Source organism: Oncorhynchus masou, chromosome 6 (genome assembly GCF_036934945.1).
Source record: "Oncorhynchus masou masou isolate Uvic2021 chromosome 6, UVic_Omas_1.1, whole genome shotgun sequence".
Taxonomy (NCBI): domain Eukaryota; kingdom Metazoa; phylum Chordata; class Actinopteri; order Salmoniformes; family Salmonidae; genus Oncorhynchus; species Oncorhynchus masou.
The window spans coordinates 30,424,815-30,526,734 of NC_088217.1; the positions used below are offsets into that span (position 1 = coordinate 30,424,815).

Here is a 101,920-nt window from a genome sequence, read left to right on the forward strand (position 1 = left end):
CAATCACCCACAAGAGTCCTAAAGAATATGGCTGCCTAAATATGGTTCCCAATCAGAGACAACAATAAACACCTGCCTCTGATTGAGAACCACTCTAGGCAACCATAGACTTACCTAGAGTACTACTCTAACCACAATCCCATAACTACAAACAACCCCAGACCAAACAAACCACATAAATCCCCATGTCACACCCTGGCCTAACCAAAATACTAACGAAAACACAGAATACTAAGGCCAGGGCGTGACAGCTTGTTTTGCCCTGTTTTTAAATGTTTTATTTTGTTCACGCTTGTAAACTTTATTTTTGGTCCAGTGGATGATCGGTCTGAGGCCATGACTGTCTGTGAGTGGTTGCATTTTTCCACCCCTATCCCTTGTCTGTTTACAGGAACAATAATGAGGTGTCTGCTCTGTCCCTGTACTACAGATTGCCCTTTAACCTTGGTAGCCTTCTGCCCGGTGTGTTTAACTTGTCCAAAGTATGATATCTTTAAAGCTATTATTTTTTTATTTGTATTTTTTCTTGTTGAGTATATTATTTATATTGTTCACCGGCAGGGTAACATCTGAAAAATAGCGTACTTGGTAGTGTGTACCAGTGCTCGACCAGTCGGCGAAAGCCAATATCACCCACAACAGAGAACGATTGATCGACAAGGGCAATGAATACCATTTTCTTGGTGTTAATGGATTTCGCCTTTGAGTTTCTCACTGAATGTTCTTTCAAATGACTGCTCGACTTGTTGACTGCTCGACCCACACAGCAGACATTGTGGGCTAGGTTAGGAATGCTGTGCTGCATGTGTAGCGCTAAATTTTGTACATAGGTCTGGAGAAAATGTAAGTTTATTTTCCAATCTCAAAGGCTACCAATTCACATTCATCTAATTACAATATCAATTTGCCTTTCTTGGTAGGCTAACGAAATTATAGGACTAAAGCACAATAGGAGGAGGGATCGGCAAACAGGTAGGGTTTTACCAGCAACATTTAAAATATAAACAATATGAATCTAAAGAGATTTCACTGATACACAAATCCAAAACATGTGCATTATAATTGCCCACCTCAGATTGGGTAAAAATATTACATTTAAAGTGTGGACTTATTTCTGGTCATGCCCCAGAGATCGATGCCCCTAATGATGAGGATAGCCAAATGCAGTTCCTTTGAAATCATTGTGAAAATAAACTTATAAAAAATTGAACAAATTGATGGGCACGACACATTTTTTACCTCTATACCCCCTGGAACACATACACACACGCACTCTGTCAACCCACCCTGTTTTCATGATCCTAAACCTTTGAATCACTAAAGGTAATATCTTTGGTAACAAAATGCATTGTTAGTTGATAGGGGGTGTACTTGCTCTTTATCTATTGGGTTACTATTGATTTGGTTGACCAGCATTTTGTCCATCTGACCTGTTGCGCTATTTCTCTATGAATGTCACTATGTTGTTTTTTTCCTATCAAATCCCGATTGAGGGGAAATATAATTAAATTAGCTTTAATTGGTTATGTCCGTATAATTGGTTCATTCAGTCTAAATGATTCAGATCCTTTGGGGCTTTTCCATATTAGTTTTCTGCATTCCAAATAGTTCAATATTTTGTCAAGGTCTCTATGTGTTGTGGTGTGACGTGCATGTTGTTGGTAATATTGAATTATTTAAACCCTTAGATTTCCATAAAGGATACAAAGTTGCATATAATTTTCTTTCAGATAAATCAATTTGTCTGGTGAGCAATTTAGGCCTCTTCAAGCCAAGGCAGTATAGGCTACCATGAAAGAAGCTTGTTTAATAGACAGCTGTCAGAGTAATTGACAGCAGTCACAGGAGTGTGGAGCAGGCGGGTACACATTAGGTATAAAAAGTAGCCGTGTGGTGGATGTGCCCTCAGCGCACAGCGGGGCCCCGAGAGGCCATCAGCAGATCGACGTGATAACCAGTGTGGCGCGCGGCAACAAAGCAGCATGCCTTCAGACACATTGCCACACACTGCCAGTCCACCGTGCACGTGGAATAGCAGATGGTTCCGATAGCATGAAATAACATTGCTTGGCCCTTCACACTTGTTGAAGCGAAAGCAATTAGTCTGGTTGTCTCTATAAGCAAAAAGATCTCTTAGAAAAATAAATGCCTCTTGTAGGTGCAATTTATTCAACAGGATCCTAAAAAGTGTTCAAACAAATATCAGAAGAACCATGTCAATTATTGCACACTTGAAGAAATATTTATAATTTTCAAAAAATATGTGACTATTACATACAATTCTAATGTGAATTGTAGGCTTCTGAATATGGATTCATTCCAAGTTAATCATTAAGGGCTTGCATACATTTCCATCATTTTACATTGTGGCATTAGGCTATGTGTATTTTTACACACATCCTCTTAAAATTGTAGGGCCTATCTTGCGTCTTCATTTCCTTTGACATGTAATGCAATGCATTCTGCAATATCACATTTTATTTGTCACATACTTCGTACTCACATCAGCTACGGAGAGCAAGATCACACAGTCGTTCGAAAGAGTTGGTACTCTCATGCATCTTTAAAGCTATTATTTTTTTATTTGTATTTTTTCTTGTTGAGTATATTATTTATATTGTTCACCGGCAGGGTAACATCTGAAAAATAGCGTACTTGGTAGTGTGTACCAGTGCTTGCCTCAAAGCAAGCATAGAAAGAATTTAGCTCATCTAGTAGGCTCGCATCACTGGGAAACTCGCATCCTCCAAACATAACGATGTTCATTATGGCCAAACAGTTCTATTTTTGTTTCATCAGACGAGAGAACATTTCTCTAAAAAGTACGATCTTTGTCCCCATGTGCAGTTGCAAACCACAGTCTGGCTTATTTATGGCGGTTTTGGAGCGGTGGCTTCTTACTTGCTGAGTGGCCTTTCAGGTTATGTCGATATAGGACTTGTTTTACTGTGGATTTAGATACTTTTGTACCTGTTTCCTCCAGCATCTTCACAAGGTCCTTTGCTGTTGGTCTGGGATTGATTTGCACTTTTCACACCAAAATACTTTAATCTCTAGGAGACAGAACGCGTCTCCTTCCTGAGCGGTACGACGGCTGCGTGGTCCCATGGTGTTTATACTTGCAAACTATTTTTTGTACAAATTAACATGGTACCTTCAGGCGTTTGGAAATTGCTCCCAAGGATGAACGAGACTTGTGGAGGTCTCCAATTTTTTTCCTGATGTCTTAGCTGATTTCTTTTGATTTTCCCATGATGTCAAGCAGAGGCACTGAGTTTGAAGGTAGGCCTTGAAATACATCCACAGGTACACCTCCAATTGACTCAGGCTAATTTACATAATTTATCAGAAGCTTCTAAAGTCATGACATGACACATTTTCTGGAATTTTCCAAGCTGTTTAAAGACAGTCAACTTAGTGTATGTAAACTTCTGACCCACTGGAATTGTGATACAGTGAATTATAAGTGAAATAATCTGTCTGTAAACAATTGTTGGAAAAATTACTTGTCATGCACAAAGTAGATGTCCTAAACGACTTGACAAAACTATAGTTTGTTAACAAGAAATTTGAAAAACAAGTTTTAATGACTCCAACCTAAGTGTATGTAAACTTCCATCTTCAACTGTATTTGCTGATTTCTAAAGTAACTCTAATTAACTTATCCTATGCAGCAGAGGTAGCTCTGGGTCTTCCATTCCTGTGGTGGTCATCATGAGAGCCAGTTTCATCATAGTGTTTGATGGTTTTTGCGACTGCACTTGAAGACACTTTCCACGTTCTTGAAATTTTCCGAATTGACTGACCTTCATGTCTTAATGTAATGATGGACTGTCGTTTCTCTTTGCTTATTTGAGCTGGTCTTGCCATAATATGGACTTGGTCTTTCACCAAATAGGGCTCTGTTCTTTATACCACCCCTACCTTCTCACAACAATAGGACAACGACCCAAAGCACACAGCCAAGACAATGCAGGTGTGGCTTTGGGACAAGTCTCTGAATGTCCTTGAGTGGCGCAGCCAGAGCCCGGACTTGAACCTGATTGAACATCTCTGGAGAGACCTGAAAATAGCTGTACAGCGACGCTCCTCATACAACCTGACAGAGCTTGAGAGGATCTGCAGAAAAGAATGGGAGAAACTCCCCAAATACAGGTGTGCCAAGCTTGTAGCCTCATACCCAAGACGACTCATGGCTGAAATTGCTGCCAAAGGTGCTTCAAAAAAGTAGTGTGTAAAGGGTCTGAATACTTATTTAAGTGTGAAATTTCACTTGTATGTTTTATTTTTTTGCAAACATTTCTAAAAACGTGTTTTGCTTTGTCATTGTGGGGTATTGTTTGTAGATTAACAAGAGAAAAAACTATTTCATCAATTTTAGAATAAGGCTGTAACGTAACAAAATGCAGAATAAGTGAAAGGGTCTGAATACTTTCCGAATGCTCTGTAAACCTTTTGTCTTGCCCATTCACCCTCTGAATGGCACACATACACAATCCATGTCTCAAGGCTTCAAAATCCTTCTTCAACCTGTCTCGTCTCTTTCATCTACACTAATATGTGATCATAGACATCAATACCGGGATCATAACTTTCACCTGGATTCACCTGGTCAGTCTATGTCATGGAAAGAGCCACTACTTCCGAGAAACATAGGATATTACAGTTCTTTGGATCCTGTTGATAGGATAGTGTTGAACGGAGCTCGTCTAGTTTGTTCTCTAGTGATTGTATGTTTGCCAATAGAACTGAGGGTTGAGTTATGGGAGCAAAGTTGAAGTCAGAAATCCCGCTCATTGCTTATGGAGTTATCCTGTGCTCTATGTCATTTCCAACCGCTCCGCTAAAAACTGCACCAAGCACCCAGGAAAAACTGCCACTTCAAATTCGCTCCATTCATTAAAATCACAATTTAACCAACACCAATCTATTTTTGTTTGGGAAGATAAGTATTTTAATAAACATGAAAAGCTGAATGCTATTTGGTATTTATTAGGATCCCCGTAAGCCGCTGCAAAAGCATCTGCTACCCTTCCTGAGGTCCACATGAAACATGACATCATACATAGTACAGAACATTATTAGTCAAGGACTGAAATACATTTAAAACATCACACACAGCCTACATACAGTGGGGCAAAAAAGTATTTAGTCAGCCACCAATTGTGCAAGTTCTCCCACTTAAAAAGACTAGAGAGGCCTGTAATTTTTATCATAGGTACACTTCAACTATGACAGACAAAATTAGGGAAAAAAATCCAGAAAATCACATTGTAGGATTTTTGATGAATTTGCAAATTATGGTGGACAATAAGTATTTGGTCACCTACAAACAAGCAAGATTTCTGGCTCTCACAGACCTGTAACTTCTTCTTTAAGAGGCTCATCTGTCCTCCACTCGATACCTGTATTAATGGCACCTGTTTGAACTTGTTATCAGAATAAAAGACACCTGTCCACAACCTCAAACAGTCACACTCCAAACTCCACTATGGCTGACTAAATACTTTTTTGCCCCACAGTATTAGTACATACACACAATATCTAGGTCGAATACATAGTACAGAACATTATTAGTCAAGGACTGAAATACATACATTTAAAACATCACACATAGCCTACATATCAGCACATACACACAATATCTAGGTCTAATACATAGTACAGTGCAAATTACAATAACATACACTGCTCAAAAAAATAAAGGGAACACCAAAATAACACATCCTAGATCTGAATGAATGAAATATTTTTATTAAATACTTTTTTCTTTACCTAGTTGAAGGTGCTGACAACAAAATCACACAAACATTATCAATGGAAATCAAATTTATCAACCCATGGAGGTCTGGATTTGGAGTCACACTCAAAATTACAGTGGAAAACCACACTACAGGCTGATCCAACTTTGATGTAATGTCCTTAAAACAAGTCAAAAATTAGGCTCAGTAGTGTGTGTGGCCTCCACGTGCCTGTATGACCTCCCTACAATGCCTGGGCATGCTCCTGATTAGGTGGCGGATGGTCTCCTGAGGGATCTCTTGTGTGGGTTGTAGTCTCCGTCTCATGCTACCACTAGAGTGAAAGCACCGCCAGCATTCAAAAGTGACCAAACATCAGCCAGGAAGCATAGGAACTGAGAAGTGGTCTGTGGTCACCACCTGCAGAACCACTCCTTTATTGGGGGTGTCTTGCTAATTGCCTATAATTTCCACCTGTTGTCTATTCCATTTGCACAACAGAAATTTATTGTCAATCAGTGTTGCTTCCTAAGTGGACAGTTTGATTTCACAGTCGTGTGATTGACTTGGAGTTACATTGTGTTGTTTAAGTGTTCCCTTTATTTATTTTTTGAGCAGTGTATATAAAATGGCGGTGTCTCTTCACAGTCCCCTTTGTGCAGTAAGGTGTTCTTTAATCTGGTTTTATTGAAAGCTTGAGTTACCTGTAGCCAAGGCTCTATTTAAGATTGTGCTTTCCCTGCCTCTGTTCTGGACCTGTTTGCATGTCTTGTGTTGTATAAAGCGCTCACCACTTCAAATAGGCAGCAGTACATGTCATATTAAACAGCACAACACGCTAAGTAGGTCAGGAGCCAGACAGGGAGCCTAAGAAGGAACACAAAATATTTTGGGGGGGGTAAATTATTTCATTTTTTTTTAAGGCTATAGAGTACAAGAAATACATTGTGAAGTATTTGCGAGTGCTACACACTAGGCTGGTAGGGAGTCAGGGACATTAAGCGCTCAGCATTTAAACACGTTTTGTTGTATTAAATAATTTTAGTCTAAAAATTGCACATATACACTGTGAGCTACTAGAATTAAATAAAACATTCAAAATGCCTTATTAGGCTTAGTCTGCATGCCTTTGAATTCATTTTAAGAAACGCAGACCAGTAGCGGAGAATATCCTCTCCAAGCTTGCAGAGCCACTGGGGAGTTTTTTTTTTCTATAGGTAGGCCTAAAGGTTTTTCGGCAAAATAACCCAATCAAAATTGAAAGCTCCTTGAAAGTTGGAATATGCCAGACATATTAGGCCAAAATCAATTATGGCTTATTGTATAGATAATACCACCAAAATTAAGGACACTTTAAAGAGATCTGTTTTTAGTTTTAAATACTTTGCTACAATGACACACTTAATTAGCTACCCACCTCATTCCTTTATTTTAGCATGTGCACATGGTACGTCATCATGCTTTTTGGATGTGTCTTTTCAGATTCCACAATGTTTCTTTAGTTGTGGACATTACATCACCGCACTTCAATTCAATTCAAGGGCTTTATTGGCATGGGAAACGTGTTAACATTGCCAAAGCAAGTAAGGTAGATAATATATAAAGTGAAATAAACAAAAATTAACTTTCACTTTCTCTCTTGCTCTTGGTCCTCATATTTGTAAATCACCTTGATTTTGCACCTGTAGATTTGATCAGTTTCTTTATGAAAATATTTAGGGAACTCCGTGAGAGTAGCTAAGGCAAGGGGCTATAGCAGCGCACAAGTAGACTACAAATGCATGCTGGGCTCGGCATGCCCGGAGCTTTTGATGTGAACGCTACTTGGAGCGGGCGAAAAGGCCGACAAGTCAGCCTTTGGGAATCTCGCTCCAGTCAAATTGGACACGCTCTGCTCGAGCTCTGCTCAGATCACTAGCCGCGGGCAGCATTTGGTAAGATAACACACCCACACTCATCTCCCCTTCCCTGCTCTGTTTTTAGCTACCTTAACAATGTGGGTTGACACACACGTTTATTTAGCGATCTCAGTTCATACATTACACACATTCTTACCTCCCTTCAGTAACAGTTTGGTATGTTATAAGAACTACGCAGACAAGCTTCCATGTTTAATTTGTGACGTTTATTGTACTTATCAATGTTTTGGATGAGCGCTCTGTTTGTTTGTTTCTGTTCCTCTCTCTGTAGCTTCCGGGTATTCTGGAATAAGGACACGATATGGCAATCGGTCTGGTTTTGTAGTGACTGTGCAATTGAAGACAGCATGTCAGGAGTGATGGGATTATTATGTAACCGATTGCTAAGGTTCAATGAAGATAATTCATGATATGTTTAGCTTAGTGGAAAATGTAGGCTTTGATGTTGGTAAGGGGGGCGGGTGGCGTTTTGATTGAGTTGTTGATGGGGCAGCACTGTTTTAGCTGGCCCATAATGTATACTTTTGGTGGCAGTACTGTTTTTCTTCCAGACTCACTATGTAAATAAACACCCTTGCACAGAAGTACTTTTACGGCCATCGTTTTATTTGACATATGTTAGGTTTTTCAGTTTAGCCTTCTGGCCTACTCTACGCTACATATGGTGGCAGCAGTGGGATGGCGCACCGCAAATCAGTGAATTCCAAAAAGAGATATAAAGGAACGCGTACTGAGTTGTGTTCGCAGCATCAACTGTCAGAAAAGGTACCTAAAATTGAAACGGGGTGGAATACGATGGAATCATCCGGCGAAGAAGAGGTCAATTATGAGAAACTAGGAGCCTGGCCAAGGGGCCAAACACAACCAGAATCGCTTGAGTTGCAGATTGAATCACCCGATACAGACATAAAAGATCAGCCAACTGAAGGAGCAGTTGGAGGACCCGAACCACAACCAGCCATAGTAGCCCTTTTCCAGCAACTTTTCACCTACCTTGAGATGAGGGATGAAGACTTCGAGCAGGAGTTCCGGGGCCTACGACAATCTGTCCTCACAGCCCCTGTCTTCACATTGTTCTGTGTAATTGCCGGGTAATCTTTGGGTGCTAAAATCTGTCGTTTCTGATTAAAAAAAAATACGTTTTTTGTGTGAAGTTGGAGTTCCAGTCAGCCCACACTAGTCGTTGCTCAAATCCATCCTAAATCGTGTTGAGTTTAGTCAGCATCCACCAGGCAGGCCTACATGTCAATACCCCTATTATAAAGCCCTACAACATAGGGCTATTATCTTATCATAGTGGTTAAAGTTAAATAATATTGTATTTACAAATTACATGATTTTGCTTATTGGCATAGGCCTACACTTACGATTAAATTATGTTGTGTATGAGGCAAAAGGTGAATGAGTCCCATGAACAATATAAGGATTGGGATAAGATATCACATTTAACTCCCTATTCTATCAATTCATCGATATATTTGCAAAATTATCCCCATATCAATATTATTGATGTCTTGTTAGTGGTGGATCCTGCGGAGCAGTTTTGGTGAGAAGTGTAGCTCTGTGTTATAAACTGTAACCTGTCTATATGCTCCTTAGCGGTGGCGCGTATAGTGGTTACCATACAGTTGAGCATGGTGGTACACGAGACCCGGGACTCAGTCCTCTGGTGTGACGTGGAACCGACGTCGCCCCCAGATCCTCCTTATCAGTAGAAAATGGGCAGTCCCTCCACCGCGGAGACAGCGGCGTCCAAAACGTGACTCATGTGACAGAGGTAGGTCACTCTGCGAGCGAGAGTCAGAGGGGTTTATTTAACACGTAGCTCTAGTGTCCTCCCCCACTTTCCCAACGCGCAACCAAGATTAGTGCATCTTCAGGGCTACCCTTGACTGACTTCGTGGATATCTCCGGGACAATTTACTCCCATTCGGCGACAAATGTAATAGTAACAACAATTGAAATATAAAGGAAAATACATTTTCTCTACATATTGTTAATCTCGAGTTAGTAGGAATACTGGACGATTTACTTTTATTAAATTTCATATGCATCCTTGAGTGAATACATTGGGAAACAACCTTGCCCTTTCGTGATTAGTTTGGAGTAGGCCTAAAGATAATGGAAATGGAAAGGATTCAAAGGGCGCAACCCCCTCCCAAGTACCAGCAGGCTGAGCTGTCTGACATGCAAGGGTAAGTTGCTGAGAAAGATACTTGTGCAATGGCCATGCTTGTCCTGTGCCTCTACACAGTGTCACACATTTGTCTCTCTTGACATTGAGTGCGCAACTTCACAAAACTCACATCTCATTGACTGTCTTCTGCCTTTCTTTAGGATGGATTTCCCTATATATGTATACAAATCCCGTCGGGGAATGAAACGAGCAGAGGAATGCAAGGTTGGTAGAAATATTTGTGTTTATTCACTATTTTCATGTGAAATAATACTTTTGAATGTAATTTTATTACAATAAGAATATTGTGATTTATACAATATTTAAACTAAACATTGTTTTAAGTCATTCAGTCGGCCTGATCATTCAGATCACGCGGTGACCCGTTTTCCCGTCTGATGTGAGGCTTGAAGTCCGAGGCTTGAAGTCCATGTTAGTGTTGACAGGGCTTCTTGTCAAATTGCTGAAGGTGTTCGGTAACCTCAATATGACTCCACCTAACCTACTTTCACACTCCTGCCTTTAGGAAAACTACAAACTACCTCATCGACTTATTGAGAAGAAAAGGCGAGACAGGATAAACGAGTGCATCGCTCAGTTGAAAGATTTATTGCCTGAGCACCTGAAACTTACAGTAAGTTCCTATTTATCTGGAAGTAGCTCAGTAATAACTGGTTCACTGTTCACTGCTTGTAGATGTTAGCTAAGGCGCCGTGAAGTGGTTGCTTTGTGGTACTTCAGGTTTTGGTATCGACGTGACTAACAGTTGAGATTTATAAAATCATTTAAATCAATGAAATTAAGTACTTAATTTAAACTAATTCTGAAATGGTGCAAATTTCCTTAGATCAGTATTTTTTTATGATTCAGGTAGTGATATCTGATATATTATCAAATGTTGAAGATTGAATTTTAATTTGAGTATAACTAGTTATTGTTTTGCCTCCAAGTTTGTGTGTGTGCTGCTGAGTGCAGGGAGCCCCTGCTGACAGTAGTGTGTGTTATTCTCGTAGACTCTTGGCCATCTGGAGAAGGCTGTGGTTTTGGAACTCACGCTCAAGCATGTGAAAGCCCTCACCACTCTACTGGAAAACCAGCAGCAGAAAATCCTCGCTCTGCAGAATGGCATGCAAATCGGTGAGAAGAAGCATACACACACACCCACAATAAGATGATTCTGCAGGAGGGCATGCAAATCAGTGAATTTAAATATAGCTTGTCGTCTCTTGCCTTGACTAGTTTCCATTTGGATGCAGACAACATCCTCACTAATTCTCAAATGCAGCACAGTACATTTCTCATCTATTGCATTATTATAACATGTTACCGGAATAAGAAACTGAGACAGAATAACTCAGTTTTAGAATGGATGTGGTTGAATATAAGGGGAAATTTTACCCATAATAAGATCTATTACTTATGAGAATTTCCCCAAATGTGATGAGAGTAGTTTGGTAGTTTCCAAAATAATGCATTGTGGTAGTTCTGTATTTGATGATGTTGTTCCTTCCTGTCTACAGAGCAGTCCTCTCCCAGCCAGGAGAACAGCGAGGGGATGTTCCGCTCAGGCTTCCACGTCTGTGCCCAGGAGGTTTTACAGTACCTGGCCAACCAGGAGGGTGACGGAGACCTCACACCCTCCCACATGATCAACCACCTGCACAAGGTGGCCACTGAGATCCCCCAGGGCCCTCCCCACAGCCCCTGGCCCGAAAAGACCCCAAGCTACCACCACCACCAGGCCCTGAGGGAGAAGCCTGTAGGCCAGCCCCCCAAGCCCAGCGAGGGCCACAGGAAGAACTGTGTGCCCGTCATACAGCGGGCGTATGCCCAGGTTGGCGGTGAGCAAAGTGGCAGTGATACAGACACAGACAGCGGCTACGGTGGCGAGCAGGGTGAGCATCTGGCGTTGCGTGCAGGGTACTATGGCCAAGAGAGCCAGCTGAAGAGAGCCCTGGGCGAAAAGACGACGTCATTGGGCGTCAAGCAGGAAGATGAACCTCGCCACAAACATGCCCGGGTGGAGTCATCCGATGACGAGTTTCTCTCAGGTGGAGAGTCATCCTCATCCTCTTCCTCCTCCTCCAGCAGTCACAGCAGCTACATGAGCGCCTACTCCCCCCACCAGGGCCAACCTCATCCTCTCTGCATGCCCTTCTACCTCATCCCCCCTTCTGCTGCCGCTTATCTGCCGATGCTGGAGAAGTGCTGGTACTCTGGGGCCATGCCCATGATCTACCCTGGCCTGGGGGGCTCCGCACAGGGCATGCCTAGCGACAGGCATGCCCAAACTTCCCTGATTACGATATCCCCCAGGGGGCACTCTCCCTCTCCCCCACCGTGGCCCAGAGCCCCATGGACTCACCAGCCCTCCTCCAAGCGTTAAAGCCCATTAACCTGGAAACCAAAGACTGAGAGACCACTGAAGTGTTATTGAACATAGAGACTGCTCTGCCGAGAGGGAACATGGGGGAGAACATCACCCACCATCACCCCTCTCCTCTGGTCACTCACCCCAGAGGTCAGAAGACCGAAGGGAGACAGAGAGCATGCAGCTGATCTGGTCCCGGACTGGTGATATCACCCACAGCCACACTGCTGCGAAGACAAGAAAGAGTGAAGGTGTAGAATGAAGACAGCTGAACCTGTTACCTGACCCTCAACCCTCTGAATGTTTGACTTAAAATGCATACCCCCACCAGAGCGCTGAGTGCATCATTGACCCCACTGATCTGGACCTGCCCTGAACACACACCCTTGATTGAATGTAAAAGAGACGCAATCCCGTAGATGCTGTTGTTGAGGTTTCTACATGCTGATGACACTGACAGGTCTCAGTTCTAGCTGCTGTCATAGAGACACATACACGTCCTAAATCATGTTACACCTAATGTCAACAGTCACCTTTCACCCAAAGGTTGCTGTCTATCTACCTTAGGTAACCATTACCATCGCTGACAATGCCCTTTGCCCCATTTCCTATGACAACAACAAGCTCTCTGACTATAATAATGATCCCCACAACTGTACAGCCAGGAGCAAAGGGTACGCCAATTCACACTTTATGGAGTTAGTGATGTCATCACTTGACCATGTCGAGTTGGCAATTCACTGACTGTTGAGATGGATTTTCTGTCATTATTGTGTATACTACTTGTACATCTCTATTTTTGATATGTGTCCTAATTCTCGGACGAGAGAGAGGGGTAGTAGAGTGTGGACAGTCATTTTAGTGTAAAATAAACCCTGTACATTAAACCCTGTACATACTGGAGCCCTGTGCTGGCCCTGGTCTGCGTTTTTCAGCAATCCGCTTCTCCTCAAGTCAAACCTGGTGTTTGTTCATGCTGTTGCCTTTTACTTGTGAAAAGCTGATAAAAACATCATTGGATGTTTATTAAATGTATTTGTATGAATACTGCAGTCTAAGGAGTTGGCAAGAAGTGAATGTATGTTTTAACAGAATATTCGTTTTTTATAGAAAGATGTACTTGGGACCTACCAGAAAGTTGTTGATGTACATACTTTGTCTAAATGGTGATATACATTATATAAGCGTCTTAATAAAGTATTTTTTTCCTGTGGAAAGCCTGTCTGCTTGGTTCCTCATGAGTGAGTAGAGTGCATCTTGAGGTGAAATGTAATCTCCTGGGATATATTTCTCCCACAACCACAAATCTGTCGGTGGAAACTTGTAACGATTCTCATCCTCGTCTGATGAGGAATATGAAGGATCGGACCAAAATGCAGCATGGTACGTGTCCATGTTAACTTTATTAATCTGAACACAAAATAACAAAGGTGAAAAAAACGAACCAGTCCTATCAGGTGACAACATAAAACGGGAAACAACTACCCACAAAACCCATGTGGGCAAGAGCTACCTTAGTATGGTTCTCAATCAGAGACAACAACAGACAGCTGTCCCTGATTGAGAACCATACCCAGCCAAAAACAAAGAAATACAAAAACATAGAAAAAAGGACATAGAATGCCCACCCAAGTAACACCCTGGCCTAACCAAAACAGAGAATAAAAATCCTCTCTATGGCCAGGGCGTAACAGAACTCTTATAGAATGGGGAGAGCTGCTGCAGTCTGCTTACTGGACGGGCACTGCTAGTCACAAGAAGAGAAACACCGCTATGGATGTTTTCTCTGCTTTTTACACACACAGACAGACAGACAGATACTGTGGTGTCCCTGAGCAATCAGTGCGCTCTAAAGGCCATATTTTATCTTTCATATATTTAGAACCTGAATGGACTCGACAACAACCAGACCTAGACCCAACCCATACCCCAACGGGTCTGGGTCTAAACCCGACCCGAGTGACAAACAATAATGTTAATCAGCCAAGTCTTTATCTGTTGGTTAGGTATTCTATAAGACCATGAATGCATGTTGTTAGCGTAAAATACATATGCTATTGGCTATGCAGAGCCCTTGTTGGAGCCATTCGTGTCCAGTCGGTTCTATCAGCTGTGGTTACATAGACCCGAGACCCGATGATAATCAAACAGGACCCGACATGGACCCGAGGGAAAGGTTTGAATTTTGGTTGGATTTCGGGTTCAGTAGGACCTGTGAAGACCTCTAGTTTAAAGTGGACACACAAGTTTAAGCACAATAAAGATAACTATTATTTAACATCCATTTTATATAAATAGTTACAATCAAAATGTTATCACTCCATAGTCCAGTCTACATAGTTCATGGTAAACACAGAATTGGGCCTGGGTCAAAGTTCCTGTGCAATGATAATTAATAAACTGGGATCAAGGTTTAAAGCACAGGTGTAAGTTTAAATCATAGATGTTGAGTTTAACAAAGCTCAGGCTGATCAAAAGAGACCAAATGGAGAAGATGTCAAGACTGCAAGAAGATAAAAGGGAAAGAACATGAACAGAAGAAAACACAAATGATAAGCCAGCAGGCACTTAATATTACCTTGCTCACACACACATACACACGCAGCTGTCACATGAACGGCCACATTGCTATTCCTGGGTAGCTGTGATTGGTGAGTTGATGGGAAGGGGAAGGGAGGGCTACTCGGCAGCCTGGTGTAAATGAGCATGGACACACCGACCTGCTCTTCCATATCCCTCACCATCTCTTTCCTCACCCTGCTCTAGTATGCTAACAAAGTTCTATATGTTTACAAATACAGCTCATTTAATCGACAAAAAAAAGCCTCTTAGACACTATTAAATATCTCGTATCCTACTCTTCTTTGGTGTCTTCTCCCCCTAGTGTGTAGATATGATAATACATCTGCCATTTATCATCCTGTTTTTCTGCTCCGTTATTCAGTAGAGATCCTCAGCCATGTGTGGCCCCCTGCTGGGAGAATAGAGAACCATCACCTCACTGATAGGATAGAATGACTTCAACAAAACATTACAATGGTTGAGCCAATAGTTAAGACAAATATTTATTTCAACAAAGCAATCATTTCATACTTCCTTTAAAGTTGTTGGCTTGAGTCAATACACATACTTATATCTGTCCTCACTGTCCTGCTAGTGGGGGTTTGATGGAAGGTTCTGGGTTTTTTCTGACTCCAGCCCTTTGGTTGATGTGTGGGGTTGAGCTCGGGGACCGTCATCACAGTGACTCTGCCGTTGACCACGTTCTGCCCCACGTAGCCCAGAGAAAATTATTTATTTAATCTTTCGTCGTGGTGTAGGAAACAGACAGCTGTCCAGAGTAGGGTTGAATATTTTCCAGGTATTTAACAAATGTTCCATCCCGAAAATAAATACATTTTCTCCCGGGTAGCCCGGTATTTCCCGCCAAAACAGGAAGTGTCATTCAAAAGCATTATAAAGCATATAAAGAGGCCTGTCTGGATTTGATTAGAGCTTTGATAGAAAATTCATGCCTGATGCTACTTGAGCCTGATGAGCCATACATTAAATACATTTAATGAGCTCAAGCCCAAATTATTGTGCTGTTATCCAATACATAGCCTATATCAGGGATCATCAACTAGATTCAGTCGCGGGACACATTCTTTCTTCTGGGGATGGTTTTAGATCACTCTCTTCTGATTGTGTCAGAGTGCAGAATAACTGATGCATTTACGAATGTACAAAACCAGTTGAATATGTTGAATATGACCGGTGTCAGTAAACGTTGGTAAAAATGTTTTATTCAATTGTTGCCAGCAGCAGTTACAGTCACCAACACTCTAGATAACATGAAAACAGCCTAACCAGTTTGCTAGGGCGAGTGAAATGGTTAGAGTGCGGTGTCTGGAAGTAGCTAGCAAGCTAAAAAACTTTAGTCAGTTACCTTGGGTGCTTGACTGCCTTTGTGTGGTCAAATAGCTTGGATCAAAACTACTCCTTGGCCAGAGCGTCCAGTGTGCCATCTGAACGCTCCAAGAGCAGAACATGTGAGAGGGGTTGAAAGTCCCGCTCATGGCTCATGCACTCCATTTCCTTATTAACAACTCCGATAAAAACCGCTTCATGCTCACAGGACAACAAATTACTACTCCAAATTTGCTGCATTCTCTAAAATCCCAATTTAACCAACATCTATTTGTGTGACTACCTGGACCTTCCATTTGGTTTTGAAGTACTGAAACCAAACCATATCGATTTGAATTAAAAGGATTTGAATAAATATTAAATAGAACCTTTATTTAACTAGGCAAGTCAGTTAAGAACAAATTCTTATTTACAATGACGGCCTACAAGAAGTGCATATCATTTCAAATAGGCAACATGTCATATTAAACACCATATAAACACTCTAAATAGGTCTTGAGCCAGACAGGTAGCCTAAGACGGAACAAACATGAATTATTTAGACTATATTATTTTAATTATTTCAAGGCTATAGCCTACAAAGAAATACATTGTGAAGAATTTGCCAGTGCAACACAATAGGGTGGTAGGAACATAAATCACTCAGAATTTAAACAACATTTCGATGTATTAAATCATTACAGTCTAAATTGTGCATATAAGAAGTGATGTACTTAGAATGAAATACAAATTAAACAAAAAAATGACTTATTAGTGCATCTCTCTTGTGCTCGTGGGTGCCTCAGCTGGCTCAGAACCGTGGGTGCCTCAGCTGGCTCCCATGCCTCGGCAGGCTCATCAGGCTCACATCATGCCTCAGCCAGCTCGTCAGGTTCCCACACCTCAGTGGAATCGTCAGGCTTTCACGTCTCAGCTGGCTCGTCAGGCTCCCACGCCTCAGCCGGATCTTCGGGCCCCCATTTCTCAGCCAGCTCGTCGGGCTTCTACACCTCAGCCAGCTAGTCTAGCCTTGGGCCGGCCCGTCAGGCTCGGAAGGGGCCCCTGGGGGGGTTACTTCTACACCTGCTCCCGCTTCCCGTCTGGCGCTCGAGGGCGCCAGGCTGTCCTTCATTACACACACCTGTCACCATCATTACGCGTATCTGCACTCATTGGACTCACCTGGACTCCTTCACGTTTTCATTGCCTTCCCTATATCTGTCTGTTTCCTCTATTTCATCCCCATGTCAGCATTATTGTCGTTTTGTTTTCCCCTGTCCAGACGCTGTTCGTATTCTGTTCCTGTCCGTGTTTTCATTAAATCTTCACTCCCTGGGCTTGCTTCTCGTCTCCAGCGTCTGTCCTTACAAGTTTTGCCAGTCTGTGCCTGGAGAGCAGGCCAGCAGCAGAGAATATACTCTCCTCACTTGCAGAGCAACTGGGGATGCTAAACACCCTTTTGGTCACTCTTGCCAGGCTGGGCAGTGATGCAGTTTTTTTTCTATAGGAAGGCCTAAAGGTTTTTAGGCTAAATAACCCAATCAAAATTGAAAGCTCCTTGAACATTGGAATATCAAATATAATTTTATTTGTCACATGTTGTCGGTGATTAGGCCTACCACTGTTGTGTCAGCAAACTTAATGATGGTGTTGGAGTCGTGCTTGGTCACGCAGTTGTGGGTGAACAGGGAGTACAGGAGGGGACTAAGCACGCACCCTGACGGGCCCGTGTTGAGGATCAGCATGGCAGATGTGTTGTTGCCTACCCTTACCACCTATGGGTGGCTTGTCAGTAAGTCCAGGATCCAGTTGCAGAGGGAGGTGTTTAGTCCTAGGGTCCTTAGACAGGCCTATTGGGCCAAAATCAATTATTTAGACGATAGAACAGAAATGAAGGAAATGTTTAAGAGATAAGATTTGTTTGTTTATAAATACTTAAACGGTACAATGACACATTTAGTTATCTACCCACCTCGTTCCTTTCTTTTAGCAAGTACACCACCATGTTCAGATTCCACAATGATTATTTACTTGTGAACACCACATCACCGCACTCCCCCTCTTGCTCCTCATTTTTGTAAGTCACCTTGATTCAGCACCTGTGTGTTCTATCAGCTTCTTTATGAAAATATTTAACAAACTCTATGACAGTAGCTAAAGCAAGGGGCTAGAGCAGCAAAAGTAATTTTTAGGATATCTGTACTTTACTATTTATATATTACTGGGTGGTCGCGGTGCGTGGTAGCGGTGCGTGGTAGAGGTGTGTGGTAGCAGTGCGTGGTAGAGGTGCGTGGTAGCGGTGCGTGGTAGAGGTGCGTGGTAGCGGTGCTTGGTAGTGGTGCATGGTAGCGGTGCGTGGTAGAGGTGCATGGTAGCATATGGGTAAAACCACTGTTGTGGTAATTGCGTTTTTTGCTGTATAACCTGTTCATATACCTTGCGACAGTGATATATAGACCTAAAGCCCAAGACAATAAGAAGACACAGTGGCAGAATAAAATTCAACTACGCCTTTGTTTCATCACAACCTGAGAGTTGTGATGAAAGTCCACAAAGTATATTGCATGTAACAAACAGTTACATGACCTACAGCATGGTCAAGCAAGTTAATGTTGCATATTCGGACCACTAAACAACTATTGATTTACAACCACGGAGAGGTACTGCAAGTTGCATAGAAAACAGGAGCTGCCTCCACTATTCCAGCACCATTTCAACTTCAACATCATCAACTCACCTATGCAACGTCTAATACAGTGACAACTAAAAGATACCAAAAACAATTTAGTCTAATAAGCAAAATATTTTAGTCACATAAGCAAAATATTTTGTGGCTGCCCATGGTTCGGATTTATAAAAAACATGTTGACTCACCCTACTTGTAGAGAAATGGCAAAGCAGTCCTCTCTTTCATGATGACTAAACGGTCTATCACCCTGTCATATATTACACGCTTTTTATTCTGTTGTCCTAGGCAATGTTCCCGCATTATTTTTGGCATTGAGCAAATTTCAGGTCTGATGAGCATTAACTTGAACGTTGTGAACATTCTGTGCAGCTTCCAGCGAGCGTTTACTGTGAAAGCTGAGGCTGTATCCGCTTTAAGTTAAAACTGTAACAGTGGCCAAATAGGCTACTGTGGCTATTTTATCATAATGTAGGCCTACTAGAGCGGCCTACCATCAACACAGAAGAAAATGCATCCCGTAATATTTTAACATGGAAATAGCTGTTCTATCATTCAGCCTACAGTAGCAGTCAATGTGTGGTATTCAATGTAGGCCTACATTACATGAGACTTTTGAAAAAACATCATGCAGGACTTGACATTAAACTGTTTATCCACTCGTCCTTCAGACAAAGAAGTGACTGAAAATATTGTTGTTTGATGCAAGAAACCACTTTACAAAATAAAATGCTTTATTATCTACATGTACATACTACCTCAATCAGCCTGACTAACAGGTGTGGTAATCAGACACGCTACCGCGCACAGGTATGTAGCCTTGCTACTTTTATAGCCTCACTACTCAATTTTGATCTTAAGTATGACTTATGCAGAAAACCACGTATAGATAGTTATTTATAAAACCTTACTTTGACGTTGAAATGATCTTATCTCTACACAAAGTCGAGACTAGATGTAGGTGATTTTCCTGCTGGTTATGTATGGATATGTTTTTTTTCCCTTGCAGATTAAGGTCAAAGCATTTAGTTTTCACATCAGACACAGTTCTGTCTTGCTGCCCCACCTGGTTCACTGCAGCGGCATCACACTCCTAAGCTCCCCGTTTGGCTTTGTTTGTCAACCCACTATTTAGTCTACCGAATAATACGTGTTGTCTGCCTTCAATCTCCTCTACCATCGCCGTGATCTCGTCTTACAAAAAGTTTGCATTTCTCTTTTGGTGCATGGCTATTCCTGACTAAATCAAATCAAAATCAAATCAAATTTATTTATAAAGACCTTACATCAGCTGACATCTCAAAGGACAGGGAGCATGTGCGGTGAACAGGTCAGGGTTCCATAGCCGCAGGCAGAACAGTTGAAACTGGAGCAGCAGCACGGCCAGGTGGACTGGGGACAGCAAGTAGTCATCAGGCCAGATAGTCCTGAGGCATGGTCCTAGGGCTCAGGTCCTCCGAGAGAAAGAGAGAAAGAAAGAGAGAGCATACTTAAATTCACAGAGGACACCGGATAAGACAGGAGAAATACTCCAGATATAACAGACTGGCCCTAGCCCCACGACACAATAACTACTGCAGCATAAATACTGGAGTCTGAGACAGGAGGGGTCAGGAGACACTGTGGCCTCATCCAACAATACCCCTCGACAGGGCCAAACAGGCAGGATATAACCCCACCCACTTTGCCAAAGCACAGACCCCACACCACTAGAGGGATATCTTCAACCACCAATTTACCAACCTGAGACAAGGCCGAGTATAGCCCAAAAATATCTCCGCCACGGCACAACCCAAAGGGGGATCGTGTCAATGACTCAACCCACTCAAATGATGCACCCCTCCCAGGGACGGCATAGGCGAGCACCAGTAAGCCAGCGACTCAGCCCCAGTAAAAGGGTTAGAGGCAGAGAATCCCAGTGGAGAGAGGGGAACCGGCCAGGCAGAGACAGCAAGGGCAGTTCGTTGTTCTAGTGCCTTTCCGTTCACCTTCACACTCCTGGGCCAGACTACACTCAATCATAGGACCTACTGAAGAGGTGAATCTTCAATAAAGACTTAAAGGTTGAGACTGAGTCTGCGTCTCTCACATGGGTAGGCAGACCATTCCATAAAAATGGAGCTCTAGAGGAGAAAGCCTTAGGCACAGTAAGGAGGCCTAGGGACAGTAATTCTAGGGACAGTAAGGAGGCCTGCATCTTGTGACAGTAACGTACAGTATAGGTATGTACGGCCGGACCAAATCGGAAAGATAGGTAGGAGCAAGCCCATGTAATGCTTTGTAGGTTAGCGATAAACCCTTGAAATCAACCCTTGCTTTAACAGGAAGCCAGAGGCTAGCACTGGAGTAATATGATCAAATTTTGGGGTTCTAGTCAAGATTCTAGCATCCGTGTTTCGCAAGAACTAAAGTTAATTTAGTGCTTTATCCGGGTAGCCGGAAAGTAGAGCTGTCATGCCCTGACCTTAGTTATCTTTGTTTTCTTTATTATTTTTGTCTTGTTTAGGGTTTTTGTACATCTATTGATGTTTTGGTGTGTCTAGGTAAAAGTTAGATCTATGGTGGCCTGAATTGGTTCCCAATCTGAGACAGCTGTAAATTGTTGTCTCTGATTGGGGATTCTATTTAGATTGCCATTTTCCATTTTGGTTTTGTGGGTTATTGTCTATGTGTAGTTGTATGTCAGCACTCATGTTATAGCGTCACGGTCATTTTGTTTAGTGTTCTTTGTTTAATAAAGAAGAATGTATTCATATCACGCTGGGCCTTGGTCTCATCAATACGACAAATGTGACAAGAGCATTGCAGTAGTCTGACGTTATCTGCCTGAGGGAGTTATCCAATTGGCCCCTCCGTCACGACGTTACCTGAACGCCCATCTGCGGCCCGCTAATCGTTAGCTGTCTTATCAGCTGCTATCTGAATAGGTCTATCGGACAATTTCGCTATAACTATATCTATTTTGCCAATTGGATTGATCCCCTCTACCACACGGAACCCACTAATCTACCGACAGAAACGCACGAGGTGGCTAAAAACAGACCTCCATTCTATGCTGGCTTGCTACCGATGGCCCGGCTAGCTGTCTGAATCGCCGTGACCCCAACCAACCTCACTACTCACTGGACCCTTATGATCACTCGACTAAGCATGCCTCTCCTTAATGTCAATATGCCTTGTCCATTGCTGTTCTGGTTAGTGTTTATTGGCTTATTTCACTGTAGAGCTTCTAGCTCTGCTCATTATACCTTATCCAACCTTTCAGTTCCACCACCCACACATGCGATGACATCACCTGGTTTCAATGATGTTTCTAGAGCTAATATCTCTCTCATCATCACTCAATACCTAGGTTTACCTCCACTGTATTCACATCATACCATACCTTTGTCTGTACATTATACCTTGAAGCTATTTTATCGCCCTCAGAAACTTTTACTCTCTGTTCCGGACGTTCTAGATGACCAATTCTCATAGCTTTTAGCCGTACCCTTATCCTACTTCTCCTCTGTTCCTCTGGTGATGTAGAGGTGAATCCAGGCCCTGCAGTGCCTAGCTCCACTTCTATTCCCCAGGCACTCTCTTTTGATGACTTCTGTAACCGTAATAGCCTTGGTTTCATGCATGTTAACATTAGAAGCATCCTCCCTAAGTTTGTTTTATTCACTACTTTAGCACAATCTGCCAACCCGGATGTTCTAGCTGAGTCTGAATCCTGGCATAGGAAGACCACCAAAAATTCTGAAATCTTCATCCCTAACTACAACATTTTCAGACAAGATAGAAAGGCCAAAGGGGGAGGTGTTGCAATCTACTACAAAGATAGCCTGCAGAGTTCTGTCCTACTATCCAGGTCTGTACCCAAACAATTTTAACTTCTACTTTTAAAAATCCACCTCTCTAAAAACAAGTCTCTCACTGTTGCTGCCTGCTATAGACCACCCTCTGCCCCCAGCTGTGCTCTGGACACCATTGGTGAACTGATTGCCTCCCATCTATCTTCAGAGCTCGTGCTGCTAGGTGACCTAAACTGGAGCATGCTTAACACCCCAGCTATCCTACAATCTAAGCTTGATGCCTTCAATCTCACACAAATTATCAATGACCCTACCAGGTACCACCCCAAAGCCATAAACACAGGCACCCTCAGATATCATCCTAACCAACTTGCCCTCTAAATACACCTCTTCTGTTTTCAACCAAGATCTCAGCAATCACTGACTCATTGCCTGCATCCGTAACGGGTCAGCGGTCAAACGACCCCCACTCATCACTGTCAAACACTCCCTGAAACACTTCAGGGAGCAGGCCTTTCTAATCGACCTGGCCGGGGTATCCTGGAAGGATATTGATCTCATCCCGTCAGTAGAGGATGCCTGGTTATTTAAAAACAATGCCTTCCTCACCATATTAAATAAGCATGTCCCATTCAAGAAATTTAGAATCAGGAACAGATATAGCCCTTGGTTCTCTCCAAACCTGACTGCCCTTAACACAAAAACATCCTATGGCGTTCTGCATTAACATCGAACAGCCCCCATGATATGCAACTTTTCAGGGAAGCTAGAAACCAATATACACAGGCAGTTAGAAAAGCCAAGGCGAGCTTTTTCAGGCAGAAAATTGCTTCCTGCAACACAAACTCAAAGTTCTGGGACACTGTAAAGTCCATGGAGAATAAGAACACCTCCTCCCAGCTGCCCACTGCAGTGAGGATAGGAAACACTGTCACCACCGATAAATCCACTATAATTGAGAATTTCAATAAGCATTTTTCTACGGCTGGCCATGCTTTCCACCTACCCCGTTCAACAGCACTGCACCCTCCACAGCAACTCGCCCAAGCCTTCCCCATTTCTCCTTCTCCCAAATCCAGGCAGCTGATGTTCTGAAAGAGCTGCAAAATATGTACCCCTACAAAATCTTGACCCTTTCTACTATTATCTGCCGAAATTGTTGCAACCCCTATTACTAGTCTGTTCAAACTCTTTCGTATCGTCTGAGATTCACAAAGATTGGAAAGCAGCTGCGGTCATCCCCCTCTTCAAAGGGGGGGACACTCTTGACCCAAACTGCTACAGACCTATATCTATCCTACCCTGCTTTAAGGTCTTTGAAAGCCAAGTCAACAAACAGATTACCGACCATTGCGAATCCCACCATAACTTCTCCGCTATGCAAGCTGGTCATGGGTGACCTTAGCCATGCTCAAGGTCCTAAATGATATCTTAACCGCCATCGATAAGAAACTATTTTGTGCAGCCGTATTCATTGACCTGGCCAAGGCTTTCGACTCTGTCAATAACCACATCCTCATCGGCAGACTCGATAGCATTGGTTTTTCAAATGATTGCCTCGTCTGGTTCACCAACTACTTCTCTGATAGAGTTCAGCGTGTCAAATCAGAGGGCCTGTTGTCCGGGCCTCTGGCAGTCTCTATGGGGGTGCCACAGGGCTCAATTCTTGGACCGACTCTTCTCTGTATACATCAATGATGTCGCTCTTGCTACTGGTGAGTCTCTAATCCACCTCTACGCAGACAACAACATTCTGCATACTTCTGGCCCTTCTTTGGACCAATTGCTCTTAAATACAAGTAAAACTAAATGCATGCTCATCAACCGATCGCTGCCTACACCTGCCCGCCCGTCCAACATCACTACTCTGGACAGTTCTGACTTAGAATATGTGGACAACTACAAATACCTAGGTGTCTGGTTAGACTGTAAACTCTCCTTCCAGACTCACATGGAACATCTCCAATCCTAAATTAAATCAAGAATTAGCTTCCTATTTCGCAACAAAGCATCCTTCACTCATGCTGCCAAACATACCCTTGTAAAACTGACCATCCTACTGATCCTTGACTTTGGCGATGTAATTTACAAATTAGCCTCCAATACCCTACTCAATAAATTGGATGCAGTCTATCACAGTGCCATCCGTTTTGTCACCAAAGTCCCATACACTACCCACCACTGCGACCTGTACGCTCGTGTTGGCTGGTCCTCGCTTCATACTCGTCGCCAAACCCACTGACTCCAGGTCATCTACAAGACCCTGCTAGGTAAAGTCCCCCCTTATCTCAGCTCGCTGGTCACCATAGCAGCACCCACCTGTAGCACCCGCTCCAGCAGGTATATCTCTCTGGTCACCCCCAAAACCAATTCTTCCGCCTCTACTTCCAGTTCTCTGCTGCCAATGACTGGAACGAACTATAAAATTCTCTGAAACTGGAAACACTTCTCCCTCACTAGCTTTAAGCACCAGCTGTCAGAGCAGCCCACAGATTACTGCACCTGTACAAAGCCCATCTATAATTTAGCCCAAACAACTACCTCTCCCCTTACTGTATTTATTTATTTTTTTGCACCCCATTATTTCTCTCTGCCTTGCACAGTCTTCCACTGCAAATCTACCATTCCAGTGTTTTACTTGCTATATTGTATTTACTTCACCACCATGGCCTTTTTTTGCCTTTACCTCCCTTATCTCACCTCATTTGCTCACATTGTATTGTTACAGATACAGTTATCCTGTGTGTGTGTTTCTTTTCTCTCCTTCTCCCCTCACAGGTGAAAATCATCACTCCCCAATCAGTCAACAATCAATCATCAATCAGAAGACACACCTCCTCCTATTTCCTAACCTATCACAGTTTCTTCTCCATGGTTTAAAAACCCCATCATTTGTTTGTTCTAGAGCTCAATCTCTCTGTTTATGCCATGTCTGCAGGTCTCTGTGTTTCACTCTCGCTTTGTGTCTTAACCTCTTTTGTTTAAGCACCTCATAGCACTTTATTATCACCTCTTAGTATTGTTTTTGGTTATGGTGTTTGTTTGTTGCTGGTGGGAAAAGGGGGAAACCAAGACAAGTCGCCCATGGGCATACACTACCCGTAGGTGAACTTTGTTAAATACACTAGTTAGAACTGGGCGGACCACCCACTGTATTTTTGGTTAGTTAGTTAGCTGTTGTTAAAGTAGGCTAGTCTAGCTTAGGGGTGTTTTTGAATACTTATTGTTTCTTTCCTTGGGTCCAGCTCAGCCCCTTTTCCTGCTCCCCCCATTACCGTGTGTTTATAAATAAACCTGGAGTTTGACGGTAGATTTCTGTTGTCGTGGTTATTTCGTTCACACTTTTACTTTGTCACAATAATAATTTGCATGAGTTATGTTACGGGTCTCATTACCATCACCCCTAGACTGTCGGGCCAAAAGGGATTCTTAACATGTATATATACTTACTTTTCTACTGTATTATTGACTGTATGTTTGTTTTACTCCATGTGTAACTCTGTTGTGTGTCGAACTGCTTTGCTTTATCTTGGCCAGGTCGCAATTGTAAATGAGAACTTGTTCTCAACATGCCTACCTGGTTGAATAAAGGTGAAATAAAAAGTCTAACCTAGAAGTGATAAAAGCATGGATTAATTTTTCTGCATCATTTTTGGACAAAAAGTTTGATTTTTGCAATGTTACGTAGATGGAAAAAAAGCGGTCCTTGAAACACTTGAAAGAGATCAGGGTCCAACGTGCGGCAGAGTCTCCTAGTGGTTAGAGCGTTGGACTAGTAGCCGAAAGGTTGCAAGTTCAAAACCCCGAGCTGACAATTTACAAATCTGTCGTACTGCCCTGAACAGGCAGTTAACCCACTGTTCCTAGGCAGTCATTGAAAATAAGAATTTATTCTTAACTGACTTGCTGAATGACTTAAAAATAGTAATGCCGAGGTCCTGCAGTTTTATTTGTGACAACTGTACAACCATCAAGATTAATTGTCCGATTCAACAGAAGATCTTTGTTTCTTGGGACCTAGAACAAGCATCTCTGTTATGTCCGAGTTTAAAAGTAGAACATTTTGCAGCCATCCACTTCCTTATGTCTGAAACACAGGCTTCAGCTAGGGCAATTTTGGGGCTTCACCATGTTTCATCGAAATGTACAGCTGTGTGTCATCCGCATAGCAGTGAAAGTAAATTGTTTCCAAATGTCATCATCAAGAGGTAAAATAGTGAAAACAAAAGTGGTCCTAAAACAGAACCTTGAGGAACACAAATTTACAGTTGATTTGTCAGAGGACAAAATCTCCACAGAGACAAACTGATATCTTTCCGACAGATAAGATCTAAACCAGGCCAGAACTTGTCCGTGTAGACCAATTTGGGTTTCCAATCTCCCCAAAAGAATGTGGTGATCGATGATATCAAAAGCAGCACTAAGGTCTAGGAGCACAAAGACAGATGCAGAGTCTCAGTCTGACGTCATTAAAATAATTTACCACCTTCACAAGTGCAGTCTCAGTGCTATGATGGGGTCTAAAACCACACTGAAGCATTTCTTATACATTGTTTGTTTTCAGGAAGGCAGTGAGTTGCTGCGCAACAGCTTTTTCTAACATTTGAGAGGAATGGGAGATTCGATGTAGGCCGATAGTTCTTCATATTTTCTGGGTCAAGGTTAGGCTTTTTCAAGAGAGGCTTTATTACTGCCACTTTTAGTGAGTTTGGTACACATCCGGTGGATAGAGAGCCATTTATTATGTTCAACATAGAAGAGCCAAGCACAGGAAGCAGCTCTTCAGTAGTTTAGTTTGAATAGGGTCTAGTATGCAGCTTGAAGGTTTAGAGGCCATGATTATTTTCATCATTGTGTCAAGAGATATAGTACTAAAACACTTGAGCGTCTCCCTTGATCCTAGGACCTGGCAGAGTTGTGCAGACTCAGGACAACTGAGCTTTGGAGGAATACGCAGATTTAAAGAGGAGTCCATAATTTGCTTTCTAATGATCATGATCTTTTCCTCAAAGAAGTTCATGAATGTATCACTGCTGAAGTGAACCCCATCCTCTCTTGGGGAATGCTGCTTTTTAGTTAGCTTTGCGACAGTATCAAAAATACATTTTGGATTGTTCTTATTTTCCTCAATTAAGTTGGAAAAATAGGATGATCGAGCAGCAGTGAGGGCTCTTCGATACTGCACGGTACTGTCTTTCCAAGCTAGTCAGAAGTCTTCCAGTTTGGTGTGGCGCCATTTCCGTTACAATTTTCTGGAAGCTTGCTTCAGAGCTCAGGTATTTTCTGTATACCAGTGAGCTCGTTTGTTATGACCAATGTTTTTTGTTTTTAGGGGTGCGACTGCATCTAGGGTATTGCGCAAGGTTAAATTGAGTTCCTCAGTTAGGTGGTTAACTGATTTTTGTCCTCTGATGTCCTTGGGTAGGCGGAGGGAGTCTGGAAGGGCATCTAGGAATCTTTGGGTTGTCCGAGAATTTATAGCATTTGGTTTGGGTCTGAGCAGATTATTTGTTGCGATTGCAAACGCAATAAAATGGTGGGCCAATAGTCCAGGATTATGAGGAAAAACATTAATATCCACAACATTTATTCCATTGGACAAAACTCGGTCCAGAGTATGACTGTGGCAGTGAGTAGGTCCGTAGACATGTTGGACAAAACCCACTGAGTCGATGATGGCTCCGAATGCCTTTTGGAGTGGGGTCTGTGGACTTTTCCATGTGAATATTAAAGTCATCAAAAATTAGAATATTATCTGCCATGACTACAAGGTCTGATAGAAATTCAGGGAACTCCTTGATGAACGCTGTATTTGGCCCAGGAGGCCTGTAAACAGTACCTATAAAAAGTAATTGAGTAGGTTGCATAGATTTCATGACTAGAAGCTCAAAAGACAATAATGTAATTTTTTGGGGTAAATTGAAATTTGCTATCATAAATGTTAGCAACACTTCCGCTTTTGCGGGATGCTCAGGGATATGGTCACTAGTATAAACATGAGGTGAGCCCTAAAACATGATAGTTTCGGTATGTTGGACTGAAAGTGGCTAATATTGTATTGGATTAGATCATAATTGCCACAGTAAAGGGAAACGTTGATAGTGTTAACACGGAAAATTCCAGAACAGTGGTCATCAACCTTTTCTGAGTCAAGATCACTTTCGGAGTCAAAATGCAACCAACATCTACCGTTCAATGACCTACAAAATGTAAGTCTATGCAACATTAAACAATTAAAAACAGTACTATAGCAATGAGGTTTGTGCAGTGAGCTACAGTATAGGCCCAATACATTATCACCGCATATTGGCTTTGCTTGAATTTCCCTGACAATGCATTGATGTTCGGCTATATGATCACACCGGTAATAGATCCTTTGTTGTATTACTTTTGAGGCACAGCTGAGTGAGCAATTTGACTGTGCTGATGGTGCCTGCAGCTGGTCAGTCTCAGTGGAGGGAGAGAGCAGCAGACTGAGGGTGCACCTCTCAACATCCCTCGGCTCTCCCTATCCTCCACTGACACTGACCAAAAACGGACCTCCAGCTGATGGCGAAACACGAGTCACACCTCAGTATTTCTGCCTCATGCACAAATTCATGTTGTTACTCCTATGAACAGAGGAAGTGAAATATTCCTCAATATTAAAAAAGACCCAAGTCACTAATAATAACAACAAGAAATAAAATAAGGTTGTATTTGTCACAGCAACTCAAATCGTGTAGTACATAGCAAAATAAAAAAGCATTCGTAACAATCATGTTTGTTCCCTCGATAGAACATAACACCAGCTAGTTCCATTGAGATGTCCCAGCGTTCTGAGGCCACTACCCCTGACAATTCTTACAGTGAAATGCTTACTTACAAGCCCTTAACCAGCAATGCAGTTTTATGAAAATACCTAAAAAAAAAGCAAGAGATAAGAATAACAAATAATTAAAGAGCAGCAGTAAATAAGAATAGCAGGGCTATATCCAGCGGGTACCGGTACAGAGTCAATGTGCAGGGGCACCGGTGTCGAGGTAATTGAGGCAGTATGTACATGTAGGTAAAGTTATAAAAGTGACTATACATTGACAATAACAGAGAGCAGCAGCAGTGTAGAAGAGGGGTGAGGAGGGCAATGCAAATAGTCTGGGTAGCCATCTGTTGTACAGGAGTCTTATGGCTTGGGGGTAGAAGCTGAAACCTCTTGGACCTAGACTTGGCGCTACGGTACCACTTGCCGTGCGGTAGCAAAGAGAACAGTCTATGACTAGGGTGACTGGAGTCTTTGACAATTTTTAGGGCCTTCCTCTGACACCGCCTGGTATAGAGGTCCTGGATGGCAGGAAGCTTGGCCCTGGTGATGTACTGGGCCGTACACACTACCCTCTGTAGTCGGAGGCCGAGCAGTTGCCATACCAGGCAGTGATGCAACCCGTCAGGATGCTCTCAACGATGCAGAGCAAGCCTATAGATACACTTTCCTACTCATTCATTACTGCTGCAGTGCTTGTTGTAGAACTGATTGGAAACAGGAAGAAGGCGCGTTTTATGGCTTATGAAAGTGTTGAATACAAAGTGTTGACACTTCTGAGTAAGAACTTACACATGAACTCACTCATGAAAACAGCAGCTCTTTGCTGTATTCGTTGACAGTCTCTCTCTAGTAATGGTTTTAAACGTTTTGAAATCTCACAGTATCAACTTTGCTGTAGCTTTCTTTTATGCCTGCTACATTACTGCAGACACGGTAATCCAAGTCATCCGATTGGCCAGCACTAGGCTTGTAGTGCACTTGATTTGCTCTTCGGGCCTGCCGGGAAGGCAAAGTTTTTGCACCTTCAGTTGCCTACCCGGCACGCAGGGCAGCTGAATCGGGTGCACCTACCACCTCAGAAATGATTGGCGATCGACTAAGAATGCCTTGGAGATCGACCAGTCGATCGCGACCAGTTAGTGACCACTGCTCTAGAAAGTTGAGTGAAGTTCAATCTCGTGCTTCTCTCTGTGGGCTAATATTTCCCGCATATGCGCGCATTGTTAGATTACATGTTAGATATTGCTGCACTGTCGGAACTAGAAGCACAAGCATTTTGCTACACTCACAATAACATCTGCTAACCATTGGTCTTCTACATCTAGCTACATACTGAACTTCCATCCTCTCAGGCCAGGGGCACAATGTGTCATTGGCCAGTACAGAGAATTAAGTAAAACCAGAAGTCCAAATCCCTATTTCCATCCTTGCTAATTTAGGAAAGGGACAATTTTAAGCTAGCTAGCCACCAGAGGACAACAACACAACAAGATGCAACAATTCACGTTGTTTCTGTCAATGAGGTATGCTCTCGATGCGATTTGATAGGAGTGAGGCCAAATCCAAACTGGCTTCCCTTGATGCTCACTCAGTTTAGCAAAACGCTGATTGACTATTATTTTATACTTTTTTTATCAAGAGAGGCCAAATGCTCGCTGGCTTCCATTGCATTCAATGCTACTGGTGGTAACAATGTCATACTCTTTTGGACCAGACAGTATCAGATGGATGGTCTACACATATACAGAGAGAGAGAGGCGCTGTTTCGCTCGCTTGGATGCTTTCTCCAGTGAGATACGTTCAGCCTCTTGCAAATTTAAGGAAAATGATTAAAACACAGTGACGCAAAATAAATTGTTTTTTGGGAAGTCTGGCTTCCCTTGGCATCCATGAATACACACCACTGGAGACAGGGGGAAATTGTAACAGTCTTTATCCATTATAGACATGTTTGCACAGTGCTGAACCTATTGGACCTAGGCCTACAGTGTGTGACAGGCTCAAAATGCCAGTGCATTCATGCAGGAGAGAGCATGAGTGTAGTGGAGGTATACGACTTATTAATTAAGTAGTAGAATAGAGAAATCATTAACAAAGTAGCCTACGCAATCGCAAAGCATGTGTAATATATTCACATAGCCTAAAAACATCCCAAATAAATCTTTATTGCAGAACGATATAATACTGAATTCTATCGAAAATCTGTATTTATATTTTTCCCAGACCTCAAAAATGGTCTCCTGATGTGGTTTGAGCATTGATGTGGAATTAGAACGTTATTTTATTTTAAAAAGTGTGATTTTGAGAGTGAAAATCTATAGGAAAACAGGATTTTTCACACAAGGCGCCTTTCCTTCACACAGAACCCACCTCTCCAAGCACCACCACACCTCTGCATAGAGCCGAAGGAAAGACAGCAGTCCCTTCACTCGGACATAATAAGCCAGTAGGTCCCAATCATAAGAATACAAAAACACAACCATTAGGCTAAGCATTTCCTAATCGAAATGTACAACTATTACTTCCCATTACAAAAAGCATTTCACGTTTAGCACACAAGGTAACCGGTTATCTAAAGTTTGAATGCAACAATGTTTCACGCACATAAATTATTTTCAAAGAGATGGCTAACAACAGCATGTGAGCTGCAATAAAAACACAGTTCCACTCACCAAATGATGATCATTTGAAACTTAGCTTCTTGTTGAAAGTTATTCTTGAAAATGAAGAAGCTAACAAATTAGCAACAACATCATTTTAGATGACAACTGCTGCAGCCACTGTAACCTAGCCTACAACAAAAGCTAGCTCGCTTGACCGTGGGAAACTACTGCTCGCTATTGCACAGTGACCTGCTGGCCTTTGACCTGTTGGCCATTACAAGTCAATGTAATTGGTTGATTCCACTGTCACTCCCAAATTTTGCCCTAATACAGTTGAATGTGAATACAGTTGAATGATCCTGATTGGATCTTTTTTTTCTCTTCCGTGTTAACCTTTTCCTTTCTAACAAACACTAAAGATAGAACATCATTGAAAATAATAATATTATTCAAATTATTTTACAAATCCTTAGTCTTTCTCTGAAAGCGTAGAAGGCCCTCATTGTTCCCCACTGTGTTTAGGTTTGTGGCTCTATTTGCCCTCAGCATTCACCATTCTGAACGTCTAAAGAATCCATATGTTCTTCTGAAATATGAACACAGAAATACTGGACAACTGTTATTATGATGACGATTTGACAAAATTACAGTCATGGTCTTGAATTGAACTCCCATGTTTCTGGTCTCGGTCTTGACTCAGTCTCTGACCTCTTGTCCCCCTCCCGGTCCCGGTCTTAACTCAGCCCCCCCCCCCTCCTTGGTCTTGGTCTTGAATAAGACACTCGTCATAGTACCCGCTGTAGATAGGCACCCTGTGCTTGAAGGGGTACAGGGTAGTGTAGCGGTATCTATTGTCGAACTTCTGGCAGATTTTTACAGAATTCTCGTTCACCCCCTGTGGTTCGATGTTACTTTTGAAGACTGTTGCATCCAAAGAATCTTCTTTGGACCACATCTGCCTGGGAGAGGAAGGGGGGGGGGGTTGTATGTTTGCATGGGTGAGTGGAAATCCCGACACATAGTGACCATTCCAGTGAGATGCTGCCAATGAGGTGAGATCCTGGCATGTTGTGTGCAAGTGTCAATTTGACCATTTACTGGAAAGAACAGTACCAATACAGGAAAAACCTAGTTATCAAAACCACATCCTTAGAATGTCCCCTGAACCATCACTGATAGTGATATCTACAGGCTGTCCTGTATGTGAAGGGAAGTTCTGTTAAATCTAACAAAAGGTCGCAAAGTTCAAGTGGGCCGAATACTTTCACAAGGCAAGGTAGTTTTGTGTTTTCTCCTCTTATGTTTTAGATCAGGATTTACGTCAAGAGGATTTAGGTCCTTCGCCAAGGCAGCCCCTTTTATTGGTGGCCATTGCTTGCCTGTGGAAGTGGGGGAGGAGCTGGTGTATGCGGAGGCCAGGGTGGGAGGCCAGCTTTGGGCGGGGTCCTGTCAGTGGGGTGGGGTGCAGGTTAAGGACCTCCAGGGCTGGGATTGGGCCATAGAGGGTGGGCAAGCCACGGTGTAGAGCCCTACGTTGGGGTCCCAGTGTGGACTCTGGGAGGAAGGGCCAGGCGATACGGGGTCCTGTGGCGGGATAGGATTTCGGGTGAGAGGGGTGGATGTCCCCCCTAATGTGCCACAGGAGGTGCTGATGGAGTGGGATAGAGTCCTGGGAACCAGACGGAGAGGCTCACCACTGCTCAGACTTAGCCCCAGGCAAGCATTTGCCAGGGCGAGCTCTGGTGCCATCCTTCGGGATTATCTCATAGCAGGGGAGGTGTGCTGGCTCCCCAGAGCTCCACCCTCATCTCTATTGGGGAACCCATCTCTATTGGTTATCTTTGCATGGGGATGGTCTATGAAGGAAGGGTTTGGAGGGTTTGTCCTCTGCCTCTGGGCCTGAATGGTTGGTGTGAGTGTGTGTGGTGAGAGGGGTTTCTGGGATGACAGGGATTCTGTGAGTGGGCGGTCGGAGTTGTCTTACAGGGGCTCCCTCCAACAGCAGGTTTACCCCCAAGTACTGAGGGACTTCAAATGCAGCGTGGGAGAAGAAGGAAGAGAAATGCATTCACACACTCCTGACTGGGCAATATTCTTGCTGTATAGTACCTGATAATGCATTGCATAAACTCATAATATGTGATCATCAATCCATCAATTGTGTGTCTGCATGATTGCAAAATGCACAAGGATCTGCATGTATGTTTGTCTATGCATACATACACTGAGTGTACAAACATTAAGAACACCTTTTTAATATTGAGTTGCGCACCCTCCCCAATACACATGGGAAATTGTTGAGGGTGAAAAACCCAGCAGCGTTGCAGTTATTAACACAAACCGGTGCACCTGGCACCTACTACCATACTCAGTTCAAAGGCACCTAAATATTTTGTCTTGTCCATTCACCCTCTGAATTGCACACATACACAACCCATATCTGAAGGCTTAAAAAATATTTATTTAACCTGTCTGCTCCCCTTTATCTACACTGATTGAAGTGAATTTAAATCAATAAGGGATCATAGTTTTCACTTGGATTCACCTGGTCAGTCTATGTCATGGAAAGAGCAAGTGTCCTTAATGTTTTGTACACTCAGCGTATATCCCTGTCTTTACCTGCTTGTATATGTGCTGAAAGCCCCCTGTATAGGCACCAGGTTGCACCCGTCAGTCCAGCACCACCCTGAGGTTGTCCAGCTGCACAGCAGGGCAGAGGTGGGCAGTGATGGCCAAGGAGGGAGTCATGGTGGGGCTGGCATTGATCTCCAGTAGCCAGTGACTTAGGTCCCGACCCAGCATGAAGTCTGCTCCATAGAGCTCAAAGCTGCCCCTGCGCCCCTCAACCAGGTCCTGTACCACCGCCCGCTGCGTCCCGGGCACCACCAGCACCCCCCATGCTGAACTCTGGCCCTGGGCACGCAGGAAGGCCCGGAACTGGGAGCATGACCGCATGTTGTCATCGGGCACCTCCGGGTGGCGCCATTGAGACAGCTGGAAGTGCTTCTGGATGGAGTTGTTGCACAGGTGGTCCGAACTGATGGAGGGAGGGAGGGAGGCCGAGAAAGAGAGAGAAGGACAGAATTAACTACTCATATTTTTGCACAGTTCCTCTCCAAACTGCCTGTAGATTTGCTAAGGAAGACTGATGTGGAACATGTGAATAAGCAAGTTGTCACACCCTGACCGTATATTGCTTTATATGTTTCTATTTTTAGTTTGGTCAGGGTGTGATGTGGGTGGGTATTCTATGTTTTGTTCTGTTTGTATTTCTATGTGTTTCGCCTGGTATGGTTCCCAATCAGAGGCAGCTGTCAATCGTTGTCTCTGATTGAGAACCATACTTAGACAGCCTGGTTTCGCCCTTGAGTTGTGGGTAGTTGTTTTCTGTTGTGTGTCTGCACCAGCCAGAACTGTTTCGGTAGTTCTCTTCATTCTCTTTGTTCTCTTTGTTCTTTTTGTTATTTCAGTGTTCATTTAATAAATAAGGACACATACCACGCTGCACCTTGGTCCCCTCCTTCCAACAGCTGTTACAGAACTACCCACCACAACTGGACCAAGCTGTGTGGTAACCAGGAGCAGAGGGTTCTGGACTCCTGGACATGGGAGGATATTTTGGACATTAAGGGACCCTGGGCACAGGCTGGGGAATATCGCCGCCCCAGGGAGGAGCAGGAGGCAGCTAAAGCCGAGCGGAAGTGTTATGAGGAGTTAGCACGGAAGCGCAACAGGGACGAGAGGCAGCCCAAAAAACTTGTTGGGGGGCACACAGGGAGTGTGGCTAAGTCAGGTAGGAGACCTGAGCCAACTCCCTGTGCTTACCGTGGCGAGAGGTGGACCGGGCAGGCACCTGTCCCCAGTGCGCAGGCATAGCCCGGTGCGCTACATCGCAGCTCCTCGTATCGGCAGGGCTAGAGTGGGCATTGAGCCAGGATCAATGAAGCCTGCTCAGCGCATCTGGTCTCCATTGCGTCTCCTCTGCCTGGGTTATATGGCACCAGCCCTACGCACGGTGTCCCCGGTTCACCAGCACAGCCCAGTGCGGTCTGTTCCACCCTGCCGTACTTGCCGGGCTGCGGCGAGTATCCAGCCAGGACAGGTTGTGCAGGCTCGGTGCTCAAGACCTCCAGTGCGCCTCCATGGTGCGGTCCATACGGTGCCTCCTCCATGCACCACGCCTCCTGTGGCAGCTCCACGCACCAGGCTGTCTCTCCATCTCGAGAATGGCACAATTTATTGCAGTTTATTAAGTGTTTGTGTGTTCAGTATATACCTCTGAACCTCTGATACTGTTGAATTGTGATGAATACTTTTCCACCTTTTCTTCCTCTGCTCTTCCATCTCCTCCCGCTCTTCCCTCTCCGTCACTCCTTTCCACTATGTACTGGAGCAGTCTAGTGCATGCTGTCCTCCGGAGGTCTTCTAAAAATGTGGAGTGCGAGGGAGAGAATGAATAATGCAAACTATCATCTTTCGGAATTAGACATTCCTAATGAACGTGCACTATACAGTATCGTTGACTGTGAATTGGGGGTGGAGAGGTGCTTGCAGAAGGACAAGGGTCCATAGGGAGAATTGGGTGGAAGTTCCTGCTAACCACTGGTACAGGATCAGATACACATACCTACAATGGTTAACGTTAAGGTTGGGGTTAAGATCATCTGATCATCTGATCCTAAATTTGTGGTTTAATGGAAACTATTACATTGAGCTATCACAGGTAGAAAGACACTATTTCTGTTACATGAATTTGAAATACACTACCGGTCAAAAGTTTTAGAACACCTACTCATTCAATGTTTTTTATTTATTTAAAAAAAACTATTTCCTACATTGTAGAATAATAGTGAAGACATCAGAACTATGAAATAACACATATGGACTCATGTAGTAACCAAAAAAGTGTTAAACAAAGATTCTTCAAATAGCCACCCTTTGCTTTGATGACAGCTTTGCACACTCTTGGCATTCTCTCAATCAACTTCAACTGGAATGCTTTTCCAACAGTCTTGAAGGAGTTCCCACATATCCAACTCATCCCAAATCCTCGCAGTTGGGTTGTGGTCAGGGGATTGTGGAGGCCAGGTCATCTGATGCAGCACGCTATCACGCTCCTTCTTGGTCAAATAGCCCTTACACAGCCCGGAGGTGTGTTGGGTCATTGTCATGTTGAAAAACAAATGATAGTCCCACTTAGCGCAAACCAGATGGGATGACACCTCACTGCAGAATGCTGTGGTAGCCATGCTGGTTAAGTGTGTCTTGAATTCTAAATACATCACTGACAGTGTCACCAGCAATGCACCCCCACACCATCACACCTCCTCCTCCATGCTTCATGATGAGAACCACACATGCGGAGATCATCCTTTCACCTACTCTGCGTCTCACAAAGACACAATGGTTGGAACCAAAAATCTCTGATTTGGACTAATCAGACCAAAGGACAGATTTCCACCGGTCTAATGTCCATTGCTCATGTTTCTTGGCCCAAGCCAGTCTCTTCTTATTATTGGTGTCCTTTAGTAGTGGTTTCTTTGCAGCAATTTGACCATGAAGGCCTGAATCACGCAGTCTCCTCTGAACAGTTGATGTTGAGATGTGTCTGTTACTTGAACTCTGTGAAGCATTTATTTGGGCTGCAATTTCTGAGGCTAGTAACTCTAATGAACATATCCTCTGCAGCAGAGGTAACTCTGGGTCTTCCTTTCCTTTGGCGGTACTCATGAGAACCAGTTTCATCACAGCGCTTGATGGTTTTTGCGACTGCACTTGGAGACATTTTCAAAGTTTTTCCGGATTGACTGACCTTCATGTCTTAAAGTAATGATGGAATGTATTTTCTCTTTGCTTATTTGAGCTGTTCTTGCTATAATATGGACTTGGTCTTTTACCAAATAGGGATATCTTCTGTATACCACCCCTACCTTGTCACAACACAACTGATTCACTCAAACGCATTCTGAAGGGAAAAAAATCCACAATTAACTTTTAACAAGGCACACCTGTTAATTGAAATGCATTCCAGGTGACTACCTCATGGAGCTGGTTGAGAGAATGACAAGAATGTGCAAATATATCATCAAGGCAAAGGGTGGCTACTTTGAAGAATCTCAAATATAAACTATATTTTGATTTGTTTAAAACTTTTTTGGTTACTACGTGATTCCATAATCAAATGAAATCAAATTTTATTGGTCACATACACATGGTTAGCAGATGTTAATACGAGTGTAGCGAAATGCTTGTGCTTCTAGTTCCGACCATGCAGTAATATCTAACAAGTAATCTAACAATTTCACAACAGCTACCTTATACACACAAGTGTAAAGGAATGAATAAGAATATGTACATATAAATATATGGATGAGCGATGGCGGAACGGCATAGGCAAGATGCAGTAGAAGGTATAGAGTACAGTATATGAGATAAGTAATGTAGGGTATGTAAACATTATATAAAGTGGCATTGTTTAAAGTGACTAGTGATACATTTATTACATCCAATTTGTGGATGATAGCGGGGTGAAGACAGTGGCTCGGGTGGTTGTTGTCCTTGATAACCGTTTTGGGCTTCCTGTGACATCAAGTGGTGTAGGTGTCCTGGAGGGCAGGTAGTTTGCCCCCGGTGATGCGTTGTGCAGACCTCACTACCCTCTAGAGAGCCTTACGGTTGTGGGTGGAGCATTTGCCGTACCAGGCGGTGATACAGCCCGACAGGATACTTTTGATTGTGCATCTGTAAAAATTTGTGTGTGTTTTAGGTGACAAGCCAAATTTCTTCAGCCTCCTTCACCATGTGGGTGGACAATTTCAGTTCGTCCATGATGTGTACGGCAATGAACTTAAAGCCTTCCACCTTCTCCACTACTGTCCCGTAGATGTGGATAGGGGGTGCTCCTTCTGCTGTTTCTTGAAGTCCACGATCATCTCCTTTGTTTAAATATGTGCTATTTAATAGTGTTGATGTCTTCACTATTATTCTAAAATGTAGAAAATAGTAAAAATAAAGAAAAACCCTGGAATGACTAGGTGTGTCCAACATTTTGACTGGTACTGTATATGTCAATATCATATAGGCTATAGTCAGGAATGGCCATCATGATGATCTGAACTCATCCAACTCCCCACATTGTGTGCGAAACATTTTAGTGGTCACCATCTTGACAGCAGAGAGGACGTTTTAAAAGAAATTGTACAATTCAACAAATTGTTCCATCTGGTGTAGAGAAAATGTTGCAATCTATTACAAATTTCGTGCAATGCTACTCATTTTGTCATGGGGCAGCGTTGAAAATGTGCTGTTTTACATCCAATTTCCTGCGATTCTACAATTTGCCATAGGGTGGAAAGAAATGTGTGCAGTTTTTAATATGATATCTGTGTGAGACTGACTAATAAAATGCAATGTTTGCCATAGGGTGGAAAGAAATGTGTGCAGTTTTTAATATGATATCTGTGTGAGACTGACAAATAAAATGCAATGTGTGTCCCCCCCAGCGGGTAATTCGACCATGATACTTTTAGATAGCTGGCCGCGAAACTAACTTAGAAATCGGAAAATGTTTAGCTGACATGGGCTACTGACTAATCAGTGACTGACATAAGAGAAAACATTTCTGATACACAACCAAATTGTTCTGAGGGCCTTCAAAGGGGGAGCCGCAGTCGCAGGCCCGTAGCCGCCAGTTGTCCATCCCTGGTCTATGCCATGATTGCTGTCGTCATAGGCCCATACATTGCAAGTTCAAATGATAATGTAAAACATCTGAAAATGAATCCGTATACTTTGTAACAATCTGCTCCAGTATTATGGATACATAGGCTACTTTGTTACCCCCTGAATGTGCAACTTGAAACGGGACTTTATCTTGACATCAGTTCGGTGGCAACAGCAATGCGTCGCAGTCTTTCTGCTGCCTTCTCATAATTGGCTGAACAAGCAGTGATGCTCCATCCACCGCTAACCTTGCCCGGGATCAAAGAGGAAAGCATGAGGAGCGCGCGCATCAGGACGTCAAAACGCTAATAACAGAACAGGTGGAATTTGCAGCGTTTCTACGATTCTCTCTCAACTGGGAACATGTTTTCCCACACCATGTCTGTCAGAATTGGGAAGGAATGTCACCAATGAATATCTGTCAAATAATTGACTGAAAACACCGCGAGTCTCTTGTAGCCGTCTTGGCTATCAGCTTCAGCTTCTGACTCCGTGTATAGTAGCTCACCCGTCAACTGAAAGGACGATACACGGACCCTACTATCATGCCCGCAGAAGTCAACGACCCTGAGAGCATTTTGAGCTACCAGGTATTGTCATCTTTCTTTGTGCACTTCTTTATTTATTGAAAAATGTAATATCAAAATATGGCACAGTCAAGTGAATAAAAGTAGCGTAGATCTATACATCAGCCTAAAATAACAATGTTAACTGAACGTTACCGATGCCGTTATAACGGTTTTATCTGGAGAGGAAAAATGAACGCTTCTGGACGCGCTTTTATCCTACCAAATGTGGGAAGATCAATAGCCATGTTTGCCTATCGGGCAGATTCATCCAGTTTGTTACGAAGATTAACATAATTATTAATTACATCTCAATGTGAACGGATTGAGGTTTAGATGAATTTGCCGCTCTTCAAGTGAAAACAGGAACGCATTTTTGTAGTAGGCTACAATCCTGTGAGGATGGAGCAGTGTTAGTGCACACGAAGTGTTTTTATTATTCGGAAACTGCTGGCACGTGCAATGACACAATTCCCAATGGACATATCACATTGCAATGCACTGCCTAGTGTGGACCCATCTTTCACGAGTTACATTTCTTTAACATCAAACATGTTTTAAAATGTGTCTGGAATCGCCAGAAATAAGGAAAATGTTGGAGATGCATGCAATCACTCGCGAGGTAGGCATGGCAAGGCAGGCAAGTGTAAACAAGGATAGAGGCTTAGTGTACATCTATGTTTGTTCATTGGTTAGCTATATAAAACGGACACTTATTAAAACTGTTTGAAAATTGAGTTTTATCAATGTATCGATTATGAAGCCTACAGCAGCCTAGGCTATGGGTTGTCCAAAACAATTGAAGCATTCGGTCTACTTATCCTTTTAGTAACCGCATCAGACAACATCAACCATTCACCCTCAATGATAGCCTACAACACACAACTAACATGTTCAGTGTAGCTAAAGTGTTAATAATATTCTACTCATTCCCGGAATACATTCTCAATTACCCTCAAATGACCTTGACGCCATCCTATGTGTAATCCGTGGCGGTTGAAGGAAACCGAGCTCCGAATTAAGCTTTAGTTTCACCATTGTGTTAATTAGGGTGGGACCATAGAGCTAGATATAGTTTCTAAGAAGATAAAGAGAAAATATAATTAGCGTCAGCTTTCAATACTTGATTGATTTTACCCATGGTCAACCGACAATACAGGCAGTTCAACATACAGCGACTGCTCATGAATGTACCCTGAAGCATCTCTGGGTGATGAATGAAATAAGTGTACAAAGTACCTTACCAGGGCTTAAAATAGGATAGTGTTAGGAATATTTATGCAAAGTACCTGGATGACAGTCTCCTATGTCGTCATTGGTTGGCTGACTGCTGGGGGATGTATGGAGACTCAAGTGTTTTTTTATTTATTATAGGAGAAAATTCTGAAATTCCATTCCAGTGCCAGAACAGCTAATCAAAGATTATCAACTGGACTAGCCTGTAGTCTGGTGGTGCTTGAAATGGTTCAAATGGGCTTTATTTGGACAGTAAGTGTCCTTCAAATACATAGGCTCTGATACACAGATCTGATAGAGAGCCAAAAGTCTCATATTAGATTAAGCCCGATTGTAGCCTAAGTATTGAGGTTAAAGTGATTGGGGAGGATCTAGACTGGACTGAGCATGGGCAGACCTAATGACTGGTGTCAAGGGAAGACAATGGTAATATAATTTGATGGCTTCACTGCATAGCACTGGAAAGGGAGGGAGGCATACAGAGACATCTGGACCCAGACATTACAGATCTCTAGCCTCCCAGTGAATCCATTACCACTGTCTGTATATCATCTTGTGATAAAGTTAATGCTTTATTTCATTACTCTATTAGCTCGAATCCAGTTAGCACAGAACTAGGAAATATCTGGCTATGATATCGCCATGCGTGAAAGAGCCTATAATGCCTCAATAGTTTTGTTTGTTCTGATGAGTCACCACATGTACTGTGTCATACAGTAGGGAATCTAGGACTGATAATGCCAAAAACAGACCAGCCCTAAATATTTGACAATGTTGTTAAAGGACAGCGATTTCACTGCCACGTTTTTCTAAAATCTTACTGAATTACTATAATGGCATTGGCCCATTTCAAGCCAAGTCTTGAGTATTAATAAAAGTATGTAACATGGATAGGCCTTATTAATGTAGCCATAGTACAGTACACCATGTTGTGTTGTGAGGTGAAATCCTCAGAGCTACAGCTCAAATGTTTCTTAAAATCAAGGACAGAACAAGAGAATAACTATTAAGACATAATATTTGTTTGCCACAAGAAATTCTCAATAGACTCTTGGACTGCAAGAACATCTTTAACATCTTTGTGCTTCACACAATATCTGCTGACAGCACAGTGTTAGAGTTTAGAGTTCCAGTTTAGCGCAGTCATTTTCACTAATTAGTGTAGCATACAACATGGAACCTAGATTCTGGCAAACAAAATAATCCCAAACCTAAGGCATGCAATGAGAGAAGGACTGTGGACCAATGGAGACCGGCACACTCGCGGTAGACACATTCTTACAATTACGCATCTTCAATTTGGTTACGTCATTGTCATCACTCCCGTCCTCCCAAGGCATGTCCGTCTTTACCAGAGTAAGGGATCCCCTGACTGAACAGGAAGGCCAAACTTTTATACTCTAGGCAATGCCTTTCATTTCCAATAAGGGACACCTGGCAGTGACAAGCCACAAGGGTACATTCACAAACTACCTTGTTGTAGATAATAACTCAGTTATGGTTCAATTAGGACGTTTCCATGGTGATAACCCTTAATCCCTTAACTCCCCTTCATGATGACAAACTCCCTTTATTAATGTTGTTCTGTCCAGCTTATCTCACAGTTTTAATTAGGCTCTGATCTTATCCCTGTGTTTGGACAGACCAATATGTACCTGTAAGTGATTGCTTTGAGAGGGAAAAACTAGCCACTGTAATGTTTATGTTATGATCTGTTTGTTAGCACTGGCAGCATTGTTCTTTCAGTGACAGAGGCTGTAAATAAAATAAGTTGTGGTGAAACACATGCGTGATAAGTGATAAGTGATATCTCTTCTCACTGGTAACTCACGTGCACGCACACACTCCCACATAGCTATAATATAGTGCCTCCTCAATCAAAGGAAGTCACAGTAGAAGCTGAATGATGCACATGTAATTAATTATACAACACGAGTGATATCTCTTCTCACTGGTAACTCACATGCACGCACACACTCCCACACAGCTAGTAATATAGTGTCTCCTCAATCAAAGGAAGTCACAGTAGAAGCTGAATGATGCACATGTAATTAATTATACAACACCCTTCCCTCCCTGTATGAGCTCTATTTGCATTGTTGCATTCTCTCACCTACACAACCCACCAAGGCCACAGTGTTCTGATGGAGGGAAGAGGAAGGTAAAGAGAGAAAGAGAAATAGAGAGACACAAATAAATGAGTGGCATTGAACAAAGCTAGTGAATGCATCGCATCCTCTCCTCTCCCCTTTCTCTGCTCTCTCTCTCTTTTTAACCTGACTGAGACCACTTTTTCTCTCATCTTTACCTCCCCACCCCTTCACCTCAGTCATCCCTCTTTCTCTATCCCCATCTGTCCAATCCCTCTCTCATCTTCTCTTTCACGGCTTAGATATCAGCCTCTCCCATCCCTAGTGTCCTATGGAACTAACTCCTTCTCTATTCTTCCTGAGTCAGGTCAGTTGTAGTGTACAGCAGTGTGTTAGACTGTAGTGTAGTAGCAGTGCAGGTGTCTGGGGCCAGGCCTGGGGCTGAGTGGTTACAGTTACACTATGAGCCATGTGGAGGAGGAACAGCAGCCTCTGTGGCCTGCTGGCCCTGCCCCCCTCACACACTGGGCCTCGTCTGGAAGTGACAGGCCCAGTTGTCAGAGTCAGGATCTGTAGCACTGCTGTCAGGTCAGTGTGCTGCTGGAGGGAGAATGGAGAAGAGGAGAGGAGAATGAGAGGGAGGGGGAGTGAGAAAGGAGGAGAGAGTGGAGAAAAGGAGAAGAGGGAGAGGGGGGCTTAAGTAAAGAGAGGGAGAAGGAAAAGTGGAAATTGAGTTGAAAGGAGGAAGGAGAGAGTGTGGAGAAAGTAGAAAAGGGAGAGGGGGACTCTAGGAAAGTGAGGGAGGAAGAGAGAGAGTGGTGGACTACTTAAAGAGAAGTAGCCTGTAGGAGGAGAGGTTATTGGGCCTATAACCGTGACCCTGACTTACACACAGTTCAGACGCCAAACTTATGGCGAGTCGAACTGAATAGAAATGAAGAGTGGGCCGGCACAGTTGAGAGCTTTTCTTGACGTACCGATTGGTTTCATACAACCGCTCGCAAGAATTCAGCCTTCCTCGTTGGTTTTGGGTCGAATTCAGGCATAACAGCATCCTCTTGTGTTAAAGAAACCACACAGTTTATTGCACTAAAAAGACAGATGATTCACACAACTGTGCAGCACGGAAGTTCATGTTTAAAACAGTGAATATGATTGGTTTTATGTGATAACTAATGTAACGTGCCTTCACATTTCATAACTCCCTTTTACTAAGGAATCATAAAGAGTCTCCTCATCCCTAAAATAAACCATGAGATCTGTAAGTGATATTAGGATTACTGTGCAACGTAGACCTTCCAGTTTCTCTCAGGATGGCAAAACAATTTGCATGTTGATGTAGTGCCCATCGGTTATGAATGTTTCAGCCTTTGTGTGGAGAAGTCGTGTTTTTACCGTAATTTTCTGGTTTTAAAGAGCACTAAAAACTACATTAAACATGAGCCTTCCTGCCGCCACAGAAACAGACCCTGGGTCTGTTCTAACGTGACCACCCGCGAATCCGAGGCCATGATTGTGCTTCCGTTGTTGGTGTGGTAGCGAAGCAACCTTTATTTGCATGTAATTAACATATATGAATTTGACATTTTCTCCCGACAAAAGAACTGCTCTGGCACGCTGCATGAAACAGAGGCTTGTTTAGTTAAAAGTATGCAGTATGCCACGACCGCAACACAGTAGCAGCTCGTGACTGGCTAAGTAGGCGGAGCGGGGCCGAGTGCGGATGGATTTTTCCGAATTCAACATGTATCACTTCAACCAGCCTGATAATAGTTCATTGGAGTTATAGGCCTACTCAGGCTGGTTATAGGCAGACTATCACATTCGACCTATAGCGTAGCCCAAATAGCCCATCTATCCTATTTAAAAAGGACTTAAGACAGAAACAGATCATTGGTTCCATTTCCATTATTAGTGAAACCAAAGCTCTGTAACATATAAATCAAATCAAAAGGCTATTGCACAGAAAAACATGGACTTTGTGGGTGTATCGCAAATTCAGAACTACAGGACAGCAACACAATAAACTACAGCACTGATCATTGGAAACAAGATCAGAATGACTGCTAAGGCTTGATCCATGAATAAAATAATTAAATTAGGTAGCCTAGCCTACAAAACTAAAACAATCTATGTGTTCAAATCAAAAGGCCTGATTGACATGACATCAGTAGCCTATGATGCAATACTCTGATCATATTGAGGAGAACAATAACTACTTAGCCTACATTTGAACACCACCACAGAAAGTTCACTCTTTGGCATCTTCACAATTAACTAGCCTAGTTTTGTTGTTAGGTTTGAAGAGAACTCGGGCCTATTACTCACAGCCCACCTCTTCCAATGCATTGTGGAAAAGTGTGTTACGAATTCTACTAGATGAAGAGCTGAAGTGAGTATAACATCCTGGCATTTAAACTGTACTCGATTTTTTAAAATTCCCATACTATAAAGAAAATAATAATCCCATACTGAGAGTGCGTCATGCGTGATTGCGTTGTTTCCTGCTATTTGTTGATTTTGGTAGCGCATCCCCATATCTAATTGATCAGCTGTTGTCAAAGCTGAAATTAGTATGACATCCGGCATTTAAAGTATTCTTGATTTTTTTCTAAATGTCGCTTACTATTAAACTACATTTTTTCTCCAGACTCAAACGGCCTACTATTTAGGAGGCAAGTATGGGTATTCAAACATGGCCAGTGTCTACTGTTTGCATGTCTGTGGATCAGCTGACTCATTGGTCCCTGCTCAGTGTTAATGGTTATTGCCTTGGTCAGCTGAGTCATTGGTCTCTGGTCAGTGTTAATGGTTATTGCCTTGGTCAGCTGAGTCGTTGGTCCCTGGTCAGTGTTAATGGTTAATGGTTATTGCTTGATCAGCTGAGTCGTTGGTCCCTGGTTAGTGTTAATGGTTGGATCCTGAGTCTGGTCCCTGGTTAGTTAGTGTTAATTGCCTTGATCAGCTGAGTCGTTGGTCCCTGGTCAGTGTTAATGGTTATTGCAGCTGAGTGATTATTGCCTTGGTCAGCTGAGTCATTGGTCCCTGGTCAGTGTTAATGGTTATTGCCTTGGTCAGCTGAGTCATTGGTCCCTGGTTAGTGTTAATGGTTATTGCCTTGATCAGCTGAGTCATTGGTCCCTGGTCAGTGTTAATGGTTATTGCCTTGATCAGCTGAGTCCCTGGTTAGTGTTAATGGTTATTGTCCTGAGTCTGGTTAGTGTTAATGGTTATTGCCTTGGTCAGCTGAGTCAGTGTTAATGGTTATTGCCTTGATCAGCTGAGTCATTGGTCCCTGGTTAGTGTTAATGGTTATTGCCTTGATCAGCTGCCTTGATCAGCTCGTTGGTCCCTGGTTAGTGTTAATGGTTATTGCCTTGATCAGCTGAGTCCTTCCCTGATCAGCTGAGTCATTGGTCCCTGGTTAGTGTTAATGGTTATTGCCTTGATCAGCTGAGTCGCTGGTCCCTGGTTAGTGTTAATGGTTATTGCCTTGATCAGCTGAGTCGTTGGTCCCTGGTTAGTGTTAATGGTTATTGCCTTGATCAGCTGAGTCATTGGTCCCTGGTCAGTGTTAATGGTTATTGCCTTGGTCAGCTGAGTCATTGGTCCCTGGTCAGTGTTAATGGTTATTGCCTTGGTCAGCTGAGTCATTGGTCCCTGGTCAGTGTTAATGGTTATTGCCTTGATCAGCTGAGTCGTTGGTCCCTGGTTAGTGTTAATGGTTATTGCCTTGGTCAGCTGAGTCATTGGTCCCTGGTCAGTGTTAATGGTTATTGCCTTGGTCAGCTGAGTCATTGGTCCCTGGTGTTAATGGTTATTGCTTTGATCAGCTGAGTCGTTGGTCCCTGGTTAGTGTTAATGGTTATTGCCTTGGTCAGCTGAGTCATTGGTCCTTGGTCTGCTGAATGGTTACATCAGCTGGTCCCCTGGTCAGTGTTAATGGTTATTGCCTTGGTCAGCTGAGTCATTGGTCCCTGGTTAGTGTTAATGGTTATTGCCTTGGTCAGCTGAGTCATTGGTCCCTGTTGTTAATGGTTATTGCCTTGATCAGCTGAGTCGTTGGTCCCTGGTTAGTGTTAATGGTTATTGCCTTGGTCAGCTGAGTCATTGGTCCCTGGTCAGTGTTAATGGTTATTGCCTTGGTCCTTGGTCCCTGGTCATCAGCTGAGTCGTTGGTCCCTGGTTAGTGTTAATGGTTATTGCCTTGGTCAGCTGAGTCATTGGTCCCTGGTCAGTGTTAATGGTTATTGCCTTGGTCAGCTGAGTCATTGGTCCCTGGTCAGTGTTAATGGTTATTGCTTTGATCAGCTGAGTCGGGTCAGTGTTAATGGTTATTGCCTTGGTCAGCTGAGTCATTGGTCCCTGGTTAGTGTTAATGGTTATTGCCTTGAGTCAGGTCCTGGTCAGTGTTAATGGTTATTGCCTTGGTCAGCTGAGTCATTGGTTGGTCAGTGTTAATGGTTATTGCCTTGGTCAGCTGAGTCATTGGTCCCTGGTCAGTGTTAATGGTTATTGCCTTGGTCAGCTGAGTCATTGGTCCCTGGTTAATGGTTATTGCCTTGGTCAGCTGAGTTATCCCTGGTCAGTGTTAATGGTTATTGCCTTGGTCAGCTGAGTCATTGGTCCCTGGTCAGTGTTAATGGTTATTGCCTTGATCAGCTGAGTCGTTGGTCCCTGGTTAGTGTTAATGGTTATTGCCTTGGTCAGCTGAGTCATTGGTCCCTGGTTAGTGTTAATGGTTATTGCCTTGATCAGCTGAGTCAGGTTAGTGTTAATGGTTGAGTCATTGGTCCCTGGTTAGTGTTAATGGTTATTGCCTTGGTCAGCTGAGTCGTTGGTCCCTGGTTAGTGTTAATGGTTATTGCCTTGGTCAGCTGAGTCATTGGTCCCTGGTTAGTGTTAATGGTTATTGCCTTGGTCAGCTGAGTCATTGGTCCCTGGTTAGTGTTAATGGTTATTGCCTTAGGCACAAACTGGTTGAATCAACATTGTTTCCATGTCATTTCAACCAAAAAAGGATGTTGAATCAACATGAAAACTGATTGGATTTGAAAAAAGTAATCAACGTTAGGGAATTTAGTATTTTTTTCACCCAACTTTTAATCTAAATCCAATGACATGGTGAATTCACGTTAGTTGACAACTAAATCAAATGAAAATCAAAACTAGACGTTGCACTGACGTCTTTGCACAGTGGGTCTGCTGTGGTCATTCATTATTGCTCTGAGATAGAGCACTTCAAGTTTAAGTGTTAATGTCACGTGCACAAGTACATTGAAATGCCTTTCTTGCAAGCTTCAAACCCAACAATGCAGTAATCAATATCAGTGTAGCACTAAAAATAACTTACGGTATAACAAAAACACATGAGAAATAAAAATAAGAAATAATAAGAACACAAGCAAGTCAGAAGCTATATACAGGGTCAGTTCCAATACCATTTTTACAATGTGCAGGGAGGGATAGTGGAGTGATAGACGTAGATATGTATAGAGCAGAGATAAGGTGACTAAGCATCAGGATATATGATAAACAAGAGTAGCGGCAGCGTAAATGATTATTGTATGTGTGTGTGGATTTTATGTGTGTGTAGGAGTGTCAGTGTGCGTGAGTGTGTAGAGTTCTGTGAGTGTGCATAGAATAGAGACAGTTCAAAAAAAGAAATACAAGGGTCAACTCAGAAAGTCCTTGTGGTCATTCTGTTAGCTATTTAGCTGTGTTATGGCTCGGGATACAAGCTGTTCTGAAGTCAGTTGGTGACTCACTTGATGCACTGGTACTGCTTGCCATGCGTAAGCAGAGAGAACAGCCTATGGCTTGGGTGGCTGGGAGCTCAGCCCCAGTGATTTACTGGGCTGTCCGCACCACCGTCTGTAGCACCATGTGATCGAGGGTGGTGCTGTTGCCATACCAGGAAGTGATGCAGCCAGTCAAGATGCTCTCAATGGTGCAGCAGTTTAACTCTTTGAGGATTTGAGGGCCCATGCCAAACCTTTTCAACTTCCTGAGGGGTATGATGCACTGTCGCGCCTTCTTCACGACTGTGCAAATTTGAGTGGAGGATTTTAAGTTCTTAGTGATTTGGACACTGAGGAACTTAAAGCTCTTGACTCACTCTACTGCAGCCCTGTCAATGTGGATGGGGGCATGCTTCCCCCCCACCCCCATTTTCTGTAGTCCACGGTCATCTCCTTGGTCTTACTGATGTAGAGGGAGAGGTTGTTGTCCCGGCACCACACTGCCAGGTCATTGACCTCCTCCCTGTAGCCTGTCTAAACGTCAGGCCTACCACCCTTGTGTCGTTAGCAAACTTGATGCACGACTCCAAAACCATCATCACCATGCAGTCATGGGTAAACAGGGAGTACAGGAGAGGACTAAGCACACTCCCCTGTGGGGCACCTGTGTTGAGGGTCAGGGTGGCGGAGGTGATGTTGCCTACCCTCACCACCTGGGGTCAGCCCGTCAGAAAGTCCAGCATGCAGTTTCAGAGCAAGGTGTTCAGTCCCAGGGTCCTAAGTTTATTGACTAGCTTGGAGGGGACAATAGTGTTCAACACTGAGCTGAGCTGTAGTCAATTAACATCATTCTCACATAGGTATTCCTCTTATCTAGGTGGGTGAGGGCAATTGAGATTACATTGTCTATGGATCTGTGGGGTGGTATACAAATGGGAGTGGGTCTCAGATCTTCAATGTTCATTCAGACTTGGCTGATTTAATTATTTTCCAGTACTACAGTTAGAAACAACATCAAGATACTAGTTAAGCCACCTTTTATTTACACTTGTTCACGTAAATGACAAGTTATGCTGTTTATTATACAAGTACAATACAATAGAAAAAAACTAAACACATTCCTTACCCCAGGACACTCCAATGAGTGACTATCCAGAAAAATATAAAGGCGAACTCTGTGTCTGCATTGATCTGAGAATTTATTTTCGGGACATACAAACAGGCTTTCAAAATACATTCCCATCTCTCATTAAGCTTTTGGGTACACTTTCTTTCCACAATACAATAGAACTGTATTGAAATACCTTCTCCCATTGATAACTTGTTGGCAGTGTGATAGAAATTAGGAGATGAGTGTGTGGTGAAGAAAGTGAGTGTGATGTGCTGTGGTAGTTATTCCCCTGCTTCTCAGGCCTCAATTAGGTCCACCATTGAGCACCATCCCTTTAAAGACAGCCTCATAGCACAGAGCTAAGGGACACATTCCGGGTTCTGACTAGAGGGAGTACAGCTACGACCGGAAGTTACTTTTCCAAAGCTGGTTAGAAGAATTGATGCAGCAGGTTAGGATAATTAATGTGGCAGGTTAGGAGACTTAGGTTAGGAAAATGGTTAGGGTCACCTATAACACACTCCTATCCTGGTATGGAAAGTCACTTCCAGTCATAGCTGTACTCCCTCTAGTCACAAAACATATTCTGCCCACAACATCCCTTTAGGCGGGGCTCCCAGGACAGTTACAGTAACAGTAAATCTCTCCATGGAGCTGACTGATTGTTGTATGGTTCTGTTTGTTCATTGATCACTCTGTACAGCCAGGACAATGGGAGATTAAATGTGTCTTGTACAGATGTAGGATCATAATTTGAGCCAGTTTGCTATAGCAGGAAAATTAGTATTATTAAATGTGAATTATTATTTGGATTATAATTAATGGACATTTTTGTAGGGCTTGTAAATGTATCAAATTGGAAATTACAAACTTCAGAAGACTTTTTAAACCTCAAATACACTACCAAGTTTTAAATGTCCTGCATTGCAGGAAAATTCTCCTGCAACAGTGTGATCAAATTAAGATTCTACATCTGTATGTATTTATCTTACTTGTGACAATGCTGGCCTGGCTGTGTGCACTTAAAATGGACTGACAGAGTCTTCCAAAATAAAGGATATTTATTTAGGAACAGGAAGGTAAAAAAAAAGGATGCTACAAGTAGACAATAGGCCTTGTAAAATGTTTCAAATGCTACAACATTTATACAAACACTGAACAGCATCCTACTACAGGCCTGGATTACTCTGCTTCCACCAAATGTATGCTTTTGTGGATGTAATCCAACTAATGTTGATAGCCAACTCAACTCTTTGAGATATTCCACCAGATTGTAAGCTTTTACATCCAATGAAAGCATTTTCTATTTCCATATCAAACCTCCAAATCATCAAGAACGAAGCTCACTGTACAAGTAGGATTTTATTCACAAGACATATTTCACATGTATTCATCCTCCTGGAGGAGGAATTCCTCCCAGCCTTGAGATCAGAGCTAAATTAGACAGATGCTTTGGGTGATACAGCTGTGTGTGTCTGTACAAGTATGTGGTTGTGTTTTGATGTACTGTTACTAGGTAACAGAAAGGTTAAACAGAGGTCTTCTCAGCGTGAGATGCAGACCATAATGATTCCTAGACCTGGAGAAACACTGTTTTCACTCCCTGTGTGGCTGGCAGCTGTGACAAATATTGTTGAATACACACAACACCATCTGCTACATTCTGCTAATTGGAAGACAAAAATGAATGTCTGTTTTTATTGTTCTGTCAGGTAGGCTATCTCTCGCTCTCTGTCTCTGTCTCTGGGGTGTGTATGTGTGTGTGTGTTTAGAAACTCAAGCTGAGTTGTCCCCAGGCTACTCCAGTGCTATAGTAATTTGCTGTGGTGGTGGAGTCCTCCCCTCACACTCTATCAGTAAAAAAAGTAAGAAAATGTATGCACTCACTACTGTGAGGGGTCTGCTAATTGACTTACATGTAAATGTACATGTAGTTACTGTAGCACTGATGAGCCTGTGATGGACACAAACTCAAGTAAAGAGCTATTTTGCTTGTGTGTGTGTGTGTGGTAGCAGGTGGCTGAGATCGGGGGTTGATGGTGGTAAGCTGTGTGGAAAATGATTGTGTGAAGTCAAGCCCCCTTGAGCATTGTGGGTATGACTTGGGTGTGGTGGGTGTGACTGGGGTGTGGTGGGCAAGTGACATGCATTATTTACATGCACCAAATAATGCATGCAGACCAGATTTTGGCCGATACATGCCAGTTATCAAAATCCAGAAAAGAGCCGTTCAATTCTACATCCACCTAAAAGGAAGTGATTCCCAGACCTTCCATAACAAAGCAATCACTTACAGAGAGATGAACCTGGAGAATAGTCCCCTAAGCAAGCTGGTCCTGGGGCTCTGTTCACAAACACAAACAAACCCCACAGAGCTCCAGAACAGCAACACAATTAGACCCAACCAAATCACGAGAAAACAAAAAGATAATTACTTGACACATTGGAAAGAATTAACAAAAAAACTGAGCAAACTAGAAAGCTATTTGGCAAAGCTTTGACTATGTCCGTACATATGTACTATGTACAGACTCAGTGAGCATAGCCTTGCTATTGAGAAAGGCCACCATAGGCAGACCTGGGTCTCAAGAGAAGACATGCTATGTGCACACTGCCCGCACAGACACATATTTCCTTCAGATGACACAGATCCACAAAGAATTCGAAAGCAAAACCAATTTTGATCAACTTAGATATCTACTGGGTGAAATATCAAATCAAATTTATTTATATAGCCCTTCGTACATCAGCTGATATCTCAAAGTGCTGTACAGAAACCTAGCCTAAAACCCCAAACAGCAAGCAATGCAGGTGTAGAAGCACGGTGGTTAGGAAAAACTCCCTAGAAAGGCCAAGACCTAGGAAGAAACCTAGAGAGGAACCAGGCTATGTGGGGTGGCCAGTCCTCTTCTGGCTGTGCCGGGTGGAGATTATAACAGAACATGGCCAAGATGTTTAAATGTTCATAAATGACCAGCATGGTCCAATAATAATAAGGCAGAACAGTTGAAACTGGAGCAGCAGCACGGCCAGGTGGACTGGGGACAGCAAGGAGTCATCATGTCAGGTAGTCCTGAGGCATGGTCCTAGGGCTCAGGTCCCCCGAGAGAGAGAAAGAAAGAAAGAGAGAATTAGAGAGAGCCCACTTAAATTCACACAGGACACCGAATAGGACAGGAGAAGTACTCCAGATATAACTAACTGACCCTAGCCCCCCGACACATAAACTACTGCAGCATAAATACTGGAGGCTGAGACAGGAGGGGTCAGGAGACACTGTGGCCCCATCCGAGGACACCCCCGGACAGGATCAAACAGGAAGGATATAACCCCACCCACTTTGCCAAAGCACAGCCCCCACACCACTAGAGGGATAGCTTCAACCACCAACTTACCATCCTGAGACAAGGCCGAGTATAGCCCACAAAGATCTCCGCCACGGCACAACCCAAGGGGGGGGGGCGCCAACCCAGACAGGAAGATCACATCAGTGACTCAACCCACTCAAGTGACGCACCCCTCCCAGGGACGGTATGAAAGAGCCCCAGTAAGCCAGTGACTCAGCCCCTGTAATAGGGTTAGAGGCAGAGAATCCCAGTGGAAAGATGGGAACCGGCCAGGCAGAGACAGCAAGGGCGGTTCGTTGCTCCAGAGCCTTTCCGTTCTCCTTCCCTCTCCTGGGCCAGACTACACTCAAAAATCTCTGAAACTGGAAACACTTATCTCCCTCACTAGCTTTAAGCACCAACTGTCAGAGCAGCTCACAGATTACTGCACCTGTACATAGCCCACCTATATTTTAGCCCAAACAACTACCTCTTTCCCTACTGTATTTAATTAATTTATTTATTTTGCTCCTTTGCACCCCATTATTTTTATTTCTACTTTGCACATTCTTCCATTGCAAATCTACCATTCCAGTGTTTTACTTGCTGTATTGTATTTACTTTGCCACTATGGCAGTATACCTTCACAGCAGCAAAATGTGTGATCTGTTGCCACAAAAAAAGGGCAACCAGTGAAGAACAAACACTATTGTAAATACAACCCATATTTATGCTTATTTATTTTCCCTTTTGTACTTTAACTATTTGCACATCATTACAACACTGTATATAGACATAATATGACATTTGAAATGTCTTTATTCTTTTGGAACTGCTGTGAGTGTAATGTTTACTGTTCTTTTGATTGTTTATTTCACTTTTGTTTATTATTTACTTCACTTGCTTTGGCAACATTAACATATGTTTCCCATGCCAATAAAGCCCTTAAATTGAAATTGAATTGAGAGAGAAAGAAGGAGAGAGGGAGGGAGAGAGAGTGGTTGCTAGGGGAGGGAGGACGCAAGACATAGATCATTTGCCACACACACACACACACACACACACACACACACACACACACAGACAGAGAGAGAGAGTCAGTAGCTAGGTGATAGCAGAGTGAGTAGCACCTTAAGTGGGCTGTGTGTATTTTTTAAATTAAAATAGTACCTAACGGTAAACTAGAGAGGTGAGTGGTGATTGGTTTAAATACTGCAGGAGGGAAAAGGCTAACTCAGTTCACTAGCTAGTGAGCCTATGTATGAGGCCAGGAGTTTCCCCTCACCATGTGATCACAGTTGTTCCTTTCAGGTTACATGGTCAGGGAAACCTTAGGGCCCTATAAAACAATTAAAGTCATTGTATATCCATGCATTCTCTTGTATATCCATGTCACAGCTTTTTGTGTACTCACCAATCACTTCCTGTATTGGATTGAGTCAAGGGTTACAAGCTAAAAGCAGGAAACAGGTCACCCCCCCCACACACCATTCTTCATTTGCACTCAACAGAATGAAACAGAGAGGGAGAGAGAGAGAGAGAGAGAGAGAGAGAGAGCTGTATCCAGGCTGCAGTTCCAGTCCTCCTAATAGAGCTGATTATAGAGCCTGCAGCCTGAACTGAGTCCCACAGACAGCCCTAATTCACCAGCCACAGCTGCACTGCCTGATAACACAGCACCGCATCGAACAGAATAGGGGAGTGGGTGTGTGTGTTAGAAGGGTAAAGGAGAGAGAATTAGAGGAAGGGTGTGTGCATGTTTTTATACAGTAGATGGAAGGAGAGACAGTGTTGAGACAGAGACAGGTTAATCAACACCATTTTTGTATACCAGTGGTAAATGAAGTCTGACTATCGAGCCATTGTGAAAGAGAACACAGACTGTTTATCAACTCTTTCCTCTTCATCACCAGGTTTATTAAGCCCTAAATACATTATTTCTACCAACTCTATTTTTATGTGCACTTGGTAATCTTCATGTTTTTTCCAACTCAAGGTCCATCCATCATTAATGAAGGAATTCTATGTATGCCATTCAGCTTTTATCTAATGCAATTTACAGTACAGGGAGTTCATACATTTTAGTGATTCCAGCAAGAATTGAACCCACAGTCCTGGCGTTGCTAGCACACCTCTCTTACCAACTAGTCACACATTCATTCAGCATTGCAACAATTCCTTCACTCACCCAGTCTTTCTGTATTTTCTAATAGTTCCATGTAATACTCAGTGTATTTGTCTAACAGTGAGAGGAAGAGGTGTCTAGGGAGGTGGAACTGCCTAGTCATGGAAATAACTCCCTGTGACTCAACATTGGCAGGGAGAGGGTGAGGTGGAGTGGAAAAACGAAGGATGGCTAAGCATCAGCACCAAGTCAACTATTTTAAATAAACTCTCACCAGGGAGGTGTAGGGGGTACTGGCACAACAGGTGTGTCTGCATGCCCTGTGTATGTGCATTGTGTTGACTCTCAGCTGAGGGAAAGGTACTATACCTTACAGCGCAGGTACAGATCTAGTTATAATCTAGTTATATAAAACTGTGATCGGAAGCTTGAAAATAAACTTTAGATGAAATATGTAGGCTAATGAAAAATTATACTTTACTTTCAATACTACAACTTTTTTTAACTTGTCAAACTACAGCTAAAATGCCAGTGGTCAACTATTAAGACCTGTTTGTGTGATAAATGTTGAACTGAAAGTGAGGGACCTCCAGTGAAGGTGAATCTGCCAGACCTCTGGAGGACAAGTGAAACAGCGCTCTCCTTGAGGTGAGGTGGAGTGGGCCCAGCAGTCCTCTATCCTTTTTATGGTGGGGTTTCTGTTGTGATGAATTATGCCACCATCAAGGGGTGAGGCCAGGGGGAGGAAACTGATAGAACAGGTCTGCTAAAGAGGTGGAGTTTACAGGGACAGGGACTGTCTCCCTCCTCAACCCCTCACCCTCACCTCTCATTTATCACAGCTCACAACTCTAAGGCTAGCTGGTGGAACAAGAATGGTTCTAAAGTGCCTTTTCTAAATGGGTCGATACATTGGCCCTGTGTTCAATCGGACAGAGCACAGGAGAACCAGAAAAAGTAAATCAATGTTCTATGTATTTACTCTGATGCCATGTCAATTTGATACGCATTGCGGATAATGACACACACACACACACACACACACACACACACACACACACACACACACACACACACACACACACACACACACACACACACACACACACACACACACACACACACACACACACACACACACACACACACAGAGGAAGCCTGGAGATAGGCAGTGATGTGCTAAAAGGAAGGTTGAATCATCTCATTCAAGGAAAGTATTGATGCATGCAGTTCACATAAAGGGATCCTGGCTGCAGCAGAGGAAGGCACTAATAGGATTCATATTTTCCTGAATATCTACCAAGTTTCAATACCGGGAATAATTCCAATTTATCCAGAGAGTCCCGGGAAGTACTGCAAAAATAGAAGTGCCCATTTAAAGCATTTAAAACCAAGATATCGTCCCTATGCCAGGCCAATAAGACGGGCTTTGCACCACCTTGTAGGCTTGGTTGCACCACTATGTAAATATTTCAGAGAAAGTGAATCTGATATTTAATAGTGATAAGAGTAACTATCTTTGATCGCTAGAGACATTGTTGTGAATTGTGAAACAGGCAGTTCATGTTCCTCAACTCATTCAGCACTAGGCTCTCTCGACACAGAGTGTTCAGGACGCACAGCGTGCACCCTGAGTATAGCGTTGTCAAATCATACTAACTTTGTAATGGCAGTCAATCAAAAGTTAAATGACAAAAGTTGCTAAGCTTGCTAGATAACCTCCTTCAACGAATGACAGAATATCTCCTATATTTGGCAAAATCGAGTTGACGATTATGCAGATAGCTGATCAACTCATGAATAACAGGGAAATTAAGAGTGGAAGTAGTTGCAATATCTTAACCCAGACCAAAATATCCATATCTTCTCTCATACCGTTTGTTGATCACACATTCTATACTGAAGCTCTCATATGGGCAGCAATACGAGACAGAGCAGAGAAGCTCTCATATGGGCAGCAATACGAGACAGAGCAGAGAAGCTCTCATATGGGCAGCAATACGAGACAGAGCAGAGAAGCTCCCATATGGGCAGCAATACAAGACAGAACAGAGAAGCTCCCACATGGGCAGCAATACGAGACAGAGCAGAGAAGCTCTCATATGGGCAGCAATACAAGACAGAGCAGAGAAGCTCTCATATGGGCAGCAATACGAGACAGAGCAGAGAAGCTCTCATATGGGCAGCAATACAAGACAGAACAGAGAAGCTCCCACATAGGCAGCAATACGAGACAGAGCAGAGAAGCTCTCATATGGGCAGCAATACGAGACAGAGCAGAGAAGCTCTCATATGGGCAGCAATACAAGACAGAACAGAGAAGCTCCCACATAGGCAGCAATACGAGACAGAGCAGAGAAGCTCTCATATAGGCAGCAATACGAGAGAAGCGGGGAAAATGTTCTAGCGGTATTTTGACATACTTAGGCGAGAGACGTGCTTTCATAATGCAACCTATGGATTACAGAATACAGTTAGGAATTTTCATGCGAGACAGGAGTCAGCATATTGGGTTTCAGTGAGATTGGGGCCGGATGGGAAAATAACCTGGGCTCTAGGACAGGAGAAGATAATGTTTTCCCTCATGTCTCTGAATTGTTAACATACTTCATGTCTGTGACATAGATGACTATGTAGTGAATTGTGCATAGGCCTACCAAATTTGTGATTATCTGAAGGGTCACAATGACAACGCAAAGAGGCACGCGTTCTTTTCTAGGCTATACTCTAGGGGTTTCCTGTAGGGTTTATTAACTACATTAGTGTTGGTTGTGCTGTCCAACAGTGTCAATTATGTGTGTGCTTTGGATTTATGCGACTTTGTGTGAAGTAAATACGCTAGGCTAAAGGCTTCGATGCGACAACCTGATTGATTATGTGCTATTGCATTAGTTGATCATCTGCTGCTGTGGAACTGCATTAGTGCGATATTGGGGGAAAATGTTGTAATTTCCCGGGTCTTGTCATTACACTTTTTCAGGAAACGTGAACAGTGTTCCCAGGGCAGTCCCGGGATCCCGGTTATCCATGTTAATCCCTAGAAGGTACCAGCTGCAGCCACTCCAATTAGGGCCATGCCCTGTTTAAGCAGCACACCTTGCTGCAGTCAGGCTGTGTTTACACAAGCAGCCCAACAATGTTATTATTATTTTTACCACTAATTGGTCTTTTGGCTAAAGCAATTAATTGGTCTAAAGATCAGAATTGGGCTGCCTGTATAAACACAGCCTCAGAGCTCTATTGCATTCGGTGAGTCTCCAGCCCAGTGACTATCTCAAAGACTATGGACCTTTTGATTAAATGTTTTTGATAGACTGAACAGTCAAATGGTGGCAAGAGATATTTCAGTTACAGTTTTGACCTCTGTTGAGTTATTAAGTGCTTGAACAGTGATATATACTCTGATTTGAGCTAGACCTTTTATTTAGCAGTTTGAATTCTGCTTTCAAAGTGATAAAACAGCAGAACATTTTCATGTTTGCGCCGGTCCTTTGGCTCCAGTGTCCCAGTCATGCGCATGCACGCACACGCACACACTGTGCCAGGTGATGGCCCTGGTCCAGGTTTGTGACGATCCATCAAGGATGTGTCAGAACAGCCAAACCATGATTAGTTTATGCTTATGATTTAGGGTCTGCAGTGTTGCTGCAGACCCCACACACACGCATGCCTGCACATACACACAATATTACATTCCAGTGCAGCCCTGGCCGTAGATGCAGAACCATTAGCTGTACAGGACCAGTGGAACCACACCCTTGTTTTTGAATTCTTTCTTTTTCTTTTCAGTTGATTGAACAGTTCAACTTTGAGACATTGTGACAGAATATGTCACAAGGTTAATGGCTTGTTTGTTAGAACAGATTCTGTTTGTGATTGTACTGCTGAATGGAGCTCTGTGTGGAAATGTGTTAGTAGAACATCCTGACCTAGCTCCTCTGGTTGAGTGGGGGATTTTTGTTTGTCATGCTCTTTGATGGGTTTGCGTGTGTGTGCGTGCATGTCGGTTTGACGGTCTGTCTCCGGCTAAGGTCAACAATATTGACTGGGATTTGCCAGTAATGACATGGAAAAGGTACACATACCACACACACACACACACATAACTGCATCATACATTGATTTGGATTGTATGTCCTCTGAGCCATCTAACAACACTTCTGAAAGGTTCCTGCAACATTGTCAGAATGATATTGAAATATAAGAGCAGCATTCCCTTGATCTGAAACCAGATTTGAACCCTCAGATCCAGTACAGTATAGGTCGTTGTCAATAAAACGTCACAATACAGTGCACAGAGTTCGATTTGCCTACTGGGGTGCAAGTAGACCCCCACCTGTAATTTCAGATATGTGAGGGTAACCCATCCATTTGGCATGTAGCTACACTCTTAGAAAAAAAGGTGCTATATAGAAGCCTTTGAAGAACCCTTTTTGGTTCCAGTTAGAACCTTTTTGGTTCCAGGTAGAACATTTTTGGGTTCCATGTAGAACTCTTTCCCCATCGGGTTCTACATGGAACTCAAACGGGTTCGACCTGGAACCAAAAAAGGTGCTCTTATGGGGACAGCCGAATAACCCTATTGGAGCCCCTTTTTCTAGGTAAACAACATGCCATTAGCTTGCTTCATCAGAGATTAGGCTTTTGGAAAGAGCTTAACATCGGCAAGTCCTCGTGCTGTTAAAGTTGTCAGTTGGACTACTGTCATCACCGCTATAGAAAGTCAAACAATATTTGGATATAATGCAATTTATCCCCTGAAAGTTTGCTTGTTATGTAGCTAGCCATATTGACTTGATCTGTTTAGCTAGCTAATTTGACGTAGTCCATCAATGTAGCCTATCATGTCTGCCAGCAGCAATCGTGATTAAACACTGTTAGCAACAATGTGGAAAATTGGATGTTAAGTAACTTCGCTAGGTAGGCCTACATAGGTTGAAGAAAACAGTACCTTAGGTCTACTTACCGCTATATGTGTAGCCACCTGTACAACGTTTCTACTAGTAGCTTGCAAAGTAAACATTATCAGATAACACTGCATCTGCAAATGCCCCTTTCTGCTGCTTGACAGGCAGAGCCCACAAAGGAAGGGAAATGAACCTTAAACCACTAATACTTGTCAGGTATAGGTCACTTGTATTTTATATCACTCAAATATCCAATTAATGGTGGCCGATATTGTGCAATATCATGAGGCTACCCTCATGTATCTGAAATGACATGATCAATTGATGTTTACTGATTGTGAAAAGCATGCAGTTACTTGCTCTATAACTCTGATGATAGAGATAAATGTGCGCAATTATTTTGCATGGAATAATCGAAAATGTGTCATTCTGACTCCGCTCTTCAAGAGGTGATGCTTTTACAACCAAATACTTAACATTTATATAACAGTCCTTTCAAAACTGCACGCAGTTTTCAATGGTTTTAGTGGAGCTGGGAATCTTCTTTCCCCCCAGCAGGCAAATCAAAAGCTCTGCACATTATTGTGACGTTTTATTGATGATGACCTATAGAGTCAAAGAGATGCACAGGCCTTAGGGCCAGATTTCGACATAAAATATATGCTTTTTCTACGCATGCCCTTCATACGCACTTCTCAGTAGTTGGTATTCAGACTTACGTTATGCAAGTGCGTAACGGGCTTTGCAGGCACTAAATAAATTTAATTCAACCGCTGAAAACCCTCCCACTTGATGGCCAAGAGATTTTTCATTCAATGGGGTTTTCAGTACATTTATTGTCTCCGTTTCAGCACCAACTGATAGATTATTTCAAAAGCTCTGCACACATATATATATATATATATATATATATATATATATATATATATATATATATATATATATATATATATATATGTATATATATTTACATACATTTACATACGTTTTCAGACCCTTTACTCTTTGGCAGCGATTACAGCTTTGAGTCTTCTTGGGTATGACGTTACAAGCTTGGCACACCTGTATTTGGGGAGTTTCTCCCATTCTTCTCTGCAGATCCTCTCAAGCTCTGTCAGGTTGGATGGGGAGCGTAGCTGCAAAGCTATTTTCAGGTCTCTCCAGAGATGTTCAATTGGGTTCAAGTCTGGGCTCTGGCTGGGCCACTCAAGGACATTCAGAGACTTGTCCCGAAGCCACTCCTGCTTTGTCTTGGCTGTGTGCTTAGGGTTGTTGTCCTGTTAGAAGGTGAACTTTCACCCCAGTCTGACGTCCTGAGTCATTTACATTTAAGTCATTTGGCAGACGCTCTTATCCAGAGCGACTTACAAATTGGTGAATTCACTCATCCAGTGGAACAGCCACTTTACAATAGTGCATCTAAATCATTTAAGGTTTTATCCTATCCTTGGTATTCCTTAAAGAGGTGGGGTTTCAGGTGTCTCCGGAAGGTGGTGATTGACTCCGCTGTCCTGGCGTCATGAGGGAGTTTGTTCCACCATTGGGGGCCAGAGCAGCGAACAGTTTTGACTGGGCTGAGCGGGAACTGTACTTCCTCAGTGGTAGGGAGGCGAGCAGGCCAGAGGTGGATGAACGCAGTGCCCTTGTTTGGGTGTAGGGCCTGATCAGAGCCTGGAGGTACTGCGGTGCGTTCCCCTCACAGCTCCGTAGGCAAGCACCATGGTCTTGTAGCGGATGCGAGCTTCAACTGGAAGCCAGTGGAGAGAGCGGAGGAGCGGGGTGACGTGAGAGAACTTGGGAAGGTTGAACACCAGACGGGCTGCGGCGTTCTGGATGAGTTGTAGGGGTTCAATGGCACAGGCAGGAGCCCAGCCAACGGTGAGTTGCAGTAATCCAGACGGGAGATGACAAGTGCCTGGATTAGGACCTGCGCCGCTTCCTGTGTGAGGCAGGGTCTTGTTGTAGAGCATGAACCTACAGGAACGGGCCACCGCCTTGATGTTAGTTGAGAACGACAGGGTGTTGTCCAGGATCACGCCAAGGTTCTTAGCGCTCTGGGAGGAGGACACAATGGAGTTGTCAACCGTGATGGCGAGATCATGGAACGGGCAGTCCTTCCCCGGGAGGAAGAGCAGCTCCGTCTTGCCGAGGTTCAGCTTGAGGTGGTGATCCGTCATCCACACTGATATGTCTGCCAGACATGCAGAGATGCGATTCGCCACCTGGTCATCAGAAGGGGGAAAGGAGAAGATTAATTGTGTGTCGTCTGCATAGCAATGATAGGAGAGACCATGTGAGGTTATGACAGAGCCAAGTGACTTGGTGTATAGCGAGAATAGGAGAGGGCCTAGAACAGGTGGTGAGAGCGCGTGGTGAGGAGACAGATTCTCGCCACGCCACCTGGTAGGAGCGACCTGTCAGGTAGGACGCAATCCAAGCGTGGGCCGCGCCGGAGATGCCCAACTCGGAGAGGGTGGAGAGGAGGATCTGATGGTTCACAGTATCGAAGGCAGCCGATAGGTCTAGAAGGATGAGAGCAGAGGAGAGAGAGTTATCTTTAGCAGTGCGGAGCGCCTCCGTGATACAGAGAAGAGCAGTCTCAGTTGAATGACTAGTCTTGAAACCTGACTGATTTGGATCAAGAAGGTCATTCTGAGAGAGATAGCGGGAGAGCTGGCCAAGGATGGCACGTTCCAGAGTTTTGGAGAGAAAAGAAAGAAGGGATACTGGTCTGTAGTTGTTGACATCGGAGGGATCAGGTGTAGGTTTTTTCAGAAGGGGTGCAACTCTCGCTCTCTTGAAGACGGAAGGGACGTAGCCAGCAGTCAGGGATGAGTTGATGAGCGAGGTGAGGTAAGGGAGAAGGTCTCCGGAAATGGTCTGGAGAAGAGAGGAGGGATAGGGTCAAGCGGGCAGGTTGTTGGGCGGCCGGCCGTCACAAAGAAGCGAGATTTCATCTGGAGAGAGAGGGGAGAAAGAGGTCAGAGCACAGGGTAGGGCAGTGTGAGCAGAACCAGCGGTGTCGTTTGACTTAGCAAACGAGGATCGGATGTCGTCGACCTTCTTTTCAAAATGGTTGACGAAGTCATCTGCAGAGAGGGAGGAGGGGGGGGAGGGGGAGGAGGATTCAGGAGGGAGAAGAAGGTGGCAAAGAGCTTCCTAGGGTTAGAGGCAGATGCTTGGAATTTAGAGTGGTAGAAAGTGGCTTTAGCAGCAGAGACAGAGGAGGAAAATGTAGAGAGGAGGGAGTGAAAGGATGCCAGGTCCGCAGGGAGGCGAGTTTCCTCCATTTCCGCTCGGCTGCCCGGAGCCCTGTTCTGTGAGCTCGCAATGAGTCGTCGAGCCACGGAGCGGGAGGGGAGGACCGAGCCGGCCTGGAGGATAGGGGACATAGAGAGTCAAAGGATGCAGAAAGGAAAGAGAGGAGGGTTGAGGAGGCAGAATCAGGAGATAGGTTGGAGAAGGTTTGAGCAGAGGGAAGAGATGATAGGATGGAAGAGGAGAGAGTAGCGGGGGAGAGAGAGCGAAGGTTGGGACGGCGCGATACCATCCGAGTAGGGGCAGTGTGGGAAGTGTTGGATGAGAGCGAGAGGGAAAAGGATACAAGGTAGTGGTCTTGGAGGGGACTTGGAGGGGACTTGGAGGGGAGTTGCAATGAGGTTAGTGGAAGAACAGCATCTAGTAAAGATGAGGTCGAGCGTATTGCCTGCCTTGTGAGTAGGGGGGGAAGGTGAGAGGGTGAGGTCAAAAGAGGAGAGGTGTGGAAAGAAGGAGGCAGAGAGGAATGAGTCAAAGGTAGACGTGGGGAGGTTAAAGTCGCCCAGGACTGTGAGAGGTGAGCCGTCCTCAGGAAAGGAGCTTATCAAGGCATCAAGCTCATTGATGAACTCTCCGAGGGAACCTGGAGGCGATAAATGATAAGGATGTTAAGCTTGAAAGGGCTGGTAACTGTGACAGCATGGAATTCAAAGGAGGCGATAGACAGATGGGTAAGGGGAGAAAGAGAGAATGACCACTTGGGAGAGATGAGGATCCCGGTGAGTCCTCTGGAGCAGGTTTTCATCAAGGATCACTCTGTACTTTTCTCCGTTCACCTTTGCCTCGATCCTGACTAGTCTCCTAGTCCCTGTTGCTGAAAAACATCCCCACAGCATGATGCTGCCACCACCATGCTTCCCCGTCGGGATGGTGCCCGGTTTCCTCCAGACGTGACACTTGACATTCAGGCCCAAGAGTTCAATCTTGGTTTCATCAGACCAGAGAATCTTGCTTCTCATGGTCTGAGAGTCTTTGGGTTCCCTCCAAGCAGGTTGTCATGTACCTTTTACTGAGGAGTGGCTTCCGTCTGGCCACTCTACCATACCAAGACCTGATTGGTGTAGTGCTGCAGAGATGGTTGTCCCTTTGAAAGGTTCTCCCATCTCCACAGAGGAATTCTAGAGCTTCTCCCCCGATTGCTCAGGCTGGCCGGGCGGCCAGCTCTAGGAAGAGTCTTGGTGCTTCCAAACTTCTTCCATTGAAGAATGATGGAGGCCACTGTGTTCCTCAGGATCTTCAATGCTGCAGAAATGTTGTGGTACCCTTCCCCAGATCTGTTTCTCGACACAATCCTGTCTTGGAGCTCTACGGACAATTCCTTCGACCTCATGGCTTGGTTTTTGCTCTGACATGCACTGTTAACTGTTGAACCTTTACATATACAGGTCTGTCCCTTTCCAAATCATGTCCAATCAATTGAATTCACCACAGGTGGACTCCAATTCAGTTGTAGAAACATCTCAAGAATGATCAATGGAAACAGGATACACCAGAGCTCAATTTCGAGTCTCATAGCAAAGGGTCTGAATACTTATGTAAATAAGGTATTTCAGTTTTTAATACATTTGCAAAAATGTCTAAAAACCTGTTTTCGCTTTGTCAATATGGGGTATTGTGTATAGATTGCTGAGGATTTTTATTTATTTAATCAATTTCTGAATAAGGCTGTAACGTAACAAAATGTGGAAAAAGTCAAGGGGTCTGAATACTTTCTGAAGGCACTGTATATTTTTTTGTTGGTACTTTTACCCCCCTTTCTCCACAATTGTTAGCTACAGTCTTGTCCCATCACTGCAACTTCCCTACGGATTCGGGAGAGGCGAAGGTCAAGAGCCATGTGTCCTCCGAAACACAACCCTGCCAAGCTGCACTGCATTTTGACATACTGCTTGCTTAACCTGGAAGCCAGCTGCACCAGTGTGTCAGAAGAAACACCGTTCACCTGGCAACCAAAGTCAGCTTGCAGGTGCCCGGCTGCCACAAGGAGTCGCTAGAGCGCGATGGGACAAGGAAATCCTGGCTGGCCAATTGTGCTCCGTATCATGGGTCTCCCGGTCACAGCCGGGTGTGACACAGCCTGGGATCGAATCCTGGCCTGTTGTGACGCCTCAAGCACTGCAAGGCAGTATCTTAGACCGCTGCTCCACTCAGGAAGCTTAGGCACATTTTTGGGTTAGGAAATGTACAGTGGGGTAAAAAAGTATTTAGTCAGCCACCAATTGTGCAAGTTCTCCCACTTAAAAAATGAGAGAGGCCTGTAGTAATTTTCGTCATAGGTACACTTCAACTATGACAGAGAAAATGAGGAAAAAAATCCAGAAAATCACATTGTAGGATTTTTAATGAATTTATTTGCAAATTATGGTGGAAAATAAGTATTTGGTCAATTACAAAAGTCTATCTCAATACTTTGTTATACACCCTTTGTTAGCAATGACAGAGGTTCTATAGAGGTTCTGTAAGTCTTCACAAGGTTTTCACACACTGTTGCTGGTATTTTGGCCCATTCCTCCATGCAGATCTCCTCTAGAGCAGTGATGTTTTGGGGCTGTTGCTGGGCAACACAGACTTTCAACTCCCTCCAAAGATTTTCTATGGGGTTGAGATCTGGAGACTGGTTAGGCCACTCCAGTACCTTGAAATGCTTCTTACGAAGCCACTCCTTTGTTGCCCTGGTGGTGTGTTTGGGATCATTGTCATTCTGAAAGACCCAGCCACGTTTCATCTTCAATGCCCTTGCTGATGGAAGGAGGTTTTCACTCAAAATCTCACGATACATGGCCCCATTCATTCTTTCCTTTACACTGATCAGTCATCCTGGTCCCTTTGCAGAAAAACAGCCCCAAAGCATGATTTTTCCACCCCCATGCTTCACAGTAGGTATGGTGTTCTTTGGGTGCAACTCAGCATTCTTTGTCCTCCAAACACGACAAGTTGAGTTTTTACCAAATAGTTATATTTTGGTTTGATTTGACCATATGACATTCTCCCAATCTTCTTCTGGATCATCCAAATGCTCTCTAGCAAACTTCAGACTGGCCTGGACATGTACTGGCTTAAGCAGGGGGACACATCTGGCACTTCAGGATTTGAGTCCCTGGCGGCATAGTGTGTTACTGATGGTAGGCTTTGGTACTTTGGTCCCTGCTCTCTGCAGGTCATTCACTAGGTCCCCCCGTGTGGGTCTGGGATTTTTGCTCACCGTTCTTGTGATCATTTTGACCCCACGGGGGGAGATATTGCGTGGAGCCCCAGATCGAGGGAGATTATCAGTGGTCTTGTATGTCTTCCATTTCCCAATAATTGCTCCCACAGTTGATTTCTTCAAACCAAGCTGCTTACCTATTGCAGATTCAGTCTTCCCAGCCTGGTGCAGATCTACAATTTTGTTTCTGATGTCCTTTGACAGCTCTTTGGTCTTGGCCATAGTGGAGTTTGGAGTCTGACTGTTTGAGGTTGTGGACAGGTCTTTTATATTGATAACACGTTCAAACAGGTGCCATTAATACAGGCAATGAGTGGAGGACAGAGGAGCCTCTTAAAGAAGTAGTTACAGGTCTGTGAGAGCCAGAAATCTTGCTTGTTTGTAGGTGACCAAATACTTATTTTCCACCATCATTTGCAAATAAATTCATTAAAAATCCTACAATGTGATTTTCTGGATTTTTTTCCCTCATTTTGTCCGTCATTGTTGAGGTGTACCTCTGATGAAAATTACAGGCCTCTCTCATCTTTTTAAGTGGGAGAACTTGCACAATTGGTGGCTGACTAAATACTTTTTTTGCCCCACTGTATGTATCCAATCCATTAAATATTGGAAAGTGGAAAAAAGTGTACAATAAGTTTTCAACAATAGTGCTATAAATCTACTCTAATCCTCACTAATCATGGAACAGTATGACAACGGTCCAGTCATTGTGAACCCTGTGCCAGGCTCCAGGTTTAACCTGCTAAGTGTGTTCTGAGTTCTATAATGATTCAAATAGGCTACATGTCCCAAATGATTGCACAACTTGTAATACGGTAGCCTAATATGATCCACTAATGCTAGCGATCCTCAGGAACACCTCCACAAACCCTACAGAGGAAAGAAAGGTAAACGGGATGGAATGATGCAAAATGTAAGATACAAATGGAAGCAAAACTAACACTGAAGTGACAGGTGTAAATGCCTGTGGGTATTACTGATGAGGGAGGGGGGGGTTCTAAATGGACATATGGAATTGTTTTAAGATGGCCATACTATGGATCATTTAGCTATTTGATTTAGAATTTTAGGACCCCCTTAATAGGTGGTTTGAGACGCATCCAATGCAAAAAACAGATATCTCTAGATTAATAAACTGACTGATTTAAAAAAAATTATGTTACATAGAATTGCGTGTGTCAATCGACTATAGTGGGTTAACATGATACAAATTGTAAAATAAAACAGAGAAAATCCTGGGTATATAATTAAAACATTCTAAAGCGCATTCAGCCCTAGAAGCATATAGCTTGGGTCTCCAAATTTAATACATTAAAATTATGAGTGCATGCAATTTAAATTCTGAATAATGGCACAGCTATTTATTGTCTACTTCACTGTGGAAAGGGGAAATATCTAAAACAATTGCTTTGTGTATTTACAATCCCCTTCTCCAATCAGATTACTCATTTACATACAGTAGCTCTTATGAATTTATAAATTACAGTGCATGAAGAATGCTGTTATTTTATCGGAAAAAAGAAAGTAGGTGCTTTTTCCACTTGGAATCGGCAGGTTCGCTCAACCTTATTCATGATTTTCTCTTGCGTAAAGGTGTAATTATTAGGGAATTGAGTTAAGGTCAGAATATAGCGTGTCTGTAGATACACCTTCATTTCTTAGATCTCCACCCTGAACGAATAGCGGGTGAATAGCTTGCTATTCTCATGCTTAAGCTCAAGGTCAGAATACGGATAGAGAGTAAAGTGCATAAAAAAGAAATTGCGTTCCATTTATGTGCACTTAACTAGGGTCGGAATCGGCCCCTTAGTGAATAGATAGATGCCACAGTTTCCCAATCATATCCTTATGTAGTTGTCTAACTAACACACACACTCTTACCGCACCCACTGCTTATTGTTTTACCCCCTCCAGGCACTGACTGAAATGTACTAGGGTTGTCACGATGCCAACATTTTATTAACGATACTATACCAGGCCAAGTATCACGATACGATACCAGGTAGTATCGAGATGCCACAGGGAAAATGTGTCTCCGCTGTGCATCGTGGCACACAACTTCCGCATCACGCATGCATTATTTTCCAGAGAACTCATAGCCCCTCATTGATTAAACCTTACACAATGATTCACATGTCATTTTGGCAGTAAGCAGAACAATAATACATGAAAGTCTCGTGGTTCTTTTGATCGGTAGGATGAAAAATTCAGTAGTATCATATGAAACAGTACTATGGTATTCATAAATCCTGGTATCATAAGTATCATAGCGTTTTGCTACTGTGATATTACCATGGTACCGGTATATCGTAAAACACTAAAGTGTACACGCACGCACACGGGAACACGCATTCACACACTGATATCCATATCAAGTGGGTGGAAGCATCCAGCCATATGCACGAGGAGAGCTTTATTAATCCCTACTGTTAATCACTACTGCTTGGTCAAAGGTAGGTAAAGGTTGCATTACTATGGAAGAGTAATGGTCAGAGTGGGAATTACAGTTTTTTTTGATTGCTTAAGCACGATTTTCAAAACAGGGCCCGTATTTTCAAAATACTACACACAATTAGCACAACCACACACCCAATTAGCAAAACACTACTATCCTTTGCAAAAGTAAACACTCTTGTAAAAACTATACACTTCTTTTTAAAAACCACACTTTGTTACTATATGAAACACACACGTTTCACATTACTATACTGTGTTTGCACGAGTAACACTCTGCTGTGATAAACCTAAAACACTTTTAGCACTTCTACTTCCCTATGATTAGAGTAGGCTACTATCAACAAAGTACAAATATAATGTAAATTCACCACACACTACACAAGACCAATGTTGCAGACTGAAGAAACTAATTTATTTCTCAACACGCCCAAAATGTTGACATGTAGATTCATAATACTGTAACCAAACGTCACTTTACGTATTGTAAGTTCAAATAAAATAAAAAATAACTAGACATTGTCTCTTCGCCTAGCTGGATCTGGCCAGAGAATTTCATCAACATCGCAGGCAATGTTGTCATTAGCAAGACACCTTGGAAAGAAACGTCTTGAATGACGAATCCATCCTTGCATTGCTGCTACCTCCATCTGGTCACAGGCCTCCTCCATGGCTTGGATGATGGGTACCTCAGCCTGGAGACGGAGATCATATACCTTCCACTGCCATGCCGAGAAAAACTCTTCTATAGGGTTGAGGAATGGAGAATATGGTGGAAGATATAGGACGGTGAAATGTGGATGTTGCTGAAACCAGTTCTGAACCAGAGTAGAGCGGTGGAAAGACACATTGTCCCAGACAACAATGTATTGCATATGATCGATTTGATTTTCTGCTGTTATGTTGTGCAATTGGTCTAAGAATGTAATTATGAGTGCTGTGTTGTAAGGGCCCATATGGGCATGGCGGTGGAGGACCCCATTCTGTGTAATGGCTGCACAGAGTGTTATATTACCCCCACGTTGCCCTGGGACATTGACTATAGCCTTGTGGCCAATGATGTTTCTTCCCCTCCTTCGTGTTCTCGTCAGGTTGAACCCAGCCTCATCTACATAAATTAACTCATGCTGGATCTCCTCTCCATCCATTCGTAAAACTCTCTGAAAAACAGTCAGTCAAAATTGTGTAGATACATATTACAGTACAGTAAAAGATTATGAGACAGTATGCAAGATCACACTGCTAAAGTGAATACACACCTCTGCATAATCATGCCGCAGTTGTTTCACCCTTTCGGAATTGCGCTCGAAAGGCACTCGATAAATTTTCATTTGAGTTTCATTTGAATATGTTTTTTTTAGGATGCGTCCCAGTGTTGATGTTGAGACCTGATGGATATCGTTGAAAATGGCGTGGTTATTGACAATGTTAGCTTGGAGCTGCTTGAGTGTTATAGCATTGTTGGCCAAAACCATGTTTACTATCTCCCTCTCTTGCTGTTCTGTGAACATAGGAGGCCTTCCCCCTTGTCGTCCCTGACCCTAAATCCTATGTAGAAAAAAAAACAGTATACAATAGTACAGTACTTTCACAGGAAAAGGTAACAGAAGTGCTGATAGTGCATAGAATACAGTACTGTAAGCAGTTACTGAAACCGTGCAGATGTTTTTGATATGATGATATTTTTACAATACCTATTTTCCAGTCTAAATGTTTTCATCACACTTGCCACTGTATATCGGCTTAGATTTGTCTGTACTTGCAGTCCAGCCTCCCTCAGCGTCAGGCCGTGGTTGACAATGTGGTCAACCAGTGTTGCGCGGATCTCATTTGTCAGATTCGGTCCTCTCTGAGCACCTTGTCTTCCTCTTCCTCCCTTTCCTCCTCCTCCTCGTCCTCCTCCTCATCCTCCTCGTTCTCCTCCCCTTCCTCCCTCGTCCTCCTCGTCCTCCTCCTCATCCTCCTCGTTCTCCTCCTCGTCCACCTCCTCATCCTCCTCCTCGTCCTCGTCTTACTCTTTCTCTGACTCTTTCCATTGTACTTGAAGACCAATGAACTCACCTGCTGCTTTTTATAGTGCTTATACACCTGATTGGTGTGTCTACAATTAAGCAAACGAGTGTTTGCACACCTTATGACTGTGTTGAACCAATTGGTTGGACGGTGTGGTAATTTGACAGTCAGTGCTTTGGTATTGTAAGGACGTGACCCCCCAATGGTGGAACAAACTCCCTCACGACGCCAGGACAGCGGAGTCAATCACCACCTTCCGGAGACACCTGAAACCCCACCTCTTCAAGGAATACCTAGGATAGGATAAAGTAATCCTTCTCACCCCCCCCCCTTTAAATGATTTAGATGCACTATTGTAAAGTGGCTGTTCCACTGGATGTCAGAAGGTGAATTCACCAATTTGTAAGTCGCTCTGGATAAGAGCGTCTGCTAAATGATGTAAATGTAAACGTAAATGTAAATGATAGATTTTTGTGTGTAATGTATGTTAAGTGTGTTTAGTGTTTTGCAAATCACTGTGTGTAGAGTTTTGCAACAAGTGTGAGGTTGACAATGTGCTTATAGTTGTGCAAATATGGGCTGATGTTTTGCTTTTTGAGTGTAAGGTTTTGCTAATAGTGTACTAATTTTAATTTTAGTGTGTAAGCAATCCAAAAAAACTGTAATCAGAAATTACCCCCACCCACACTGTAGACTTAACACCAAGTACATGAGGCCTGCTTTTTATTTAATTTTTTATTTGATTTAAGATTTATTTAACTAGGCAAGTCAGTTAAGAACAAATCCTTATTTACAATGACGGCCTCCCAAAAGGTAAAAGGCCTCCTGTGGGGACGGCGGCTGGGATTACAAATACAAAGAAATATTAAAATATAGGCCAAAACACAGATCACAACAAGAGAGACACCACAACAATACATTAAGAGAGACCTAAGACAACAACATAGCATGGCAGCAACACATTACTTCTGCATGTGTGTTCAGTTAAACAGCTCTGTAGAAGATGCTGCAGATTACACATGGAGTACTCCTGGTAAACATGCTGAGCTCTGAGCATTAGGTCCAAACAGATCACTTTCCCACGAGCACACCACCCACATCAACCAATATTACATCACTCCCCCGCTCCTCCCTCCCTCACACACACACACACACACACACAACACACACACACACCCTGCAGTGTAAGCAAAAATAATGTGAGAACACCAACCATGTTTATCATAAATGTGGTGAAACAAGTTCATCTAGAAACATTGATCTCTCTGAAGATACAGTACAATATCACCGCAGCCAACTAGCAGCATCAGTCAGTCTGATAGATGTGTCACTTTGTTTATTTATTGATTCAACTCTCCCTGGATGGCACAGATTGGAGGTTTCACTGGCCTGCCTGACCTTCACATCTCTTGTCTTCTTCAAGCCCAGGCCTAATGTGTGTGTACGGATGTGTTTGTGTGTGTGTGTGTGTGTGTGTGTGTGTGTGTGTGTGTGTGTGTGTGTGTGTGTGTGTGTGTGTGTGTGTGTGTGTGTGTGTGTGTGTGTGTGTGTGTGTGAGCACATGTATGTGCCTGTGTGTATGTCAAATTTCAATCAAATGTATTCATAAAGCCCTTCTTACATCAGCTGATGTCACAAAGTGCTGTATAGAAACCCAGCCTAAAACCCCAAACAGCAAGCAATGCAGGTGTAGAAGCACGGTGGCAAGGAAAAACTCCCTGGAAAGGCAGAAACCTAGAGAGAAACCAGGCTCTGAGGGGTGGCCAGTCCTCTTCTGGCTGTGCCGGGTGGAGATTATAACAGTACATGGACAAGATGTTCAAATGTTCTAAGATGACCAGCAGGGTCAGATAATAATGATGAGAGTGGTTGTAGAAGGTGCAACAGGTCAGCACCTCAGGAGTAAATGTCAGTTGGTTTTTCATAGCCGATCATTCAGAGTATCTCTAGAGAGTGGAAAACAGCAGGTCTGGGACAAGGTAGCATGTCTCGGTGCGTGCACGAGTGTGTGTGAAAGAAACATCCATCTGACCTATAATCCACTTTTTATGCATTAGTGTCATCCTTTGAGGCTCCTGATGTGAAATAGCCTCTGAGGCTGTTCTGACTGAAGTTTGAGTTCTCTCTGAGTTATCAAGTGTCTGTGCTTTGATGCTGGTTTTTGATAGGAAATCATCCGTTAGGGCCAGTTAGTGGCTCTTTGGAACTGACGATGGGGTTTGGTGCTCCAATTGATCTTTTGACACAGATGGCAAGGACTCTGAGACACCTTGCTGCCTGCCTTCCTCCGGACTTTTGCTCCAGAGACCATCTTTGCTTGCTCTCTCCATATGACCTTCTCCTCCGATGACCACTCAGGCCATGCACTTTCCCCGCCCCTCCACATGACCTTCCATCTCATGCATGATGTTGTTGTTTACTAAATTGCTTGTATTTTTTGTGTTGCTTTAAAGCGCTTTGAGATTCATTGTGTAATGAATAGCGCTATAAAAGTTACATTTATTATTATTATTATGATGTTGATCTAGTTCCTCACAGCTTCTGTTTGTACATGTGAGTGTGTGTGCGTGTCCGTCCGTGTGTATGTGTGAATGAGTGCATGTGTATGTGTGTAAACGTGTGTATGTGTGTGTGAGGTTCTAATGTTACACTCTTTTGAAAAAAGGGTTGCAGAGGGGTTATTTAGCGGTCCCCATAGGATAACCTTTTTGGTTTCAAGTAGAACCCTTTTGGGTTCCATGTAGAACCCTCTGTGGAAAGGTTTCTTCATGGAACCTAAAATGGTTTTACTTGGATCCAAAAAAGCTTATTCAAAGGTTTCTCCATTTTAGGTTCTAGATAATACCTTTTTTCTAAGAGTTTATTTTCTGTGTTTGTATCTTCCAGAGGGCAGATGAGGAAGTAGTAGTGGACCAAGGAGGAACCAGCTCAGTCCTCAACATCCACTATGAGAAGGAGGAGCTAGAGGGTGAGACACCTGACCACCTCATTGACCTTTATCTGTGTGTATGTGTGCTTAACAATTGAGCTCATATATTTTTCAGCACAGGAGTCGGGCAACCACTGTTCATGTGCAAGTGTGTATATATATTTGTGTGTTTGTATGAGCATATTTGCATGTGTTAGCACAATATTGTGTACCACGCAGGTTTGTTCATGAGATAATGCCAAGTGTGTCTTTCTTTCTAGTGTGTGTAAGTGTGTATGTGTTTGTCCATCCCTGGCCATGTTCTGGTTCAAATATATAGTGATCTACATTAATAATGGATCCGCCAGGTAGGCCTGGGCAGGTTGAGGGGGGTCTACTCTGTCATCGGTTTGTGTGTGTGTGTGTGTGTGTGTGTGCATGCGTGCGTGCGTGTGTGTGTGTGTGTGTGTTGTCTCACTTTCCTCTGTCATGAGGAGAAAGCTGGATAGAGAACTGAACACACCCTGATGATTTGACTCTTCTAACTCTCCTATAACACATTATTCTGACAACCTTCTTATAGTATTAATGGGTAGCTGTCGACTCACATCAAGTACATTTGCACTGAATGTTTATCAAGGTAGTTGACACGCGCACACACATACACACGCATGCACAAACACAGACACAAACACACACACACAGCCGCCAACATGTGGCTGGCCAAAGGCTGTTGTGTCATGCATTATTCATGACTGCCTAACAGATGAGATTGGGCAGATTCAACAAATTCAACAGCTGCTTGATTCCTGACTGCTGTGAGCCTTTAGAACTTGAACTCTTATTTACTTCATCCTGCCCTTAGCTGTTTTACCTGTCCCATTGTGCTGGATAAGCTAAATCAAGCTTACCTAAAGTATTTATAGAAAACGATGTAGGACCCATGTTGAATATGCATCATTGCACCAAGCTAAATCACAAAACATTTGTTCACTCTCTCTCTTTCTCTGAGTTTTTATAGTGCTGATGTGAGGGCTATTAAATTTGTCTCTCTTCCTCTTGTCTGTTTCACCTCGCTCTCTCTCCAGGCCACAGGACTCTGTTTTTGGGGGTGAGTATGCCCATGGGTAGACAGAGCCACCGCCACCACCGCCCCCATGGCTCACGCCACCGCAAGAAGGACAGGAGGGCAGGGAACGCTACGCAGCAGGACGAGGAGGGAGAGGGGGCCTCAGCCTCTCATGGTGACATACACACACAAACTTGTGTTCTATCCTCGAGGATACCTAAAATTGATTTGCATTCAAAATCTAATTTTCCCTAAACTTAATCATAACCCATAACCCAAACCCTAACCCTAAACCTAACCCCTAACCCTAATTGTAACCCTAACCCCTAATCTTAAAATAACATTTGTCCTGATGGGAACGTGGGAAATGTCACCAGGAGGGAGAATCTTCCTTGTTTCATTATCCTTGAGGAGACTTTGGGGGATTTTAGTTCCCCATAAGGGTAGAAGAACAAGACCACACACACAATGTACACTGTACACGTGCAGCAATTTGACTATGTTCAATCCAAACAGCGTCATGTGGAATTTCAATGAAATAAAAATGTGTCTGTGTCCATGAATGAACATGGACACTAACTGTACATCATGTCCAAGGTTGCTGGCTGCTGGTCCATGTGGGGGGCATTTCTCTGCAGTTCTATCCCTGAGGTTGTTCTATGGGAAGCCATTCACATGTGTAGGCTGACCTACGTGTTTATATTTCCTCTCTGTTAGAGAGAGGATGGTAAACAAATCAAGTCAATACAAAGCTAGGCCAGTGGTGTTAAGCCATGTCACCTTCACAGGGCTGTGGACACACTGCTAATGCAACCTGCCTCAGCACCCCAGGCTAATATGGATAAGCATGCTGATTAGGCAGCCCAGAGCAGGAACTGGCACGCATAAAACACAAAAACACACACACACACACACTATTGTGTCAGTGTCAGGGAACAGGGGGGTTCCATCTGCAATATGGTCTGAAATACTGTAATATCTTTGAGGTCAACAAGATTTAAGTCAATAATCCCTCCATCAACTAAGGCAGGAAACAATTGTAAATATCTAAACAGTCCATCTCCTATCATTATTTACTCTGCTTCTCTTCTCTTCCCAACCCACACATCCTATCCTACTACCTCTGCTCCCACCATTATTTCCTCTTTCTCTATCGTTCCATCATTCTCCCTTTTCCATCTCTTCTACCCAAATCTCTATCCTTCCTTTTCTCTCCTCTTCATCGCTTCTCTGTTCATCTCTCTTCACCTTCCCTGCCCTGTATCTCTCTCTCTTCCCTCTTAATATCTCTTCCCTCATCATCTCTCTCTATCCATCCTTCTCTCTCTCCTCTTCATCTCTCTCACTCCATGTAGACACTCCATCCCAGCGTGTCCAGTTCATTCTGGGGACAGAGGAGGATTCTGAACATGTGGCCCACGAGCTCTTCACTGAGCTGGATGAGATCTGTGTCAAAGAGGGCAAGGACGCAGAGTGGAAAGAAACTGCCAGGTCAGGGAGGGACAGAGGAGTGTGTGCATATGTGAGGCTTGTGAGAGTCCCTACATGCTTGAACCGCTAAACATCTCTCTCATTCCTGTAGGTGGTTGAAGTTTGAGGAGGACGTGGAGGATGGAGGAGAGAGGTGGAGTAAGCCCTATGTGGCCACGCTGTCCCTCCACAGCCTGTTTGAGCTGCGTAGCTGCCTCATCAACGGCAGTGTGCTGCTGGACATGCAGGCCAACACCATCGAGGAGATCGCAGGTTAGTCAGACCAACACACAGACAGGGAGGACCCTGTGGTCCAGACACATGTATGACTCCCCACCAGAGACAGGGGTTCAATTCCCATATCTACCTTCCCTCACCCTCTGATCTCACATCTTCCAGAATAACGTGTCAAAATACAAACAAAGTATAATAAAACACTACACAGACAAATATCTTCAATCAATCGATATATTGAACAGGAATCAAAAGTCCAGTTCAAGAATAGGTTAAAAAGAAAAGCACACACAAAACATCACCTCAACAGCTGCTACTAACAGACCAATTACAAATTCCCCAAAGAAAATATGACATATGTACAGTATTAGCTTTACATTGACAAGGAAATTGTCACCATATTGCTAGACTAGTCCCCCGCCCCCATAATATATAAAGTCATTACAGTCAAATGAGAGATGATGATGAGAACTTGCATGCACTGTGATGCTGGAGGGCTAGAGCAGTGAACTGTGTCTATCTCACACTGGCCTGACATTTCACCAGATGGACTGAGGGTGACAGGCTGAACAGGTGGCACCTGTCAGCTGCACCTGTCTGTCTAGATGATGTAAGAGCATTGTGTCTAACAGCATACAGAGACTGTCTTATCTTATCATGCATGACATGATAAGACACAACAATGAATATGCAGCCATGGTGGTGGTGTGCTCCACACCTCTGCTGATTATTCTCTGCAATCACACCAATCAGTACAGAACCACACTTCAGTGCTGAGCGATTAGTGCTTTTTGAGGTCGGTTCAGTTTCAGTTCGATTATGACAAAATAATCGTGGTTTTCGGTTTCATTTTCCTGCTCATTAAAAAAAATAGTCCTCCCTCATCTTAAATGGCACTGACCACCAGTGTTAGTTACAGAGTCTATGATTGTTTTTGTGGTGTGTCCTGGTGCAGATATGGTGTTGGACCAACAAGAGGCGTCCCATGAGCTGGACGACAGTGTGAGGCTGAAGGTAAGGGAGGCCCTGCTGAAGAGACACCACCACCAGAACGAGAAGAAGAGGTCAGGCCATCACCAGCTCATCCCTGACATGGTGCGCTCATTTGCCGATGCTGGACGCAAGCACTCTGAACCCCACATGGACAAGAGCGGTGGGTACCAGGAGAAAAGTGTGGGAGGAAGGGCAGAGAGAAGGGAAGGGGAGGATAGAAAGCAGGTTGACATTTATTCTCATGAATCTGGCCCTGGAGGCAGAGCTGATTTCCGTTAAATGGGCCAGCTGCTAAGTCAAAATTGGCTATATATCGTAAAAATTCATGAAAATACAAATGTGCTTTTTTGTCCTAATTTAATTAGGCTAGCAGTGTGGTTATGGTTAGGGTTATGTAAAAAGTCTGATTGTATTAATTGTGTCTGTGCCAGTCAGTGGCCACTCTGCAGAGCTACTTCCAGTACATGAGTCATTCCAATAAATACCAACATGCTGATGGAAAGGGGGGGAAAGGAGGGAAAAGATGAGGAGGAGGAAAAGTGAGAGAGGAAGTGAGGGAGGGAGTCAACAGGTGGGTGACAGATAGAAAGAGAGTGGGGAGAGAGAGAGAAAGAGAGTGGGATGAAGTAACTAATCAGACAGCCTTCTATGTTGTGTCAAAAAGTATAATTGAAACTTCCGTTAGACGTCTGCCAGGAATCAATAAAATTGTTCCCAAAGACAAAATGTCTGATATATTAGCTGAACAACGATTAGTTTCACTCTCTTGGCAGTTGACCAGAAGTACAGAGGAAAGTGTACCAACAGCACCTCACACACACTCCTCCACACCGCTCTGATCCCTCAGGTCCAACTGTCTCCCCCCAGCCTCCCCCCACCAACATAGAGGTAAAAAATGGAGCCAACCACAACAACAGCCAAGTGGACCTTAGCAAGGTACGTGTGTGTGTGTGTTAGTGTGTGTGTGTTTGGTACCGTGTTGAAGTGACTCACTGCTGTCTGGATCAGAGAGCTGTGAAGATCACACCAGACACACAGAGACAGAGACAGAGAGAGACAGAGAGAGGGAGAAAGAGAGAGAGAGAGAGAGAGAGAGAGAGAGAGAGAGAGAGAGAGAGAGAGAGAGAGAGAGAGAGAGAGAGAGAGAGAGAGAGAGAGAGAGAGAGAGAGAGAGATGGACACTCTTAGTCTCTCATTGATCTAATCCTTATGGGAGCCAATTCGGCTTTCTCCCTGAACAGCAAATACTTCTTTCTGTCTAAGGAAAAGTGGCCAAATATAGACAAATGCATATTGTACAACAGCATCCAAATTAAACTCACCACCATACATATGGACCTAGCCATTACAGTGACTTGCACACCAGTATAATATAATCAATGTACAGTGTAACACAGACCTCATCACACAGACATCCCCTGACTTGCTGACTGGGTGATACTGTGTGACTGCTATGCACCATCCTGCTGGAATCAGTCACTGGTGCCAGTCAGGGAACATCTGGGCCACACAGCGCCCACCAGGGAGGAGCAGGGGTACTACACATTGTCTTATTATTACTGAGCCACATCCTGTCCCAGGCAGTCTTTATCATATATAACATTATTCAGATTTAAGGATGCATCTCAATACTCTATAGTGGTTTAAACTCCTTGTCTCCTTCCCTTCACCTGCTCTGATACGCATCATCAGACTGGTGAAAGCATATATCTGATTCTGTATCCACTATGTGTTCTCAGATCAGTACAGATGAAGATGAGGAGAAGAAGTCACGTTAGACTAAGGACTAGAAACCCAAGGCCAGAACTCATATAGTAATACTGTAAAAAGATACACAAGCATAGTATAGATACATAGACAAGTGTGATACTGCAGCTACAGTGGGGCAAAAAAGTATTTAGTCAGCCACCAATTGTGCAAGTTCTCCCACTTAAAAAGATGAGAGAGGCCTGTAATATTCCTCACAGTTACACTTCAACTATGACAGACAAAATGAGAAAAACAAATCCAGAAAATCACATTGTAGGATTTTTAATGAATTTATTTTCAAATTATGGTGGAAAATAAGTATTTGGTCAATAACAAAAGTTTATCTCAATACTTTTTCTATACCCTTTGTTGGCAATGACAGAGGTCAAACGTTTTCTGTAAGTCTTCACAAGGTTTTCACACACTCTTGCTGGTATTTTGTCCCATTCCTCCATGCAGATCTCCTCTAGAGCAGTGATGTTTTGGGGCTGTTGCTGGGCAACACAGACTTTCAACTCCCTCCAAAGATTTTCTATGGGGTTGAGATCTGGAGACTGTTAGGCCACTCCAGGACCTTGAAATGCTTCTTGAGGCCACCCATCCCACCCTGGTGGTGTGTTTGGGAGCATTGTCATGCTGAAAGACCCAGCCACGTTTCATCTTCAATGCCCTTGCTGATAGAAGGAGGTTTTCACTCAAAATGTCATGATACATGACCCCATTCATTCTTTCCATTACACGGATCAGTCGTCCTGGTCCCTTTGCAGAAAAACAGCCTCCATGCAGATCTCCTTCCTTTCACCTGCTCTGATACGCATCATCAGATCATCAGAAGAAGATTGGGAGAATGTCATATGGTCAGATGAAACCAAAATAGAACTTTTTGGTAAACACTCAACTCGTCGTGTTTGGAGGACAAAGAATGCTGAGTTGCATCCAAAGAACACCATACCTACTGTGAAGCATGGGGGTGGAAACATCATGCATGGGGTGATGTTTCCACCCCCATGCTTCATAGTAGGTATGGTGTTCTTTGGATGCAACTCAGCATTCTTTGTCCTCCAAATACGACGAGTTGAGTTTTTACCAAAAAGTTCTATTTTGGTTTCATCTGACCATTTGACATTCTCCCAATCTTCTTCTGGATCATCCAAATGCTCTTTAGCAAACTTCAGACGGGCCTGGACGTACTGGCTTAAGCAGGGGGACACGTCTGGCACTTCAGGATTTGAGTCCCTAGCGGCGTAGTGTGTTACTGATGATAGGCTTTGTTACTTTGGTCCCAGCTCTCTGCATGTCATTCACTAGGTCCCCCCGTGTGGTTCTGGGATTTTTTCTCACCGTTCTTGTGACCATTTTGACCCCACGGGGTGAGATCTTGCGTGGAGACCCAGATCGAGGGAGATTATCAGTGGTCTTGTATGTCTTCCATTTCCTAATAATTGTTCCCACAGTTGATTTCTTCAAACCAAGCTGCTTACCAATTGCAGATTCAATCTTCCCAGCCTGGTGCAGGTCTACAATTTTGTTTCTGGTGTCCTTTGACAGCTCTTTGGTCTGGGCCATAGTGGAGTTTGGAGTGTGACTGTTTGAGGTTGTGGACAGTCTTTTATACTGATAACAAGTTCAAACAGGTGCCATTAATACAGGTAACGAGTGGCGGACAGAGGAGCCTCTTAAAGAAGTAGTTACAGGTCTGTGAGAGCCAGAAATCTTGCTTGTTTGTAGGTGACCAAATACTTATTTTCCACCATAATTTGCAAATAAATTCATTAAAAATCCTACAATGTGATTTTCTGGATTTTTTTTCCCTCATTTTGTCTGTCATAGTTGAAGTGTACCTATGATGAAAATTACAGGTCTCTCTCATCTTTTTAAGTGGGAGAACTTGCACAATTGGTGGCTGACTAAATACTTTTTTGCCCCACTCTATGTAGCCTACTGTGGCAGTATTTAGTACTATATTAATGGATTTTTGTCTATAGGTCAGGGATTTGGTTGAAGCATTCAAAAACCTCCAAACCTCTCCTCTTCCAGGTGGACATGCACTTCATGAAGAAGATTCCTACAGGAGCCGAGGCCTCTAACGTCCTGGTGGGAGAGCTGGACTTCCTGGAGAGACCTGTGGTGGCCTTCGTACGCCTCTCCCCTGCCGTACTGCTCACTGGCCTCACTGAGGTCCCCATACCCACCAGGTAGTCTACTGTGTGTGTGTGTGTGTGTGTGTGTGTGTGTGTGTGTGTGTGTGTGTGTGTGTGTGTGTGTGTGTGTGTGTGTGTGTGTGTGTGTGTGTGTGTGTGTGTGTGTGTGTGTGTGTGTGTGTGTGTGTGTGTGTGTGTGTGTGTGTGTGTGTGTGTGTGTGTGTGTGTCCTGCTCACTGGCCTCACTGAGGTCCCCATGCCCACCAGGAGTTCTACTGTTTTTGGTGTGTGTGTCTGTCTGTCCTGCTCACTGGCTTCACTGAGGTCCCAATACCCACCAGGTAGTGTTGGTCCTATTCTATGATTCTAATGCATTCATATGATAATGTTAGTAAGAGGGGACACACTCCAGAATGATTATTGTGTGTAGAATCAGCCTCCATGCAGATCTCCTTCCTTTCACCTGCTCTGATACGCATCATCAGATCAGATCATCAGGCTCATCAGTGTGTAGAATCTTCAGTAAACAGAAAATGACAAACAATATTCTGGTCAGATAGGACAGCCACCCGATGCTTTCATAGCATAGTAGCGTTGCGTATGATAGCATAGCAGTATCCAGTAGTATCCAGTATTGTTAACCCAGTCACTGTTGCAGGTTCATGTTCATCCTCCTGGGCCCAGACGGAAAGGCTCAGCAGTACCACGAGATTGGCCGCTCCATGGCAACCATCATGACTGACGAGGTAAAGTTCAACAAAAGTCTACATTCTTCCTCTTTAACACTAAACATTCTGGTGGTAAATGGCAACTCTTGGCAGCCCTAGATAGAGTTACAGAACGTTCCAGTTTGTGTGCCAGATCTTTGTCCTTGTTCTGTGTCAGATCTCAGTTGGCACAGACAATTCATTACCTCCTATCTTTATCAGATCACTCTCTCTCGTTCTCCCTTCCTCTCTGTCAGATTTTCCATGATGTGGCATATAAAGCTAAGGACCGCAGTGACCTGCTGGCTGGTATAGATGAGTTTCTGGATCAGGTAACCGTTCTGCCCCCCGGGGAGTGGGACCCATCCATCCGCATCGAGCCCCCCAAGAGTGTCCCCTCTCAGGTAATGTGACTATGGTAATGTGACTGTGTTAATGTGTCTGTGGTAATGCGACTGTCCCTTTGGCTATATTTTATGTATGGTTTAAGTGATCCATTAAACAATGTGGAGCAAACATGAGCACCAGTATGCTAAATTTGTAATGGTTTGTGGCAAGGCTTTTTGTGATTGGGGTTCAAATTGTGCTGTTTGTTCCTGATTGGCTGCTGTTGCTCATTGGGAGTTGTTTGAATGGTTGTGTGTGCAGGAGAAGCGGAAAATTCCAGGGATGCCCAACGGTACGACCTGCCCTGTGGAAGAGGAGTTTCACGCAGAACATCATGGTCCTGAGCTCCAGAGAACAGGAAGGTATGTTGCACTGAACAACAAACAGGGTTAAGAGTTAGGCTTAGGTTTCTGCTGCTGGGGAACTCAATCAATGCATAAGAACAAGGGTCTTGCCCACAGTATTGCTATTTCTAAATAAAAGTGAATTTATTGTCTAAATGGAGACAAACAAGCAATATTTTTGTTCTTGTGACTTTGACGGAGTTACTTTTGTATTTAACTTTTTATTTTGCCTAATTGAGCTTTGAACTCATAAGGTGATGTATTGATATTGGTACTGCTCTCCTCCCACTCCTCCTCCCCCTCTCCTGTGTAGATTGTTTGGGGGTCTGATCCTGGACATTAAGCGGAAGGCTCCGTTCTATCTGAGTGACTACAAAGATGGGTTGAGTCTTCAGTGTGTTGCCTCCTTCCTCTTCCTCTACTGCGCCTGCATGTCCCCAGTCATCACCTTCGGAGGCCTGCTGGGGGAGGCTACGGAGGGACGCATTGTAAGAACACACACATCCAAATGTGACCGACCACCTCGATTTGGTCTTGTGTTTGAAAATTTGAAATGGTGTTTTTTTACATTGGATAAAAGTAGAGACTCTCAGCTACAAAATTGTATATAATACACTGCAGTTGAGGAACAATGGGAAAGTAATTCTGCTTTGATAGTTGATAAACTTGTAACCCCACTTTTGAGAAAATGGTCTTGAATATTTTGGTAAACCTACTGTAGAGCTCTTCTTTATCTACACCTATTCAGCATCATTCACACCCTCTTAAGACTTAGCCCCACCCATCTCTTTAAGGATTCACATGTGAAGCCATGTGCTAAACAGAGTGAGTAAGGTAGTGTAGTAAACAACCAAAGATGTCAAGACTAAAAGTGGTGAAAGTAGTAGCCTACAATAAGGAAAAACGCCAGGTAAAAATACACGTTTATCTAGTCCTTTGCTTATATCCTAATCTGACTTTGGTGTAGGTCATGTTGTTTTTCACGTTACCGCCTCTGGTAAACACACACTATAAATCTAAGGTTATTTGTCACATGCACAGGACACAGTAAGTGTAAACATTACAGTGAAATGGTTACTTGCATATTTGCATAGTAGCAGTATCAAAAAGTGTCTAGATAAAAATATTTTATAAATATTTTATAATTATTATATGATGCTTACCCAGACACACTTGTCTAAACTGATGGCTCATGTGAAAGAAATGGAATCCGTAATCACCCCCAGACACACCTGGCTAACATGATGGGTCATGTAATCATCTGGCCAAGTAGAGTCTTTTGTTTAGACATGTAGCTAGCTAGCTAAACAATGAACCATAATCCCAATGAAATGAAATGCTGTACTATGAATCTGCAGGTAGCTAAAGCTAACCAACTAGGTTCAATGTTATAACTAGGCCATAGGCTCTAACTAGCAATGCACATGGTTTCTGAGATACAAATAATAATACTACACAGATCATACACGTAACGTTAGCTAGCGTGCCAGCAAGCTAACACTAGCTATCTAACAGAATGTTTTAACTTGCAATGAAAAAAAGTGACTTTCTGGCAAAATTAGAAACTTAAAATATCTGAAAATGTAGCTAGACTCAAACCCGTATACATGGAGGAACTCTTCACGACAGACTGCAGGTTGTAAGATCAAATCCCTGAGCTGACAAGGTACAAATCTGTCGTTCTGCCCCTGAACAAGGCAGTTAACCCACTGTTCATAGGCCATCATTGAAAATAAGAATTTGTTCTTAACTGACTTGCCTAGTTAAATAAAGGCAAAATAAAAAAAGTAAGTTCTCCTGTGTCATTTCCATTTTGTTTGTGGCTACAGCTTGTTTGGCCCGTTGTCTCAAGTCACTCCATTTCATACTGACCATTTGCAAAAAGTAGTTAGATAGCGCCTGCTATATTTAGGGCAGCAATGTTATTGAGAGCAGTAGCAGCACTTTTGCAGTTCTCCATGGCTAACGTTATATCTTTTAAAAAAGAGCTGTGGAAGCAAGGATTATATACTCATACTGAGGAGCTCATGTTATAGACAGAAGCATGCTACATGGCAGACCATTCCAAACTCATCTCTCGGTATGTCCAGCCCATCCATTATCTCAGCAAATCATGGCTATCAGGAAGGTTCCTGTCTTTTTCCATGGCTAAACCAACTAGGCTTGTAATTTAACAATTGTATTCGTATTTACAGATGGTATACAAGTTTGTTATTAAGACATATCAAAGTCCACATGTTCACGAAGGCATATCTGCAACAACAAAAAAACATTTTGATCAACAACAAAACAATTATGTTCAAATGCCTATCCTGTAAAGTAGTGATATGCTACATACGCCTAGTTTCCTGAAACGGGTCACAAATATGTTCACACACACTCACAGACCCCTGCACTAGTGGTGCATGGGTCAGCTGTTTGTTCGCCTGCCCGCAATTGCTAATAACCCATCCGCAAATGTGCAACTATATGTGATAAATTGAAAATCTGAGGCCCACACCCAGCCCTAACCCGCGAATATAGAAAATGCACTGTAGGCTACAGTCAGAATCGGAGGGACGTTTTGTTATAGCCTTAATGAAAAATGTAGATTTTGTGCCACTGGCCTACAGAGTGAAATTATGTTTTAAGAAATGTTTACAAATTAATAAAAAATTAAAAGCTGAAATGTCTTGAGTCAGTAATTCGTCAACCCCTTTGTAATTGCAAGACTAAATTAGTTCAGGAGTAAAAATGACCTTAAATCACATACAGTGCATTAGTAAAGTATTCAGACCCCTTCACCTTTTCCACATCAATCTACACACAATATCCCATAATGACAAAGCAAAAACAGGTTTTTAGAAATGTTTGCAAATGTATTAAAGTAAATAAACTGAAATATAACATTTACATAAGTATTCAGACCCTTTTAGTCAGTACTTTGTTGAAGCACCTTTGGCAGCGATTAATGCCTCGTCTTCTTGGGTATGACGCTACAAGCTTGGCACACCTGTATTTGGGAGTTTCTCCCATTCTTCTCTGCAGATACTCTCAAGCTCTGTCAGGTTGGATGGGAGCTGCACAGCTATTTTCAGGTCTCTTCAGAGATGTTCGATCGAGTTCAAGTCCGGTCTCTGGCTGGGCCACTCAAGGACATTCAGAGACTTGTCCCGAAGCCACTCCTGCGTTGTCTTGGCTGTGTGTTTAGGGTCATTGCCTTCACCCCAGTCTGAGGTCCTGGGCACTCTGGAGCAGGTTTTCATCAAGGATCTCTCTGTCCTTTGCTCCGTTCATCTTTCCCTCAATGCTTACTAGTCTCCCAGTCCCAACATGTACCAAAGAAATTAACTTTATGTCCTGAATACAAAGTGTTATGTTTGGTGCAAATTCAACACAACACATCACTGAGTACCACTGTTCATATTTTCAATCATGGTGGTGGCTTCATCATGTTATGAGAATGCTTGTCATCGGCAAGGACTAGAGAGTTTTATTTTGGATAAAAAGGAACAGAATAGAGCTAAGCACAGGCAAAATCATAGAGGAAAACCTGGTTCTGTCTGCTTTCCAACAGACACTGGGAGACAAATACACCTTTCAGCAGGACAATAACCTAAAACACAAGGCCAAATATACATTATACTGTAGTTGCTTACCAAGATGCACAGTGAATGTTCCTGAGTGGCCTAGTTACAGCTGTGACATAAATTGTCTTGTAAATCTATGGCAAGACTTGAAAGTGGCTGTCTAGCAATGATCAACAGCCAACTAGACAGAGGTTGAGTTTTAAAAATAATTATGTGGGAATATTGTACAATCCAGGTGTGCAAAGCTCTTAGAGACTTACCCAGAAAGACTCACAGCTGTAATCAATGTCAATGCTGATTCTATTGACTCAGGGATGTGAATACTTATATAAATTAGATATTTCATTTTCAAAAAACTTGCAAACATTTCCATCAAAAAAAATGAATTGGTCATTATGGGTTGTTGTGTGTAGACTTGTGAAGAACAAAAAGAGAAAACAAGTATTACAGTTTGATTTCAAATTGTCAGAACAAAATGTGGAATAAGTCCAGGGGTATGAATACTTCCTGAAGGCCCTGCATGTTTCTGTTTATAATTTCGGACATTATGGTAGGCTATTTGTTAGTCAACTTGTCTATAATTAAATATATGCAGCTTCTCTTCTGTCATTAGATGTTTCCCTAGAAGACTATATAAACCCTTGCTCACCAGAATAATGTCATAAATGGAAAGAATTCAAGTTTTCTCTGTCATCTCTGTTTCTTTCGCAGAGCAAAGATGTTCAGGGACCAGGGAGAAAATACAATAACTCAACAACAGCAAAAAAACGGGAAAGATTTTCTGTGCAAAAATTGAAAGCTGTGAAAACGACCCAACATGTTTCTTCTGATAAGATTTCAGTTCGGCTTGGATGCATATTTTATGTGGTTGAAATACTATCAGCTTTTATGATGCTGATAAAGATAGCATCTCTACAGATGGTATCTAACTGCGCATTCATATTCTCTCAAGATGCTGAAAGAAAGAAATACAATTTCTCCACTCCTGTTCCCAGATTCAAAATATGCCCTACATCTGTTGTATAATTTCACTGCAAGAAATGCTTAATTCTGCAGGAGTTATTATTAGGATATGTGAGAGGTTAAAGACCTACAGTCAGGGTCCAGATTTGAGTTTCCATTTAACCCATCTAAACAGTAGACTACAGTTCCCTTGACGTGTTATAGGCCTATTTGAAGTCTTGTGACTGTGGAATTTGTATAGCGCCTCACTATCATCAAACATAACATAACCAGTCAGCACTGCTATCATCCTCTTTTACCACTTCACCAAATCATTTCTAAACATTTATTTTATGGCCCTCCCTTCTCTTTATTTTCAACTCTCTATTTCGCAGCTTTTCTCTTATTGAATTCAACTCTGACATTGTCCGTTTTGCCTCTGTGGATCGACATGAACTCTTTCTACCTGTTACCAAAAGCATTTGGCGATTGGCATGTAGGCTATTTGACTATCGTACAGTTAGGACCGAAAGCGTAGGCTTATGCACAAGTACCAGATAGCCTAAAATAATGAAAGAAAAACCTCAATGTTTCCTATATAAATTGTACAAGAAGGATATATATTCACTCAGCTTCCCTTCAACCACACAATATTGAATGACTCTAAACCAGTGCATCACTATCACACACACTCATGTACAGTCAGATCAAATCAAAATCAAATACATATGCATGCACGCACACACCAACACACCAACACTCTCACTCACACCCTTGTGTCTTGCTTACGTGTGTGTGTGTGTGTGTGTGTGTGTGTGTGTGTGTGTGTGTGTGTGTGTGTGTGTGTGTGTGTGTGTGTGTGTGTGTGTGTGTGTGTGTGTGTGTGTGTGTGTGTGTGTGTGTATCTCAGAGTGCCATTGAGTCTCTGCTGGGAGCATCCATGACAGGAGTGGCCTACTCTCTGTTTGCTGGTCAGCCTCTCACCATCCTGGGTAGCACAGGCCCTGTCCTCGTCTTTGAGAAGATCCTCTTCAAGTTCTGCAAGTCAGTACATTCTCTTCATTATATTAATGTATTATAATGTTCTATAATTAGGGCCTGACTGTTAATATTTCCTCTGACTGTCTCCCAACCCCCCTCCCTCTCTCAGGGACTATGACCTGTCCTACCTGTCTCTGAGGACCTGTATCGGCCTGTGGACGGCCTTCCTGTGTCTCGTCCTGGTGGCCACAGATGCCAGCTCCCTGGTCTGCTACATCACCCGCTTCACAGAAGAAGCCTTTGCTTCCCTTATCTGCATCATCTTCATTTACGAGGCTCTGGAGAAGCTCATCCACCTGGGGGAACACTACCCCATCAACACCCACAGCGACCTGGACAAGCTCACACTGGCATAGTGAGGACCATACACCTTCCTGTTTCTACCTGTTTCTGTCTTTATCTGTTTCTTACTTTATTTCCATTTTCTCATTTTGTGTAATTTAGTCTCTTTGAATTATTTCTACTATGTGTGTGAGAGTATACTTAAGAGTATGTTTTCTGTGGCTGAAGTGAATTCAATTGAGTATATCTCTCTCTGTAGCTGTCGGTGTGCAGAGCCTGATAACCCCAGTAATACAACCCTGGAGCTATGGAGTCAGAAAAACATCACTGCTTCTGCTGTGCCTTGGGCCAACCTTACTGTCAAGGTAACTCAGCCGACACACTCCCACACAAACACACACAATCACAGGGACGGATTAATGCAGGGGCTTACCAGAGCTGAAGCCTCTGGTCCCAGGCTCATGTGGGGCCCAAAAGGCAGCAAAAATAAATAAATAAAAGTATGATTAAATTCATTAAGGAAATATATAATGTATATATTATATATGTAGTATATATTTTTTCATTTTTCACTGCAACCACAGGAAGACTCAATGAATGTAGCCAGCCAGCTGCTGCCTGCTGCCTCTCCGCTAATCATCAGATGGGGGGGAGGAGAGGAGGTAGGGGGCCCACGTAGGTAACTGGGGGTTGATTGGGTAACTGATTAATAAAAACAATTCAAATTAACTACATAATAAATAAATGTGACTGGTCAATTGTATGATTCAGGGGCTGGGCCCAAGCCTGTAGGGGGCACTAGAGGCAAAACAAAATGTATATATAAAAAATATATATTCTTATAATTTTTATCCAACCAGAGGAGCCTGTGTTCAAAATAGTCCAGACAGCATAATTTAGCCACAAAGGATTAACAGTTAATGAAAAAATTACTGTGGATTAAGTTTTATCACATAAATACAGGTATCTGCCAAAATGAAGGAAACCCCAACATAAAGGTCTTCAAAGGGTGTTGGGCACCATGATTTGCCAGAACAGCTACAATGCTCCTTGGCATAGATTCTACAAGTGGCCCTAAACCATGCCAGGAAAATGCACTGCACACCGTAACATATACATTGTATCCTTTGTTTACTCAAGTATTTCCTTTATTTTGTCAGTTACCGGTGTGCCTACAGTCAGGAAGGCTGTAGTTTGGGCAGCATGCCCGACAAATATAGGCTACAGTTTGTTGCGTTGATGCCACAGACCTATAATCCATAGAATGATTTTGTAACCTCTTAACTTGGCAATTTGACTGTTAAACTCATGGGTAAACTAGCAATGGATCCCAGTCCTGACTTGAATGGTTGGTTGCAGCTCTCAGTTTGCCTTTTGCAGATTTCAAAATACAAATCGTGGGAAAAACACACAGTTTGGAAGCAAAAGCCAATGATTTGTTCATCTGGCCCTACACACCCCCCCAATTTTGTGATATCCAATTGGTCGTTACAGTAATGTCCCATCGCTGTAACGCCCGTACAGACTCGGGAGAGGCAAAGGTCAAGAGCCATGTGTTCCCGAAACACGACCCTGCCCTCTATTTGATCATTGTATCACTACCCCACCTTACGAGGAAATACCTGTAAACAATCATACACCAAAGTGTTAGTTAGGGGGCTGTCTGCTAGACATACCAATGCAACAAACAACAAATACCGTTTGGGAGAGATGCTATATGAGATACTGCACACATTTTGAGCGGCTGTCTTTAGGTATCCTTTCGCAGAGGAAATATCGTAGCCTATGAAGTCCATCCGAGGTGTGATTATTGCTGGTTGAAAACTTAACCCAATACCCCGCCGAGATGACTTAAAATATAGTCAGCCCTGGGTTTAGTAAGAGACTACTATACATGTCAAAGAAGATAGTGCCGGGTCAAATCGTGGCTATATCCCACTCATGTTGCTGTTTAGCTATTCTGATGTTTCAGCCACCAGGTGCAGATCATATTTAGATTCAGTAGAATCAGAGAAAAAGTGTCAGTAGTGTAAGCTATGTCAGATGTTGTCCAGGGGAGACTAGAATCAGCAATGGTGGGTCTGGGACGTGAACCCCAAACAGTTGCAGTGCTGTCTGAGCTATTCTTCTATGTTGTTTTGTGTGTTTGTTGATCTTCAGGAGTGCATAGATCTGCAAGGCCACTTTGTGGGTACAGCTTGTGGACACCATGGCCCCTACACCCCTGACGTACTCTTCTGGTCAGCCATCCTCTTCTTCGCCACTGTCTTCATGTCAGCGTTCCTCAAAGAGTGTAAGACCAGCCGATATTTCCCCACCAGGGTAAGACATTACAAAACTGTGGAAATGTATGAAGCTCAATCTGAAATAGATTCCAATGCAATGGTTGTGTCATTTGTGTTTGGAAGGGAAGAGGCTACAGGGTTAATTGTTCTATATGCTGGTTCGTCGAGACCTATGTTTTTCTGCCTGAGTTTTAGTAGACAATTTTGTGTTGTTGCATCATCAAAGATCCCTTCCTGCTTTGTTCAGGTGCGGTCCATGATCAGTGACTTTGCGGTCTTTATCACCATTGTATTTATGGTCATGCTTGACTTCCTGATTGGAATTCCCTCGCAGAAGCTGCAGGTGCCCAGCAACTTTAAGGTAGGATGAAAATATCACTGTTTTATATGTGATAGGTGGTTTATAAACTATCGAGACGATCCATTCCGTACCCTGCTATCTCAGATATTTTATTTTTTGTCTCTGTCTGTTCTACTAACTAGCCCACCCGAGATGACCGTGGTTGGTTGATCAACCCGATAGGTCGAAACCCGTGGTGGACAGTCCTGGCTGCCTCCATCCCTGCTCTGCTCTGCACCATCCTCATCTTCATGGACCAACAGATCACCGCTGTCATCATCAACCGCAAGGAGCATAAACTACTGGTGAGAGGAAGACAAGTCTGTATTTATTGGTCCCAAATATTATTTTACTAAGGACTGGGATGCCGTCACACTGTTGGAGGTATGGCAATGCAAGACTACACTGTGGCCATTGCCCAATAGTTAGTCAGAAGCAACTTGTTCTTAATGCAGCTTTGTTCTGAGGGCACAAGTCAGAATTTGAGTTAAGGATTTGTTGGTCGATCTGTATGATTTTTCATGTGTTATTCTCCTTCCATGTATTTACCCTTCCCCTTACAGAAGGGCTGTGGCTATCACCTGGACCTGCTGATGGTGGGGGTGATGCTGGCTGTGTGCTCCATTATGGGCCTGCCCTGGTTCGTGGCAGCCACCGTGCTCTCCATCTCCCACGTCAACAGCCTGAAACTGGAGTCAGAGAGCTCGGCCCCCGGGGAACAGCCCCGCTTCCTGGGCATCAGAGAGCAGAGGCTCACAGGCCTGGTCATCTTCCTACTGATGGGCCTCTCTGTCTTCATGACTGGGGCTCTGCAGTTCATTCCCATGCCTGTCCTGTATGGAGTATTTCTCTACATGGGAGCCTCGTCTTTGAGGGGGATACAGGTAATATCTTACAAAGCATGCACTTCTACAGCAGAAACACATACACACACATTTGTTGCCATTATAAGTCACTGTCATACAATTCCAATGTTATCTTCTTTCATCTCTCAGTTTTTTGACCGTCTAAAGTTATTTGGTATGCCAGCCAAGCACCAGCCAGACTTCATCTACCTGAGACACGTTCCCCTGAGGAAGGTGCACCTGTTCACCATCACCCAGCTCACCTGCCTGGCCCTGCTCTGGATCATTAAAACCTCCAAGGCTGCCATTGTCTTCCCCATGATGGTAACAATTACACTATGGCACAGAGCATAGCAGTACTGTGGTATTGCTTCTTCTAAACCTATTTATCCCAGTTGGTCCCATTGAACAAGAATGGTATTTGCTTTGGGAATCTCTGTGTAAATGGCTGAAAGTATTTTGTCGTATCATTGTATTGAATGTCATACATGTGAAATATCATATCTGGCAATATATGTGTATGTATTTATGTGTGTGTGCGTGTGTGTGTTGTGTAGGTTCTGGCTCTAGTGTTCATCCGTAAGTTGTTGGACCTTTGCTTCACTAAGAGGGAGCTGAGTTACCTGGATGACATAATGCCTGAGAGCAAGAAGAAACAACTGCATGACGCCTCCAAGAATGTTGACATTGAGGTACTCCATCTATTTACAGTATGATTACAGTATGCTTTGATCCTATTGCATTCAACACAACTGCTTTTGGAACATGAAGGTCAACTTTGCTGTGTCACCACTAGAGGCAGTGTTGTATGGGGTATGGTGTATTATTTGACGAAAGGCTGAAATACACGACACAATTTTTGTTGGGTGTACGGGCTCTATCCGTCGGAGAACCTCTCCCATTTAACGATTTAGTCAAGCTAAATTATAGTGAAATAGTACATACACCTCGCGGAACCTCCGATTAGACAATCGGGCCAGAATTTGCATATATTTGCTAGGCATGGAGGAAGATGTTGTGTGCTTTTATCTGGATTGCTGTCAGGGGTGTAGTGCAGCCGGTATGCAGTGGAACGATGCTCCTCCACTTCTCAGAATGGTGCTTGTTTAATAAAGTTTAGACTAAAGTTGAATCAATATGTCTCACAAGATCTCTCAATGATTCATTAGTATTTTACATAACAAACCATAGTAAAACGTTACGCTCTACTGCCAAGTAATTAGGCTACTTGTGACATCTTATTATGATTGTGCTGAATAGTCGCATTTATTTTCTCATGCGGCCAGAACTCAACAATCCACACCACAAGGCTTGATATGCTCTGATTGAAACAAAATACAAGTGGAAGTATAGCTTCTTAAACACCCTCTGCTCTAAAATGTGATTAAACAGTAGTTAGGTTGCTAAGCCTACATCATTCAAGAAGAAGATCGAAACCCATATTCCCCTGAAACTGATTGGGATCAAATGGTTGGCATGCAGCATGGACATTTAAGCCATAAAAGGTGAAGAATTATCATTCACGATTGACAGTGATGATGGCCTAAAATGTATAACACGGTAGGCTTAATGAGGTGTTTCAGGATTTTAAAAATAGAAACATTTCTTTGAGACACTGTGTAGGCAAGTTAATTGTTACATTTTGGATGATGCATTGTAGGCTACGTATATTCCAAAATGATATTCTACAACAGGCTACATTTCGGAACCAAATTTCATTGAGAAATGATGACGTAATAAATAAAAATAATAGCACTACATCCCTGATTGTTATGTGCCAAAAAAGCTAAGACAAAATCAAGAATGAAGCAAATTTTGGCATGCAACTGGTTACGGAAAAGAGGACAATATGGAGTGTTGATTTTGCAAAAAGAGCTTGGGGGTAAGAACACATTTAAATGTGACTTGTAACATATCCCAGCAGACCAGCTAGCTTGTGTGTGTGTGTATGTTTTTGTGTGTGTGATGAACTTGTGAGTAGCTGATTGGCTAACAGTGGGACATGCCTTGCATCTGCTCTGAGCATTGTTCACACTTGGCCGATTTGAGGCTGAATATATTTAACATTTGAAATGATCATGATGCCAAGCGCACAGGAGCCTGTCTGTGACAGCCATCAACCACAAATCAGGTATGTGTTGACACTTTACGAGCTGTGGCGGTACGTTTTACTCCAGGTTTGCTCCGGTTTCTCGGCAGACCGTAGATCGGGTTAAAAACATGTAGTGTCCGCCAACCCTAACACTCTTTCTGTTACAGATGTAGGATCTTAATTTGATCACCCTGTTACAGGTAAACTTTCCTGCAATGCAGGAAATGTTTTACTTGTAGTGTATTTACTGTTTAAAATGACTTACGAAAAATGGATCAATCTCTAATTAATGTTCATAAATGATAAATCACATAATAATTCACATTTCCTATTGCTGCAGGATCAATTTCCTGCTGTAGCAAACTGTCTCTAATTAAGATCTTACATCTGTACCTGACATGCACATATCATCACTATATTCTTCTGTGTGTGTGTGTGTGTGTGTGTGTGTGTGTGTGTGTGTGTGTGTGTGTGTGTGTGTGTGTGTGTGTGTGTGTGTGTGTGTGTGTGTGTGTGTGTGTGTGTGTGTGTGTGTGTGTGAGTGTGTGTGTGTGTGTGTGTGTGTGTGTGTGTGTGTGTGTGTGTGTGTGTGTGTGTGTGCGCGCATGTGTGTGCGTATGTGTGTGTGTGTGTGTGCAGCAGGATGAGGAGATTCTGGGTACAGCAGTAGAGGATAAGACCTCAGTCCATATCCCCATGGAGAGCAGCAAGCTCCTGCAGTTCCCCAAAACACACGACCCCAGGTAACACAGACACACACTTCTGAAGAGACACATACACACACTTACCTACGCTCACACACACACACACACACACACACACACACACACACACACACACACACACACACACACACACACACACACACACACACACACACGCATATGAACACGTACACCCTTATGAAGACACACACACTTACCTACGAACACACATACGTGATGGTCGAGATAGCTTAGGCAGTCGCTACTGGGCACTAGATCTGCACTAACATCTAGGATTGATGTGCATTCCCGGTAATAAATCAAATCTAATTTTATTTGTCACATGCTTCATAAACAACAGGTGCAGACTAACAGTGAAATGCTTACTTCCCAACAATGCTGAGAGAAAAAAAGAGAAATAGTAGTGTATTTGGTTATTTAGCAGTCTTATGGCTTTGGGGTAGAAGCCATTCAGGGTCCTATTGGTGCCAGACCTTTGCTGTGCGGTAGCAGAGAGAACAGTCAATGACATGGAAGGGCTGGGGTCTGACAGTTTTTTGGGCCTTCCTCTGACACACCCTGGTATAGAGGTTCTGGATGGCAGCTGTAGAACTTGGTGCAGCTGTAGATGGTGCAGATGTATAACGTATTGAGGATTTGAGGGCCCATGCTGAATCTTTTCAGCCTCCTTAGGGGGAAGAGGAGTTGTCATGCACTTTTCATGACTGTGTTGATGTGTGTTTACCATGATGTGGACACAGGAACTTGAAGCTCTCGATCTGCTCCACAACAGCCCTGTTGATGTGGATGGGGATGTGCTCAGCCCTCTGAGAGGTTGATGTCCTGGCACCACACAGCCAGGTCTCTGACCTCCTCCCTGTGGGCTGTCTCATTGTTGCAGGTAATCTGGTTTACCACCGTCGTGTCGTCTGCAAACTTAATGATGGTGTTGGAATCCTGCACAGCCACGTAGTTGTGGGTGAAAAGGGAATACACTTGTGTGTGTGCAAAAGCATCATTTCCCTCCTGAACTATCTTTAACTGTCCCGTCAACATTTTCGTAATTTCGGATGTTGCACACCCTTGGCTAAACGTGGTTGTTAAGGAGGGAAATTATGCCTTTGCATCCTGGATGGAGGATGCTTTATGTACTAGCCAGTGCACAGGGGAGTGTATTACCGGGAATGCACATCAATCCTAGTTGATAGTGTGGATCTAACACCCACTATTGGCTGCCTAGGCTATGACATCTAGTGGACAGGTAAGTCTTGGTTCATGTCTTTGCTCACTGTCTGTATGTGGTGTCTTTTGATGGTACAGTAGAGGTTTGTTCATTGCACCGCTTGTTGAGTACTAACCCCCTCAGACTCCACCCTCCCCTTCTTCCCACCCCCTCTGACCTCTGACCCGTTGCTTTAACCCCTTCCTCCCCAGGTGTGACCCTTCTGATATTAACATATCTGATGAGATGTCTAAAACCACCGTATGGAAATCCCTCAACGCCAACCAAAAGGACAGTCGCATGGGGGCTGCTAAGAAGGCAAGGCCCTATCCCTCTCTGCCTCTTTATTTTTCTACTTTTCTCTCACAGTCACAGTTTTTGTACCTTTATTTAACTAGGGAAGTCAGTTAAGATTTTTTTTTTTACAATGACAGCCTACTGGGAAACAGTGGGTTAACTGCCTTGTTCAGGGGCAGAATGACAGATGTTTTGCCTTGTCAGCTCTGGGATTCAATCCAGCAACCTTTCAGTTACTGGCCCAACGCTCTAACCATTAGGCTACCTGCCGCCCCTGTCTGGTGCATTGCATGTCTCCATTTTGCCCACTGAGGTTATTGTCTCTCTGTTTTCTCAAATCTCTCCTCTCCTACTTGCATTTTCTAGAATCAGTTGTTTGAGTTTTTAATATTATGATAGACAAGTGGGAAATTGGATCTCCCTCAAACTGGATTTGCCATGGTATATTATTAACCATGTCTCTCTGCTCTCTATCTTTCTCATTCCTTACTCCCCTCTGTGTGTGTGTGTGTGTGTGTGTGTGTGTGTGTGTGTGTGTGTGTGTGTGTGTGTGTGTGTGTGTGTGTGTGTGTGTGTGTGTGTGTGTGTGTGTGTGTGTGTGTGTGTGTGTGTGTGTGTGTGTGTGTGTGTGTGTGTGTGTGTGTGTGTGTGTACGTCTCTCTAAAGGATTGAAATTGAAGGTCTGGAATTTATAGATCAGTGAGAGTGGAACCAGATGACTACAGAGGCTGTGAGCTACACTTCAATAAGCCAGACCCATAGGTCATAGAGCATTTCTAATGCCCCCTTGTGTTTTGGCTCACACACATCTTTAACCCATACACCTCCTCTACAATACCGGGACCCCAAGATTCCTAACGGCTGCTCTCATACACCCCCAACACCCACACATTCCCTCAAACAACCACAACCATAACAACAGTAACAACAACAACAAACCTTCAGAACAGCCTTGCTGTGTCTATGAGAATGCTCATTCAAACCCAAACCAGGTTATTTTTTAAATCACAGTGACTCTACTAGTATGTTATCTTTACTTTAAAGATTTGGTCTTTTTCTTTACTGTACCATAAGTGTGTTTTCTATAACGTGGTGTTCTTGTCAAAATTATTTTTAAATTCTAAAGTATATTATTGGATCAATAATGTAGAGATATTTAACTTTGGACATAAAATCGGTGTCTGTTTTTGTGCAACGTACGATATGATAATATTGCTAGAAGAGACCGTACTTCAGTTCATCCAGTGAAATCAATCATTTGATTAGGCGCTATAATAATCTGTTACTTTTGTGGATATATCTGTGTTATATATAACTGTTCAAATTGGAAGCTCCTGTACAGAATGTATGTGATCTTCTGTTTCTGTCCATGTGTTTTACCTCAGTCGACCTCTTTGGAATTGGGAACTCTTGTCAGGCAGTATTGGTAGGACCTTAAGTTTTTCCAGATCATGTAATCTGGGTTGTTCCTGATCAGGTCACATGGTCAGGAACAACACACAGCGCCTAAGTATGGGTAACACTGTAAAATGTTAGAAGCCAGAGGGGAGTAGCAGTGGAGCCTAGAGCAGTACAGGACCACACCTAGAAATGACTCACCGAAATGGCCAGAATACACACCTTTTGACTGTGTGTGTGCATTTCTGAGAGTTTAATATATGGGCATCCATAATTCATCGGCAAAACCAATATGAGCAATAAATTAGCCCAAATGAATGGCCCTGTGCAGAAGATCTACCTACCACTGAATCTACCTACACTAAACACACTTACTGGACCTGATTGTAGATGTTTCAATGACCTCCACGTTTTGAGGACATTTAATTTCATTGATAAACCTGTCCATTTCTTCTCAAAGGTGCATCATTCCTCCTTACTCTACTCTCTTCTGTTGATTACTGATCTCAGATCTGTAATTATATTAAGGAATGAAGGAAGGATGTATTTGAACAGCACCCTAATCCAGTAAATTGGGACCACATCCCTTACTGTGATGTGTGTTCTTTGCTCCTAGACTAGTGCCAGGTGGGAGGCGAGAAAACATACTGGCACAGTATTCCTCAATAACATACAATGAATTTGTAGTTGCACATTGTATAGATATAGTATATATAATATATGTTTTATTTTCAAGAAACTGAGTAAGAGATTATGTATGACAATAATTTATTTTAGAATATGAATGTTAAAACGGTCACTTTCTGTATATAGTGTAATAAATGGGACAATGTGCTAACAGGAAGCCTAAGGAATGCAGCACAGAAAGCATCTAAATACTAACGTAATAGGAATGACTCCAAGAGAATATATCCTCCCATGTTTACAAGAAGTCTCCCACCACTAAATCCAACTGCCTACTACTGAGAAACTTCAGGAATGTGTCCAAAATGATGATACTTGTAATTTTGATGATGATTGTCATGATCGTTATAGTTTGTATACATCCCCATGGCTAGTGCCAAAGTGGCTTTAAGTACAGTCTACATGCAGTAATAATACCCGCACAAAGATCATGAGAGATACAGCATCTTGCTTCAGATAAAGCCATGATTGTTTGTCAATAGTCATCTTGACATGGATCACCCAATGGGTTCAATAGATTACATTCCTCTTTTTTCCAAACCTGATGGAAATACTAATGGATGGAATGTAAGAAACATTGTATTGAGGAGTAACTAGAAAATATTGTATTGTTTTTGATACAATGTGGTGATGTTTTGCCTCTGTGTTATACCTCTCAACTTCCATTTAAATCATCCAATCATTTTGTTTCTTTGTCCCATCAACAGTATGAAATGGCTTTGAGAATAAGTAAAAGTACAGTGTGACACAAACACAATCAAATATGAGAATTCAAACAATATAAAACAGCAACAGTCAAACACTTAAAAAAGCCAAACTTGAAATACACACACCACAAAACATACAGTGAAAGCAGAACATACATTTAGAGAAAGAAACAAAACTCAAAATGTGATTTAAAAGGCCCGGGGCAGTTAAAACATTGATTTTCCTGAGTTTTTATATATTTCCACATTACTAGGTTTGAATAATATTATGAAATTGTGAAAATTATGATAATAAACCTTTTAGTGTATGAACTGTTTGAGAAGACAGCCAGAAATTCCAGCCTGTTTTGATGGGACGGAGTTTTAGCCTGCCTGGTGACATTAATAGACCAATAAGAAAGATAGTTTTAAACCTCTGACAATAAAAGCTAGTTTTCAGTTTTCCCTTCCCCACCCAGACCACTCCCAGACAGTCCAAGTAAAATTCTTGCTTGAGAAATTGCTTTTTGCTATTTTCACAATTTTAATTGAAAACAATCACAGCAAGTTCCTTAATTGACCCTTAACTAAGCCCCACCCCAGAATGTTGGGAAATCAATCACAGTGCTCCAATGGATAGCAACTGTAGTTGCTCACGTTTCAAACACATGAAAGCCAATGAGAGCTATGGCAAAACTGAGAGTTTCATCAAAATGTAACTAAATTGTTTCAATGGCTAAATAACAATGCACCAGGGTTACTTGCTACTGTGATTCCTGCAACACAGAGCCAGTTGGAGTATTTTTTAAATCCTAATTATACTTTTGTTACATTGTTTGCTAGCTCAGCTGGTTAGCTAGCTCTCAGTCTCATTGACCACCAAACATTGCTAACACTAGCTAGCCACTTATTATAACTTGATTCTCAAAATGTATGTCAGCTAGCTAAGTTATCTATATTATGAATACAACTATAATCTGCTGTTGACATCAGGATTCGACTTGAGATAACTAGTTAGCTCCAAAAGTAGTTATAGTTGTAGCTTTGACTGCATGACAGTGCATTCAGAGCCATCCAATCTTCCACAAACTTAATTGTACCAGATTCCCGTGAAGCAATTGTAATGACAGTCCACCGCAATAATTTATTGTGTATTAAAAACACAGTTTAAGATTGTTGTGAGTGGTTTGTCCAGTAGTTTGACTGGGCAATGGAGCTTCCTGGGAAAATGTTGTCATAGGTTGCAACAGTAACCAAGGGGGTCCAGGCTTAGCAAAGGGTCAATTGTTACCTAGAAATGACTTGATATTGAGAAACAAATGGCTGCATTGGACCTGTAAGCAAGCAGAGTTACTGTACATTCACACACTGTTAGTGGATGTGCTCTCAGAAAAGACTTGAATAATTCAGCAAAGCAATCTTAAAAATGACATGATTTGTTTTATGTGATTGAGAAATAAAAAAAAATGGATTCAAACAATGTGTTCTTCTATGTATACAGTGCCTTCAGAAAGTATTCATACACCTTGACTTATTCTACATTTTGCTGTGTTACAGCCTGAGTTCAAAATTGATTAAATATTTATTTTTTTCTCACCCATCTACACACAATACCCCATAATGTGGAGCCATATTTTTTTTAAATTTAGCAAATGTATTGAAAATAAAGTACAAAACTATCTAATTTACATAAGTATTCACAACCCTTAGTCAATACATGTTAAAATCAAC

At 43.0% G+C, this 101,920-nt stretch overlaps 1 protein-coding gene, 1 non-coding gene and 1 pseudogene across 5 annotated transcripts; all 3 read left to right on the forward strand.

Annotated features, from left to right (window-relative positions):
- The first annotated feature begins 9,412 nt into the window (after positions 1-9,412).
- On the forward strand, positions 9,413-13,424 carry LOC135541878 (class E basic helix-loop-helix protein 40-like; annotated as a pseudogene).
- A 26,374-nt stretch (positions 13,425-39,798) lies between these two features.
- Positions 39,799-99,410, forward strand: slc4a8 (solute carrier family 4 member 8). Of its 4 annotated transcripts, none has more exons than XM_064968335.1 (24): positions 39,799-40,295; positions 74,687-74,768; positions 75,797-75,952; positions 77,133-77,268; positions 77,360-77,520; positions 78,437-78,634; positions 79,322-79,410; positions 82,261-82,418; positions 83,023-83,110; positions 83,329-83,475; positions 83,720-83,820; positions 84,116-84,290; positions 89,224-89,357; positions 89,464-89,709; positions 89,896-90,001; positions 91,797-91,958; positions 92,169-92,282; positions 92,405-92,566; positions 92,825-93,145; positions 93,257-93,430; positions 93,664-93,798; positions 95,838-95,941; positions 97,337-97,442; positions 98,088-99,410. In XM_064968335.1, exons 1-24 carry the CDS (start codon positions 40,251-40,253, stop codon positions 98,091-98,093), a joined length of 3,306 nt encoding a protein of 1,101 aa, XP_064824407.1. In that variant the 5' UTR covers positions 39,799-40,250; the 3' UTR covers positions 98,094-99,410. The 4 variants fall into 4 exon arrangements, with proteins under 4 accessions (XP_064824407.1, XP_064824408.1, XP_064824405.1 ...); XM_064968336.1 differs by having other exon boundaries at positions 95,841-95,941; XM_064968333.1 differs by having other exon boundaries at positions 92,825-93,430.
- On the forward strand, positions 91,393-91,536 carry LOC135542816 (U4 spliceosomal RNA). The gene has a single exon (XR_010456137.1). It is a non-coding gene; the product is annotated as a U4 spliceosomal RNA (small nuclear RNA).
- Positions 99,411-101,920: the final 2,510 nt, after the last annotated feature.

Coding starts and splice junctions, on each gene's coding strand:
- slc4a8 (XM_064968333.1), top strand. CDS start 40,251: ATGCCCGCAGAAGTCAACGACCCTGAGAGCATTTTGAGCTACCAG. Junction 83,111..83,328: donor CAACCATCATGACTGACGAG/GTAAAGTTCAAC, acceptor CCTCTCTGTCAG/ATTTTCCATGATGTGGCATA. Junction 93,799..95,837: donor CCAAGAATGTTGACATTGAG/GTACTCCATCTA, acceptor GTGTGTGTGCAG/CAGGATGAGGAGATTCTGGG.